The 144,179-nt window shown below is 33.8% G+C and overlaps 4 protein-coding genes across 4 annotated transcripts; all 4 read left to right on the forward strand.

Annotated features, from left to right (window-relative positions):
- The first annotated feature begins 31,562 nt into the window (after window positions 1–31,562).
- LOC127723320 (uncharacterized) lies at window positions 31,563–70,554 on the forward strand. Its single transcript, XM_052229885.1, has 5 exons — window positions 31,563–31,657; window positions 51,124–51,398; window positions 60,340–60,569; window positions 61,969–62,326; window positions 68,676–70,554. The coding sequence occupies exons 2-5, from the start codon at window positions 51,185–51,187 to the stop codon at window positions 70,535–70,537; spliced, it is 2,664 nt and encodes an 887-aa protein (XP_052085845.1). The 5' UTR covers window positions 31,563–31,657; window positions 51,124–51,184; the 3' UTR covers window positions 70,538–70,554.
- On the forward strand, window positions 70,547–73,182 carry LOC127723888 (ankyrin repeat, PH and SEC7 domain containing protein secG-like; the record flags this gene model as incomplete). Its single annotated transcript, XM_052230604.1, has 1 exon — window positions 70,547–73,182. A coding segment is annotated over one exon (936 nt), but the record flags the coding sequence as incomplete, so codon positions are not given.
- A 5,552-nt stretch (window positions 73,183–78,734) lies between these two features.
- LOC127723324 (uncharacterized) lies at window positions 78,735–86,255 on the forward strand. Its single transcript, XM_052229889.1, has 9 exons — window positions 78,735–79,365; window positions 80,486–80,605; window positions 81,423–81,530; window positions 81,925–82,032; window positions 82,471–82,599; window positions 83,185–83,279; window positions 84,053–84,182; window positions 84,701–84,861; window positions 85,847–86,255. Exons 1-9 carry the CDS (start codon window positions 78,867–78,869, stop codon window positions 85,931–85,933), a joined length of 1,437 nt encoding a protein of 478 aa, XP_052085849.1. The 5' UTR covers window positions 78,735–78,866; the 3' UTR covers window positions 85,934–86,255.
- A 709-nt stretch (window positions 86,256–86,964) lies between these two features.
- LOC127723325 (alpha-2 adrenergic receptor-like) lies at window positions 86,965–92,130 on the forward strand. Its single transcript, XM_052229890.1, has 2 exons — window positions 86,965–88,767; window positions 89,970–92,130. Exon 2 carries the CDS (start codon window positions 89,982–89,984, stop codon window positions 91,194–91,196), a length of 1,215 nt encoding a protein of 404 aa, XP_052085850.1. The 5' UTR covers window positions 86,965–88,767; window positions 89,970–89,981; the 3' UTR covers window positions 91,197–92,130.
- The last annotated feature ends 52,049 nt before the right edge of the window (window positions 92,131–144,179 follow it).

Consider the following 144,179-nt stretch of genomic DNA (forward strand, 5'->3'; position numbering starts at 1 on the left):
AACTGGAACTGCTTTGAATGCAGGAAGAAGAACAAGCTTGTATAAAAATAAGTGTTTATTGTTTGCTGGTCACCAATGAAAAAGATATGATAAGACCTTGAAGGATGCAGATGTGTTTTCCTGAGCTCCTACTGATAATCATGGATTATACGAAACAAGTTAAATACCAATCAATACATTAATTTTGGTACTTTTATCATTCGAAAACAATAATGAAAAATGTCGTCAACAAGTGTAAATTCAGAATGTAATAGTACGTTGGATCCTGTTCTTTTTCGGACTCTGAACTTTCAGTGAATGAATCGTGCAATGGAAATCAACAGAAATGCCGAAAAAATAAGAAAAATACTTCCAAACGAGGAAGTAAGCACGGACTTTCAATTCGACCGTTTTGACGACGAGGGGAATGCAGTACGTGTACCCTGTGATATCAAATTTGGAACAACTTTAAGCAGAAAACATTTATGGATCGAGGTGTAAAGAAGTGATGTTAGGAAAATTTACAGTGACAGAAAACGTGACTAGAAATGGACTTCAACTTCAATGTTCAACGAAATCAGAAGGACAATTTGTCAGTATTACATTTTATACAAATGGAACTATATTAGTGCAAGGGAAACACACCTGTATTACTTGGAGAGACAAATATTTTATTAAAATTACGGACTTAGTCAACATCAAAGAACGTGAGGTAAGCGAAGCTTCTTTTAATTATGACTTTGATAATCTGGCCCACCCAGAGGTTTCATTTGAAAACAGCCAAACAACAGCTAAAGCTGACTTTAGAAATGACAGTCCTACAATACCTAACGAGCTTCCAACAAACTGTGAAAATGACAATAATATGAATCTTGAAGAAATATCATTATCATCCACAGTTATTAAGCAAAACACAAGCGCTATACCACCTGCTTCGATTGTCATGCCAAAGCAAATGTCATCCTGTTTCTCTGACAAAATTGTAAACTTGCTGGAAAACCTCAATTCAAACATCTCTACATTGACAGCACAAAATGCAGAACTCATAAAGATTATTCATAACAAAGAAATTGAAAATACAAAACTCCGAAATGAACGTGAGGAATGCGGAGGGAGTGAGCAAACACTCCAAGCACAAGTGTCAAGAATTTCTAGTGACTTAAAACTGGCAAACCAAACAATTACGGGTCTAGAAGATTATATAAGTATGTTAAGTAAGCAAATAGCCGGTAAAAATGAAAACAAAAATGTTGTGTCACATACTCCAAAGCCAAAACGTAAATTAAGCCAAGTTCATGCTTGTTTCAACAGTGGAATTCTACTATCTTCAACTCCAGCCAGTAGTGCTGTAACTACATCAGTTCAAGGTCAAAAAGATGAAATAAAACAATCTACCACTAGGCAAAAACTTAAACTGAAAATCCGGAACAACCGAATCGATAGAATTTCCGACAATATCTTAGTTTTGGGAAGTTCAATCACTAAAGGAATCAAAACCACTGATCTAAATGATATTGTATACGTTAACACCAATCGTGGTGCTTTAGTTTCGGATCTTGAAAGAAAGATTGAAGAAATCGATTTATCACCGTTTTCAACAATAGTTCTACAGTTTGGGAGGAAATGATGCGAAATTATCTGTACAAACTTTCAAACGGAAATACAAAAATGTTATCCAAAGTGCAAAAACCAATGGAATTAAAACTGTCATTATCGGGGGATGTTTCCCAAGATCAAACACAAACCTTGACCACATCCATAATGCCCTCTATGAAATTAGTATAGAGGAAAATGTCACATTTATCAACCATTTGGATAACTTTGTTTTGCGTAATGGGGAAATAGTGCCAGGCTTGATACACACAGATGGTGTTCATCTAACAAATTCGGGAACCACGAAACTAATTGATAACATTAACAAAGTAATACTATTAGAAATGTCAATCCGTCAGTGCAGCCGTATCAAATGTATGACAGAAATACATGGACTCCTACTGTTACAACTGTGGATCAAATTATCACACTCTGTCAAACTGCAAACATGATCAAAGGATCAAATGTAACTTTTGTTTTCGTCTTAGACATAAAGAGATTAACTGCTGGTACAAACACTCAGCATGAAAAATTGGCAAAGAATGTCAATCAGATCAATCAGATAACATATGTATAAAAAATACTTTTGAAGTACTTAATACAATTGTGTGTGATGTATGTCAAAATGATTGTTTTGATTGTTGTTGTAAACATGTGTCTTCTATAAACATGATTAATGAAAGTAACCTCACTAAGATCCACCAGCTAAATATAAATAATATTAATAATTCTTGTAAAAATAAGAGGATTAATCACAACCCTGAATCTTTAATGAACACAACAATTAGGCAAACTAAAACTATTCAAGATTATACCAACATTTATGGCCACTCCAAAAAAGGATTAAAATTAACATGCCATAATATACAACATATTTTACCTAAAATTGATGAAATAAGGGCTTACTTTAAAAATCTTCATAAATCACAGAGACCAGATATCATCGGTATGTGCGAAACATTTTCAAATGAAAAAAAAAGGCAAGCAGGATTCAAATGGGATCAATATTCCTGGCTACAGCTCTACTAATGCAAGAAAAGATAGAGACAACAGGTAAGGTGGAGGCTGGATAGTTTACTTTGATAACAATATTAAATATGAAAGACTAACTTCATTAGAAAGTGAAAACATCGAAACTATGTGGTTTAAAATTTTCCCAAAACATAATGAGTCTTTTTATTATGCTTTGTATACAGACCACCAAACAGTCAAACTTCCTGGTACGATAATTTCGAAAAAGAATTCATAAATGCCCTCTCTATAAACGATAATATTTTATTGATGGGTGATTTTAATATCGATTATATGAAGACCCTTCCTATTAGATGGGCAAATTTTATTTCAACATATGGTCTTCATCAAATGGTTATTGACCCTACTCGAGTTACTTCAACTAGTGTCACATTAATTGACCATATTTACAGCACTAATCCAACAAATATTATCGATGTCACAGTGCCATCGTATGCCCCAAGTGATCACTATCCCATTAGCTGCACTGTAAACAGATTTACTAAGCTTATCAAGGATCAATCTGGTTCACATTTAGAGATCCAATACAGAAACAAAAATTTAATGAAGAATTGTTCTTAAATGATTTGTCTAAACAACCATTTAATGTTATACATGAAATAAGTGACCCAAATGAAGCAATTGATATGTGGTATTATCTTATTGTAAATGTTTTAGATAAACATGCTCCTGTTGTAACCAAACGGATAAAAAATAAATATCAACCAGAGTGGTATACAGATGAAATATGCAAATCAGCTTACCAGAGAGATTATTATCATAAAAAGAAAGATACGGATAATTATAAGAAATATCGGAACCTAACAAATAAACTGATTCGTTCTTCAAAATCTAAGTATTTTATGGATACCATCAATAATGATAAAAAATGTAAAACTCTATGGAGACATTTAAAAGATCTTAACTCTTCAACGAATCATGATATTGATAAGATAACATACGAAGATAAGAATCTTACGGATAAAATTGACATTGTAAACTGCTTAAATGATCACTTTAGTTCAGTGGGAGAAAAACTTATTCCACATCCCCATTCTAACTTTGAATCAGAGAAAATAAACAATTATGTGAAATCCAAAATTAATGATAACACGTTGTTTTCACTGTATACTGTCACAAATGGTGATGTCTTTAAATATCTCACAAATCTAGATATTAATGAATCAACCGGGACCGATGGAGTTGGCCCAAGAATATTAAAAGTATCAAAATCAATAATTGTAGATTCTCTTACTCATATTATAAACCTTAGTTTATGTACATGTATATTTACTGATATTCTAAAGTATGCAAAAGTAACTCCAATTTTCAAAGCCGGTAATAAGGATGATCCTAACACTTATCGTCCTATCTCAATTTTACCAACAGTGTCCAAGATTTTTGAGAGGACTGTGTTTAAACAATTATATTCATTTTTAACTAAATACAAACTACTAGTACAATAACAATCTGGATTTAGAGAAAAACACTCATGCCACACAGCACTTATCAAAATAATTGACAAATGGTTAGAAGAATATGACAAAGGCAATTTCACTGCTGTTTTATTTCTAGATTTTAAAAAAGCATTTGATACTGTTAACCATAACATCTTATTATCGAAACTTAATTTATATAAATGTGATGATCACTCTGTTAAGTGGTTTTCGTCCTACCTTTCAAATTGATCCCAAAAGGTTAAAATTAGAACAACTGAATCAGGATACAATAATGTAACATTCGGGGTCCCACAAGGTTCCATATTAGGACCTTTATTATTCTTAATCTATATAAATAATCTCCCATTTACATCAAAACACACAGAGTCTGAATTATATGCTGATGACACAACTTTGCATATATCGTCCAAATCTATTTCAAACTTAAACTCTTGTTTAAATAAAGACTTTGAAAACGTAATTGAATGGTGTGCTGAAAACAATATGATAATAAATAACAAGAAGTCCAAATGTATGCTTATGGGATCTGAGAGAAAACTTGAGAATAGTAATGATGTGTTGTGCGTATTATCGCAAAATCAGACTTCATTTGACAATGTGGAAGCAGAAAAACTTCTTGGTATCCATATTCAATTTGATAAAAATCTATCATGGTCAATTCCGATAGATAAAGTATGTGAGATTTTTTCAAGCAGATTATACCTGCTAAATAGATAAAAACGATACTTGCCTCGCAAAGGTCTTATCCTTTTTTTACAATAGTTATATGTTACCAATAATTGATTATTGTTGCACCATATGGGGTTTTACCGCAAACTACAAAATTGAGCGGATTCATAAGCTGCAAAAGCGCACAGCAAGATTAATTTTGAATAAACCTTTTGATTTTCCATCAATATCAATGTTTAGAACTTAATTGGATGACCATTTTTTCACTGATAAGATATTTTCAAGCCATTTTAATGTTTAGATGTATGAATGGAATAGCGCCAGATTATCTTACTAGTAAATTTACTGCGTGCAGTGATCTATATAGTTCTTCTCTTAGGTCAACAACATCTGGACATCTTCATTTACCAAGGCCAAAGTCTGAATATTTCAAAAAGACTTTTCAATATTCTGGTCTAATTATTTGGAATAGTTTGCCAAATGATATAAAGGATTCAAGTCATATAGAAAGCTTTAAGGTGAAATGTGCTAATCTTTTTTTCACAAAACAAAATGAGTAGACAAACTTTTCTCAGGACATTCTTGCCATGCTAGTTCTACAGTCTGTTTTCATGCTTGTGTATATAGATTTGTAATTGTGTACATCTCTATTCATGGATTGTTATATGTATTAATTGTTCATTTTAATGTGTGAAGACCTCGTGTGAGATTAACAATTGCATGTTAAATGAGTTACCTTCGTTAAATAAAGAATATATTATTATTATTAATGCAAGTGACCAGAAACGCTTGTCCAGGTTTCAAGCTTGGTTTCCAGGTGAGGTTAATTTGGGGAATTTCTTGATGATTAACAAAGGGAAAACTTCAAATAATCCTATGCGGTACCTAGGCGTCACTTAAGGTAACGCTGTGAATCATGCGACTCACTTAGATACGGATTAACTAAATTATTTAGAATATAGCAAAGTACTCTCGACCAATGAAATTGTAGAATTGGATGCTTCTTAATTCAATTCTTTATTAACCAAATGTTTTACAACATATAGGTACATGTATAATCAATATATACTAAATATAGATTACAAAAATATACGATTATGACAAAACAGACAGAAGTATTAAATACACAAAAAATAAATACTTATAAATATAATTCCAAAAAGCAAATATATGTAACAAATGAATTACAAATCAACTTACTGAAAACAGTCATTTCTGAGCTTCGGTGCTCTAAATATATATTTTCCTAAGTTGCACAAGTCTTTTACATAATTGTGAAGAATGAATGTAAATCATGTTCTTAGTAAGGGATTATCCTATTATATGGGTCTATTTACAGTTCAAAACAAAGAGTTTCTATAAATGAGTTACAACTGCCCCGAAGCACATTTATCAGATTGAAAGGATTTTTCACACAGTGATTGAAACTGACTAAAAGTTGAATTGTGAAACAAACAAAAATCTCAAAATAAATTGAAGTTTACTGGTGCAGTAAAATTGGTTCCATGAATTTTATTATCAAAGTATTAATAACTTCAAATTACTATAAAATTAAACAATACCAAGGCAATGCAAAAAAAAAAAAGAAAAAAAAATCTTTCAGATAAAAAATAATCTAAATCTTAAGCTTTCCAAAACTTTGATTACTTGATCAGCGGTTGGGGAGAATAGTTATTTCCAATACATGTATTCCGATAAAAAAACAGGAATTTAATTTTGAACATATTAAAAACTTTTAAGGGCATTATTTTTTAACATTTCCCTGACATAATGAAACAGTATTAAAAACTTTTAAGGGCATTATTTTTGAACATTTCCCTGACATAATGAAACAGTATTTGATGTACAAAGCCGGACTAAATTATTGACTGTGAAATAAAATTTAGTTGTAACTCAAATGTATTAATTGATTTAAACTGTAAATAAAAAAGGATAATTCCTCACTTAAATATTACATGATTTACATTCATACTCACAATCAGGAAACATACAATTCCTACCTTTTCTTTCTACTGTTGTGTCACCTAATATTTATAACGCATTTTTTTAAAAATATTTCCCAAATGATAAGAAAATCCTCACACCACTAAAACTTATCCATAAATGACATGCCGAAAAAGGAAGTCATGCATCAATTATAAACATTGCACTGACAATGAAACTAATTCTTGAATAGATCATTTGAGCCTTGAGCACTTTACAATATTCTAAGTTTGTAAGAGAATGATAATCCCTTACTTCATGATAAGTACTCGCTAACGCTCGTACTTATTCATGAAGAAAGGGATTATCATTCTCTTACATATACTGAGAAGGAAATTGTACAAAATTATATAATCCTTTATTTGAACTCTTTATGAAAAAGTAGTTGTTAATTGACTTTGTAAATTCTTTATATAATGTAATTTTACCAAACAATGCTTTGAAGATTAAAGTTACCAAACTCTATTTTTCCATGTTAAATCAGATATCTGTAAAGTTATAAACTTTGAAATTGACTTTTACTATAAAAATCAAGAAAATAAGAATCTATATTAAAACATATAAATATATACAATAAAACATGAAAAACTGAAACAAGAAGTGAAACGTGAATTTCCGCTGTCACATATTTCCTATTGCTAACAGTATCTGATAAACAACCGTAATCACGTAACTTTAACCTTGATCACTGATCCATGAAATGAGGTTGAGATAAAGAGAACCATGCCTGAAGAACATGTAAACTTGCAAGGGACACATATACCTAATGCAAGTATCCTATTTTAGCAGTCACTGAACCATGAAATGAGACCAAGGGCAGCAGACATACATGTGTCATGGGACGGTTTGATGTTTTGTTTATGAATACTCCATATTTCTCATGCAATCTTTAATGGATGTTTTGGGTACCAAGGTTCTCCGGTAGAGTCCCTATTTGATGACACTGATACGTCCCAGACTTTCACACTCTCCTTACACGAAGCGTCCAAGTGATGAGACTGATATATCCCATACCTTCAAACTGTTACTACATGCACGAAGCACCAAATGATGAGACTGATATGTCCCAGAACTTCAAACTGTCACTACACGAAGCTCCAAAATGATGATACTGATATATCTCAGATCTACGCGACTAATATGTCCCAGATGTTAATACTCTCACTCCACTAAGCGCCCTTGTAATGAGACTGTTATGTTCCACACCTTCACACTCTCAATATAAGAAGCGTCCAAGTAATAAGACTGCTATGGCCTAGATCTGCACACTATCCATACACGAAGCGCCCAAATGATGAGATTGACATGTGCCACACCTTCACAATCTCACTTTACAAAGCGCTCAAATGATGAGACTGATATGTCCCAGACCTGCACACTCTCACTACACGAAGCGCTCACATGATGTGACTGATATCTCCTAGACCTGCACACTCTCACTACACGAAGCGCCTAAGTAATGAGACTGATATGTCACAGATCATCAAATCTCACTACACGAAGAGCCCAAGTGAAAGAGACAGATATGTCTCAGACCTTCACACTCTCACTACACGAAGAGCCCAAAATAATGAGACTGATATGTCCCAAATCTTCACACTCTCACTACACGAAGAGCCCAAATGATGATACTGATATGTCACAGATCATCACACGCTCTCTTAACGGAGCGCCCAAGTGATGAGACTTATTTGTCACAGATCATCAATCTCTCACTATAAAAAGCGCAAAAATGATGAGACTTATATGTCCAAGACCTTCACGAAGCGCCTAAGTGATGAGACTGATATGTCACAGATCATCAAATCTCACTACACGAAGAGCCCAAGTGAAAGAGACTAATATGTCCCAGACCTTCACACTCTCACTACAGAAAGAACCCAAACAATGAGACTGATATGTCACAGATCATCACATTCTCTCTTAACGAAGCGCCCAAGTGATGAGACTTATATGTCACAGATCATCAATCTCTCACTATAAAAAGCGCAAAAATGATGAGACCTATATGTCCAAGACCTTCACGAAGCGCCTAAGTGATGAGACTTATATGTCCCAGACCTTCACACTCTCACTACAGAAAGAACCCAAATAATGAGACTGATATGTCCCAGACCTTCACACTCTCAATACATGAAGCGCTCAAATAATGAGACTGGTATGTCCCAGACCTTCACACTCTCACTACACGAAGAGCCTAAGTAAAAGAGACTGATATGTCCCAGACCTTCACACCCTCACTACACGAAGAGCCCAATGATGAGACTGATATGTCCCAAAACGTCACACTCTCACTATAAAAAGCGCAAAAGTGGTGAGACTAAAATGTCCAAGACCTTCACACTCTCACTGCACCAATGTATACTTACTATACGCTCATAAATTGTGCACGTTCGATATGGTTATTTTGAAGTTGTACTTAGTACTAATAAGGATATAATGGGTTATAAAACTAGAAGTCTGTGTTGGCATCCAAAGGTGGTGTTTAATAATCTAAACAAAAGATATTATTCAATCATACAAATTGTAATGCAAATACGCATATATATAGTTATAGTACATTAGAATATAGCAAAGTACTCTCGACCAATGAAATTGTAGAATTGGATGCCTCTTAATTGTGAAGAATGAATGTAAATCATGTTCTTAGTAAGGGATTATCCTTTTATATGGGTCTATTTACAGTTCAAAACAAAGAGTTTCTATAAATGAGTTACAACTGCCCCGAAGCACATTTATCAGATTGAAAGGATTTTTCACACAGTGATTGAAACTGACTAAAAGTTGAATTGTGAAACAAACAAAAATCTCAAAATAAATTGAAGTTTACTGGTGCAGTAAAATTGGTTCCATGAATTTTATTATCAAAGTATTAATAACTTCAAATTACTATAAAATTAAACAATACCAAGGCAATGCAAAAAAAAAAAAGAAAAACAAAATCTTTCAGATAAAAAATAATCTAAATCTTAAGCTTTCCAAAACTTTGATTACTTGATCAGCGGTTGGGGAGAATAGTTATTTCCAATACATGTATTCCGATAAAAAAACAGGAATTTAATTTTGAACATATTAAAAACTTTTAAGGGCATTATTTTTTAACATTTCCCTGACATAATGAAACAGTATTAAAAACTTTTAAGGGCATTATTTTTGAACATTTCCCTGACATAATGAAACAGTATTTGATGTAAAAAGCCGGACTAAATTATTGACTGTGAAATAAAATTTAGTTGTAACTCAAATGTATTAATTGATTTAAACTGTAAATAAAAAAGGATAATTCCTCACTTAAATATTACATGCTTTACATTCATACTCACAATCAGGAAACATACAATTCCTACCTTTTCTTTCTACTGTTGTGTCACCTAATATTTATAACGCATTTTTTAAAAAATATTTCCCAAATGATAAGAAAATCCTCACACCACTAAAACTTATCCATAAATGACATGCCGAAAAAGGAAGTCATGCATCAATTATAAACATTGCACTGACAATGAAACTAATTCTTGAATAGATCATTTGAGTCTTGAGCACTTTACAATATTCTAAGTTTGTAAGAGAATGATAATCCCTTACTTCATGATAAGTACTCGCTAACGCTCGTACTTATTCATGAAGAAAGGGATTATCATTCTCTTACATATACGTAACATTATATTAAACAATAAATGATGATAAATTCAAACACCACATCAACAAGGCAAAGCAATGCCAAGCACAGAAATCCAATATATTAAAGGGAAGTGGGCGTGGAAGGGAACTTGTGAGCTGGGTTGTTTACAGTATTGGCCAACTTTATCGGAAATGTAATAGAATTTGTCGGAAGTGTCACCGGGGAAACTGTGTGACTTGTAGGGTGTGTAACAAGAGCCTGACTGAATGGCCTCTTGTTACTGAAACTGTGTGATGCACCTGATCATAAAACGAAAGACTGCTCTGAATAGCAATGACACTTCTGAGACTGAAACTCTGGTGAAAACCAACTCTTGAGACTCTGGAACTAGCGATGAATAAATCAATAATTCAGCATGGATACTTTTATTGCAGATGGACTGTGTTCAGTGTCCTGAGTCCAAATCTTGCTTATCAAAATTATAAACAAGTATGTATACACAATTGAAATGACAAGAATAAACATAACAAAATAACAATTGATTTGAGTAATATTGTTCACTGTCAAGGATTAAACTATTTTTAGAACTTGAAGAATAAAGTTAATTTACTAATCTGATTACGACAATTTAGAATATAGCAAAGTACTCTCGACCAATGAAATTGTAGAATTGGATGCCTCTTAATTGTGAAGAATGAATGTAAATCATGTTCTTAGTAAGGGATTATCCTATTATATGGGTCTATTTACAGTTCAAAACAAAGAGTTTCTATAAATGAGTTACAACTGCCCCGAAGCACATTTATCAGATTGAAAGGATTTTTCACACAGTGATTGAAACTGACTAAAAGTTGAATTGTGAAACAAACAAAAATCTCAAAATAAATTGAAGTTTACTGGTGCAGTAAAATTGGTTCCATGAATTTTATTATCAAAGTATTAATAACTTCAAATTACTATAAAATTAAACAATACCAAGGCAATGCAAAAAAAAAAAGAAAAATAAATCTTTCAGATAAAAAATGATCTAAATCTTAAGCTTTCCAAAACTTTGATTACTTGATCAGCGGTTGGGGAGAATAGTTATTTCCAATACATGTATTCCGATAAAAAAACAGGAATTTAATTTTGAACATATTAAAAACTTTTAAGGGCATTATTTTTTAACATTTCCCTGACATAATGAAACAGTATTAAAAACTTTTAAGGGCATTATTTTTGAACATTTCCCTGACATAATGAAACAGTATTTGATGTAAAAAGCCGGACTAAATTATTGACTGTGAAATAAAATTTAGTTGTAACTCAAATGTATTAATTGATTTAAACTGTAAATAAAAAAGGATAATTCCTCACTTAAATATTACATGCTTTACATTCATACTCACAATCAGGAAACATACAATTCCTACCTTTTCTTTCTACTGTTGTGTCACCTATTATTTATAACGCATTTTTTTAAAAATATTTCCCAAATGATAAGAAAATCCTCACACCACTAAAACTTATCCATAAATGACATGCCGAAAAAGGAAGTCATGCATCAATTATAAACATTGCACTGACAATGAAACTAATTCTTGAATAGATCATTTGAGCCTTGAGCACTTTACAATATTCTAAGTTTGTAAGAGAATGATAATCCCTTACTTCATGATAAGTACTCGCTAACGCTCGTACTTATTCATGAAGAAAGGGATTATCATTCTCTTACATATACTAAGAACATACATTATGAATAAGGTAAATGGTCACTAATTAGGTAACGGATTAAAACAAGTCACTCAATGTCCAAACTGAGAATTTCTAATTAACACAACAAAACATGTCAATTAAAAGATATGGATAAGAAATGTAAATAGAAACCAAAATATAAAATGAATAATTAAACACAATGAATTTAAGTCCAAAAATGTCAGAATTGTAAATTTTTAGTATAAGTCCAAAATAATATGAGAAGCGACTTTTAGCTTGGTCACAGTAGTATGTTTGATGTAATCTCTGTAGCAAAAAGATACCCAATTGCCTATTGTACATACAAGGAGCACCTCCTTTTCGTAGACTATGCAAAGAGTATTGATTTGAATCCATATTACAACGGAGTCAAATATCATAAAGCATTTTGTCATTATCTGCTTTAGAAAAGGCATAAATTTTGCCATTAACATTAGGTAAACCAAATGCTGGTTCATGCGGTAGGGCTGGCAACATTTTCACCATAATATAATACGCTAACACCGGACATAATACACAATCATCAATCCTTTTCAAAGGAATCTGATGAATTTTACTATGTTTCTGGTTAGTATTTGACCTAGAATGTTTACCAAATTGATACTAAAAAAATTAAAACCAAGCGTCAGAGTTACTGTAAAACTACCCAGTAATCTAGGCGGTGGTGTGAAGAAATGTGGATACTAAAATAATTAAAACCCGGTATCAGAGTTAATGTGAAACTACCTAGTACTCTAGCGGCGGTGTGAATCAGATGTGGGTACTAAAATAATCAAAACCAGGCTTAAGAATAACTGTGAAAAAACCTAGTATTCTAGCGGCGGTGTGAATCACATATGGATACTTAAATACTCAAAACCAGTCTTCAGAGTTCCTGTGAAACCACCTAATGCTCTAGTGGCGGTGTGAAACACATATGAATACTAAAATAATCAAAACCGTGCAGTCACCCGAGTTATTGTAAAACCACCTAGTACTCTAACGGTAGTGTGAATCACATATGGATACTAACATATTCAAATTCAGGCATCAGAGTTACTTTGAAACCACCTACTATACTATAGCGGCGGTGTGAATTAAATGTGGATATTAAAATAACTAAAACCAGGCATCAGAGTTACTGTGAAACTACCTAGTACTCTAGCGGCGGTATGAATCATGTGGATACTAAAATAATAAAAACATCTTCCAGATTACATACAATCTAAGTCTCTCTTTACGTGCAATAGTGGCTATTCTTCGATCCAACCGGAAAAAATAGTAAACAATACCAAGTTTTCCCGGAACAACTAGAAATTGACTCTTCTTTCTATTGTGGCGAATACAATAACAGAAGCACCTGAGTATATTTCACTGAGGCTTATTGATACAAGTAATAGCTTTTCTAAAAAGCTTGCCGTATTTTAGCTGCTTATACGTATTGAGATCGGTGGTTTGTGGGTATAGGGGTTTTTATTGGAATCTTGCACTCCAAGCATTAGAATATATAGTGTCTTTTTTCTCCTGGTTTTTGATTTTAGTTGTAGTATTGGTGAATCAGGGTTATCATTGAAGGAGGCTTGATAGTCACATATGATAATATATATATATATGGTTTGTAATAGCTAAAGTAACGATACAAACACTTTTTTGTTTGTTTTGTGAAATATGATTGTTCACTCTTTATGACAATGCAAGTAGTTTTAACATGCATACTGTGTCTTGACAGTTATGTAATAGTTAGCAAGGTTATAATCAAGTTGATAAGAAACGTATTATTTACTTTTGAGGATTACTGCTAGACAAAATGGACTACCCCAGTGGCAGATCTAGAAATTTTCATAAGAGGGGGCCAGCTCCAGTCATGCTTCAGTGATTCACTACATGTATATGATCAACCAAAGTTTTCCCACGAAAGGGGGGGGGGGGGGGGGGGGGGGTCCCCTGAAAAACTCTCTAAATCCGCCTCTGACTACTATAGTTGCCGTTCGAATATGAGAATATTACATCTTAGAAGTATAGAAGACAGGGGGGAGAATAGTAAGTTTATTTCGCTTCTTTTGGTTGATAGTGATCTGATGTATGAATGTGTATTGCCATGTTTTATGAACATGTAGTATGAATGACTTTTCTAATGCAAATTTTATGGAGTAAATAATCAAAACAACAACTTATGCATCTTTATTAACAACATATACAGTAAAAAAAAAAGTGAACTCGTGATACACACAGAAACGTAGACAAAAGAAATGAGAAGTGCCTTTTCGTATCATAAAAAAGTGCCCCGCCCTTCACTGGCACCCTGCCCCTTTCTATTTCTAGCTGGAGCACTTCAAGTGATGAATATCTCATCTGGCTTTATCTTAGAAGAAGCAATTAGTTTTGAAGGTACAGATTAAGTGTTGTTATTACTAATTTCCAGATGTAGTATAACTGGAAGAAGATGTTTTGTGGTAATGGATTTGGAAAGAAATATTAATTGCAAATAATTTTCTAGAACATGTTGTCAGCTGGCTTCTTATATTTTTTATTATTTTGTTGCGGTTTGTAATCTTGACATTTTTTTTGTAAGTTCTATAGATGAGAGCTTCATGTTGGTATTATCATTTAGTGCTTTATATTTGGTTGCATGTGTAAGCATATGCATTTGTTAGTGGGAATATTTATATTTTCATTTCTGATGGCAACAAGTTCATGTAATACATATAGTCAGGATTATTAGTAAGTGATAGTTGTTTTGTTTGTTTATGTTTATTGTCATGATTGATATGGACTATATAACTTGCTGTTTGGTGTGAACCAAGGCTTCATGTTGTAGACCGTACTTCAACCTATAATGGTTTACTTTTACAAATTGTGACTTGGATGGAGAGTTGTCTTTGGTACTGATATGACATTCTGTTATATCTATCGACAAGATTGAGAACACACATTTTTTTGTAATAAAACATATTTAACTCTATGATATCATATTTAACAATTTATCGGTAATTTGTGCATTTTTCCTTTGATGTGTACTCTCTAATAATGTCAGTATCAGTTGACTGGTCGTGATATAAAAATTATTGGGTCAGTTCGCAATTGACATGCTCAGGTGCGCTGTGTCAGGATCTTCTTTCTCCTTTCATTCACAAAATCATGCATGATTTTTTTTTTTGCAGAATCGCAAGAGTGATTTGGTGAATGAAACACTTCTCATATTGTTTGAAAGTTTCAGTAAAGTTAGTTTTGCCTTTTTGACAGATTGTGTGAAAATTTCGAACAGAATATGAATAAAAAACCCAATAAACTTCAAAAAAATGCACCATTATTCATAGCTTTCCTTGCTTATTCACAATGATGTACAAAATGTATAAATATATCATCCATGCTATCCCGATCTAAGTTTTTATTCATACATAGTCTGGTGCTGTTCCAAGTAGTCTTCTTTTTCTGTTTCTTGAGAAGTATTTGTTTTACCTGTTCAGTCACTTTAAAGTGATACAATTAATAGTAAGATGCAACACAGAATAGTGACCAAAAAGGTACTGCTATCATATGAGAGGAGCTAGAAAAAAAATGAAATGTACACATTATCAACATTTTTGTGGGACCATCAAGATGTGGTTTCATTGACTTTTTTGTCAATATATAGACAGATATTCATAGACCAAATAACAAATAAGCAACAAATTCAAAAGTAGATGAAGGATGAATTATAGAAAGAAGGGGTACCCGGGGGCCCGAAACTTGACAAGGTTTGGTTTGGAACAAGTAATATGTCTGCATTAACATTAAATGTAGGTTTTAAAAGGGGGACCCAGATCGCCTTTCCCTAAATCCTTTTCTGAAATTAAAGGTTACCGCATATTTCTGGGCGCAGTTGAAAAATAAATGAACATGACTTTGAAAAGGCAAGAAAATTAAGCTAAAAGAAATAGACCAAATTTGGATGACATCTATTAAAATGTTTGAAATAATTATGAAGTTGACAAGAAATGAACTTGTTCAGATAATATACAGTCAGCCTACAGACTTGTTGCTTCCTGAAATGTCTGCTTACACAGTGCTTTCCTAAAATGATTTGTAATGTGATCGTTTTCATGATGAATGATGAGCAAACATAGATTATGCCGTTGGTTTTCTCGTTTGAATTGGTTTACATTGTTATTTCGGGGCCTTTTATAGCTGACTATGCAGTATGGACTTTGCTCATTGTTGAAGGCCATAAGGTGACCTATAGTTGTTTATTTCTGTGTCATTTTGGTCTTTTTTGGAGAGTTGTCTCATTGGCAATCATACCACATCTTCTTTTTTTATATTATAATGACAACATAAATGTTATGTTACCCACCCAACTAAGTAAAATATATAACTTCTCGTTGAACTTCTAAAACAACGATAAATCTGCTGATTCATATCGTATCATTCAATGCTGTCAGATGCTATGTGAAAAATAAAGAAATTTACCTTAATGTATGCTTCCATTATATTCGGCATTGTTATTCAGTTATGTCCAAAGCAGAACTTATGAAAGGCATGCAATAATTTATTTTCAATAGATGCATTTGAAAAAAAAATTTTCGGCACTAGTAAAGCGACCTCTATGTTCATGATGTCATGTGATCATCTATATATATTCTATATATAAGAATATTTCATTAGAGTTGATTTATTAAAGATTGCTTTGAATCCTACTTATTGCTATTTGTCTGCAATTACTGGCCATCACAATTGCAAAGGTTCACGTAAAATTTTGACGTCATAATACAAAAAATCTGACGCCACAATTGAAAAGTGATTGTAGCATGATGTCAATGGTTGAAGCGGGACAGAATTCCATAAAGTGATTAGGTGTATGCGGTTATTATATATGGGTACTATGTTCAGCAGGATGAATTCTAATATATATACGTAAAATACCTGTTCGGTTTTGGATTAACATCCTGGATCTGGATTTCCTTATCAACCACCATCATTGTTAACGCATCCAAGTCATAACCTAGAGCCTTTACATAGTCAGTTCGCTCTGCCAATATCACATATTACAAATACTTATACAAATACAGCCGATAGATTAAACTCAGCACCATTGTATATTGATGATTATACATATAGTATCAGCTCATTCAGATTTGAAAAGTTAGCAAAATAGCAGCACCATCTGAAAATGGGAAACCTTGATTATCTCGAGCATGTGAATCAAAGCAAATAGTAATTATCATCACGACAAAATATACTTATTGTAAGACCTGATACATTGTACATTGTAATGTGAACAAATTAGAATTGGATTTATCTATATCAAACATTTGTCAAATGCAGTTCTCAGTGCTGTTGATATATCAATTAACAATGACTGCTGAGCGCCACTGTCTACAGTGGCAGATCCAGAACTTTTCATAAAGGGGGGCCTATATAATCAACCAAGAGGAGGGGCGGCCCGAGCCCCCCCCCCCCCCCCCCCCCTTTTGGATCCGCCTGGGGTGTACAACGTCAACGACTCCAAAGAATAAATCATCATGTACGAGTACATTAAAATGTCTACCCCACATGCGAACATTATTTGGGACCTCGCTGTTTTGCAAGTATTTTAGTTTTCAGGCAAATTGCTCATTGCTGCCTTTTTTAATTTCATCTATCGTCGTAGACGTCCAGCTAGAGGGGTCATTAAACAAACTATAGTGCACTAAAACCCTTGCCCATAACTAAACCGTGATTCTTGGTGTTTGCTTCCTTGCACACACGTAACCATATTACTCACCTTGTTTGTTTTCTATTCTTCTAATCAGCTGTTTATCGGCAGTTGTCTGTATTGTTTACATCAGAAATCAATGAAGCGGTGAATGCGCGGGGAAACGAAAGGACATCTTCGTATCAATACGGTAAATTCCGAATATTTTCCAATCAATATGTTCAAGCAATGAAAATATATGGATAACATTTTTAATCATAGAGCACACGTTTTGTGTATTTAATATTTAAAATTATAGTTTATGAAGAAATATAACAAAATATGTTTCAATACGCACCATAAAGTGAAGATTATATGTATTATTGTTTTGTTTTTGAAAGAACATTAATAATCCATAAATACACACCTTTGTACCAAAATTGCAACAAAATTTCAAGATAACATAAATTTCATCATCACAGAATGATATTATTTGCTCAAATTGACAGGGCTTCGTGAACTAAATTTGGCTTAAATTATGATAGCAATTGAACACTTCATTATAGTTTCTACCGATGACCCACTATCATGATTTTTATCCGACCCCACTTACGGACGCGTTGACATATAATGCATACAACTCAATAATAGCCAATCAGACGTTAAGATATCCTTCACTTCCCCCAGAAGCAGCCCGGAAGCAGCTGAGATGCAGCCATTTAATGTTATTTATAACCAATGAGATACCGTTAACAGATTAACCACATTCCAGACGTCCAGCCTCTGACTAATCAGACCGTATCACCATGGTGATACGGTAATGATGTCCAGGGCCTACGTTTCCTATATCATGATTGCTTTTATTATTGCTGCTTACAAGTAAGCTAATTCAACCAGTAATTATTAGTTGTGGAGTCTTTACTATAAAAATAATTAAGTTGAAGTCATCTTTTCGTAAGTTTAATGGACGCCATCCTTATTTGGTTGACTGTTATATGAATATCTGTCATACAGATGACTGCGAATATGTTCCATTTGTCTTACCCACAATCCTCTTTTCTCGGTTATGACACCAAAGAATGCGACCTATCACTGGAAATTTACGACATATACCACTGTTTACCGTTATCTAGTTCACCTGACTTCACCCTCCCTTTCCCTGTTGATAAATCGTTAGTTTATGTGTAGAGTTTTGATGACTGTACCACTGTTTACCTTTCTCTAGAGCACCTGACTTCACCCTCCCTTTCCCTGTTGATAAATCGTTAGTTTATGTGCAGAGTTTTGGTGACTATACCACTGTTTACCTTTCTCTAGAGCACATGACTTCACCCTCCCTTTCCCTGTTGATAAATCGTTAGTTTATGTGTAGAGTTTTGGTGACTATACCACTGTTTACCTTTCTCTAGAGCACATGACTTCACCCTCCCTTTCCCTGTTGATAAATCGTTAGTTTATGTGTAGAGTTTTGGTGACTTTACCACTGATTACCTTTCTCTAGAGCACCTGAATTCACCCTCCCTTTCCCTGTTGATAAATCGTTAGTTTATGTGTAGAGTTTTGGTGACTATACCACTGTTTACCTTTCTGTAGAGCACCTGACTTCACCCTCCCTTTCCCTGTTGATAAATCGTTTGTTTATGTGTAGTTTTTTGGTGACTATACCACTGTTTACCTTTCTGTAGAGCACCTGACTTCACCCTCCCTTTCTCTGTTGATAAATCGTTAGTTTATGTGTAGAGTTTTGGTGACTTTACCACTGATTACCTTTCTCTAGAGCACCTGACTTCACCCTCCCTTTCCCTGTTGATAAATCGTTAGTTTATGTGTAGAGTTTTGGTGACTATACCACTGTTTACCTTTCTCTAGAGCACCTGACTTCACCCTCCCTTTTCCTGTTGATAAATCGTTAGTTTATGTGTAGAGTTTTGGTGACTATAACACTGTTTACCTTTCTCTAGAGCACCTGACTTCACCCTCCCTTTCCCTGTTGATAAATCGTTAGTTTATGTGTAGAGTTTTGGTGATTATACCACTGTTTACCTTTCTGTAGAGCACCTGACTTCACCCTCCCTTTCCCTGTTGATAAATCGTTAGTTTATGTGTAGAGTTTTGGTGACTATACCACTGTTTACCTTTCTCTAGAGCACCTGACTTCACCCTCCCTTTCTCTGTTGATAAATCGTTAGTTTATGTGTAGAGTTTTGGTGACTATACCACTGTTTACCTTTCTCCAGAGCACCTGACTTCACCCTCCCTTTCCCTGTTGATAAACCGTTAGTTTATGTGTAGAGTTTTGGTGACTATACCACTGTTTACCTTTCTGTAGAGCACCTGACTTCACCCTCCCTTTCCCTGTTGATAAATCGTTAGTTTATGTGTAGAGTTTTGGTGAATATTTGTTTTAACGACGTTTTTTTCTTTTTTTTTTGTCATAAAGAATTCGGTTTCCCTATCACTTGTTTTTTATTGTTTTTAAGAAGATGTTGTTGAGAGACAGCTCTCCACCAGAGACCAAATAGCGTTTCAAGTTAGCAACTATAGGTCCCTATACGGCCTTCAACTGTTTGAACCAAATCCCTACCGTTCAAAATAATTTCATAAAAATCATTGTTAAGTTAAATAGTTAAGACCGGTAACTCCTATAAGGAGTCGGTTGATTGTTCTAGTCATAAACTTGCAGTGTGCATGGTTAGGTGAGAGTTTATTTGCTCCGTGTTGAAGGCCTCACTGTGACTTTGAGATGAAGAACAGCAACAAAAGCGCTGTTCCTTTGCTCTGTATGTACCTTTGTTGTGCATGTACTGATTTTGTGTCATAGATGCATACCCCATATCCGTTGTTTTTCTGTTATAAAAGCAATTTTCTAGAACTTAAACTACTGATCATTGTCGCTGTTTATACAATTTCAACCTATCTATTATCATTTTAATAGATTGTAGGCAAAAATTAATTCTAAAACTGGTAATAAATCGTCTTAGTTTCTATATTAGAAATAATTTGATCATATTTGTAGATAATCTGATTAAAATTCAGACCTGTATTAACTCGCGTGCTCGTACATATAAGTACTACGAAACCAGAGAACTATATTTTAATAAGATGGAATAGCCATTCCTATCTTTTTATTTCACTAATATATTTATGATAAGGATCACATCTTGTATATAAACCTTTTAAATTTATTGATGGTGGCAAAACAAGCTTTTATAATTCTATCTTGATTTTTATATACATTGATATATGATCATGAAGTGCATAAAACATTCCACTGAGAAAATCTGCCTTTTTAGATTTTATAAAAGTTTTACATCTTAATTTATTATTTTAATATATAGATCTTATTAAATAAAACCTCTTTTTAACGTATTTTATGCATAAAAGCAAAATCAAATGAAACATACTTTAATTATAAATAAAACTGAGGTACTTATATCAGTGAATACATGGTCTATTAATTTGTATTAAAAAGGTCCCTGTAAATATGCCATATATGACACTTTTATTGTTTATTTATATGTGCTGTATATATGTTTGAAAACACGTTTTCATTTTTTAAAAATGTTTTTTTAAGTTAAGGTAAAACTCCATATGGAGGTGCTCCTAATTAAAGGAGGCTTATACTAAGAAGAAGAAGATTGATTGGTAGAAAGTAGGAAGATCTGGCATTCTAGGTATATTTTTTCCTGTGCCATATTTTCTTTATCTTTTTATCGGACTCGATCGGACTTCTTTTTAACTGAGTTTTACTGTACGTATTGTTGTGTGTTTGTTTATTCTACATTGGCAAGAGGTATAGAGGGAGGGTTGAGATCCCTTACAGAACTGAAATGTTTGCAGCAGATCTGCTACAAACTTGCTGCAGGTCTGCTGCAAACAAAAAGCTTGCAGGAACCCTTTGAGTAATGTTTGCAGATGTTTGCAGCTAACTGCAAACCTCCTGCAAACATTGCAGCGTTTTGCTGCAAGCTTGCGGCAAGTTTGCAGAAACAAATATGTTTGCAGTAAGATTGCAGGAAACACGAATATAAGGGATGTTCGCAGCTAGATTGCAGGAAACACGAATATAAGGGATGTTCGCAGCTAGATTGCAGAAATATTTAACAATTTTAAATGTTTGCAAGAGCATTGCAAGAACTAAATAAAATGACTGAGCATGCCTATTGGTAACTTCCTGAAAGATAAAGATTTGAAATTTGAAAATGTTGATGGTGTTTGAGTCATGTTATATATTAGTGTTCAGGGAGGCACTTTTGTTTGGAAATTAAAAGTTAAGTTTTCAAAGACATTATTTGTAAGTACAAATTATTCATAGAAGTGTAAACTTATGAAATTCGTCCCTTTCACAAATATATGCATGAAGGTTTGAAAAACATTTTCAAATATGTAACCATGCAATATACAGTACTCTCTAATTTATTTGGAGATTGTAAGTTATTAAATATTTTCATGTAATAAGTCAAGTTGAATTTTGTGACTATTTTAAATTAAAAAGCTGTATACATGCACAAACTAAATTACAAATAAACCCTTTTTTTGAATTTTAGATATTCATGCATGCAATTCATTTGAGCGGGAGCGTATCTATAATCCGATACCCCGAAATTCCGACAGTCCAGTAGTCCGACAGTCCGATAGTCCGACAGTCGGTTGGTCCGATAATCCGACAGTCTGTTAATCCGACAGTCCGATGGTCCAACACGAAGCCGTGCTGCTGCAAAGGATATGGATCTCGTCTTCATATAAGCTTATTGGTATACTACATCGAAACGCGAGCAGTAGAAAAGTGGAATGCGTTGTAATGGGATCCACTTAAATCCTACACTGTTTGAACAATTAATCTAAGATTCCATTCCAGTTCATCATGTCGAAGTTGATAACGAAAATGTCTGTTTACATACATGCGCATGCTCGTGCATGTGACGTATTATGTGTTTGAATGTGAAAGAGATATGAGACGACTGGGCAATGACGTGATGACAGTACTTATTCACACACAACAGACAAAGCAGATAGTAGTTATTAAGACCGATGGCTGCAGTGCTAAAGGTCCTGGGTTCGATTCTAACTATGGGCCCGAGACATTTCATTTCTAACTTTATGAAATTCGGGGATGCGCTCCCGATCACCACCGCCTCTTTTCATATCTCTAAGCTACTCTATCATAAACTCTTTTAATAGGCACAGTTTGGGTCCTCCATTACGCATCTCTTATTGTATTTAAAGTTTCGCTCTTTGAAATACTTGCATCGTCTGATTCATGGGTGTGCTCGTTGTTTTCGAGAATGCGAATAATCGCATGAGGGTCGTTGACATGATATAAATAAATTTTTATATTAGCCCTACACCCAATGCGCCAGCAGCGCCAATAAATTGATTTGGTTTTATGTATGTTTTTCTTTTATATTAGTGTCCATTATAGATTAGTACCTTCCCTCCCCGTAATAACCTTTGCAGCCATCACTAAAGTGTGTATGGTTTCGAAGTAGAAGCACACAACGTGCTTCCAAATAAAATTGACACTTGAGTTAACATAAGGGATTAACCATTCGATTTTTGTGGGGGCTTGAAATAATAAGGCAGGACCCAAAATGTTGCCAAAAAATCTAAGGTGATCTAAATTCACCTCCATGACTATTGATAATATGAAGAATATTGTGTTTATAAAAATGTGATGTGAACAAATGTAAGTGAAAATAGTTTCTTTCTTTGCCTTCCCCATAAAATTTAAATGGTTGCCCCCAGTATGACACCCGTCAATCAGGGCTCTACATTGCAACTTTATTAAACGTTTTCACGTCAACGACGTCGCGTGTAAAATCGTACGTTTATGAACATCGAAAATTCCTCTGTCATTTGATATTTCAAGTTTGCTTGAACGGATTTTCGTAAATATTGATGTAAAAAAAATGCCGTCATATTAATCATTTAACTGGCCTTTTACTGTTTTAGCCCCATTCGTCAAAACTCGGTCGATTCCGTTCCACCGTCTAAGGGTATTAGCGGATTCATCCGAGGATTGCCGATTGAATTATGCCCGCTGCGTTCATTTCCGGTTCGTATGGGATTAGTGCGGCCCTGTACAAGACGTCATACTGACTGAATTGATAATGTGAAATAAATGGGGAATGTGTCCATAGGACACGGATGATGCCCCGCTTGCATATAATGTTATAAAGGGACAGAACTCAAGAACTGTAAAAGTGAAGCTTCCCAAATTTTTATCTGAGGTTTGTGGTAATAAGCATTGTGTATACGTTTCATAACATTTAGTTGAGGCAAAGTTAAGTTAAAGAACGGAAACGAAAAATTCAGAAATATTTCCATTTGTAAAGGAGCATAACTCTAGAACGGTAAAAGTGACGCCACCAAAATTCAAACTTGATCTGTGTGTTGTGGTAATAATCATTGTGTATAAGTGTCACAACATTTGGTTGAGGCAAACTAAAGTTAGAGAACGGAAACCAATTTTGGGACGTACGGACGTACGGACGGACGTACAGACGGACAAGGGTAAAACTTAATGCCCCCTCCGACACGGCGGGGGCATAAAAATATATACCAATTTACAAAAGTTACATGTCTATATAGGCATATTTTTCAGAGACAAAGTGACCGCGCGTCGGACTATCGAGCTGTCGGATTATAAGACTGTCGGACTACAGGACTGTCGGATTATTGGACTGTCGGATTATGGGACTGTCGGATTATAGGTCTGACCCCCATTTGAGCACGTACTTGAACGACAAAAAAACACTTTAAATTAATTTCTAAAAGGTATTAACTTATGCTATGGTAATTTTTCAAATGATAAAGTATTTGAATTATTGTATATATGTATGTATGTAACATACCTTTTTCAGAATTGCTGTGTAATATAGATAATGTAATGTGTACACAACATGACATTGGTTGATTGTATAACATATGTAGTTCCTGCAAGTTTGCAGCAAACACGCAGGAGAAAGATTAATTTGAATATAAATGTTTGCCGCAGGTCTGCAGCAAACACGCAGCAGGTCTGCAGCAAACACGCAGGAGAAAGATTAATTTGCATAAAAATGTTTGCAGCAGGTCTGCAGCAAACACTCATTTACATGGTAAATTGTTTGCGGCAGACCTGCAGCGTATTTGCAGCAAACATGCCGCAAATACAGACTCTGTTTTCGCTGCAAGTCTGCAGCAAGTTCGCTGCAGACTTGCAGCAAATGTTTGCAGGAGGCTGATTTTTTCAGTAAGGGATATCACAAAACATGTTTAACCCGCCACATGTTTGCACTTGTCCCAAGTCAGGAACCTCTTGGTCTTTATTAATCTTGTATGTTTTTTAAAATTTTGGTTCATTTATATGTTTAAGAGGTTAGTGTGACGTCCATTTTCGCTGAACTAGTATACATTTTTGTCAAGGGGCCAGCTGAAGCCCGCCTCCGGGTGCGAGATTTTCTCGCTGTGCAAGACCTATTGGTGGCCTTGGGCTGTTTTCTGCTCTTTAGTCGGGTTGTTGTCTCTTTGAAACATTACCCGTTTCCATTCTCAATTTGTGTCCTCAAGGTATAAGAAAACCAAGTGAATTTTACCATAATGCTCTGTTGTTAGCAATGGAGGCCATGTTGGTTGGTCCACAATGAAAATGAGAAACTTGGTCAAGTCGAAAATATTGTCAGGAAATTGTGTTTTTGTTGTTATTTTTATACATACCGGTATGATATAAGCAAGTGTTTTTTTTTCTTCTGAATTTATCATTATTGTGCTTTCTTCTAGTATGTACCTCTGGTTATATATATATGCTCCTGCATGGTCGACATTAAAACAAGTTGCTGTCTTTAAAATAAGAAAAGAACCCGAACCTTTGACTGGTCACCAAAAATTTGTTGATGAATCTTTTTTTTTTGCTTTTGATTTGAAATAAATAATTGTGAATAGAATTAGGTATTGATGTTAAATCACCTTTAATGAACATATGTAATTATGTGTAGATTATTGCACAAGTCACTTAAAAGTACTGTTGGATTTTAGTTGTAAATAGAAAAAAATAGAAAAAAAATGGGAGTTTGTGTTTGATATATAAAGTCAGTGGTTGTCTTATGTGCTATTATAATGCGTTTGTTATTTGGTGTAGTAAGTATTGACGTTTGTTATTTAATGTAATAGGTGTTGACGTTTGTTATTTGGTGTAATAGGTGTTGGCGTTTGTTATTTGGTGTAATTGGTATTGACGGTTGTTATTTGGTGTAGTAGGTTTTGACGTTTGTTTTTTGGTATAGTAGGTATTGACGTTTGTTATTTGGTGTAGTAGGTGTTGATGTTTGTTATTTGGTGTAGTAGGTTTTGACGTTTGTTATTTGGTGTAGTAGGTATTGATGGTTGTCATTTGGTGAAGTAGGTATTGACGATTATTATTTGGTATAGTGATATTGACGTTTGCTATTTGGTGTAATAGGTATTGACGTTTGTGATTTTGTGTCGTAGGTGTTGACGTTTGTTATTTTTGTAGTAGGTGTTGACGTTTGTTATTTGGTGTAGTAGGTGTTGACGTTTGTTATTTTTGTAGTAGGTGTTGACGTTTGTTATTTGGTGTAATAGGTGTAAAGATGTAAAGCAAATATTTTTTGTATCATGAAATTTTGTCCATCTCTATGAAAAATTGTCCAGAGAAAATCGATAAAATTCCATATGCAATTTTGTCCATATACAGACAAGATTTCATAAATGAATAGTATGAAATTTTATCTTGTTTATAAAGAAGGATAAATATTGTGTTTATTAAGACAAAATTTCAGCATAGATGGATTGTCATTAAATTTTGTCTCATGAAAGGGAGGTTATAAACATTTTTAGAATATTTTTGGATAATAATATCATTACAGTGTTTTTATGCAGCAATTCAGTATACTTTTCATGAAAAAATTCCAGAAACGCTCACAATTTCTTAACAGAGTATTCCTCAGTGAGGACATAATTAGATTAAAAAACATTTTCATGGACCGCTTTTCACAGTCGAATATTGTCATGGACAGAATTTCACAGTGTCATGGACAGCATACTAGCGAAATATTGTCCAGATGGAAATCCCTACATTTCATGGACAAGAACACTATTTCATAATTAAATATTGTCTTAGACATTATTTCAACAGAGGCGTAGCGTTAAAATTTATATTGGTACGGCAGGAAATCTAATGGATTGCAGAGCGATCCATCCCGCGTCGCAGAGGCGGTTATTCGGCAGGGGTTCTGGGCCGCTGTAGGCCCCGAGAAATTTTGGGATAAATGGTGCCAAATCCTGCATTCTGACACTTAAATTTCACTCCTGAAAACCCCATTTTTATGAGCAACGATTTGACATATGACACTTTTTTAAAGTCAACTTCAGTGTAGAAAAAAGAATTTGAAACATGAAATGTGTCAAAAAAGACAATCATCCAACAAGATGGAAAAAGTGAAATATCATCGCCTTAACTTAAATCTTTCAATTTGTGTCGGACACCTTGCTAGGGGTCTTGGCATGCTCCTGCTTGGAAATTATTATAAAGAAAAATTGTAAATGCGTGCAATTCTGTATAGCGGTTGCGTGAAATTAAGAACTAATTTTAGACTATCAAATCTTCGCTTATTGATACAAGCATGACGAAAAAAACTGTTGAAAACTGATTATTTAAGTGAATTTTCTATGTCCAAAGACCATAACTCTGCACAAAATTATCAGGCCGGAACAAAATTCCAACTTGATCTGTAACTTGTCATAATAAAACTACACACTAATTATCAAATTAATACCTTCAAGAAAGACAAACAAACCTACCACTAAATTCCTCAATCAAATTTCCCAAAGAAAAGGAAAACAAGAGTGCACACGCTGAAATGTCTCGCCTTCTTTACTAATCATTGATATTATGTTGATAGTCCTAAATATAAAGCTTTATTACAACTGTCACATAAACTTAACATTAACCAAGTAAACTAAACATTGACCAATGAACCATGAAAATGAGGTCAAGGTCAGATGAACCATGCTAGGCAGGCATGTACAGCTAACAATTCTTCCATACTACAAATTTAACTGACCTATTGCTTATAGTTTAAGAAAAACAGACCAAAACACAAAAACTTAACACTAAGCAATGAACCTTGAAAATGAGGTCAAGGTCACATAAAACCTGCGTGACTGACATTTAGATCATAAAATATTTTCATACACCAAATATAGCTGAACTATTGCATATAGTATTAGAAAAACAGACCAAAACACAAAAACTTAACTTTGACCACTGAACCATGAAAATGAGGTCAAGGTCAGATGACACCTGCCAGCTAGACATGTACACCTTACAATCATTCCATACACCAAATATAGTAGACCTATTGCATACAATACAGGAAAAACAGACCAAAACACAAAAACTTAACTATAACCACTGAACCATGAAAATGAGGTCAAGGTCAGATGACACCTGCCAGCTAGACATGTACACCTTACAATCATTCCATACACCAAATATAGTAGACCTATTGCATACAGTACAAGAAAAACAGACCAAAACACAAAAACTTAACTATAACCACTGAACCATGAAAATGAGGTCAAGGTCAGATGACACCTGCCAGTTGGACATGTACACCTTACAGTCCTTCCATACACCGAATATACGAGACCTATTGCTTATAGTATATGAGATATGGACTTTACCACGAAAACTTAACCTTGTTCACTGATCCATGAAATGAGGTTGAGGTCAAATGAAAACTGTATGACGGTCATCAGGACCTTGTTAGGTACGCACATACCAAATATAGTTATCCTATTACTTATAATAAGGGAGAATTTAACATTACAAAAAATCTTAACTTTTTTTTCAATTAGTCACTGAACCATAAAAAAGAGGTCAAGGACATTGGACATGTGACTGACTGAAACTTCGTAACATGAGGCATCCATATACAAAGTATGAAGCATCCAGCTCTTCCACCTTCTAAAATATAAAGCTTTAAAGAAGTTAGCTAACGCCGCCGCCGCCGCCGCCGCCGCCGCCGCCGCCGGATCACTATCCCTATGTCGAGCTTTCTGCGACAAAAGTCGCAGGCTCGACAAAAATCCAAAATGTCATTTTGTCTTTTAAAAATCTTTTAAATAAAAATGAGTTATTTCCCTTTGAACAGAAATCTACTAATTAGTAAGTATTTCATCAAAAATTCTAGGGAAAGGGCTTTAACTGAACAAAGAGAAAAGCTAAAATCGTGAAAATTGAACTTGACTTGTAACTTGTCATGATAAATCAATAAACCAAATATCAAATCAATATCTTCAAGCACGAAGAAAAAAAGTCTGGAAAACTGATTTGCCGGACTGACAGATGGACAGACAGACAGACAGACAGACAGACAGACAGACAGACAGACAGACAGACAGACAGACGGACGGACAGACAGACAGACAGACAGACAGACAGACAGACAGACATACAGACGGACGGAGTGCAACTTTGTCGGTAGGGGACTAATTAGGGGGTAAAAGGAACTATGATCAGAACGATGAACAGATTATCAAGATTCCTTGTACAAACACCGAAAAATAAATGACCTGCGGAATTTCTCAAATATTGTCAAGTCTGCATGGGTAAGACAAATGAGGAAAACTATGACACAGCTAACAAATCTATTTTCATTGTGAATATGGTCACACTGCCATAACGATCAATAATTCTTATATGATTTGCATATTAGAGAATACGTTGATATGATTGGTTGAGAGGACTGCCGGTAGTTGTTCTTGACGTTGTTTATTTTTCGATAGATGACTTTGACCGAACTTCTTTTCGTAACCAATGTAAACAAGATGGCGGCGATAATGACACAATCCGGATCGACGGTAACAAAATTTATTTTCAATTCGCGTTAATAGGTCTTAATAGTTAAATTAAATTAAAAACACAAAACATTCGTTTGAATGATAATAAGAGTTTTTGTAGTTTATTTTTTATCAGATTGCAAATTTCATCGAGCACATATTTTTGCGTTAACCAACAAATATATTCATGCGCCAGGCCTATTCAATGACACAAATATACAATTTACGTGTGATAGAGGTTAGGAGTGTGGAAAAATAAATTCCTTATCTCCAATTTTAAAGAATTATAAGGATTAAACGCCTGTTTAACGGAATTTATTGGTGTATAAACTGTACCAAGTCACTCACAAACATATCATAAAAGTCCTTCGGACTTTTATTTGTTTCTGAGTGAATTGGTCGAGTTTATACACCAATAAATTCCTTTAAAAAGGCGTTTGATCCTATAATGAATTCATGACAACGCTAGAACTTTTGAAGCGATGACTTGAAATATATAGTAGAAACATAACAATGTTCAAACAACTTAGAACAAACGAAGTTCGAACATTTTCAGCTGATCCAGAGAGGGACATCCCAAATTCACCATCATTTCTAAAGGCATTGTGATTAGTGTATAAAAATGCATTCACATAAATTTCAGCTGCACAAAAATATCGTAAGTAAAACGCAGGCTAATATTTCATTATCTACATAAAAAATAATAACATAAAAATAAAAAAATAATGTAGAAAAAAGTAATTTTTTATCAAATAAAAAAACCGATTTCAGGAAAAAAAGTTGGTTTTTGGAAAGAAATGCAAAGAGTTGGGTTCGTTTAGAGAATATAATGAAATAATATTTTCCTATAGTGTTAAACGTGTGTGTACTGTAACTCGTATTAGTATACCTTACATATATATTTCAAACAATCCTATTGGGTAAATAAAGGGTTATCACGTGACATGGAATAATTCAGTTAATCTTCATTCAATTGCAAGGAAGAACGAATAACCCTAAAAATTTACACCAGCGTTAAATAACCCTATCATTCACCGGTGAATAACCTTTTTAGTTTGTTGATTTGTACCCATGAAAATGACGTCACAGACGCAAATAAACAAAATGGCAATGTTCAAGTTACAGGAAGCCCATTGATCGAGAGAAGAGGAAATAAGGCTTTTGACGTGCATCTTGTGTCGATGATATCTCTAATAACTGTCCTTTTCAGGGCCATCAATATTTTACAAAAAGAATCTACCTTTGTTGTACATACGAGAATTCTAAGACACAAATTACATGTATTTTTGAACGTCAACTTGTGTTTGTTACTGACTCAAGTAAGGGTAAGTGCTATTACAATTATTCAAAATGCCCTTCCACTGTTAGTTCGGTATAATAAAACAATTGTGGCCCCTTAGAAGCGATGAATATCCAAAATTGTCAACCCTTAAAAGGTTTGGATATTCACCTTTTCAACGGGCCATTATAAGTTATATGGTTCGCTCCTGACCCCCTACAGATCCATAGAGGGTTAGTAAAATCCATAGGGGGGAGGCCGAAGGTCTGTAGGGGGTCAGTAGTGAACCGTTTAACGAATTTATCGCACGCGATACTTTTTCTGCAGCGTTTTGTAGAAAAATAAAACAATGAAATACAAAAACATCAATAGATGACGTCACCATTAACAGTAGCCGTGACGTCATGAACCCACTTTGAAATTTACTAACCCCCTACGGATCCATAGGGGGTCACCACGTGACGGCGTTAAACCAATCACAACGTAATAATTTACCCGCGGTGCGATAAACACTTCTGCAGCGCCCTCTTCAAATTGTCATCTTCCGACAAAAGACGACAAACACGGCACAGCATTAACACCTATATCTTGAGGTATTTATAATTAAAAAAATTATAAAAAATAACTGTGAAGAGTCCTTAATTCTTATAGAGACACACACACACACACACACCTCTAGGGGACAACGGTCTTACCACGAGACGAACATCACATTTATTATTTCCCCCTAGTTCCGCGAAAAGACACGTTATTTATTTCCTAGTAAACTCCACTTAACTTTAACTTCCTGATAAGTTTTTGGCTCATATGTTGAAGAAAACTTTTATTTTGTGAACTTTAAAAGAAACAAGGTAAGAAAGAGAATAGTTTTACAAATGTTTTAATCTATTTTTCACAAATTTCTCCATATCTTCATTTCTGTATTTTTTTAGTTCGTTTAAGTTCGTTTTTTCCCTCTACTCTATAACTTTCTAGTTTTTTTTCTTTCTATTCTTCATATGTTAATGCTCCCGCTGTACAATGCTGTAGAACACGGTGTTACCCTTGTCTGTTCGTCCGTCTGTCCGACCAAATTTTGTTTCTGCATTCTTGCTTAAGTTTGCCAATGCTAAGAACTGAAACTAGCAGACAGAGTTTGAATTTGGGTTGTTCATTTTCAGGGTTAGTACATGTACATGTTAGTATACAATATACAATACAAAGTATCCCAAATGGCAATCTAGCACATGTATAAGGGGGGACGGACAGCTATTGAGGGAGGTGGGAGGTGGGGCGCGGGAGGTGGAAGACAAAAAATAGGTGGGAGAGAAAAAAAGATTCTGAAAGTGGGAGGTGGGAGATAGGGGGGTTGGAGGTGGGAGAAGGGTACCCCCCTGTCCACCCCTCATGTATAAGATAGTAGTAACATTTATATATTGTATATTTTGAGACTTTTAGACACATGTCTATTGTTGAAGACTATATGTTTCCCTCTAGATGTCTTAACTATTTGTGTCATTGGGTTGCTGTCTCATTGACATATTGTATAGACACCTGTCTATTGTTGAAGACTACATGTTGCCCTCTAGATGTCTTAATTATTTGTGTTATTGGGTTGCTGTCTCACTGACATATTGTATAGACACCTGTCTATTGGTGAAGACTATATGTCAGCCTCTAGATATCTTAGTTATTTGTGTCATTGGGTTGCTGTCTCACTGACATATTGTATAGACACCTGTCTATTGTTGAAGACTATATGTTGCCCTCTAGATATCTGAATTATTTGTGTCACCGGGTTGCTGTCTCACTGAAACATTGTATAGACACCTGTCTATTGTTGAAGACTATATGTTGACCTCTAGATGTCTTAATTATTTTTGTTATTGGGTTACTGTCTCACTGACTCATTGTATAGAACATAGGGGTAAAATGCAGTTTTTGGCTTATATCTCAAACACTAAAGCATTAAGAGTAAATCTGATATGAAGTAAAATTGTTCCTTAGGTCAAGTTCTATCAGCCATGAATTTTTCAGACGAATCTAACAACCCATAGTTGGGTTGTTGCCACTAAATTGATAATTTTATGGAAATTTTGAAGTTTTTAGTTCTTATCTTGAATATAGTTATATTATATGATAAGATAAACTGTAAACAGCAAAAATGTTCAGCAAAGTAAGATCTACAAAAAAGTTTTATATGATTAAAATTGTCAATCGTCCCCTTAAGAAGTTATCGCTCTTTAAAGACATTTTTTTCTGAATTTGTTCATCTAGTTTGCTTGCTTTAAAACTGCTGAATCAATTTCAGCAAAACTTAGGCTGAAAGAGTTTCAGAATATCTAGTATACATTTTGTATTTTATTTCCTTGTACGTCAAGAAACATAGCCACTATGACTAAAATGTAACATAGGGGTAAAATGCATTTGTTTTCGCTTTTGAAGAAAATATAACAGATACAAAGAACATTTCAATGGAATTTTTAAGACACGTATTAATATATGTAGAAAAGTAATATTATCATTGTGGAAAGATTTTAAGCCAAAAATAACAGGTGAGCGATTCGGGCTCTTGAGAGCCTCTTGTTTTTTGTCAATGTTGCCTATTCTAAAAAAATATAATAGATAGAAAGAAACTTAAATAAGTAAAAATGATCAGCAAGACAAGATTTACAAATAAGTCTAACAACCAAAATTGTATTTCACTCCTTATTGGAGTTAATGCTCTTTACAGTCTTCATGATAAATTTTTTAATCCTCAGGCATTGACAGGACTGAACCTGAATTTTACGAAAATTTCAGTTAGATTCTATTGGCCTGTAGATATTTACAGAGCCTGGGATGGTGGGCTTGTGGTTCAGTGCAAGAATTATCTTTAATAGAGATTGTTAGAATTTTGTTGGTTTTTTTTGTTGCCTATTAAAGGCAACAGTAGTATACCGCTGTTCGAAAGTCATAAATCATTGGAAAAGAAAACAAATCCGGGTTACAAACTAAAACCAAGGGAAACACATCAACTATAAGAGGAAAACAACGAAACAACAGAAACACTAAAGTGCAACAAAAACCAAACGACAATGTAACACACACAAAAACGAACTATAAGATAACAACTGCCACTTTCCTGACTTGGTACAGGACATTTTATGAAATAATGGTGGGTTAAGGTATCACAATACAAAGATTTTTTTACTTCCAATCTCCAACATTTAAAATTCTTTTACTTTCTTAAATTAATAAAAAAGGTATATATAGATAGATAAAAGAATAATCTTTTAAATGAATGCACTATTTTTGTTATGCAATTAATGGCAAAATCTTGGTCAGTTCACTTGAATGAATTTAGCTCTATCATCTCTATAACTTATACAGGAAATTTTAACGAAATCTTAATCAACACAGCAGGAGCTACAAAAGTATGTCTCAAATTATCTCTATCGTATTCCATTCTCTCATAAATCTGTAATTAGTGTAAACATCCTTATCACATAAAAGTAGATAATGTTTGATTAGGTGTAAAATTTGATCTATACATTCTACCGAAATCTGAGACTCCCTTTTGTAGATAATGTCTCTAGGAACAACATGTAATAAAATCAACCCTCTCGGGGGTATCAATGAAGAAGCTAATTTCAATAGAAAGTGGAAATTTCTTGTGAAATTTTGTAGACACAGTTAACATTAAAATTGATTACATAATTGTTGTATAATACTAACCTTGCATTAATTTGAACGAGTAATCTGTTAGCTATCCATAAATACCACTTTTATAAATTTTCAAGCATTATTAAGAAGTTACAGCATTTTAAAACTGGGGAATTGGAAGTATAAAATCTTTGTATTGTGCTACCTTAAACGAAAATCTATAATAAGCATTATAAGTAGATAGAAACCTAAATAAGTACAAATGATCAGCAGGACACGATCTACAAATAAGTTTACGCTCGAAATTGTCAGTTCACTCCTTAATCATGTTTTTCTTTAATGACGAATTTTACCCATTTTTAGTGTTTAGATTTTTAAATAGATAATTACTTTAAAAAGCAAAAATGCTCAACAAGACATGATCTACAAATGATTCAAATTTTACTGAAATTGTTAATTGACTCGATAAATGCTATATTTAGATGTTAGCTGTTATTGGCTTTGGTAAAAGTTTGAGTTATTACATTATACTAAATACTCGACCTTTATGTATCATTATTGAATTCTATTTTTGTCATTCATTTAACATTTCCGTCTGAACATACTATCTTGTAAGTTCGATTGTTTTTATGTCATGTGGTTTTCTTTGTTTGAATCAAACAAATTTATGTCAAATGTTAAGTGTTTCCTGTAATTGTTGTGAAATTGTGAACATATATTATATGAAATAAAATATAAACAACTATTTCTGCACTAGTTAAAATTTCCTGTTTTCAGTTTCACGTTGTAAGATTGGTACATGTGTCTATTTGTTGTTTTGCTTTATTATAGTCCGATGAGTCAAGCCATTCCAAACTTTTCTACGGTTTGTTCTTTTGGTGTGCTGTAATAACAGTGTCATAGGTTAGGGGAGGTTTGAGCTATCATAAACACATTTAACCCTGCCACATTCTATATGTGCTTGTTCTAAGTCAGGAGCTAAATGTTAAGTTACTGTCTGTTATATTTGTGTTTTCTTTATTGTGTGACGGGATTGCTTCCCTTAGAACAGGTGGTAGATACTTAGTCAGCCGTAAGCGGTTGAGCTAAGAATGTACTTCTTTAGCTCAGTCGGTTAAAGCGCTGCCTTGTAACACAGAGGTCCCGGGTTCGAGTCCTGGTGGAGACATGCGATTTTGCAAGTAGAATCATGCTCTCCGGTTACAATTGTTTTGTCATAAACAAGGCTGTTGGTTTTTGATGTTTGAATTCACATTCTCACATAAACGGGTCTAATTTATAGCTGACTATAGGATTTAGGAGATTACTGTATTGTATTTTAAGCCTGGTCTTCGTAAAACGTAGATTTACGCGTCGCTAGGTAAACTCAATTTGCGACAATAAAAACAAGTTATATCTATTCTAATGCAGCATATTAAAATAAATACCATTTAATAAATATGTTGGCGTAAAATGACATAAATGAAAAAGTCCGCGAAACTGTTGCATTGTCTTTAGCAACTAAACAATGTGACGTCATGTATACTCACGATGTCAAACATAAAACTCTTATAGACGTATTTTTACCTTTCGTACGCTTCAGAAGGGTTTCAACGTTGACAAAAAGAACATTCTGAGGCTCAAAATATGACTTTCATGTTTATTTTGTGAGAATTAAAAAATGGAATTCAAAATGGTGGCTTTCCTAGTAACGGACTGGTAGAACGTGGAATTTACCCCTTCAAAATATTTGTCAACGTCCAATGAAAATTATTGTTTCAAACGAATGGCATTAGAATGACGTCTTTCTCATTGTTGAAGGTTTTACAGTGGTCTTCAATTGTTCAAATCCGAGTCATTTTGACTCTGCTGAACTGTTGTCTCATTTTCAATTACACCAAATCTCCCTATTTTATGTTGGGCTGGATAGGTAGCGAGTATGAAATGGTTTTTGTTACTCCAGTAAAAATAAATATGGAAGCACAAAAAATGCAAGTTATTGTTGACGATTTTGAAAATAACGGCGGCATTAACCTAAGCTTCATATTTGTGAAGATGGAAGACCTATATGCTTTATTCTTTGTTTTTAGATACTTATGTTACGCAATTTCCGTCTGTCACTTGTCCACTGTACTTGACCATTTTCATGGTTAAGTGACAACTTGAAAAAAAATTTTGTTGTAATGTTAATTTCTCTCTTAGTATGAGAAATAAGATATATATTTAGTATGTGCGTACCTTGTAAGGTCCTCATTCCCGTCAGACAGTTTTAACTTGACCTTGATCTCATTTCATGGATCAGTGAACGAGGTTAAGTTTTGGTGGTCAAGTCCATATCTTCGATACTATACAATTATATCCTTTTGTATGAGGTCGATATATTCTGTATTGACCTCATTAAAAGGCTATAATTGTTATATTATTAATTTCCGACCATATTTGTATCAAAATAGTCAATTGATTTTTTTGGAATTTTAAAGATATCATATTGTCTCCTAGACAAAAGCAACATATTAGTTGTTATTTCATTTACCTTTTTTTTATTTTACATCTTATGTGTATAAAGATTTTTTCTTCAAATAATCGATCATAGATATTTTTTTTATAAAACTTTTAATAAAATTCATTACATGACGTCACAAAGCATATTGGTTTTTAGAGATTCTAAAAATAACCGTGCAATATGCTTTTTGCTATCCGCCGTTTTCTATTTACCTTCGAAAATATAGTTTAACATGTGACTATCCCTCAACGAATCAAATTAGTTAATATATACGAGTTAATAATATTATAAGCAATGGGTCTAGTATATTATTTTTAGTTATGTCCCTTAATAACGTTATATGATAAGACAAGACGGAGCATCATCTGTGTCCAATAGACACATTCCCCATCCATTATTTCTATGTTTAGAATCTTAATTAATGCTATTTTTCTTTAATAGATATCCCTAGAGGACGCGTTGTGTCAGTGTAAGATCCGTAATTTGGCCGGAGGCCGGAGATGATCTTACACTGACACACCAAGTCCGAGTGGGATAACTATTTTTCATCCCAGCTCTACTAAAAGATTCAAAAAAATATTTACGGCGCTTCATAATATCTTGTGCAGAATGCCATACAATTATTATGATATACCTTATGTAGTAGCACTTTCAAGAGCTAATAAAACACAATACTTTCTTCTGAGGTGGATTCGTTTTATTTCTTGACAAAATCAGGATAATAACAATAACTAAATAAATACCCTACAAAATAAATACAATAGTAAGATTCTGACCGTTTATATAATAAATAATCTGGTAGATAGGTTTCTATCCATGTAATGTGATAAACAAATGTTTTACTAATAGAAATAGAAATAAATCTGTTCTGCATGTATTTACAACAATATGCTTATATTGTTGAGCGTATCTGACAAAGTTTAGTCCATATGCAATTAACGACTCATATTATATAAACAAGTCTAATATACGAAAAATGACAAAAGCGGTTAATGCAAACTTTAACATAAGCAAATTAACAAAACTAAAAGCAAAAGCTGCATGCTGTATAAATGCCGTAAGCATAAAGTAGCAACAAACAAAAATACGAACATTACAAAAATAACACTTAGCTTACCTCGCATGAGGTGCAAAGGCCTCCTGAATTATCTAATTGGAATTTGATCACATCTTCCCAGGATTACTTAAAATATACCTGTATAACAAATAAACAAATTGTAATCCATGTTTTACTGTAATAATCCACCTGTTTACGATATGTACTCTTAGTTAAAATAATCAATCAATACCACATAACTTTTATTACGTTTATATCTTTACCCTTAAAAGTATTTAAAGCATTCGTACTGGAACACTCGAATTCTCATACAATGTGTATTAAAATAATTCTTTTACCAAATTAGTTAAAAGTACTTTATTTATGAAAATATGAAAATAACGTCTCTTAAACCATTTAATCAAATATAATACTTTACTGTACTTTATCTATTTTATATAATTTTAAAGCATTCATCTCGCATTCAACATTTACGCATCGGCCTTTCATTCTAAACATTCATTCTAGGTAAAATAATAAATATCTGGAATACTAACATATAATTAGTAATAGAGAAAGATAACTGACCTGTATATAGAATATAGAACACTAAGAAAGAATATTACTCAAACTTAGAAAAATATCAAACACATATGTCTATGTCCACCATTATATCAAAAGTGATAACCAGTATAAAGAACAAAAGAAATATAGCGCCAAAACATAATAACCAATAGAAATAAAGAAAGTGTGCGGTCCAATGAACCATGAAAAGAAAGCCTTTGAAGTAAAATACAGTGAAACCAAAGTTACCCAAACCAGTAGAAAACTCGTCTGTCAATAAGTCCAAATGTCAAATAAGCAAATAAAATGAACAATGTAAAAATAAATATACTAATCAATTATATTTACAATCTGTAATTAATATACTCATACCTTTTAATTAATCAATATAAGTCAGATAATAAACAAAAAATAATATCATAAACTTAATATAAAAATATAAACAATTACTGTAAAACCTATATAATAGTCTACCACATACTCCCCCCAGCTGTTAATTTGTCTCGTCATTTGTTGACTGATGGTGACTTCACAATGTCGAGTATGGTCTTCGCTGCTTCTGACTGTAAATCCCGGAATAGATGTGTTTCAGCTAACGATGTAATGAACTGGACCTTCTTGTACCACTCACTGTCGCTAACTGGTGTACAAACTGACTTGGATAAGTCGAATGTTCCAGATATCATCCAGGCTGGTTGTTGTCTATCTCTAGTAGACCGCCTAACTGGTGCAGGTGAAGATGCTGTAGAAGCTTCATCAGGACTATGCTCCTGCTGACTATCTTCACTACTGACTGTCAAAGCACTTCTAATAACCGACTCCGATTCTGTCCCTTCTGCTTCGCTGTCTGTCGCTTCATGGGAATAGGCGTCCCCTACAGAATCAGAATCCTCAGGTGTATTGATCACAGTAGAGTCATCGTGCTGTTCTTCAGTGATGGTAGTGTCACTGCTAGCATCAGGCGTCACTATCACAAGCTCAAATGGTTCCTCATCAGACGATTCATCTGAAATTTCCACTTGGCTCTCCGGTCTAATAGGTGTGACAGGTATGGGTTGCTTCTTCCTCAATCTTGGTTTTGGTACGGGTCGTTCTTTCTGTACTGGTGGCTCAGTGTCTGTCAGATATCCGATGGGTAGTAAGAGATTCCTATGTAGGTTTCTTTTCCTCCCCTCGCCATTTTCCTTCTGTACAGTAAACACGGGTATAACCGCATTAGGCTGAGCAAGTACGGTGTAAGGGTCATGCTAGCTTGTGTTTTCCTTCTCCAAATGCCACTATCTTGACCAGAACACGGTCGCCTTTCTGTATTGTAGCTCCACGGACTCTGGTGTCATAACCTTCTTTCTGTCTAAGTTGAGACTTCTTGGAGGCTTCTGAAGCAACTATGTAGGCGTGGTCTAGTCTCTGTTTCAGGTCTTTGATGTAGTTGGATCCTGTGGCATCTTTCCTCAAGCCAAATGCAATGTCCACTGGTAGTCTTGGGTTGCGGCCGAACATCAAATAGAATGGTGAGTAGCCGGTGGAATCATGTCTGATGCAGTTGTATGCATGAACGAGTGGTCCAACGTAGGCTTTCCAGTTCCTCTTTTGCTGTGGCTCTAGTGTTCCTAGCATTTCAAGTAGTGTGCGGTTAAACCTCTCGCACATACCATTACCCTGCGGATGGTAGCTAGTAGTGCGAGTCTTCTTCATTCCTGTCAGGTTACAGAGTTCCTTGATGACTTTGGACTCGAAATTCGCTCCCTGGTCTGAGTGTATCCTCCTAGGTATCCCATAATGAACAATGTAGTGGTTCAGGAATGCCTCGGCTGTTGTTCTTGTCGTCTGGTTTCTGGTAGGAATAGCTTGAGCGAATCTGGTGAAGTGGTCAGTGATCACAAGGATGTGTTGCAGTCCTCCTTTAGATGATTCCAGTGTTAGGTAATCCATACATACCAGTTGCAGAGGTGAAGTAGTCTCGATACTAACTAGTGGTGCTCTATGGTTGGGTAATACCTTCCTTCTGGTGCATCGTCCACAGAGGGCAATGTACTTTTCCACATCCTTGGCCATACCAGGCCATGAAAAACCGGTCTCTCAGTAGTGACAAAGTCCTGTCCTTTCCTGGGTGACCCTGTAAAGCCTGTAGTACGGTGCTGACATGTGGTGCAGGCAAAACCAGTTGTTGTTTCATACCATCATCAGTCTTCACTTGCCGATACAGCATTCCCTCGATGATCATGAGGTACTGTCGTTTCAGTATGCTATCTCCTTTAGTTGGTTTTTTTCTCTTTCTTCACCATATCTATCCAGTTTTTCACCATTACATCTTGATTCTGTACTTGTTTCCAATAAATGATATCCGATGTTGATGTTCCAGTTGATATATTCTCTCCTGCAATAACATCGAATGTCATTGGTAGACATTCAGCATACGGTGATGAGCTTACGGACTGGCATATTGTGTTCACAGACTCCATGGTGATGGGTAGTCTACTTAACGCGTAAGCGTCCCCGTTGTTTTTCCCTGGCCGGTACTTGACGGTAAGGACGAAAAATCTGGTTCCATACAAGTAGTCCCTGAACTTGTCCACTACGGCCCACTTCAAGGCAAGAAACGCTAGCTTGTGTGGCGGGTAGCTCTTCTCTGACTTGGTGAGTCCCCTGCTGGCATAGCTGATAACTCCTTTCTGTCCATGTTGTTCCTGGTAAAGGACTGCTCCTAAACCGGTTCCGGAAGCATCAGTATGTAGCTCATACGGAAGGGTGCTATCTGCATATCCAAGAATAGGAGCTGTAGTAAGGTGTTGTTTCAAGATGGTAAATGCTTTATCTTGATCATCTCGCCAATGCCAATCTTTCTGAGGTTTCGGTTTTCCTTTGTCTTTCTTCTTCCCAGTTGGTGCTAACTGCAGATGTACTTGTCGTATCCGATCTAATACTAGTTCCAGGTTGTGTAGATGTTCCTCATATGTCTTGCCAAATACAATGATGTCATCTATGAATGGTAAATGCTCTATCTTGATCATCTCCCCAATGCCAATCTTTCTGTGGTTTTGGTTTTCCTTTGTCTTTCTTCCTCCCAGTTGGTGCTAACTGCAGATGTACTTGTCGTATCCGATCTAATACTAGTTCCAGGTTGTGTAGATGTTCCTCATATGTCTTGCCAAATACAATGATGTCATCTATGAATACGCAGCAGATCCCAAGGTGATACTCTGCTAAGCAGATCTCCATCAATCGTTGATAGGTGGCTGGACTGTTGGTAAGTCCGAAAGGCATCCTATTATACTCGTAGAAACCTAATGGCCCAACGGTGAATGCTGTGCGTTCTTTGTGTTCATATATACCTACCTGATAATAACCAGACTTCATGTCCATGGTACTAAAGAACGTACTGCCTCCAAGACAATCTAGGAGCTCCTCGATTCTCGGCAAGCTGTAACTATCCTTTTTGCTGATGTTATTAAGCTGACGGTAATCAAAACATAGTCTCAGGCTGTTGTCTTTCTTCCTCACCAAGACCACATTGGATGCAAATGGACTGTGTGATGGCCTGATTATCCCAGCATCAAGTAACTGTCGAAGGTGAGCTCTAACTTCGTCGTAGGCTGAAGGTGGTATACTCCTATGTCTCTGTTTAAAGGGTTTGTCATCTATCAGATCTATGCGGTGCTGCACAATATCTGTATAGCCAACATCATCGTCTTTCTTCGAAAATAGGTCCAAATATGAAGTAACAAGTTGAAATCCTTGGTCGTACTGATCATCTGTTAAGTTGCTCTTGGTAAACTCTATCTGATCCATGATATTAACTATCTCTTTCTCTGATGGCTCATCATGTTGGTATTCAAGTGATACGGGTTAAAGTTCACAGATGATTGCTTTTGGTGGAATGTTGATGGTTCTTGTGGTTACATTGGATATCTTGATGGTTATTGGTCCGTTCTGTTTATGTTGGTAGTTGACAAGTCCTGGCTCAATATCAAAATCCTTAAAGTCCTTTGCCAATACAGAGGAATGTGTCATAGCTGTTGTACGATAGTATGGTATCTCCTTATCCAAATATCCAGTCAATGAGATGTACGAGTTAGGTGGTACAGTGATACTCTCGACTTCTGCGCTCTTGATGATTCCTAATCTATTGTTGTTCTTCAGTAGTTCTCGTTCACGTAGTAAAATACAGCGGAATGTAAGGTACCATGGTGTAGTAAGGCAACTGTTCTGCAAAAATATTTGCCCAAGTTCTTGTTCAAACGTGTTCATGATTGCTGCAAGTGTATTGGTTCCAAATAAGAGTGGTACTCCCTGGTTGTATCTGCTGTCTAGTACTACCAATAGTATGCAAGAGTGTTTTTGCTTGTGTCCAGGTATTTCCAATTCAACCTCTGTATATCCAAGATATGGTAACTGCTGACCATCAGCGCATTCAATGTCCAGTAATGTATCCAAGTTCGTCAAAGGTGTTGCTATATGTTCCCGAAAGAAGCTGTCGCTTATGGTGGAAACGGTTGAGCCAGTGTCTAGAAGTGTTGATGTTTCCTTTCCGTTAATAAAAATCTGTGTTTCAGATGGTGTTCCAAAAATCCTGCTGGCGTCTTATCTATGTTGCTTCTGGGAACTTGTTGTCTTGCAGTACCTATGGATGTTCCCCCTTCATAGGTTGCTGCCAGTTTAAATTCTTCCCACTGTGGTCTAACCTCACATTGCAGTCTGCCTTCCTGTGTCCAAACTGTCCACATCTCCAACACGCAAACTGATCTCTGTTGTTTCTTTGTTGTTGTTGTCTTGTGTTGTTGTACTGATTTCTGTTTTGTCCTTGTCCATAGTTCTTTCCTCTACCTCTCTGTTGTTGTGGTTGACCATTCCATGGTTGTTGTTGTTGCCAAGGTGGTATCTGGTGTTGCCATTGCTGTTGCTGATGTTCTTGTTGGTGTTGCCATGGAGGTGTCTGTTGTTTTTTTGCCTCATAAGTGTCCATCCTGTTAACCAGTTGATGTATCATTCCTTTGAGTTCCTCAAATTCTGATGGTGATTCCTTAACTTCAGTTGCTGCCTTGCTGGTGTGTGGCTTAGATGAAGTTGATGACTCTCTCAGTAAATGATCACCCTCTTTCTGGCGTATGGCTACTCTAAGTGCATCAAAGGTCTTGATGGTATCATACTTGTGGCCGGATATGTCTTTTAAAGATGTCCTAAGTCCAGTCCAAAGCATAGATCTTAGCATCTCATCAATGTCCTTGGGTTGTACTAATCCTCTTCCTTTGGCTTTCCCAAGTATGCTCTCTAGTCTACAACTCCAGGTAGTAACGCTCTCATCTGTTCCTTGACGTTCGCTGTAAAATTCTGCCAATAATTCCTCTTTCTTTTCCACACTGCCATAAACACTGTCTAGCTTCTGTAGTATCTCTTGAACTGAAGCATTTAAATCCAAGCTCATGGCAACCATTCCAGCTTCTCCACGTAAAGATCTTCTTACGGTGTTGAGTATGGCATCTTTTTAATAGTTCTGCTCCATAAGGACTCTCACCTCATGCCTCCATACCTCAAATGTAACATCTCCAGCTTTGATTTCAGTTCCTGAAAACCATGCTATCTTCGGTGGATTGTTAATAACTGTCTTGGTAACTTTTTCTTCTGATTTTGATGGTATAGGTGGTGGTGGTAAATCAATTTTGGCCTCTGGTTCCTCCTTTATCTTTCCTTTCATCTTCAAAAATCCTATCATCCAATCAGTAAGTTCCTCTGGTGTATCTGCCTTGGGTTTGACTCCCATCTTTGCAAATGCATCCATCATCTTCTTAATGTCAGGATCTATCTCCAATGATGGACTCTTCGGTTGATGAGTGATGACCTCATCTCCTCCTGAAGCCATGTTGTAAGTATGTGTGTATATGACTTACCTGATTACAGTAATAAGTGTTAGTACTAATGAATGTAAATTCAAAATATGCAGTACAAAAAAAAATAAACAAAGTACAAAATTAAATGCAAAGTATGCAATACACTGTATACTCACCAAATTATAATGTAAATACTCAGCAATGTATACTTCCTGTAAAAGGGTTGGCCAGAAATGTGAAACTTGTATACTCACACCCCTAAATCAAGGACACAATAATATTTCAACTCAGTGTCAAAGCTAGATAATCTGTAGAGTAACTAAGTCAATGTCTACTAGTGTCAACTCAAGTACCGAACTACCAAACTATCAAAGAACTAACTCAAAGTACAGCTACACTGAAACTCTGAAAGATCAAAGTAAGTATATCACAGGTAGGTTTACATGCAATAAGGAAAGGATGTAATGTGTGTATTAGCAGGTAATTGTTAGATACAGGAGTTCATGCACATGCACCGTACATACGGTAAAACACTACTACTATTCTGTAAATGTTTACGTAAATTTTATGTTCCTAGTTAAATGAGTTCAAATTTTTTAGAGTACAAATCACATATAACACCATAAACACAATATGCTGTACACAAAAATCAAAACACAATGACACTACATTTACATAAACATAAAGTAATACAAGTCACATAACATTTCACACATGCATGCAATAACTCATAAAGTAAACATATGTACCGTATCATCCGAATGTGAATATGAGAAAAAAAAAATTTAATTTGAAGAAAAAAAAATTCACAAAGTCCTTTGTGTATGTACCTAAGATAGAAAAAAAATAGGATCAATTATTCAAAATCAAAGTGTATGTGTGTATATGTCAATTAACAAAGTCCAGTTTCAAGTGACAATGTTTCACAAAACACAATAAATGTGTCAAAATATTTTCAATCAATGTTAAACAATCAATATCAAATGTCACTGTGTGTTACTAAGATTTGTTTACAAGTGTTGTGTATGTATAATCTATTTCAATACATGTACTTCCGGTTGACCTTGACCTTGTTTACTTTTTTTTAGGGGGGGGGGGGGGGGTGTAGGTAGGTCAATTATCAAAAGTCTATGAAAAAAAAATTACCTATTTTAGTTATCTTTGTTGTGTCATCTGTACTATTATTTGTCTGTTTGTCTTTTTATTTTTGGCCATGACGTTGTCAGTTTGTTTTCGATCTATGAGTTTGACTGTCCCTCTGGTATTTTTCGTCCCTCTTTTTCAATCAACCTAAGTTCACAAAGTATGTCTCACTGTTAGCAACAACCACTATACATCCAATGCATAAGTTTTCAGCCTATGTACTATACAACTTTCAATGTATAAATATGTACCCCAATAATAATTTTTTTTTTTAACAACACAAATCTGCTCTCAAATTCTACTTTCAGTATAAAATTATCGCAAATTACTCTTGTGGTTATATAATGTAATGTAATATACACAAATTCAATTCATATAAACATATTAATTCAACTTACAATATCAGTATAAATCAAGAAAAGTTGTTCCAATCACATGTCGATTTCTGTTTACCTTTTCTTCGTTCATATGAACCGGACGTTGGCCAATAACTAGGTCGGGTGCGTTCGAACAACTTTCACCGTACGGTTTCTTCAATCCAAAAATTCCAATCGTAGATATATCAACGTTGTCACAGAAATAACTTCGTGGGCGCCAAATTATGTAGTAGCACTTTCTGGAGCTAATAAAACACAATACTTTCTTCTGAGGTGGATTCGTTTTATTTCTTGACAAAATCAGGATAATAACAATAACTAAATAAATACCCTACAAAATAAATACAATAGTAAGATTCTGACCGTTTATCTAATAAATAATCTGGTACATAGGTTTCTATCCATGTAATGTGATAAACAAATGTTTTACTAATAGAAAAAGAAATAAATCTGTTCTGCATGTATTTACAACAATATGCTTATAATGTTGAGCGTATCTGACAAAGTTCAGTCCATATGCAATTCACGACTCATATTATATCAACAAGTCTAATATACGAAAAATGACAAAAGCGGTTAATGCAAACTTTAACATAAGCAAATTAACAAAACTAAAAGCAAAAGCTGCGTGCTGTACAAATGCCGTAAGCATAAAGAAGAAACAAACAAAAATACGAACATTACAAAAATAACACTTAGCTTACCTCGCATGACGTGCAAAGGCCTCTTGAATTATCTAATTGGAATTTAATCACATCTTCCCAGGATTACTTAAAATATACCTGTATAACAAATAAACAAATTGTAATCCATGTTTTACTGTAATAATCCACCTGTTTACGATATGTACTCTTAGTTAAAATAATTAATCAATACCACATAACTTTTATTACGTTTATATCTTCACCTTTAAAAGTATTTAAAGCATTCGTACCGGAACACTCGAATTCTCATACAATGTGTATTTAATTAATTCTTTACCAAATTAGTTAAAAGTACTTTATTTATGAAAATATGAAAATAACGTCTCTTAAACCATCTAATCAAATATAATACTTTACTGTACTTTATCTATTTTATATCATTTTAAAGCATTCATCTCGCATTCAACATTTACGCATCGGCCTTTCATTCTAAACAGTCATTCTAGGTAAAATAATAAATATCTAGACTATTAACATATAATTAGTAATAGAGAAAAATAACTGACCTGTATATAGAATATAGAACACTAAGAAAGAATTTTACTCAAACTTAGAAAAATATCAAACACATATGTCTACCATTATATCAAAAGTGATAACCAGTATAAAGAACAAAAGAAATATAGCGTCAAAACATAATAACCAATAGAAATAAAGAAAGTGTGCGGTCCAATGAACCATGAAAAGAAAGCCTTTGAAGTAAAATACAGTGAAACCAAAGTTACCCAAACCAGTAGAAAACTCGTCTGTCAATAAGTCCAAATGTCAAATAAGCAAATAAAATGAACTATGAAAATAAATATACTAATCAATTAATTACAATCTGTAATTAATATACTCATACCTTTTAATTAATCAATATAAGTCAGATAATAAACAAAATATTATACCATAAACTTAATATAAAAATATACACAATTACTGTAAAACCTATAAAATAGTCTACCACATTTATATATTACTATATAGCATGCATAGTATATACCAATTTATGAGCCACGAACTCAATGTGTAAACAAAATCTGTTAAATTAACAATGAGTTTGTATCCAGTTGTTCTGGTTTAGGGGTATGCATAATGGCTTCATATGCTTAAGGTGTTGAGTTCGATTCTTATCATAGACACTGGAAATTTAGTTGATTTTCTATACATAGATTTTGAAAGTTAGTCTATATTTCTGATAGAAATCGACATTATGCAAATTAATATCAATACTTATATATCTGTAAACCATTTTTCGGATTAAACGCTTTTCAAAGATGTTACTGTTTGAAAATAGATTTCAGAACCCAACAAAACAGATCAGAATTCATCTTTTATTTCGTATTTGAATGTTTGAAAATCAGTCAAAGTCTTACACATGTACATGTATATGTCCACTTGCATAAGGTCGATTTCTATTCGACGCAGCTCAAGTGATGTGTATTCGACAATCCCGCGAAAAAGTATCAGAACATAAGAATGCATGGAGAAACAAGTAACTCCAGGTAGGCGAATCTGGTAGGGTGATCCGTTCTATATTACCCCTGTTAGAACAATAAAGTTGGGATGTAATTATGGATAGTGATTTTGGTCACATGCTCTTTTTGGAGGGAATTTTTATTATTTAGGCACTCATTTCAAATAAATCACTGAGCAGACTTATTTCTAAATTCTGAAGAGATTGTTAAATTGCTTGATATTGAATACTGCTGTAGTTACTGCTGAACATTGGGGATCTTTATTATTACTTTACAGGTTAACATATGGTGTACATATAAGCATATAGTCGTGTGACCTTCAAATTAACACTTGAGGTAAACAAACAGTTATATTATGTAGTTTTGTCATTTAGTTAATAATTTGCTTAGTTTGCTTACTATACTTACTCTACTTTGCTTTAGTTGCTGCAGGCAGATATTTTAATGCTTTACCGATGTTTACTGTTTTGTTTCACTTACTAATATTGATGAATTTATGTAGATTTAAAAAAAGAAGATGTTGTGTGATTGCCAAGAGATAACTCTCACAAGAGACTTAATGGCATAGAAGTTACCAACTACAAGAATAGGTCACCGTACGGCCTTTAACAATGATAAAAACCCATGCCGCATATATAAGTCCCCGAAATGACAAATGTAAAACAATTCAAATAATTCAGAGTATATTTTTTTACATATTTCTCGCAATGTAAGCTGTGGTCACACCTTACCGGATAGCACGAACGGACGCCTAACGGATGAAAATAAAAGTTGTCCGTTGACAAAATTGTTATCCGTTGGGAGTCCGTTGATGTACTGGCCAAATAAAACGGACGCGTAACGAATGCATAACGGACACACACCGGATATACAACGTACGAGAAACGGAAACGTACCGGTACAAGTCCGTTGGTGAATATGTCTACCTGATCTCCAACGGATATATAACGGACAAGTAACGGATACAAAACGGAAACGAAACGGACGAGTACCGTACAAAACGGACGCCTACCGGACGTTCATCGGACAATTCATCCGTTGGACGTCCGTTCAAAGTTTTGAACATGCTCAAAATTTTCCACCGGACAGAACGGACGTCGACGGAAAAAAACGTACGCTAATCGGACATGAAACGAATACGGACGGACGCCTGTAAATCAGTGGTCGTCGTTTGTTTATGTGTTACATATTTGTTTTTCGTTCATTTTTTGTACATAAATAAGGTCGTTAATTTTCTTGTTTGAATTGTTTTACATTGTCATTTCGGGGCCTTTTATAGCTGACTATGCGGTATGGGCTTTGCTCATTGTTGAAGGCCGTACGGTGACCTATAGTTGTTAATTTATGTGTCATTTGGGTCTCTAGTGGAGAGTTGTCTCATTTGCAATCATACCACATCTTCTTTTTTTATATGAACGGATTGAAAAAAAGTTATCCGTTCGGCATCCGTTCGAGCTATCCGTTAAGGTGTGACCGAGGCTTTAAGCTTATTAGATATACAAACTCATACACGCAAGACACAAGTTAAAGTTGAGTCTTTGAGACAGAAAATATAGATGTAAACGAAAATACTTCAAATGTTATATTGTGCAAATTTTCTTGTTCATAGGCAAGTCAGAGTTATCTTTCTTTTCTAGTATTAATAGTTTTTTATGACTATGTGTTGTAGGGTCTGTATACTTAAACCATTGTGGTGACGTCAGCCTATTCATTTACCGTGGATTCTTTTTCTAGAATCAACGCTTCTTAAATCTGCCGCTGAAATTGACTCACCAAATTATATTCAATTGTTTCCTTTGTGTGCCTAATTTCATTAAGTTTGAATTGGCTAATTTACTGATTTCTGTTCACTAATGGAATTAATTTAAAAACTTACCTTTAATTTTTGTAATTTGTATATGCCTTCACTGGGAATCGAACCCTTCCTTGAAATCTGTTATGTGTGACTCACATCAATACATCGACGAAACCTCTCGGCTACCAATGAGTTACACTATAGATGTCTATTTTATATATTTAAATAAACATCTGATATACATCGGTTCATCGGACACACAGGGCTTGTACCTTTATATAGACACAATAGGCAGTCGTATAGTATGAGTTGGTAGCCGCGAGGTTAGCATGGTTAAAATCAATGAGTTAAAGATAGGGATTTATCGGTTCAGGTTCGAATCCCTGTATTCTCTCTGTTGTTCCAATTCTTAAGTTATCCTGGTTTTATTCTAATTTTGCATGATATAGTGGATATATTTGTAATAATAGCGAGTTTTACCGTTTGTTTTTTTTTTTAATTATTATTGGCTATTTCACATGTTTGAAACAAAAATGATTACATTCTATTTGTCAATTTTTGTTTTATAAATATAGTATGATTTCATCTGTTTTACTACATAATTCTACAAAGGTATGTTCGCAAATTCCTAGAAAATCGTGATGTGCCTAGAGTGCTAGAAAAATTTCGATAACATACTTATTATATATACTTTATATATGCTTTTTGGTCGGGATGTTGTCTTTTTGACACGTTCCCCATTTCCATTTTCAATTTTATAAGAAATAATTTTGAATATGTCTTATTTTGTATAAACAGATAATATTCATATGCCTGGTAATATAAAGATCTTTAAAGGTAGAAGTGTTATATTGGTATTTTGTTAACCAATTAATTGTGATCTGAGATTTATGAATGCATCGTTGGACACGATAACATGGTTATTTAAACTCACTTACAATACCTTCTAATTAAGAAAAGGCTTTAATTTTGAAAAGAAATTAACACAATAGTTTAAGTTATAGATACAATGGATAAGCGTAGATTCATGAAAAACAAACCATTCGCCCTCCGGGCTCATGGTTTCTTTTTCAAGAATCCACGCTTATCCATTGTATCTATATAACATACATATATGTATATATGAGTCACAGTTATTTTGGTGATGTCACCTTAAACCTTTAATAAAGAAACTATATATCTTTACAACTGAGTACTTGTTATTCTCATGCCTATTTCCGCCCGGTTTCATATCAACATCATTAGAGCCTCTAGTTACTATCACCATACTTTTTTCATGGTTAGTGAAATCTTTTTTTATTTTGCAGGAGTACATGAACCATAAAGTTACAATGCTATAGGTTTCTGTTGTAAAACGTATCAGAAATCATGGCATCTCTTTCTGAAGAAGAGGAGAATTATGTCCGATTAGCATTGCTATTGAAAGGAGTGACACCTAGAGTAGTCCGTACTTTTTTTGACAGAGAATTTCCACCTGCGTCTCTACCCTCAACATTAAGTACAGGCCACAATACTCTTTTGGACTTAAAAGTAAAGAGAATCATAAATCAGGCTCAGTGGAATATTTTGATTCCAAGAAATGGTAGGTCTTAATGTGACTGCAGAAATTTTGTGGATTAAAATTTCATTAAAGAAGACATTATGGTTTAATAAACTGAATGTGACTTTTTTCCTTTGTAATACTTGTTATTTTAAGCATTCCTGTCAAGTTTTGTCATAATCAGTTCAATAGTTTTAGAAAAATCTAGAACAATGAAAGACGACATCTACAGCGATTCGAGCAAAATTTCTTCGACAAATCCAAACCAAGCCGCATCATGATAACATATAGTGTGGACCAATAAATGATCAAATATTTATCTCATCTGCCTACAAACAGTTGAATATAATACAAAAGATGATTTTAGGATGATAAATACCACTAATGGACCTATTTGTCTTCTTTATAAGGTCTCTTTTGGTTCATTTATACCTCTCATTTCCTCAAAATTTCAACTTTTCAGGCCAATAAACAAAAATAATGGGGTAACTTTCACTCATTTATGATATAATTGTTATGAGAAATGAGTAATTGAACTATTCAAGCAGAATGAACAATCCATATAAAAGTTTACTGTCTCCAAGGAGGTTTCATTAAGTCCTTACGTAAAAATTTTATTTACGCCGCGTTCTAGAGAGGGACATAAAAGGCTTTTCTTTTAGTGAATAATTTGTTGTTACAGCATTAAAGAAAATTCATTTACTTATAACTATATATTTATTAAAGTATTTCTTAGGAAAATGTTCTATCATAGCAGAATATAAGAAATAAGGAGAAAAAGCTCCCCAAAACACGAAGTATGGCATATTCTGTCAACTGAATATTCATGGTAGAGTCCTATTTTAAGGACATTTTCTAATAAAATGTGTTTTGGAGACTCAATTCACTCAGAATATTTCATTTTTGTAATATTTCATTTAAATAGCTAGAAATTTTAACACATGCGAGTACTCACAAGGTCAAAGGTACATTTACAGCTTCCCGTATGATGTGTAATAACACCAATGATTTTCCCCTATTAGTCTTTGTTAAATTTGCACTTTTCAAAAAATTCAAAAAATTGTGCAGAATTTATCTTTCTTTCAAATGAAGAAATACTTGGCATGAGTAAAGTTTTATCCTTTCCAGTACTATAGAAAAAATTTCACATAGCATTTCATTGCATATGAGAAAATTACCATCACTGGAAGTTAACCAATCAAATGCCCCCCTTATTTAACCTGTGTACAAGCTTTAGTAACCATGTAAGCTCAAGTTTCCAAAAATATTAATATACACCACATATAAAAATAATGGTGCTCTGAAATACCCAAGACATATGTTTAGGACACAGAAAATGTTTTACTGCAATAAAATGAAGGATTAATTACCTACAGCTGTCAAATTCATGGGAATATTTTTTTCGACCTATTTTCCTATACAACCGGATGTGACGTACCATGATTTGGTGGTATTACACCTAAACATGAGATTCACAAAATTGAAAAAAAAAAAGAATTTTTGGTGATGGCAAAAAAAAGTCTTATTTATGAATGAGTATCTTCAATATTTTGTCATTACTTATTTCTTTTTACATACTTGTTGCTAAATTTAGTTCATTTCTGAATCGATGGCCTAGATGTTTAAAGGAATAACACTTGAGTGAGTGTGTTCTTTGTTGAAACCCTAAAAACGGTTACAGTCAGGAGCATTACTTATAGAAGTAACTTTTCAAATGTACCGTTACACATATTCATTATTCCTGAAATATAAATAGCAATATCAAGGTAGTAGCATTTACCTCAAATTATTGATTTTAAACATATTTTATTCATTAAGATATGAAAGGGATTGAGCAACAGGCAAAGCCTATAAAAGCTCTCTCCATATTACATTTACAAGGTATAATTCAATTATAACAACTGTTTTTAAAATAATGTAATATAGTGGAACATGCGTGCTACTTATGAGCACACATCATCAAATATATGTTTACAGTGTTACTTACTAAATCTAAAGTATATTTAAGTATATAGGCAATTACTCATCATTTATTCAAGTACCTTGCAACATGCAAATATCCTTTATAAGTCATTAGAAATATATAAATATGGCTTGAAAAAGATACTAAGCTTGCTTAGTGGAATAAATGAATTAATGTTGAAGTGGAGGAAAAAATAAAATAAAAATAAAACTAAATAAAACAAAAAATGAGGTAAATTTCAAACAAAACGTTGAGTGTCATAGATTTAAAAATAGCAATATTTATATCATATGAAAATAATCTATTGACAAAAAGTAATAATTCAATATTTATGTCAACATTATCAGCAATGGAGTATATGGAATCAAGTAGGATCTGTCTTACATCATTGTACTTAGGGCAAATAAAAACAATGTTGGTTATCCTAAACAGGGTGATTACAGTTTGCACAAAAAGTGTTCTCGGATAAGAACTGATTAAACAAATGAAATTTTAGGTTGTTAGCATTATTTCTGAGTTGACAATGACTTATATTATGTTTCCTTATCCCATAGTTGAAAAGTTTAAATATATCATCAGTCCTATAAAACTTGTCCAGTCCACTTCTAAATATACCCAAACTTGGGGATTTTTGTAAACTCAAAGGAAGACTATTTCAAAGTATTATAGTGGAAGGAATGAAACTATAAACATAAGAGAACTAGCAAGAGGCGGGCGAAAAGTGTTATTGTCATTCCTCAAAGTATAAGGGGTTTGTCTTGGAAGATATGGCTGAACTAACTCATATAAGTATGCAGGTGTCATCCCATTTAATATTTTATAGAATTATATAAGCTTATGTTTATTACGTCTATTCTCCAGAGTTTCTAAACCTAATTCAATATAAAGTTTTTGTCTTGAGGAATAACGTCGTAATCCTGTAATAATTCTAGCAGCTTCTATTTGAATATTTTCTAGAAGCTAAGACTCGTGCTGGGAGCAATTGCCCAAAACAACATCAACATACTCTAATGTAGGTCTAATAAAAGCATAATAAATACGTATAAGTGAATTCCTATCTAATAAATGTTTGACTTGACGAAGCACAGATAGACGAGAGCATGCTTTTTTTTTTATAAATAACTAGAACTCAACCGCGAAATCGCGGGCATTTAGAGCTTGGCTGAAAGTATGCTAACTGTTGTAGGGAGAATTTTTGTAAAAGATTTTATGTCTGGAGAATTTCAGAAAAAGTATCAAAATTCATAGGTGCTTGGAGACAGGACAATTCTTTTAAGCCCTCTCCCTTTTTTCCAAAGTCCGTTATTTTTTTGTTTTTTGTTAAATTCCATTATTTTCGCGTTTCTGTATACTATGAACATACGTATGTTATAAATACAGTGTATTTGCGTTTAACTTTTAATTTCAAGTTTCTTTTCCACGGCGCTCACTTCTATATTATATAGAGAGTCTCTATCAACGCGAAAATTATTGTCCTGTCCCCGAGTACTCCTATAAAAAATAAGGGGAAAGTTTAAAACCGGAAGCCTTGTATGACTTAAAAGTTTGTCTGATGACGGAAACAATATCCGGACGCCTTTATTTTCGTTTTTCTCCCAAAATAACCCAAACTGAATAATCATAAGAACAGATGACAAATGCGACTATGCATGGTACCTATAGAACACAAAGGCATGATAATTAATTTATTTTGGAAGGAAGAGATGCGACACACAAAATGAGGTCTTCTCGTTTAATAGTATAGATATCAATATGTGTGTTCCATGAACTAATGACTGAAATGTTGTCCCAAGATGACAGTGAATATTTATTTGCTCAACCTCTTCGCCATTTATTCCTAAATATACAGGTGGATGCTCCCTTTCCCTTCTAGTAAATACAATATTTTTAGTTTTCTTAGAGTTAAATTCAACAGCTCATGATTTTGCCCAATTTGAGATAACATCCAAGCCATCAGTCAAATTAAAGAAGCAGCTGCTACAACATAATCATCATCTACTATAACAAATAAAGAGGTGTCATCTGCAAAAAGTCTAATATCATTAGCAATGTCATTTACTATATCATTTATATAGATAAGAAATAGAAAGGGTCCCAAAATTGATCCATGAGAGACACCTGCATGTATACTTCTTAGAGTTGACGAAAATCCTTCTGAAACTACCTTTTGTTGACGATCGGAAAGATAACTTTCTATCCAAGATAAGAGCTGATTATTTAAGCCAGATTGTTTAAGTTTAAATACAAGTCCTTTATGCCAAACTTTATCAAAAGCTCTAGATACATCACAAAAAACAAACCTTACCCCCCCCCCCCCCCTCCCCACTATCCATATTACTCATAATTTTATGATATATTTCGATCAAATGATTAACAGTAGAGTCACCTGGCTGGAATCAAGATTGAAACTTTGACAAGAGGTTATTACTCCACATATAGTTATACAAATGTTTAAATAGAACTTTTTCCATAATCTTACATACAATACTAGTAACAGATATTTGACGATAGTTTAGAGCTGAATGTGGACTACCTTTCCCTTTAAAAATAGGATTAACATTTGCAATTTTCCATAACAGTGGAACCTGTTTAACTAATAGAGACATGTTGAATAACTTAGTTAATGGTTTAGAATTAAAGCTAGCAACCTCTTTTAAAATTCTAAGACTGATACCGTCAGGTCCAGTTGGTTTGTTAACATTCAAGATTTTTAACTGGTCTAAAACTTCTTTCTCAGTGATGACAAATTTGTTTAAATGACATGAAGGAGGCTCATTATTATCCGGAATTTCTGGTTCCGTATCAATATTAGCGATATCAGCAAAATGATTGTTCAGTAACTCTGATTTGTCCAATGGATGAATAAAAATTTGGCCATCATGTTCCAAAAAAGGGGGGAATCTCTGTTTTTAGTAAAATTTGATACAGACTTGGCAATGCGCCACCATTTACTTAGAGGAATATGTTTGTCAATAAGTTATGATGTCAGTTTGCACTAATATTCATCTTTTGCCTTTCTAACTAAACTGATAAGATAATTTCATTACGAATTTCTCTATTTTTTTTCCAGTGATCTGGATTATTTGAAATTTTCGCTTTGTGGTGAATTCTATCACGATGTCTATCTTGTTTCTTATCAAGTTGTTAATAAATAATTTTACTGTAATAGTTTTAGTAGGTATATATCTATTGACAGTACTTTCAAATGTTTTGACAAAGTTCATATAAACATCATTTATATTATTTGAATTAAAAACAACATCATCACAGTCAGTATCATTCAACTGGTTTTTAAGAACTTCATAATCTGCTCGCTTAAAATCACGAATTTGTCTTTTAAACGAGTGTTGTCTAAAAGTTTTAAATGAAATTTCGACTGAAACAGGAGGATAAGAACTGCAGATCGGTGTAAGTACAGTTACTGATTTAATTAGTTTTTTGCAATTAGTCACACATAAATCAATACAAGTTCCAGTTTTGGTTGTAAAGTTGGTAGACTCCCAAACAACATTTTCTAAGTTTAAACGGTTAAGTAACTTTTGAAAAGAGTTACTTGTGTTTGACATCATATCGCAATTAAAATCACCACAAAGGAAAATTGGCAAATTACAATCATGCGCTTTATCTAATGACTCACTAAATAAGTCCATTATCGTTATATATATAATTATAGTGCTGGTTTTTTTTAATATATAAATTCCAATCAATTAGTAGTAACATCGATGTAACAGAAAAGACGTAAAGAATATCTCTTAATGCATAAAAACACAAAATTCTCTGCAACAAATTCGCATCAAACCTTCATGGGCGCCATCTTTTTTTGTCTTACCTCTTATGTTCATTATTGTATCATTTTTGTCTAGCCTGCAACGGGAGTCGCAATATGTGAGACAAAGGTATTACAATACAGCGATGTTGTAATATATTTGTTTATATTTCAGAAGGTGGAAGACCTGGATGATTCATACCTTGTGTGCAGATACCTTACAATTATGTTACGAAGTTTCGGTCTGTAAGACATCCATTGTCTTTCACTTCATTTCCAAGGTTCAGGAAGTGATTCCTTAAAAATAAAATTGCAGTTTTTTGTTTAAAAGTGAAATACTCGCTTATTATAAAAGAGGGACGAAAGATACCAGAGGAACAGTCAAACTCATAAATCGAAAATAAACTGACAACGCCATGGCTAAAAATGAAAAACACAAACAGACAAACAATAGTACACATGACACAACACAGAAAACTAAAGAATAAGCAACACGGACCCCACCAAAAAATAGGGGTGATCTTAGGTGCTCCGGAAGGTTAAGCAGATCCTGCTCCACATGTGGCGTCGTGTTGCTCATGTTATAACAAATCCGGTAAATAGTCTAATTCGGTAGGTCACATTCATGAAAGGGATAAGTCATAGTACAACTATATTCCTTGCAACGTCTACATGGCCATCAGACAGTTTTTTCTTGACCTTGACCTTATTCCATGGATCAGTGATTAAGGTTAAAGTTATGAGGTCGTGTCGGTATCTCCGATACTATAAACAATAGGTCAACTATACTTGGTGTATGGAATGATTGTAAGGTGTACATTTCTGACTGACAGGATTCATCTGATCTTAACCTCAATTTCATGGTTCATTGGGCAGTGTCAAGTTTTTGTGATTTGGTCTATTTCTCAGATACTGTGAGTAAAAGGGCCACTATACTATGTGTATGGATTGGTTGTCTGGTGTACATGTCCGTCTGACAGGTTTCATATGACTTCAACCTCATTTTCATGGTTCATAGGACATTTTTTTTGGTTTTTGAGGTTTCAAATTGATCTATTTATCAGAAATTCAATGAATAGAACAATTGAGAGGTGTAAATGTATGTTTGGCAGGTATCATATTTGCGTTCGTATATATATTGCTAGTGTAAAGCAAAATTCTAACTGGATGAAATATCATCCGGCGGAAAAAAAATGTTACAGATGAAATTGTAAGATTTTTTCCACAGGAAAATATTTCATTCTGAGATCTATTCCATTGCCATGAACTTTTATCCTGAAAGTTAAAATATTAAATTGTTATAAAAAAATATCTTTGCAAATACTATATGGACTAATGATAGGGTAATTGAATATAAGCTAAATAAATGAATTAAAAACCACAAAAATGTATTACAATGGGAAATAATTCCACAGATTTTAATTAAAAAATTATATCCTGAATTTATTATCAAGTAAATATAATTCTTTTAAAAGACAATTAGGATACATATGAAACAAAACCAGAAGTAATTTCACAGATCTTACTTGTGAAAAGATATCATGATCAATAAGAAAATGAGGTAAGTGAAATACAGGTAAAAGTGAGTTGTTTTCAGATCGTAGTACAAATAAATTTTGAATTTAATTAATGTGTACATTTATCAAAAGTGCAGTTTAATTTGTAATATAGTTGCTGATAATGTGACAAAAGCAGATGAATCATAATACAATATAAAGGAACAAAAACAAATTCAACAGCTGGATAGTTTTTATCTGTGAAATATTATTTTAATCAAAGTCATCCTTTTATATTTATTAAAATAAAAAATAATAATAGAGGAAAAATTTATTAAAGCAATATCTATAAAATAAAAACTTTTCATGATTACCTCCGTTTGAATGATAAACTACATGTATGCAAATATGTTCTACCTTGGTGACACATTTATCATAACAAGTCAACTTTTTATGAACCTTGTTTTAAAGCTAGCTAAACCTCTCACTTATATAAGTGTTGTTTTTTACTTCTTCAAGTAAATTAAGATATCTTGTACAAGTTGTACCCCTACTGTATGTTGCTTTATATTTAAGACCATCAACATAAAATAAATGATCAGTAATTAAGCAGGCAAGACATTTCAGCAGGTGCACTCTTGTGATACCTAAAGCGGGGTTGAAGACCCACGGCTGTTTTCTGTCCTTTGGTCAGATTGTTGTCTCATGGACACATTCCCCATTTCCATTCTCAATTGTATTAATTGGCAAAAAAGACAAAACCAATATCCTGTCTTTCACATTGGACGAGTCTATCTCCTAAGTTGTAGACTGTATGTTTGTGTAATATTTTTTCGCTCATCCTCGAAATGACCATTTATGCCCTGATTGTAAATGAACATACCCCCTCCTCTTTTATGAACATATATGAAGATGTCATGCATTGTATGTTCAAAACATCTGAGAAAAAAAACCCTTTGTCCCATAACTTTAAGAAGATGACAAAAAGGAACAAATATATGTCTTTTTGACTCGAATCTTTCTCATACAAATTCTGTAAACTGGCTACAATTAAAAACCCTGTCCTCGTATAATGGAATTAGAATTATTAATTATTTCAAAGATAGAAGAGTATGCAATATCTTATATCAGTAATATTTTTGTAAGTATTTTTAAAGTGACGTTTTATTGTCCCTACGAGTAATGCGTTGCGGAGAAAATGGAATTACTGGGCTTATACTATAGGTTAATAACAGCAGTATCTCTGACAAGTTCTATAATGGTGGAATGTCGACTTTTTAAGCCCCCGCCGTAGCAAGGGGCGTTAAGTTTTACCCTTGTCCATCCTTCCTTACGTCAGTCCGTACGTCCCAAAGTTAGTTTCCGTTCTCTAATTTTAGTTTGCCACATCTAAATGTTATGAAACTTATACACAATGCTTATAACCACAACATACAGATCAAGTTTGAATGTTGGTGGTGTCACTTTAACTGTTCTAGAGTTATGCCAATTTAGAAACGGGATAATTGATGAATTTTTCGTTTCCGTTTTCTAACATAATTTAGCCTCAACTAATTTGCTAACTACCACAAAGTACGATCAAGTTTGAATTTAGGTGGTTACACTTTTGCTGTTCTAGAGCTATGCCCTTTTACAAAAGGAAAACATTGCTGAATTTTTGTTTCTGTTCTTTAACTTAAGTTTACATCTACCAATTGTTATGAACCTTATACACAATACTTATTACTATAAAACTCAGATCAATAACAAATGTTACAGGAGTTCCGGATTCCAAAACATTTGATGTAACGTTGATGATCTGTTTGATCAGAAACTTATCATCTATGAATCCTCCAGTCAAGGGATTTGACAGCCTACCACTGCCATGGGAGATAACTCCAGGTGCTGATCTAGCCAGGATAAAATGTTACAGGAATAAACTAGCTCATCATGATAGTAATACAATAGACACTGCTTATTTTAATACAGCATGGAAAGATATATCAGATGTAAGTGTGACACTACAATATTCATACTTTCATTTATATTTAACATGTTGGACAATGATGACAATTTTGATGATGATGGAAGTATTTAACGACCTTGACTTGCTATACAGCCCTTGCACGGACGGGATGTCAATTTATACAACATTTCAGTGCTTTTATACGACTGCAAACATTATTTGTTATCATATTCTCTTGACCATACTATAATGTTTGTCAGTCCATCCATACACAATACACAGAGACCGTTTGACAGATAACTTGTGTGTCTGTCCGTCCATCCATACACAATACACAGAGACCGCTTGACAGATTACTTGCATACTTGGTAGGATTATTTGGTATCATATTTCCTAGACCATACTATAATGTCTGTCGGTCCATTCATACACAATACACAGAGAATGTTACGACAGATAACTTGCATACTTGCTATAATTATTCGCTTGACAGATTACTTGCATACTTGGTAGGATTAATTGTTATCATATTCCTTTGACCATACTGTACTGTCTGTCTGTTTGATTTGATTTTTTAATGTGAGTTTTAGGTACTGGATTTTGACCTTTTTGGACAACTGTAACACTGTGAACAGAACTTATCTGCGACTATTCAACAGAAAGCTTTCATACTTGATATGATTGTTCGCCGTTATGTGTAGTTGGCCATATTATACCGACATGTTGATTGGATGATTTTTATAGGAGTTATGGAACTTTGACCAATTTTATACTATTGTTTTACACTGATACTTTGTGTAGCCTATTGATGATGACTCTAATTAACGCTACTCCTGTTATACAGTTTTACATACAGCTCTTAAACTTGGTAGGATTGTTGGCCTTTGTGTGTAGTTGGCCATATTATATCGACATGTTGATTATAAACAATTTTATAGGAGTTATAAATGGGACTTTGATCCTTTTTTTAACTATTGTTATACACTGACTGAATGACACCTTATTGATATTGATATTGACTCTACTAAATGCTACTTTTCTCTGATATCGTTTGACAGCAAGCTCCGACAGTAAGCTCTCAAACTTGATGGGATTGTGTTTGCCATCATGGGTAGATGAACATATTATACCGTCATGTTTGTGCAACTATCTTTTATTGAGAGATTTTGACTTTTTTTTTCATGTATGTATACCACAATGAAACAATGTTTGGCCTATTGAATCACAGCTCAAAATATTTTTTATAATGTAATCTTTGATTCGTTGTACAACTTTATACCTACACACAATTTCATCCTCATGTAAACAGCAATACATATTAATATTGATTTACAAGCAAGGCCCAATTAAATGAATAAAAAATGATTATTGTACATAGACATGATATAGAATAATGTTTTCAAGCATACAAAATCATCAGATATCGAACTATTAATTTTTAGGCTGTTAGTCGACTGGGAGGTAAAACAATGTATCAAGAGTGTCAAGAATTAAAGAGAAAAATCTTAGACCAGTCTAATCAGGAAATTATATTGGAAATCAAACAATCACTGGAAGAGATGAAACAACTGAAACTAACAATGGACAATTTGGCAATGGAACACTCTAGAAGGACAGAAAATCTTAGAGAGTTACAATCTTCCCACAGTACTTTACAGACATCCCACAGAACTTTACAGACTTCACACAATACTTTACAGACATCCCACAGTATTTTACAGACTTCCAACAGTACTTTACAAACAGAATATTCAAACGTTATGGAAATTTTAAAAGATCCAATACCATGGAACATCAAAGGTACATTATATTTATTGAAACAGATAAAAGTAGAATATCAATAGACCACGTCGACTTTGTCCTTCACCGGAAAAAGACGGACGAAAGATACCAAATTGACAGTCAAACTCATAAATCGAAAATAAACTGACAACGCCATGGCTAAAAATGAAAAAGACAAACATACAAATAATAGTACACAACACACAACATAGAAAACAAAACACTAAGCAACACGAACCCCACCAAAAACTGGGGGTGATCTCAGATGCTCCGGAAGGGTAAGCAGATCCTGCTCCACATGTGGCACCCGTCGTGTTGCTCATGTTATTACAAACCCGGTAAATAGTCTAATTCGGTAGGTCACATTCATGAAAGGGAAGGGGATTGTAGTTACGACGCAAGGAACATATCCGATTTCATCTGTGAAACGGTTATTCCATAACGGTCAACCAACTCGTGATGGCGTCTGTAAAATTTACGAAGGGATGATTTCAACTTCATCATTTGGAACTCTTGGTTTAATAGCTTCCTAGTGAGCAGCAAACCTCTATCAAGAAAATCATGATAGGAAATACAAGCATGGAAATATCGTATCAATTGGGAGATATATACCCCGTATGCAGGTGCTGCTGGAATGTTGCTACTAAAAATGAAAAGCTTACAATTGGAAAGCTGAAATCATCTCTTTTGTCGTAAAGTTTTGTTTTCAGCCGACCTTTATTGTCAATTTCTAGGTGTAAGTCAAGGTATGAGGCCGACTTAACTGTATCGGTTGTATCCTTTATCTCTAGTTCGATGGGATAGATTCGTTCAACAGTCACCAAATTTTGAATTATTTAGTGAGAGAACATCATCTGTATAGCGGAAAGTAAAGTTAAAGGATATTGCGAACTTCTTATATTTTTTCCTAAGAAGTTCCTGTATGAAGCCAGCCTCATAATAATAAAGAAACTTGTATATGGCTTCCTTGTAACGTCTAGATGTAGGTTGGACAGGGTTCAACTGCCCTCGACCTCATTTCATGGATCAGTGATCAAGGTTACAGTTACATGATTAGGTCTGTTTCTCAGATACTATAAGCAGTAGGTCAACTAAAGGTGTATGGAATGCCTCTAATGGGTATATGTCTGTCTGGCAGGTTTCATCTGACCTTGACCTATTTCTAATGGTTCATTGATCAATGTTAAATTTTTGTGTTTGATCTGTTGTTCAATTACTATATTCAAAAGATCAAATATATTTGGTGTATGAAATGACTGTAATGAGTACATGTCAGTTTGGTAGGTTTCATCTGACCGTGACCTCATTTTCATGGTTCATTGGTTAATGTTAAGTTTTTGTGTTTTAGTCTGTTTTTCAAGTACTATTATCAACTGGCCAACTATATTTTGTGTATGGAATGACTAATGGGTACATGTCTGTCTGGCAGGTAGCATCTGACCGTGACCTCATTTTCACGGTTCATTGGTCAATGTTAAATTTTTATTTTGGTCTGTTTTTATACGACCGCAAACACATTATTTCGTTGTATAATGCTATGATGTCGTCGGCAGCTGCGGTGTCTGCGTCAGCGTCGTCCGAAGACACATTTGGTTTCCTGACAATAACTTCAGTTAAAGTGAATGGATCTCTATTAAATTTTCACAGAAGGTTCGATACCACAATGTTGCATAATTTGTTTTCCTTAAAATGTTTCATTTTTACATTATTTATTATTTCTGATTTATATATAAAAGCAAAAAATACTAATATGGCTGGAAATACACACCGAACTGGATGTGTAAATTATTATACCCGTGCTTTAAAAACTCTTGTATCAGTTAACACCTGATAGCGAAGTTGAACATTTTCGTCACATTTTTTTAGGAACTACAATACAAAGATTTCTGAAATTCGGTTTCAGAGTTTATATAAGTCAGCTTTACCGTTTGATGCGTTTTCAGATTCATCACTTACCAACTTCCTGTTTACCAAACACTTGTATCATTTTACACATGATACTAGTAGCCAAATTGAACTTTTTCGTTACATTTTCCTCAGGAACTACAACACAAAGATTTCTGAAGTTCGGTTTCAGGGTTTATATAAGTCAGCTTTACCGTTTGATGCGTTTTTCAGATTCATCACTCAACAACTTCCTGTTTACCTTATACTTTTAGCGGGGCGGGGTATCATTTGTGAGCTTGAGCTCACAGATTCAATGGTTTCATTAAGTATTGTGCAATAGCACAGTATTACACAATAACAAGAAATCTTCAATTGCATAGTATTGCACAATAGCAAAAAATCTTCAATTGCACAATATAGCGCAATGTTAAGAAATCTTCAATTGCACATAATTGCGCAATAGCAAGAAATCTTCAATTGCACAGTAATGTGCAATGGCAAAACATATCAAATTGCACAGTATTGCACAATAGTAAGAAATCTTCAAGTGTACAGTATTGCGCAATAGCAAAAAATCTTCAATTGCACAGTATTTGCTTATTATGCAAAAACACAGTATTGCGCAGCTGCACAATATTGCAAAATATCACAGTACAGCGCAATAGCACTGTATTGCGCAATAGCAAGATATCTTTAATTGAAAATTAATACAAATATTTTAACCCATTTCATTTTTTGTTAGATCTTTCACCCCATTTTTTGTGTCATAAACCTATATTATGTCAAAAATTTGATTACAATTTAAATTCAGACAGTATTAAGTTTGATGTATATAAAATTGTAATGTATCTATGACTGTCTGACTAGATTATCTGACCTGTGGTGCCTTAGTAAATCATTCATCTTTTAGATAATCAACATAAAATCAATTGTTAGTAAAGCAGGCGAGACATTTCAGCGTGTGCACTCTTGTTTTGTTAAATGAAATACTCACTTATTGTGAGTAATAGGATAACTATATTTGGTATATGGGTTCCTTACAACGTCTACATGTCCGTCAGGTAGGGATTGTCTGACCGCAACCTTATTCCATGGATCAGTGATCAAGGTTAAAGTTACATGGTAAAGTCCTATCTCAGATAATATAGGCAATACGTAACTATATTTGGTGTATAGAATGATTGTACATATTAAAAAAGAAGATGTCTGACTGACAGGTTTCATCTGACCTTGATATCAATTTCATTGTTCATTGGGCAATGTGTTTAGTTTTACTGGTTTGATCTGTTACTCAGGTATTATATATATCAATAAGGCCACTATATTTGATGTATGAAATGATTGTCAGTCGTAGTACATGTCCATCTGACAGTTTTCATCTGACCTTTACCTCATTTTTATGGTTCATTGGACAATTTTAATTTTTTTTTGTTTTATCTTTGTCTCAGATATTATAAGCAATAGGTCAATTATATTTAGTGTATGGAACAATCTTGAGGTTTACATATCTATCTGGCAGTGTTCATATGACCTTGTCCTTATTTTCATGGTTCATTGGTCAATGAAAAGTTTTCTTAAGTTTGTCAATTTATTAGGTAAGATAAGCAGTATACCAACTTTATGTGGTGTATGGAATCATTTTAAGGTGTACATGTCTATCTGTCAGTGTTCATATGACCTTGACCTCATTTTCATGGTTCATGGTTCGTGGTTCATTCGTCAATGTTAAGATTTTGTGGTTTGATCTGTTTCTCTGGTACTATTAGCAATAGGACCACTTTATTTGGTGTAAAGAATGATTGTAAGGTGTACACTTCAGTCTGACATGGTTCCTATGACCGTGCCCTCATTTTCAAAGTACATTGTAAATGATAAGATGATGAGATATTACAGACTTTAAATATGAATTCATTGATAGGAAGAACAGTCGAGACATTTCAGGTGGTGCACTCTTTTTTCAATTATTTAGAGTAATATGATCTTTCTATTTGGTATACACGATCTTTTTTATGTCTTCATGTCAAAGAAACAAGATTTATCTGACCTTGATCTCATTTTCAAGTATCATTATGTCACTTAAGTTTTCAGTTTTGTGTGTCAGTTGCTATAAGCAATAGTTCAACTATATGCATATTGAATCATGGTAAAGTGTATATGTCTGTCTGGCAGGGTTCATCTGAACTTGACCTCATTTACATAAATACATTTATGTTTATGTGATACTTGTACAGTTAGTGATGTAACTCTAGTGTTTGTATGTTATTTTTAATAATAATAATCATATAGATGTATACCCTTGACTGTTGTAGTAAAATCATTATTTTAAAGACTTTCATCACAATTTCAATTATGATCAGTTAAGCAGGCAAGACATTTCAGCGTTTTAACTCTTGTTATCTTACTTAGGCCAGATATTTTTTTCTTTATTGTTTTCTATACAGAATTTAAGGTAATCTATAAGGGAAATGTAAGCTTGGCATACACATGCAAATGTGTTTGCATAGTCAGATTTCAGTATGGTCAATATCCACTATTTGTCTCAAATTGAGGTACTCAAATATAATATGTAAATAAAAAATATCTCTGTAGTGATATTGAACATGTTTTAATTTTTAACAAGTCACTGAGCTAAAGGATGTTCGCTACTTTGTTTCAAAATAACAAGCTTTTTAAAAGACTGTAATACATTGATAGTATATTCATAAAGGAACTTAAAAAGCAGAAACAAATTAATGGTCAATGTGCTTGTTTTCTATAAGCGATTGAAAATTTGGCGGGAAATGATTCTCTCTAGGTTTTGCATACATTCAACATTGGCACCCTTTTTCCTATAAAAAATATGAAAAAATAACAAGGATTTTATAAGATTTAGAAATATAGCTTTTTAAACTATATGTAATAATATTATGAAAGGAAAAGTAGGGGTAAGTGGGCAAATTTTTTTAATAGCACTACATGGATAAAACCAGAGGATTCCGAATATCTGGCAAAAATTCCAAAACAAGAGAAGCGAACATCATTAAGTACTAAATTATTAACAGAATTAACAGAACTAATTGTTTGAAAAATAAAAGATTACTAACCTCGAAAAGCTGCATCACAAGGGGCTTTTCAGGGTATGCTCAATTGCAGGAAAATTAATATCACTTTAATTTAACCACACATGTTAAAATGTCTCAGCTTCTAAACTTGCCATTATACATATGCAAGTTATGAATACTGTGCAATATTGTGCATATTGAGGAAAAATCTACCGCAACCTGAAACATGTTAAATGAATTTTTCATATTGACCAAATCGGCTAATAATACAACCTTGTCCTGGCCACAACTTTTTTTTACACTTGGTATGAAGGTGTATACCTATATCATTAGATGACGGTGTTGTGTTATGACCATGATGTGACCTTGACATTTAACCTAATGGTCAAATTAGTTGATTTTTATGGACATTTTTGCTTTTCATATTTAGTACAAGGATTCTGTGCTTTGTCTATATGCCTTTTTGTGCTTCTTTGTGACATATTTGTTTTGTTTATATAGTGAATAAGATTATAACACAATGTTGACTGTTGTACCCCTATTTTTGACATTTTTATCTATTATATATAAAAAAGATGTTGTATGATTGTCAATGAGACAACTCCTCTCCACAAGAGACCAAATGACACAGACATTAACAACTATAGGTCGCCGTACGGCCTTCAATCATGAGGGGATCACATACCGCATAGTCAGCTATGAAATATATATATTATGCCTGTTTGTTTTGTTCACCCATCGTTGTCAATATAAAGGAATTTGATGCATCTGTAATACAAGTGAGAGATTTAGCTGGCTAAAAATCAGGTTTTATCCACCATTTTCTACATACGAGAATGCCTTTACCAAGTCATGAATACGACAGTTGTTATCCATTCGTTTATTGTGTTTGAGCGTTTGATTTTGCTATTTGATTAGGGACTTTTCGTTTTGAATTTTCCTTGAAGTTCAGTAATTTTGTGATCTAACTTTTCACTACCTAAAGACAATCAGTCCAATACCATGATGAATGACAATCAAACTCAAGATCAAATGCTTAAGAGGGACCCAAAATCATGTATTTTAATGTTCATTTAAATGATTTCACAATAACTTATATTTTTATATTTTATATTGCTATTAGGTATATATTTTGACGAGGTATTTTCAATTTAGATTGTATCAAAACAAGCAATTGTGATGTGATGGCCAATGAGACAAATATCAAACAATCAGGTATACAACCACTGGTCAGCATCCAGCCTTCAACAATGAGTACAACAGATATTGTATAGCAAATTGTATAGTAAGGTATGAAAGGTTTTGAGATAGGAAAATGTGAAACATCTTACGCCACAGAGGTATTCCAACCTTTATGGCTGTTTTAAATGATTATGCATAATTCATATACATAGTAGATTTCTTTATTTTTAATTAGCTACACTTAATATATTTTTCAGAGCTAATAGAAAAACAAATAGAAGACTGGGAAGAGAAGGATAAAATGTTCGTGTCTACACGAGCCAGTGATTACGTCCTGGAACGTTTACATGACAACAGTTGCTTGACTCTAACCGCCCCATCAGGAGTTGGAAAATCATTTATTGCAAGACATGCAGCACTTCTTTTAAAGAAAGAAGGATACAATATAATACCCTTGTACTCACCCACAGACATTAGAACTTATTATCAGCCTGGTAAATATACAGTCTTCATTGTAGATGATATTTGTGGAAATTTCACGGCAAATCAACAACAGATTGAAAACTGGCAACAACTGTTACCTGTGATTAACACAATTATTGCAGACAAATGTTGTAAGATTATTGTATCTTGTAGATTACAAGTATATAAAGATGATAAGTTTAATATATTGTTACCTTTTAAATTCTGTGAATGTAACTTAATATCAGATAAGTTACGTCTAACGTATGTTGAGAAAACAAACATAGCAAAAACCTATATTGGTACAAGCATGACAAATATGGATGATTTATCTTCTAAATGTTATTTTTTCCCACTCTTATGTTCTTTATATCACGAAAAAGAAGGTGTAGATGTCAAAGAATATTTCAAAAATCCTTTTGATATCTATAAAAGTGAGCTAGACAGGTTAAGTGAGCATGGTGATGAAGGAAACTACAAAATATGTAGTCTTGCTTTATGTGTTCTCCTAAATAATCACCTTGAAGAAAAATGGTTCTTAGGTAAAGTAACAAAGAGGCAAAAACAGATCATAAAAGACACATATAATGCTTGTGGATTGGACAGAAGAATATCCAAGATAAAACTGCAACATGCCCTTGACACCCTAGATGGTACATTTATATGTAAACAGAATGGTATTTATAGAACTGTACATGATAAACTATTTGACTTCCTTGCTCATTACTTCGGTCAGAAAATGATTGAATGTTTAATAGATCATGGTGATAGTGGTTTAGTACATGAACGTTTTATTTGTCAGAAATCACCAGATGAACAGAAAGTTTACATAGAATTCATTATAGAAATCCCGGATGATTATTTAGAATTATATATAGGAAGGCTTATAAAAGACTGGTCTTCAGGAAATGTGACAGTTGTGTTTAAAAACAATAATATTAAGGTTTCATCATTTGAAAGACAGTTATTACAGTACTTACTACGACTGGACAAATCAGAACAAGTAACTTTAGCCAACACCAAGGATACAGTGATACCAAAGGCGGAGTATGGATCAGGTAATACTCCACTTATAAGGGCTTGTTATGGTGGTTATACTGATATGGTACAGTGGTTGTTACATAATGATGTGGATGTTGATCAGTGTACAGATAATGGGGTTACTGGACTTCACATGGCAAGTCAGGGAGGATATACTGATATAGTAAAGCTACTGTTAGAAAAGGATCCTAATATTGATCTATGTAACCAGGATGGCATGAGTGCTCTCTACCAGGCAAGTCGGAGAGGACATACTGATATAGTCAAGTTACTGTTAGAGAAAGATCCTAATGTTGATCTGTGTAACAATGATGGTTGTAGTCCTCTGAATGCAGCAAGTCACCATGGACATACTGATACTGTAAAGTTACTGTTAGAGAAGGATCCCAATGTTGATCTATGTAAAAATGATTGCTGTAGTCCATTGTACATGGCAAGTTATGAAGGACATACTGATATAGTAAAGTTACTGTTAGTTAAGGATCCTAATGTAGATCTATGTAAGAAGGATGGAGTAAGTCCTCTGTTGATGGCAAGCCACCAAAGACATACTGATATAGTAAAGTTACTGTTAGAGATGGATCCTAATGTTGATCTATGTAACAAGGATGGATGAAGTCCTCTGTATATAGCAAGTCAGAATGGTTATACTGATATAGTAAAGTTATTGTTAGAGAAGGATCCTAATGTTAATCTCTGTTACAAGAATGGCTGTAGTCCTCTGCACTTGGCAAGTTATAAAGGACATACTGATATAGGAAAGTTACTGGTAGAGAAGGATCCTAATGTTAATCTATGTAACAATAATGGTTGTAGTCCTCTGTTCTTTGCAAGTCAGGAAGGACATACTGATATGGTAGAGTTACTGTTAGAGAAAGATCTTAATGTTGATCTATGTAACGATAGCGGTTTTACACCACTGATCAATGCTTGTATCCGTAATTACACCAGTATAGTACAGCTGCTAATTAAACATAAACCAAACATTAATGCCCAGACCTATGATGGATGTAATGCCTTAGTTTTCAGTGCACTGAATGGACACCTAGAGATAACACGGTTACTGTTGGAGAACAATGCTGACTGTAATATCTGTTGCTGTAGTAAACAGTCTTATATAGATACAATTAAAGGCCATCCATCAAAAACATTAGAAGAAGAAAAACAGGGTTGTTTTGATTATCTCATAAAGAATGCATCATCTCATGTGGCAGATTATGTCAAGAAGAAGTCAGTAGATTATGTCTTTGATATAGAGGCTGGTTGTTCTCCATTGCACTACGCATGTTTTATGGGTTGGATAGATGTAGTCAACTGTCTTCTGGACCACAATGCTAACATTAATATAACAAAAGAAGATGGAACGACACCATTATTTTTTGCATGTGAAGTAGGACATGAGGATATTGTACGTTTATTGTTAGATAAAGGAGCAGATACACAGATATGTAGACTTGATGGGGAATCCCCTTTAAACATTGCAACAGATAATGGACATACATCTATAGTAATCAGAATGATTGTAACAGAACACATGAAGAAGGAGGCAAAACAGACTTGATGGGGAATCCCCGTTAACCATAGCAACAGATAACGGACATACATGTATAGTAATGATGTTAACAAATCACACAAAGAAGGAGGACAAACTTTCTTCTTAACTCTTGTTCTTTAGTCAGTGGTTTTTCATGACATGTAAAATAATATGCAAGGGATGTTGAAATGTTTTCTTTTAAACTCTTGTTCTTTTGTCAGTGGTTCTCTATGACATTTGAAAAACAACCATGCAAGGGGAGTTGAAATGTCTTCTTTAAACTTTTGTTCTTAGTCAGTGGTTTAATGACATGTAAAAATCATACAGCTGATATCTTTTTTTATTTTCTTGTTGATTGGTGTTTGTTTATTATGTTTTATATATACTTCTATTCTTTCCATTAAATTTTCTCTAACTTTACCAAAAACATGCAGCTTTGCTTCCCATCACACGGAATATTTTTTGATTTTATCACCTGGAACAGAAGAACCTATTTGATTTAGATGTACTAAAAGTATTCTGGTCATGTCAATTAGCACACCCGCTACACTTGGTTAACATTGTATTTCTACCATTACTTAGTAGTTTTTTTTCTAAAGACATATTTCTTTCTACTTGATGAGTCCTGTCAGTTTTTGTCTTATTTGATGCTGATATTCAAAGTTTCTTATTTTTACTGATTGTATGACATTTCTATACTGTTGACTACCATTAATGTTTATTGCTATATTGGTTTATGTTTTCTTTGTTGTATATATTTCATTATACAAATATATATATTTCATTATATATATTTGTGTCCCTTGTAAGTGACATATACATTGTACTTGTTTCGTCAATTTTTAAAGATGGCAGTGTTTACCATTTTGGAGTTATGTTGCTGTAGATAAATAAATTTGACAATCTATCAATTGATAAATTACAACACAAGAATGACAAGATGTTGAAATCTATCCTTGGGGTCAAAAGACAGTCATCAAATATGGCTAGTAGACTTAAATGTAACAGGAGTCCAATAATGATTTTATCATTATGTTTAATGTATAATTATTATATGAGACTACTTAAAATACATAGAGATATAATATTATATAGTGTGTTTACTGCAGATCAAGAATTATCTCAAGAATGCAAAATGCTGGTTTTCTACCCTAAATAAAATATTTAAAGTACTTAAATTTGAAAGTTAGTAGTGTTTTTAAGAACAGTCTAATACGATATTATAATCAGTAATCTGACTCACACCTACAAAAAATCAAATCTAGAGATGTGGACAATAAACTGATGCTTTTCAGTAATATTTTTGTTCTAAATTGTGTTACCTTCTATCTTGAAACTACCAAAACTATAAAAAGTAAAATTACACAACTACGTATCAGTGCTCATTGTTTAAATATAGAGCGGGATAGATATAATAAACCCAAAATTCCACGAGAAGAACGTTTTTGCAAACTCTGCACTGAAGTAGAGACAGAAGAACATTAATATATAGATATAAAGATAAGGCAAACTTTTTTCCAATCTTATGGTATGAAAGATTCGCATAATAATTATTGTTTAGTTTGTAAACTTTTAAATCCACAAAATATTATATTAAGATACAACTCTTAAAATTATGTGTTCAATTGTATTATTATATACTATATGTAAAACTTTGAAATGTTGTTTTGTATATTATCATATGATTTGTAATTGAAAACACTAATTAATAAAGAACCTGAATCTGAGATAGTAAATTATTTTTTAAATGTTAATTTTCAACATCACAGCTTTTACTGTTTTAAGGTTCGTGTAAGCAACGCAGGTTGAGGTTTGTAGTTAAATTCCTTGTAAAGTTATAACAAAACCAATCTAAAAATATAAATTTGGAGATGCAGTATGACAAAATTTGTTATTAACATGATGGAGAAGTGTATGCAACTTATAACTGAGTTGCCAAAAAGTCAACTCGGCTTAATTATATTTATATCATGAAAGATATCTGGCAGTCGGCTTTCCGGTTTCCTAGAAAGAAAAAAAAATTCGAACCATAATGCACATTTCACCTTGGATTGATAATGCCCCATTGGAAAACTACTACTGATTTTAGGATTATTAGGTCAATGTTACAGTCCCTATGAATATACTGAAAGTTTGGGAAAGTTTTGTTCCAAATGTTATCTTCTTGAGTCATAAGTAGTATTTTACCAACTTTTGGTGGATAAATTGCCTTTGAGTGAAAAAGGCCCCATTAATTTTTAGGTAAATGATATAAAAATAAGCAGATGTGCTATGATTGTTGATGAGACAACTTTCCCCGAGAGACAAAAAGGGAATGTAAGCAGATATAGGTCACCATAATGCCTTCAACAATGAGCAAAACCCATTGCTATAGTAAGCTGTAAAAGGCATCGACATTACATAATGTGAAACATATCAAACAAGAAAACCAACGACCTGATTTATGGACAAGTCCAACGTCATGAGTCACAGCAGAAATTAATAGACTAAATTGTGGCAATGAATTTTGTTTCCAGATACTATCTGTTAAATCAAATGTCCTATCGTCACGAAAAACAGCTGAAAATGCCCCCTATAAGCACGAAGAAGATCACTTTTGGTTTTTGGGTGAGTAGGTAAAGGTTAAGGTTCAGTATAAAATAAATAGACTGAAAATTTGGGAAAGGTTTAGTTTCAAGATGATATCTTCTGAGTCATTATTAATTATGGTAGAAAATGTTACTTAGAGTGATCAATATCCCTAGTAAGTTAGGGGTCAAAGGTTAAATTTACAGTGGTAATCTTGCAATAGACTAAAATTATTGGTGCCTCTGTATTAATTTCCTGAATGAAATTGGTCTTAGATTAAGATGAGTATTTCCAGCTAGTACTAAAATCACTTATCAATGGCAATGTCTTCACAAGGCATACTTTTTTGAGAACACCAATTGTTTTAAAAATAAGGTCTCAGTGTAACTTTCAGATGAAGAACAGCAAAAATCCAAATTTGATTGATTGTGTTTGTATCGAGTGGACATAATGATTATGTGTCATTAGAACCTCCTTTTGGTAGTCCCGTGATAATGTGCTTGCCTTCGAGTGTGGGAGGACGTGAGGTCGAGCCAAAGCAGGTTCAAAGACTTAAAAATTGGTATTTGTTGTTCTCGGCTATGCATACAGCATTTAGAAGTAAAATCTCTTCTTGAGAATAATGTGTTCATGTAAGATGATATGTTTCTGTGGACTATAACCTTGTGACCTAGCACTGATTCCTAACTTGATTAGGCTCTACTTCTTCTGGGTCCTTTTTGTCGGACCTGTTGTCACGGAAGCGAAAAAGCGATCCTACTTTCTGTCGTCAGCGTCGTCAGTCTGTTGTTAAATATGAAAAAAAGAAGATGTATGATTTTAATGAGACACCTATCCACCAGAGAACAAATGACGTCGATGTAAGCAACAATAGGTCACCGTACAGCTTCAACAATGAGTAAAACCCATACTGTATAGTAAGTTTTAAAAGGCATCAATATGACATATTGTAACAATTCCAACGAGAAAACTAGAAAACTGATGCCATGATTTATTTACAAAACAATGAACGAAAAACAAACATGATAGACAGCAACCAACGACCACTGAATTGCAAGCTCCAGATTCTGGACATGCACATACAGGATGTGGTGGGTTTATACGGAAGCAAGTTAACTCGTACCATTGTAAACTCGTACCACGTAAACTCGTACCAAAAAAGTTAACTCGTACCAACGTAAACTCGTACCACTGGGAAGTCGTACCAATCAGAACTCGTACCACTGCAAACTCGTTCCATTAAAAATATATTCAAAAATACGAATGTTTTAAGTTTATAAAAAAAAGTTGAATTACTTGAATTTTATACTAGATTTTAATGAAAACTTAGACAAAAATACGAATGTTTTATGATTATTTTTTTAAGCTTTATACAAAAAATTAAAATATCTTTGAATTTTATACCAGATTTTAATGAAAACTTAGACAAAAATACGAATGTAATTTCTTAATTACCATGCTAATTAATATATTAAATTCCTTTCATTGTGTGATTATTGGTTGATTATTAACTGATCAACTTGTTTAATCATATTATTAAATTTTGATTGTTGTTATATAATTTAACATTTATTCTACTTAAATCAGAGCTAGGGTGAGAGTATTTTTGATACGTGCAGAAAGCCTCACTGTTACTTGGAGCAATAAGATCGCTAATCCTGTGCATTTTGTGTTTTTGCTGTGCATGTACTCGTTTTGTGTCATGATGGATACCTCGTATCCTTTCTTTCTACTATCATTATGTGATATCCTTTATTTCAAGTTTAGGTTGATGGACGCGTTGAAAGGTTATGTATGTTATATCAGTCCACGGATCGAAAATAAAAAAACGAGGATTGAGATTTCAAAAAAACTAACCCACTACATAGCGGTTAACCGCTCGTCGTAATTGACCATATATAATCCTTAATAAGAATGGAATGGGGGTAACCCGGATAACAATTAACAATATTTGCTTAGGTTATTTTTAACGATAAACATTTTACTCTATTTAATGCTTACAGTAACTGAATTATGCGAGTTGTTGAATTACATTAGACATTTTAGGTCACTTGATGCTAACATTTTAAAAAGAGAGCGTTTGAAAGCTGACGGTAAAGACCATTCCCTCCCTCCTGACTATTAAAAATTCCCAAACCTCGTTTAGTTATAGTTTGAATATCGAATATTTATGTGCTTAAGCTTTCGGGCGATGCATATACAGTTTGTTGTGATAGCACTGCATATTCCTATGTAATAAGACATAGAAGAGGGACGAAAGATACCAGAGGGACAGTCAAACTCATAGATCGAAAACAAACTGACAACGCCATGGCCAAAAATAAAAAGACAAACAGACAAAAAATAGTACAGGTGACACAACATAGGAATCTGATTACAGTAGTTGTCGTCTGTTTATGTAGTTCATACGTGTTTCTCGTTTCTCGTTTTTATATAGATTATACCGTTGGTTTTTCCGTTTGAATGGTTTTACACTAGTAATTTTTTGGGGCCCTTTATAGCTTGCTGTTCGGTGTGAGCCAATGCTCCGTGTTGAAGGCCGTACCTTGACCTATAATGGTTTACTTTTATAAATTGTAACTTGGATGGAGAGTTGTCTCATTGGCACTCATACCACATCTTCCTATATCTATAGAAAACTAAAGACTAAGCAACACGAACCCCACCAAAAACTGGGGGTGATCTCAGGTGCTCCGGAAGGGTAAGCATATCCTGCTCCACATGTGGCACCCGTCGTGTTGCTTATGTTATTACAAATCCGGTAAAAAGTCTAATTCGGTATGTCACATTCGTGAAAAGGGAAGAGTATTGTAGTTACGACATAAGGAACATATCCGATATCATCTGTGAAACGGTTATTCCATAACGGTCAACCAACTCGTGATGGCGTCCGTAAAATTTACGAAGGGATGATTTCAACTTCAGAATGCCTATCGTATAGACATTTACTTATTATCCCCTTTACGTGTGATATGTAACACATATAAAATCATAAAGGATTTCTCATATCTTAGTTATTCACTCCGTGTGTGTTAAATCAAATAAAAACGAATATTTCTTTAACAAGAAATCATATGCTCACATTTGTCATCAGAAAAACTTACGGTAACGTATATAGAGATGTTTTAGATTTTGAATCATTACTATCCAAAATTATTAGTGTTTAAACAAGAATCCCATCCAAAGATTTGAACAAAAAATATTTAAATTTCAAAATCTTTAAATGAGTACCATACTCTTTTATTATTAGAAAGCACAGGCGCTTGGGTATATGATACATACTTTTTTAAAAAAAAATTTTTTTGTTGGTTAAAATATTCAATTTTCTATATTTATACTACATATCTATCACTACTGCGCATGTCTCACATAGTTTCGAGTGGTTTTACCAACTTTGAGACAAACCCCCATTTTCTTAGTGTGGATAGTAAAATGGGGGTTTGTCTCAAAGTTGGTAAGATCACTCGAAACTAGGTGAGACATGCGCAGTAGTGATAGATATGGAGTATAAATATAGAAAATTAAATATTTAAACCAACAAAAAAAAAATAAAAAAAAAAATTTATGTATCATATACCCAAGCGCCTGTGTTAGAAAGTAGATTTATCTTTCGTGCAACCTCAATGATATAATCATTAGACACACGTATCACCTAAACTTCTAAGCCAAGTAACGCCCGTGACAAAAAAAAAAGAAAAAAAAAGAGGGGGGCCTCGGTGGCCGAGAGGTCTAAGTAGTTACTACTGTAATCACTAGCCAGTCAACACTGAGGTTGTGAGTTCGAACCCCGCTTGTGCGGGTGCACTCGACTCCAATCTTAATTGACTAGGATTGTCAGTTTCCTATCGAAGGTCGTTGGTTTTCTCCGGGCACTCCGGCTTCCTCCACCAATAAAAACTGGCCGCCACGAAATAGCCCAAAAAGCGGTGTTTAAAAGTGGCGTTAAAACACAAAAAGTCAAATCAAATCAAAAGAGAGGGGCGTCATCGGTTGGGTTATTGAAATACACAGACATGTCCGGTATATAGAAATAGTTACACTAAATCCGACGTCTCGTGCAAGTGATTGCAACTCTCTAAACATTAAAGAATGAATTAAGGAACCTTAAGGTCTCCCTTTGTAATGAAGCATGTTTGATTTTTTTAATCATTTTTCTTGTGTTGAATTTGCATGAATTATTTGCAACTGGACGTTAAGGAAACACAAATTAATAAATCAATCTTTAAAAGTATGGCCCTCGCCAGCATGTATCACCCTTAGTATAATCATGAAATGATTCATTCATTTCGCAAGGAAACAGTTGCTGACATATTAAGATATATTTTTCAGCAGACAATGAACGCATACTAAATCTAAATACGATCTGTCATAAATATAAAGAATAGCTATGTGTTTACCCATTGACGAATACTCATATTTAATATTTGAATTAAAGGCCTTTGTATAGTCGACTTTATCTGATGCCAGTGTGCATTAAAGATATGGGCGATTGATGACAATCCACGACAGTAGTTCCAGCCATTGTTCATCTCAATCATTTAATCATGCATTGTCTATGTAGATGATTTAATTTAAATCATTTATGTGAGGCACACATTGGGTCTTCTTGGCACATACATGAAATATTATTATGAAGGATTTTACCTGTTGAAATGAAAAAAAAATATATATTCAAATATTTTTCTTTATTAAACTTTTTTTCAGAACATGTCCTATTGAATCATTAATGAAGCCTGTTGGCTAAAAAATTATATTGAACATCTGTTTAAAGATAAAAATATAAATAAACCCTATGTTTCACCCTTTGAAGTTTTTGTTTTATTTTTTTTAAGTAACAGGAATTATGAGTGCTAAACCAAATAATGTTAATTTAAGTGATATTAATGTTGGATTTAGTTCTGTTAACAGAGAAACGGATGATCATGTTAACAATCAACCAAGAAATGAAAGAATCGAGTTGAACAGCAAGGCAAATAAGTGTGAAAAGAAAGATCAACACTTATATACTGACTTGACTGTCGGCAGTTATGCTAACACGAGTTACTTAGCTAATGAAGACTGTGCAAATGGTAACGAAACCGAGCAGCAGAGGTCTCATAACGGAAGTTCCCAAAACGGAATGCATGTAGGCGAAATTATCTTCAAAGATGAAAACTATTCCACGGAATCAAACTCAAAACTTGACTGTCTCAAAAAATCAACATGTTACAGACATTTGCTTAGAATAGTTAAGGACCGTTGGAAATTGTGTATTGCTGTACTGGCATTAATATCTATTATTTTATTTATCATTATAATTATTTTGATCTCTGTTCTTCAGTCGTCAACACATAAAGATGGAGGTAAGAAATCTCTTATAATTGTCCCATATCACAATTAAATTGGATATTATCAATCTTTATGTTTCATTTCTTATCCCTTAAGGTGGTACCTAACACTACAGGGAGATAACTCTGTAAAAATCGGCTAAACGTTTTAATTACGTTGTATTGTTAAGGAAATATTAAGCTTCTCAATGATCAAAATTGGTGTTTGTCAAACTGCTATATAACCAATGAAATTTTTCTGATAAAGTGGTTGGTTCAAATTTTTTTTTGAAATTTTTATATTTTTGTCAAAGGGTCAAAGTAAACATTTGGTCAAAATTTTATGAAAATTAAACGAGCCAAATTTATATTAGTCAAGGTGTTGGGTACCACCTTAAATAAGGTTTCTTATACTTGGAAATATTTGATATATATTGAATAGACGCTAAATGATTTTAACGGGTCTCACACGAGAAACAGGACGATATTCTGCCATCGCTTTGTGAGCATTTGAGTTCAAACTCAGTTTTGATTTTGGGATCGCGTTGCTGAGTCTATAGTTTTTGTATGCAATGTTTTGTAGACCGTTGTATGTCTTTTCGTCGTTTGTCGTGTTTTGTCATACTTTTGTAGGTCTCTCTTCGACTTATTAATTTTGATTTCCCCTTTGGTTCGTCCGTCTCTTTATAAAGAATCACGAAATATGCTTGAATAAATGAAAGAGATGCCTCTAATATAAATATTGACTTATGTAGAAATAAGAAGATGTGGTATGAGTACCAATGAGACAACTCCCCATCCAAATCACAATGTATAAAAAGTAAACTATTATAGGTCAAAGTACGGCCTTCAACACAGAGCCTTGGTTCACACCAAACAGCAAGCTATAAAGGGCCCAAAAATGACAAGTGTAAAACAATTCAAACAGGAAAACCAATGCACATTTTAAAATACAGCACTCGATCGTGTGTGTGAATGTGATTTTACAAAACTAAAATTAAAGAACGAGACGATTTCATTTTTGCACTTCGCTTTCATTTATAATTATTCATTTTTCATACTGTAGACTACATGTAGTGTATAATCTTATTTATAATGATTATTTGTGTGACACACAAATCACATGTTTCATGTTATGCTAAACTATTTCAAATAGGACTTGAATTTAAAATCATTTGTGAATATGATGTATGCGCCAACAATGGAACCTGTTCTGAAACCCAGACCGACTTTAAATGTAAATGCTTGGAAGGTTATTATGGAAACTTATGCGAACGTAAGTAACCTTTAATTTTGCCCACATTACGAAGTGTTTTTTATATATCAATAAGGCGTTTTTGTGGATTCATTAAATTCGTATCATTATGTATTTTCTTTTTTATAACAATGAAAACACAACTATTATGTATCTCTCAAATTAAAGATTAAGTGTGATGTATCTAAAGTATTTTGTATATTTGTAATATCAAAATGTATAAATTTGTGTTATGCTAAAAATTAACCATACAGAAAAACAAAAGACCCATTTTGATATTGCTTTTAACTATTATACATTAGTGAATACATTATATACATTGTACATTGTCGGAAAATATAAAATTGACTTGTACGAGCTTTAGAAACAGGACAAAAAGCGAGGCTTGCAGAGCTTTTCTCCTGTTTTGTAGCGAGTTGTCTCTGATTTTTCAAAGAAATCAATCGACATAGTTTGAGCGCGGACCTCGAAGAGGACCCAAAAATGAACAGTCACTCAAAAAGAAATATTCACATTACCGTTTGCTCAATATGAAAGCGGAGTAACATGGGACTTTTTTGTACAAGTACAAAGAAAGCAAAAGTTTATTTGCATACCTGTTATTTGTACAATAGAAGGCTAATCACAAGCTAAAAAACAAAAGCCAGTGAACAGCAATATTATAATCAGTACCTTTATCAATAGTCTAGACAAGTAGAGCGAATTGCAGGACAATTTCTTAATGTGTAAGCTGTGTTAACAATATAACCGGCAAAAAGCTGAATGTGAAATACATAATTGATTTACTTTGTTTTTCAACACGCTGTAGAACATTTCGTTAATCATTGTTGTTTTATAGATTCGCTATGCAGTAATGTTATTTGCTATAATAGAGGTTTCTGTACAGTTAATGGTTCTGTTGGAGAATGTAGGTGTCCTCCTGGGTTTTATGGACCATCCTGTGAAGGTATTAATTTAGTCAAAAGCATACTGCCATGATATTATATAATTTTAGTGCGCATGGCGTGTGCTTCTGGAATATCTATTCTGCTCAAACGTACGCGTTATGGAAACAAACACATTGACAAATTCCCCATTTCCATTCTCAATTTTATTTACAATACATTTAGGAGTAATTACGTCTAAAATAGCCTATACTGAACAGATTGAATCGGCTATGTACTTCGACCTGTATTTGTTTACATCCCTGTTCTTTGGTCTTTTGGTGGGTTGTTGACTCCTTAGAAATCATACTATATCTCATAGATTTCACATATGAATAATTAATTATTTCCAGTAAATAAAGTATATTTTATAAACACCAAATGCCCTTTTACAGACGTGTTTATTTTTAATTTTAGGAACACCTTGTACGAACATCAAGTGTGAAAATAGAGGAGTTTGTCATGCAGTCAACGGGAAATTTAACTGCTCCTGTCCTGGTGGTACCAGAGGAAAATATTGCGAATGTAAATACCTACTTTTGTGCGTTCTTTTTGTGTTATTACGTATGTAGTCATAGTTTACAGTACTTTTTAATTCACAATCCTTTGGGAGGAAACCAGTATCTCATTGTGAACTTTTGTCTTTCATTTTCTAAAAACATGGGTCAACATTTTAATTTTTTTTATATAAAATAAAATTTGAATACGACATCAACATAATGAATGTATTTACTTATCTTCGACAACTCTAAACGTACTGGATGAGCATACAAGACTTTGATTCTAGATAGTTCAAAGTGACGTTAAATGTATACATCATCTTTCAAAATGTAATTTTGTCTTTTCCGATTGATGTATTCATAAGTTAATGTATGCCTATACAAATTCAATTAGCAGACAAACACGTGTCTTATTTAAGCTATAAATGATAACAATGACCTTTTGTTCAAATTTCGATTATAGATACACCTTGCAATAGACCCGAGGTCCGCTGTCTAAATGGAGGTTCATGCGTATTCTCATCAAACATTTCTACATGTGCGTGTAGCGATCAGTTCTTCGGTGAAGCTTGTGAGAAATATTGTCAATACGGTAAGATTGTCCAGAAAACGGACAGAAAACAATTATATCGGATACTGTTGATTGCGCAACGGCCAGACTTGCTGGTTTGTTCAGTGATATATATATAGTATTTGTAGTGATTTGCAGCAAACAATCGCTAATAATTATGAAATGTCAAAGAGTTTTTCTAACATAACAAATATTTGTCGGATTACATTGCACGTAGCGAAACAGATTAGAGTTATTCGCCCAAATCGCCACTTATCATTTAAAAAAAAATCTACCCAAAAGTCATGAAATAGAATTAAAAAAAAAACAGATGATATTATATCCATGCACTTTCTTTTTAATTTCAAATTAAGATTTCTTTTAGTTTCGGAGTTTTTAATGTCAGTATTTTGTTTTTATCAAACGTAAAAGGTTACAAACTATCTAAGTTGACGAACCTTTTTTAAATTTGAAAAAAACCAAAAGAACACTCTTCCGGAGTATATTGTCAATCGTACAGAAGTATTAAGGCCTGTTTTTAAAATTTGTTTATTATAAAAAAATATTTTGTTTTCGTATTGATTTTGACATGATGATAAGTTGGTATCATTATCTTTAAATTTAAAGGAGCACAGTACTACAGTTGCACATTCGAAGAAAATGACGACGGTTGCTTTCTACAAGATGCTTTATCAGATAATTTCAACTGGACCAGAAATACGGTATAGTAAAATGTGTACCAATATATAAATTCTTCATATTGGGCAGGTTGTTATACCTTGCTTATATATTTTAATTCGAGCAACACTAATGAGTCTTATTCGAACAAAACAAAAATTATTTACCATGTATTTTTTATGACCTTTTTTTTTTTATTTAACATCTCCACAACTTTTACTGTTACTATTATTTTTTCCCACGATTAACATCGATGATATAACATCCTTCTCTCCTAAGTTCATTCTTCCTATATAACATCTTTCAATTCCTCTTGATCTCTGAACCATTAGATCAATATCAAAAGTACTTGTATGAGGTTGGTGGGAAAAAATTGTAAACAAGGATATTTAAAAATAACCGATAAGATAAGATCTTTGACAAAAAAATTAAATATTTTATAAATAACGATTGACGTCTATTTAAAGATAAAGTTGTGATACATATAGTACACAATACGCTTCCACAGTACAATTTAGTAGTAAAATATATCAACCTTATGAAATATTGCAGTGGCTAATCCCTAAAACAATAAACAGAAGTCCAGGGTAAAAAATTCTAATTATTGATAACAGTAGGGTTATAAAATGAAAGAGTAACCCAATTCGAAAATACAACATACATGATACATGTATCAAATTGTTTGACGTAGCAGAAAATCAAATAAAAACCAAAACACTAATTTGCCCATACATCTGTGAACAATCATGGCATTTTTTGAAAAGTCAGCCATTAAACAGTTAATTCAAGTGTTTAAAAGTACATTTTTTTACAACAGGATTTAACGCCAAGTAAATATACAGGTCCATCAGCTGCCTATGAAGGGACGTATTATCTTTACATAGAAGCATCTCCTCCGGTGCAGGAACATCACGTTGCCAGGTTAATATCGAGACAATCTTTTTCAAGTAAGTTCAAAATACTGTAAACTTTAAAAAAATATATGATCTTAGTTATGTGTTTTCTTCAAAAAAGCTCTTAAAAGGCAGTGAAAATAATTTGTTATATCGCGGATTTTTTTTAGATGTTCATATGCTTGTCCCCGTGCTCTAATTGCATGCAAAATTTCAAGAAAGTTTGTGAGATCACACAGTTACGTAACTGTAACCTTAAAAGTAAAATAAAAAAAAATCCGAACTCCAAGGAAAATTCAAAATGGAAAGTCCTTTATCAAATGGCATAATCAAAAGCTCAGACATTTCAAAAGAATGGAAAACAACTGTCATATTCCTGACTTGGTATAGGCATTTCTACTTAAATAGAAAACGGTGGATTACATCTAGTTTTATAGCTAGCTAAACCCCTCACTTGTATGACAATCGGACATGAAGGAGATAAATCTGAAAAGTCAGATCTTTGTCATCTCAAAAATCAGTTCTATGTTTATGAATACCAGAATTAATGTGAATATATTTATTTATTTTAGCATGCTTACGATGTCTAAAGTTTAGCTACCATATGTATGGTACAGCAGTAGGATCTCTTAATATTTACCATGGAGATCAGAAGTTGTGGACACAATCTGGTAGTCACGGAGATATGTGGAATACATTATCACTTGAAGTAGATGGCGCAATTGACAAACGTGTGAGTGTCCAATTTTGTGATGGAAAATCAGTTTAAACAGTGTTGAAATAAATTTTGAAATCAACTTTTTCTATAATCCGGAGGAAATCTTTTTCGGTCCCTTTTGGTCAAATAGCTCTTAACTTTTTAGGTATTAATACATTCCTGGTTTTAAAATGATTAGGTGTGAGCGTTCCTGGTAAAAAAGTATCAACAAAAATACCGAACTCCGTGGTAAATCAAAAAGGAGGAAGTCCATAAAACATGACAAAACCAAACGCTCGACAATTTCAACTAACGGAACGAGTGGAAAACAACTGTCATATTCCTGACTTGGGTAAAGTAAACCAAGAAAAGCTCTTTGGACGCACGAATTATATAACGTGTTATTTCACTTTATATTAAGCTTTGTATCATCTGGGTGTTTGCTTATCTGAATCTACGGACAGGTCTGTTTCATTACGCTGTATTTAGTTGTAGTGTTAGGTGTTCCCAGTCCAAATACGTTTTACTTATTTTGACGCAGTTTGGTTTGCATTTTGATAAAACGCCAACGTGTGCGTAAGACTGTTTGCTTAAGACAACAATTGGATAGGATTAATAATTTAAACGAAGTTTCGTAAAAGCGAAAATGCGATTATTGAGAATATTGACAATAATATGAGGTATGTAGCAGAATGTGCTAACCCTTCCAGGGCGCATGCATTTGCACCCGGTCTTTGGTAGGGGTTTGAGTTGCTCAATCTTTAGTTTTCTATGTAGTGTTTTGTGGACCTGTTCGTATTTTTGTCAGTTTTTCCTCGACTTGTGAGTTTTAAATGTCCCTTCGTATCTTTTGTAAGTAATGCAATTCGTGTATTTGCTTTAGTAGATTATCACGAATAAAATTAGAATGCGATATTTTGTGGTGTCCGTATTTTACAGAACAAAAATAAATATTTGTTTTTAAACCAAAATAAATGTTTTATCAAATTATTTTTTAATACAAGTTCTGATTTTCTTACAGATCATATTTGAAGCAGTTCGTGGAAGCGGTGTAACAGGCGATATAGCTATAGATGATATACACTTTAGTCCAGGAGGTTGCAAATAAACTCTCATGCTAATTCAAATACCTGTTATTTCCTGTTCAGTTGTTTATTGAAATCAACACACTTTATTATAATAAGATTGAATATAGCTTCATCGGGCAACGAATTACATAATTTGTACAGATGCCTCCATAATCGATTATTGTTAACTCCTTTATTAAGAATTGATAATTTGGTTGAATGACAAAGTCAAAGAAGAAAGAGCTTATCTTCGTCATTTGGTCTATGGTGGATAGTTGTCTTATTGGCAATATAATCAAGTTTTTTTTTCAGTCTACACAATTCTATACAAAACAAATTAAAGAAGGTATACACACAATTTAACTATTTGTTCTCTTCCTGGATATGCATGGAAAAATTACCATTGGACGTAAAACAGGGACCAATCAATCAATCAATCAATCAATCAATCAATCAATCAATATATTTGTTCTAATTTTTTTACTGATGGCTTTGGCTGTTTCATAAGGTCTTTTTCATTCGTGTTAAGCTTTCTTTCCCTGGTCTACCCATAAGGCCATTAATATACGTAGATACCTTGTTGTTTGAGATGCAAACATGCTTACAAGAGACATTCATACATTTTGAAAATCTGTCTGATGCTAGACATCCATGGTAAATGTATCATTCTCTCACTAGACATCCATGGTAAATGTATCATACTCTCACCTAGACATCCATGGTAAATGTATCATACTCTCACTAGACATCCATGGTAAATGTATCATACTCTCACTAGACATCCATGGTAAATGTATCATTCTCTCACTAGACATCCATAGTAAATGTATCATACTCTCACTAGACATCCATGGTAAATGTATCATACTCTCACTAGACATTCATGGTAAATGTATCATACTCTCACTAGACATCCATGGTAAATGTATCATTCTCTCACTAGACATCCATGGTAAATGTATCATTCTCTCACTAGACATCCATGGTAAATGTATCATACTCTCACTAGACATCCATGGTAAATGTATCATACTCTCACTAGACATCGATGGTAAATGTATCATTTTCTCACTAGACATCCATGGTAAATGTATCATACTCTCACTAGACATCCATGGTAAATGTATCATTCTCTCACTAGACATCCATAGTAGATGTATCATATTCACACTAGACATCCATGGTAAATATATCATTCTCTCACTAGACATCCATGGTAAATGTATCATACTCTCACTAGACAGCCATCGTAAATTTATCATGCTCTCACTACACATCCATGGTAAATGTATGATACTCTCACTAGACATCCATGGTAAATGTATCATACTTTCACTACACATCCATGGTAAATGTATCATACTCTCATTACATCGATGGTAAATGTATCAAACTCGCACTACACATCCATGGTAAATGTATCATTCTCTCACTAGACATCCATGGTAAATGTATCATACTCTCACACACTATATATTTAGAGATACAAAACCTGTTTCGGATATTCTTTTGATAACTTTAAGCTTGTCGTAATGTTCTATGGTATTGTTTATTTGTGTGTTTCTCTGTCCTGTATGTTCTTCCATTTAATTGTATTATAGTCCTGTCATGTAATGTTGTCATGTTAGTGTTATATTTAACATTGCCATTAAAGCGTGAGGTTTGGCTTGCCACAAAACCAGGTTCAACCCACCATTTTTTCTTAAAATGTCCTGTACAAAGTCAGGAAAATGGTTATTGTTATCTTTAGTTCGTTTCTGTGTGTGTTGCATTTTAGTGTTTCTGTTGTGTCTTTATTCTCCTCGTATATTTGATGTGTTTCCCTCAGTTTTAGTTTGTAACCCGGATTTGTTTTTTCTCAATCAATTTATGAATTTCGAACAGTGGTATACTACTGTTGCCTTTATATATATCAGACATAGTGTATGACTTTTGAGCCTGTCCAAAGTCCAGGGACTGCAATTAGTTGGTTGTAGTTTGTTTCTGTAAATCATATCGGTATTTCGTTTATGTTTTGAACATAAGTAAGGCCGTCAGTTTCTCGTTTTAATTGATTAAAATTTGGCATGGTGGAGCCTTTTATAGCTTGATATGCAGTATTAGTTTTTCACATTGTCGAAGGTCGTACGGTGGCCTTTATTTGCTAACTTTTATGACGACGGATATGTTCCAATTGTCGTAACCCGATCCCCTCCTCTTTTCCCCGAATGTGACCTAACCGAATTAAACCTACCAACGGATTTGCACTTACATGAGCACGACGACGGGTATCACATATGGAGCAGGATCTGCTTACCCTTACAGAGCACTTGAGATCACCCCGGCTTTGGTGGGGTTCGATTTGCTCAATCTTTAGTTTCCTTTGTTATGTTTATGTACTTTTGTTGGTTTTTTAGTCGTTTTTTCGTTTTTGCCATGGCATTGTTAGTTTGTTTTCAACTTATGAGTTTGAATATACCATTGGTATCTTTCGCCTCTCTTTTACGTCATTTTGTCTCTGGTTGAAAGTTTTCTAATTTTCAATCATACTACATCTTTTTATTTTTCAATCGATGTTATTAATTCTTATATACAAAAAGGTGTACAAATGGCAGAAAAATGTATGAAGACGCTGCCATTCATTTTTGTGTGTTTGTTTTCTATTAATTAAAATCTGTGATTTTGCAGTGAATTCTATGTAAATTACTAAAGGGATTATATGTAAATCAAGAAATAGTATAATAATAATAGATGAAAACAATACCGGGAAGTAAAGGATAGAAAACGGAAGTATAACAAGCGAACTGAATGAGAATGAAAAAAAAAAACGGAATGCTAAGGTCAGAAGACTATTAAACTGTTCCATGAGCCTGAGAAGTAAACGACTGACAAGGAGGTAGGTACATTCATTTGTAAATATTTTTATTCACTACCAAAGATAAAACGCAAAAAAAAATGAAGAACATGATTAGACATCCCACTGCTTTGTAATAATTTTGTTGTTGTAATTCAAAATAACGATATTGCTGTAAATGACTTCTTTTCCATGATAAAATGTCCATGCCTTTGCTTTTGAGATATAAATATGTAAAACATATTGAGTTTTGTTACGTTCGAATTATAGGGGGAAAGTAAAATTGAGAATGTAAATGGGGAATGTGTCAAAGAGACAACAACCCGACCAAAGAGAAGAAAACAGCCCAAGGCCACCAGTGGGTCTTCAGCACATCGAGAAAATCCCGCACCCGGAGGCAGGCTTCAGCTGGCCCTAAACAAAAGTACTAGTTCAGTGAAAATGGACGTCACACTAAACTCCGAAACATATAAATGAGCTAAAACTAAAAAAAAAACAATACAAAACTAACAAAGGCCAGAGACTCCTGACTTGTGACATGCGTTAAACTGCTGCGGGGTGAAACATGTTTTGTGAGATCTCAACCTTCCCCCTATACCTCTAGCCAATGTAGAATAATCAAACACACAGCAATACACACAGTAAAACTCAGTTTAAAAGAAGTCCGAGTCCGATGTCAGAATAGGTAACAGAAGAAACTAAGCAAAATGACAATGATACATAAATTAACAAAGGAATACGAATGTTTAAACTATACGAAAAAAAATATATATCAATATATAGAGCTTTGACATATTTTGTCTGAAGTTAAGGTATTTTATGAATGAGAGTCTGGATGGTGTGTCCTTCTATTCTTTGGACCTTTTTTTCTGTATTTTCGCCTTTATTATTTATTCTTTATATTTCAGCACCCAATTATTCTCTATTCTTTTAAAACTTTTTTGGCCTATTTTTTTATATTTTTATATTGCTTCCCCTTTATTCTGCTTTTTTTGCCCATTATTCTCTATTCTGTAACCCCAATCCAGACTGTCATGTATGTTTGTAGTTCTAAGAAAAAATATAGATCGATCAATGTTGTCTGGAATGAATAAGTCATATGATTAGAATGAACCAGCAATATTAACAAAATTAATGTGAATTAGTTAGTACCTATTTACACTTAATAAAGTAATTGCGATAAAAGTTTCCTTAAAGTAAATTTTTCAAACATATATATGTAATCTATAAATTTGTATCTGTAGATTCCAAGAAAGATGTTTATTTCAAACGAAAGCCTCAGCAACATATATCTGGAAGAACTGAACAATGCTAAGGTTAAGTCAATGATACCAAATACTGTACTTCTATTTGCGTTCCTACTCCCTAGTCTAGTCGGTAATGGTTTGGTTTTGTTCGTTTATAAATTTAAACTTAAATCAAAAACGGATGACAGATATTTCATTCCATGTTTATCTTTGGTTGATATGATCGCTTGTAGTATTGGAGCAACGTATGCGATTTCTTTGAACTTTAATCCCTTTAATTTTCGAAATGACTTAATATGTAAATTGATCTGGACTTTACACCAATCAATTTCCTTAAGCTCGGCTCTGTTGCTATTAGCAATTGCTGTGCAACGATATATCAAGGTCAGTAGACTAATGAACTCATCAATGAGTGTTCGAAGTAAACGATTGACAATGACAGCAATCATAATTGGATCCATTGTTATATCAGTACCCTGTTTGGTTTTGTACGGCGAAGATGAGATCCAATTGAAAACCGAAAACAGAACAATTACGGGGTATAATTGCGGAGCTGTGCCAAATGTTAATAGAGATTTTCTATTTGGTTATTCAGTTACATTGTTATTAATTTGTTTGTCTGGGATTTGTGCAATGATCACATTATATTGCTTGATACTGCGTACCATATACAAACAAGAATCTTTCAGGAAGAGAAATACCTGTCGACCAAATAAACATTCTTTAAACGTCAGTGCACAACACAGTTCAGGAAATACAATTCAAACAGATATATCCAATTCAACAAAAGCTGATGTTTCTGTCGACAAAACTGATTCCAACAGCACAAAGATGACTTCAACGACGAAAATCAACCAACAAGAGGACACTAATGGAGGATCGGATACTGAGGGGCAAATATCTACTGTCCCGTCTGCCATCGAAACAAGACGGGAATCAAAATATGTTAGAATTGTCTCCCTTATTATGCACAAACATCGATTTTCTTTAATGTTTTTACTTATAACAATAATATTTTGTATTTCTTATCTTCCTAGAATTGCACTGATGATTATAGAATCTACTATTGCTAATTTCTGGGATAATTTAACGGATACGGAATACGTCATAGCTATAAGCTTTTACAGAGGACATCTTCTTAATACTGTTGTTAATCCATTTATATATTTGGTTTTCGATACGGATTTTAGGTCATCATGCCAACAACTATGTTCTGAAAATTAATGAAATCATATAAATAAACTCACCTAAGTTACCAGAATTAAAATTGTGTACGCCAGACGAGCTTTTCGTCTACATAAGACTCATCAGTGACGCTCGAACCAGAAAGTAAAAAAATCTCCCATTGACTTCAACGTGTTCAATGTTAACCTGTTTCTTGAATTAATTGTTTACCTTTAGAAATCAGAACCTGCTATATGTCATTCATTAAAATACAAATGTAGCCATATTTTTAGAATCAATCAAAACATATGGTCATGCGGAATGTTTTGGTCATTCACATGGTTTTTTTTTAAATCACTGTAGGTACGCACTAAATTCCTACACTGACCCCATTACTTTTCATTTCTATAGTAAAAAAATAGCCATAGTTTTCGTCCATCTTATAAAAAGATATCCAATACAAACATTATCTAGCAATCAGTGAAGCACCGGTCATTAGTGTTATCCAGAAAGCTGTCCAACAAATGGGCGGTCCTAGATGACATATATTTATTTTCACTTTTCCTTGTTTGAAGTATGTTAAAAGATGGAAAGTGTGAATGCGGGACTTAAAAAAGTAGACAAACTCATAGACGTGAATATAGTGGAGTGACGTTAAATTTAAAAATTAAATTTACATAAAACCGACTGACATATGGCTAAATAGTATATCAGTCAAACACATCTGCCGACATTTTGCCCGGTCGAAAAAACATCGTCTTGTGCAATTATGTCAAATTGAGAGGAAACGTGATGCGGAAATCCAGGACAATAACAAGTTTGTTTCATGGTTATTTTAAATTTCAACTAAAGAGGAGGAGAAAATACCAAGGGAGCAATTACATACATTAAATAGAAGAAAAAGGCAGCACAATGCAAAAAAAACAACAAAAAAACACGAAAAGACAAACAGCCAAACAGCCAAAATAGCCAAAATCACAGCCAATCATAACAACCCATACATGCAGTTGCCTAAAATACTTCCATTTGCAAAACAGCTTTTGTTTTATGTTTTATGTTAAAAAAAATGTATGTAGTTAATAAAGGATTGAAGAAACACAATACAATATGTGAAAGGTGTAAAGAAACTATTCACGGGTGATTAATGCTTTTGTTCGAATTTAAGGGCTAAACTTGAAATAGACTGCGTCAATATGGCTGTATGAACAGAAATAAATTATACCACATATACCGTTATGTTTGCCTCGTATCTCAAGGAACATCTAGATATTGTACTCGTGGCTCGGTTGAGAAACAAACTTTAGACAAAAGAGGTAATTTTAACTTCCAAAAGTGAACTTTCCATTTCCGTGTAGCAACATTCAAGCAGCATGGAATACCTGGTATCATATATCTCCAAGTTGATACGGTATTCAAGTGCTTGCGTGTCATATCATGATTTCTTTGAAAGATGGTTGTTGCTTACAAGGCTTTACAAAAGCAATTGCATTATGGGTCACAAGTGGTAAAGATGAAGTCCTCCAGTCGTAAATTTCGTGATTTGGTTAACCGATATTAAACTGCATTCTCCCTTGTCTTTGGCGGGGTTCGTGTTGCTCGATAATTTCTATGTAGTGTTAGTTATTACTATTTGTCCTTTTGTCGTTTTTTTTTCAGTTTGTTTTGGCCATGGTGTTGTCTGTTTTTAATGGATTTCTGATTTTTGATTGCTCCTAGGAGGTGTATTCTCTATTTTGTTTACAAATACAAATATTGTAACTGCCAGTCTGAAACAACTCAGCAGGACACACGTAACCTTCCGGAGCACCTGAGATCACCCCAGGTTTTTGGTGGGGTTCGTATTGCTCAATCTTTGTTTGTTTATGTTTTGCAGACTGTTGTTTGTCTATTGGTCGTGTTAAGTTTTCTGCTATGACGTTGTAAAGTTTGTCTCCGTCTTATGGGTTTGAATATCCCTTTTGTATCTTCTGTTCCGCTTTTGTTCGATGTTCAATTACAAATAGACACAACTGGAACACATTAAATGACATTTATAACAAATTTGGAAGTAATTTTATTCATGAAATTGATAATTTAAAATTGTGAGAAAAAAACAACCACATTGTATGTATACTTTATAATCAGGATATTAATTTCCATAACTAAGTGTACATTTCCCGTATGTTAAGATCATGATAACCAAGAAGTATAGTCTTCCTTGTTTCATTTCTTTCGTACAATTTGTTTTGTTTTAAAAGGAATACAATATCTCCTGTTCTGATATAACTTTTCTTTCAAACAATTAACATTACAAATGTATCTAAAGCGTTAGGTCTTTGGACATTAAAAAGTAAGATAACAAAAATACCGAACTCCAAGGGAAATTTAAGACGGGAAGTCCTTTATCAAAAGGCAAAATCAAAAGCTCAAACACATTAAACGAATGGAAAACATCTGTCATATTCCTGACTTGGTACAGGCATTTCTTTATGTAGAAAATGGTGTATTAAGCCTGGTTTTATAGCTGGATAAACCTCTCACTTGTGGTTATTTATGGTTATTTTAATAATTGAGAAATTATAACGAAACTAAGGTTCAGACTCTCTCATAAAAAAATGACCTGAGATGAATTTTACTATTCTTTTAGGTCCATTTTGGTCTTTAGACCTTAACGTGTCTACAAGTTTTATACCCCTGTTTGGGTTTGAGAGTTCCTGATGAAAGGTAAATCCATAAAACGCTTCAGAGGCACGAAATGTAAGAATCGTTATTTTGTTTTACTGTATTACACTCAATTTTGTTCTCTCTCGGCTTTGGCAATATCTTATTCATGTACAAAGATTTTGAACTAAGAATGATTTAAATATATAGATAAGTGTGCGTAGTTGTAAACTGTTATTTTTATGTTGTTGTTTTTTTATTTGGGTTTGGTGTTCTTGTCTTTTTTTGACCTTTTTGTAATCCCCTAAAATATATGTTTTGTCTCTGTTAAAAAATAGTAAATACGCAAAAGGAGTGAGTGCACATGTAGTAAAATCCATGACTAGCAATCAATTATAAAAACATTGCATTAAGAATGAACTGATTTTGTATATCACATTAAAATCAGTCACAGGATGACTAAAAAGTATGATTTAATCGTGTTGATTACCGTGTCACATGAGACACGGTCTAAATAGTCATAAGTTTCACGTCACAATGGGGTAAATCTGTTTAAGGATTCTCATTGGTAAATACTAGCTTATTTCGTATTAAATAAAGGCTTTCTTAAAGTCTGATTGGGTAGTATTTGGGTGCATCTATTATATGTGAGCGTATCCGTTAGTGAGGCCGGAAAAAAGCATGATTGTAGGTCATGAAAATGACAGTGAAGTGTTCAATCAAGTTGATAATGAAGTGTTGAATCGATTTTTTATTAACGCAAGGTCAAACGCAAAAGTGATTCAAATTAATTGATTTTTGTTCTATCTTTTTTATTCAATTGTGTTTTCATCAGTTATAAATATTACTTTAACTTTCGTATTCATAATTAACTCGTTAGTGTTGTTTAGATCAGTTTCTGAGTAACAAAGCATTAATTAATTTACAGTTATCACTCATGCGTATCAATATACATGAAAATAGTATATCACACTTATCTATAAATATCAGTAATTTTGTTTTAAGGTGTATAAAATGCACACATAGTGATTTAAGTAAGTAACGTTATATCAAGAAACACATTGCCGTGATTGTGCAGAGCCATTTACAAATGTAACGTTCATAAAAACATATATATGCAGTCAGCAGTCAAATGCGTTTTGTTTAAATATACTTTTTCACTTTTTTGGTCTTTTGGAAAATGTTGTTTGTGCTGTATTTAGACCCCTCTACCAAGAAATTTGTTTTACATGCATACGTATAAAAATTGCGGTTTAATCCAACGCAATCATAGGTTTGAACGTTGTTTTCAATTTAGACTTGTTTATATTTTTCGTTTGGGCTTGTATTATATTTTCCTTCGGGTTTATATGATCCGTTCATCCTATTTCGACTCTTTAAAATTCAAGAGTCTATCCTAAATTGAGGTAAATTATATGGCCTTCCAAATACCGTTTCGATCCCTAACATCACTGAAGAGACATTAATTGTCGAAATCCGGATATGGTGTACAAATTTTTGCACCTCATGTGTGTGGTATATCATCTTTTCCGCAAGTTTATTGTTTTCTGTTTGGTGTTAGATTAATATTAAGAACCATTTTGTTACATCTGGTGGTCAATTTATTTGGCAATCGCCAATGGCAGTCAGCAGGGTTTAAGAACATCCGTTGTTCGACCTGTTAGTCAAATGTGTTTTGTTAAAATATACTTTTTCACTATTTTGGTCTTTTGGAAAATGTTGTTTGTGCTGTATTTAGACCCCTCTACCAAGAAATTTGTTTTACATGTACACGTATAAAAATTGCAGTTTTTATCCAACGCAATCATAGGTTTGAACGTTGTTTTCAATTTAGACTTGTATACATATATACATATATATATAATTCGTCTAAATAACAGCCCAACATTGTTAGATCTGTAAATTTGCGGAAGCAAATTTTTGTTCTTCCCTGACCGGGATTCGAACTCATACTACTGAGATATCGTGGCACCAAATCGCCTTGAACTATGCCCGTTGCGCTAGACCACTCGACCACCTCGGCTTGATAAAAATCAAGCTTTCGGTGGCCGGGTGTTACCATTCCTTGTCAGTTTTTATCTAGCGTCGTAACACAGTACATGATATATATATATTCCTCTTTAAACAGTGATTTCTCCAAAAATATATGTCCTAATTTTTACAAGAAACTGCAAACATTTAAAAAAAAAAAAATCATGTAATTTAGACAACAAATATCTTCAGTAGAGTTTTTTTTTATGAAAACTTATTTTAAAAGAAATAATAGGGGAATTTTCGAAAGGTGAAACCATTTTGACCTAATACTATCATTCCGGCACATTATCAGTGATTTTTTACTAAATTTTTACCCTGCTGTTTCCGCCCGCACAACCGATTTTATATGAAAACGGTCAACAGTTTGCAGGGACAATTATTATAGCTACAGCTTAGTCAAAATAAAAATGACATCTTCAAAGGCTATTTTATGTGTTTGCTTTGACGCCTTTACTGTCGAAGGAAGGCGTCACAGTAAAAAATTAAAATAGCCTTTCGAGACGTCATAATTATTTGGACTAGCATGCAGCTTGTATAACAGTTGTTTATAGTTCCGTTATATTAAAAAAATGGATAAGCAAGCTGCAACATAAGGGCTTGTTTCGTGACAGACACGACTTAAAAAATTACAGGCGCTGATTTCTATCCTATTGCCTGGGAGGTCGACCTAGTCCCTATATACAAATTGACTCAGATACATGGGCCAATCACTTTCGTAATCTTCACTCTGCAATTGACAATACATTCTATTTCAGTCTTAAACAATTGGAAATTGGAAATCATCCTGAGTGACAATGACAAGTTTTCAATCTTTAATGATTTAGATAACCAAATTAGTAATAAAGAAATCTCTGATGCTACTGCAAGCTTAAAATTAGGCAAGGCTTGTAGACTTGATTAGATATCAAATGAAATTTTAAAACATAGTTAGTCATATTTGATAAATTGCTTATATAAATTGTTTTATTTATGCCTCAAGAACAGTGTGTACCTAACGATATGGGCTGATGGTTATATTTCGCCAATTTTCAAATCTGATGATCCTTGTGATCCATCTAACTATAGAGGTATAACAATTACTATGGCCATTGGTAAACTTTTTAACAATACTTTAAATACAAGACTTGACAAATTTTTGTACCAAAATAATTGAATTCATAATTCTCAGATTGGCTTTACAAAAAAATGCTAGAACTGACAGATCATATATTTGTACTGAAAACACTGATAGACAAATACTGTCACAGTAAAGACTTAACTAAAGAGGGTAGATTATGTACTTGTTTTGTAGACTTTCATAAAGCATTCGACAGTGTAACTCATATGGGTCTAAAACTGAAGCTTATCAGTATGAAAGTTGGTACTTTGTTTTATAATATTATATCAGATATATATATAAAAAAAATAAAACATGTGTAAGAGTTGGAGCTTCTCTCACTAACCCATTTAGCATTAAATTAGACGTAAGGCAAGGGGATAACCTGAGTCCTTCTTTATTCAAAACTTTTATAAATGACTTTCCATCTTATCTTGACTCCTATCTGGATGCAGAATCCCTTCATGCACTCAGAGAAATTGAACTGTTTGATGTATGCAGATGATATTGTAATTATGTCAACATCAGCCACAGGTCTCCAAAGTAGACTAAATCAGCTAGAAAAGTATTGTGGTGACTGGTGCTTTAATTATTATTTTAATAAGGCCAGAAGAAAAATTCAGGCTGATTTCCTGCTTCAGAATAACTTGATTGATTGTGTTATATAATAAGGCTCTTAAGGCCTATTATAAACTAAGAAAGGACTTTATAAATTTGTCTCCAGGAATAAAAGAACTCCGGGAACTTTTGTGATGTCCAGTAATGGCGGACAAATACACCTTATCGCTATTTGTCCGCCATTACTGGACATCACAAAAGTTCCCGTAAAATTTTGACGCATAGCCAGAAATTAGTAGTACGTTTGCTAATTAATATTCATAATATGTAAATTAGAATTGTACCACGTGATAATAGTTTGAACTGGACTGGCTTGATATCATTAAAATCTTTAAAACACGGATATTATTATTGCCCGTCACAGAGTCCTTGTTTATAATCACTCTGATATTTCCGTAAAGTTGTCAGCGGTCAAAATCAAAACAATGAACGCGAATTTAGTGAATTTTTCGTGTTTTCGTGAGTTTATTCTTCTTGAAATAGGGGCATTTTAACTTTACGTGGGAACCTAGAGTTCAACGACTACACATACAAGGTTTGGACTTGCTTATTCTTTGGACATTCAAGTTTCAAGTTTCATCCCCGAAACCTGTTTTTGTAATGACCTTGTTAGACAATTTTTAACACGAAGTTTGCAAATTTGACGTTTCAGCCATTTTAGCCTGTATTTTATACTGCAATGTTAAAAGCCTCTCGCTTCGATTTTTAAAATAGCTCAGGAACCTTGATTTTTGTAACGACAGTCATTATGTTTCGTTTAAATGGTGTATATTGTTGTGTATATTTATTTTCTGTCCCCGCAACCTGTCTATCACTTAAATTAAATTTAAAACAGACATTCTTTTTTCAAAATTCCCTATCATTTCAATATAATTTCCGTGACCCGTATCCGATTTCTTTAGTATAATATTCAAATAAGCAAAGTGGCTTTGATTTCTGGATATGGTCATGATAGAAAATATCTGACGCCACAATGGAAAAGTGATTGTTGTATGACGTCAACAGTTCAAGCGGGACAGATTCTCGGGTCAAGCGGGACAGATTTCCATATAGCGGTAAGGTATTAAAGTTCCCATAAAATGTTGACGTCATAATAGAAAATAACTGACGCCACAATGAAAAAGTGATTGTTGTATGACGTCAAAAGTTCAAGCGGGACAGATTTCCAAATAGCGATAAGGTGTATAGCGATAAGGTGTATAGCGATAAGGTATTCTCTTTATACCCCTTGTAGGCCCTTAACTATCTATCTATAATATCCATATAATTTTATATGGATAATCGACCACCAAATGGTAATGGATAAACACAAGTACCTGTGTCATGGTGTAAAAATCCTAAAAACATCACAAAATTAATACACGCCATTTGTTTAAACCTCTTGCTGTCGCTTATTTCTTAGGGAGCAACCATTTAACTTCAAAAGGGGAAGGGGGGGGGGGGGGGGGGGGGGGGGGGGTTGGGGGGGGCTAGTTATCCGAGTATGGATTTTTGGCTGAGTCAGAAATTTTTTCGACGCTTACAATCAATTTGTTTTCTCTCCAAAATTTAACACTGACATCTGCTTGACCACAATATTTTTTTTCGTCAAATTGAGGAACAGAATATTTCTTCGGAAAAAACATACCCCCCCCCCCTTCTAAAGTAGACAATACGTCGGCTTGACGTTTGTGACGTCATATACCCAATCATTCTTCACGCCCTAATTACGTTAAGGATGTTAGCTCCTCTTGTTTTTGAATGATTGCCAGATATTCGATATCCTCTGGTTTTATCCATATAGTGCCATTAAAAAATTTTCCCCACTAACCTCTATTTTTCTTTTCATAATTTTATTACATACAGTTTAAATAGTTATATTTGAAAATGCTATAAAATCCTTGTTATTTTTTCATAATTTTATAAAGGAAAAGGGTGCCATTGTTAAGGTGGCTCGGCCCTTTAAAGTGCACATATTTTAACGCATGTTTCTAACGACGAGCGCCTTGGAAACGGTCGCTTTGAGGGGTTTTCTCAAAAATAGTTTTGACGACATTGGAACGCGGGCGTGTATGAGAGCACCCTTTCCCGATGTCAACAAACCATGCAAAACGTTCTACAAAACAGGAAATACGTACGGTCAGAAATACGGAGTGGTTTGTTCATTTTTCACATAAAAGGGACAGAATTATAGATGATATATCAAAGCATAACATTAAAAAAAAAGAAAATATAAATATTGACATGTACGACGGTATCTGGTGCGTTCGCTCCAAAAACACATTCTCACCATACACGTTCGCCCCTTGGATCCGTTCGCACCCTATTTTCATTTAAATACTGGTTGAAAATATCAAAAGATGTCAATTAGATGTATTAGTATATATATATATGAAAATATTTTGCCAATGACGCAATGTTAAACCGTAAACAAAGGATAGCGATGTAAACAACTGCATGTCACCTTATGGCTTTCAAAAACAAGTAAAACCCATATAGCATGCTATAATAGTATAAAGGCATCGGGGTTCATCTGCACGCTATAAATAATAAATAAATAAATAATAATAAATAAGCTTTATTTAGAGTCGGCAAAGTATACAAACAGAGTCAACATAAGCTCTAATGAGCTTTTAACCGTTTTATCCATTTGGCGTATTATAACATTTTGTTACTGTCATAAATCTCTTTTTTACTTTAAATATCTTCATTTCCAAGTATTGGTAGGATCTTATTCCGGAGTATGTGAAAAATTTTCCCACTGCAAAATTTTGATAATAGTTACGTATTTTTTATTTGCAAAAATCTTTTGAAAATAACAATTCCGGAGTATGTGAAATATTTTAACACTGCAAAATTTTGATTATAGTTAAGTATTTTTTATTTTCCAAAAAAACTTTTGGACATTACAGTTTTCAAACAAAGACTAAATACTTGACAGTCACAGATAACACTTTTATTCAAAGGTTTATATACTTTATCAAATAATGGGCACGAAAATATCTAACAAATTTTCTCGTATCATGATTCTGTGATTTTTGGAACTCTAGTCCTATAACATGAGACCTCGGGGCCAATGTTTTCTATTTATGATATTATCCTTTTACTTATTTTGCTATTTGTTAATTTTCTATTTTCTTTTGTATCTATCCATATGCCAACAGAGTTACCAGTAAAAAAAGAGGAAATATCAGCGTAATAACTAAAATAATTGAATAAGAATGATTTATTATAATAGACTAACGGAACGTGAGCAACACATTTCACTATAAAATTGATTATTTGTTTTACGCAGAAAAAAAAACCGACACTTCAATAGCAGTTTTCCACCTTTGATCATGTAGATGAAAATTGGTCAATAGTAACCGGGACCTTACTAGTATTCCGACCTTATATATCGGTCTATCCTATTATCCCTCAATACCACATGCTTTGCGGAGAAGCGCAAAATATTTGGTTTGACCAAGTCGGGATTTTGCCTAGGACACACACCCGCAGTCTACCGGGCAGTTCCAAACACTACCACTTAAATACATTATATATAAACAAAATCTATACTACCATGACTACTAACTAGGTTCAGGAAAAGTTGGGATTGTAATTTTAAAACTCCGCCCAGTACACAAGGACGCTATATTAGTCGGTGATATTGGCAAACTTTAACTTCTGTCTTACTTTTTGACATGCGTTTTTTCAAAAGGGAAGCTAATAAGGAAAGTTCTTGATTTAAAAAAATTAATGTGGAGTGTGTCATTGCGGCAAAAAATAGGTATGACAACTTTTTTAATGATGTGTGAACACTGGTTTGACCCACCTGCTAGCTGCAAAGAAACGTAATTATCGGCCTATGATGATAATATGGAGATAACATTTTTAGGGAATTAATCTGCCTTATGCGAGCACCCTAGATTTGTGTTCTACCCAAAAAATTCTGAAATGCTGCCATTGTTATTATCTAGCTGGCTATTATGTTATTTATCTAATTGGACATTTTTTTAATACCTTTATTTCTGGAATACAAAAAAATATGACCAGAAAAACCTTAAATGATCGTCGAACTACCCAAAACTTTTGAAGTTGCACATAGGAAGTAGTGCTCAATAGAAATCCGTACGTAGTTTATTATCCCCTGTGCTTTTGGCTACGATGTCAAAGAACAATTGTATGACATATTTCATCGCCGAAAATCTGTAATTACAAGTCGTTTATATTTCGCAAATGGCAAAATGCGCAGGAATATTGTTCATGTACAACAAATCTCTATGATAGAGAAAATAAAGATATATAAGTGGGCGATAATTTTTAACTTATCTTGCCAAATAAGGTTGTTGTAATTTTATGAATGAAACGAGGTCATGAAACAGATGCGGAAATCGACGTTGATGGGATGTTTTAAGTAATGTGGACAACTCGTCCCCGAGACAAGTCGGACCGAATCCACTCAAACCGTCTAAGAAGACAACTTTGACCGTTTGTCAGATTTACTTAGGGTTTCATAAAATATTAGACTAACATGTCTAGCGGAGCCGTTAATCTTTTGTTTGTGCATTGGGGTCTATTTAGGGGTATTTGGAGGGGCCTGAAGAAGGGAGGGGTTTACTATAGAACCCTATGGGATTTAATTTTTTTTTAATTTTCAAATGACTATTTCTCGAAAACAGTAAGTGATAGACACATGCAGTCTTCAGTTATGAGAACAGGACAATAAAAAAAAATCAACCAAAATATAGGATGAGTCCCTGGGGGTCATCCCAACCCTCTTTAATTTGAAAATGTACTTTTATCTTGTAAACTGTCGCGATCCCCAACCCTTAATATTATATATACTTGTATGGGACAATAAAAGAAAATCAAATGAAAATAATTTGGGGGAGTTCCCGGTGTTCTCCCATCCCCCTCCTGTTTGAGAACTGGTCGAGATCCCCACCCCTAAACCATATATATTCATGTATTGGACAATAAAACAAATCAAATGAAATATATGGGGAGTCCCTGGGGTCACCCCACCCCTCCTGTTTGAGAACTTGTAAACGGTCGAGATCCCCACCCCTAAACCATATATATTCATTAAGGGGACAATATAACAAATCAAATGAAATATATGGGGAGTCCCTGGGGTCACCCCAACCTCTCCTGTTTGAGAACTTGGAAATGGTTGAGATCCCCACCCCTAAACCATATACATTCAATTATGGGACAATAAAACAAATCAAATGAAATATAGGGGGAGTCCATGGGGACACCCCACCCCCTCCTGTTTGAGAACTTGTAAACAGTCAAGATCCCCACCCCTAAACCATATATATTCATGTATGGGACAATATAACAAATCAAATGAAATATATGGGGAGTTCCTCGGGTCATCCCACCCCCTCCTGTTTGAGAACTTGGAAATGGTCGAGATCCCCACCCCTTAACCATATATATTCATGTATGGGACAATAAAACAAATCAAATGAAATATAGGGGGAGTCCATGGGGACACCCCACCCCCTCTTGTTTGAGAACTTGTAAACAGTCAAGATCCCCACCCCTAAACCATATATATTCATGTATGGGACAATATAACAAATCAAATGAAATATTTGGGGAGTCCCTGGGGTCACCCCACCCCCTCCAGTTTGAGAACTTGGAAATGGTCGAGATCCCCACCCCTAAACCATATGTATTCATGTATGGGACAATATAACAAATCAAATGAAATATAGGGGGAGTCCCTGGGGTCACCCCACCCCCTCCTGTTTGAGAACTTGTAAACGGTCGAGAAGCCCACACCTAAACCATATTTATTCCTGTTCATCATTTCAAAAAGATTTGAATGACATACAGGGTCAATCTCCTAGGTGTCACATATGCATATCACTTTCTTAGACCAAACCAATATGAACTAGACTTTGCCCAGTGTCAGGAGACCATGGGAATGACGAATTATGGGGGCTTTGTTTGGGAGACTTCGTAACGGCATCCTGTTACAATTATTTCTTGTTTATTATAAAATTTTATTGATGCAAAAAATGAGTCTAGGTTAATTGAATTTACTTTAATTATTTATTAAATTATTTCTGGGCCTATAATAATTTTCATTTATGGCTCATTTTAAAGAAAACATATAAATCTTTCAAGCAGTGTAAAGCCCGAGAATGTTTGACCAACTGTTTTATAATCACCTGTCAATTTATTCCAAACTTGGTATGGAGTAACATCATGCACTTGGGGGTGAAGATGGGGGTCATTTACATTGATATATGAGTTGCTTTTGAAAACCTTGATGAAATATTAATTAATTTGCCTAAATAATCAATTCTTTTAATGAACTTATTATTATTAAATGTACAATATACGAATGTTTAATGTTTGTTCTTTCAAATCTTAAAAAAAAATTGAAGCAACACTGCCACAGTTTTATAATTACGTTTGCCTTGGTTTTTGGTTAACTGCCTACAGCGCTTACAGTGCTTTGATTTTTTTTATTGAATATCTATACTATTAAACGAGAAGACCTCATTTTGTGTGTCGATTCTCTTCCTTCCACAATAAATAAATCATCATGCCTCTGTGTCCTATAGGTATACCTTGCATAGTCGCATTTGTCATCTATTCTAAATTAATGATTATTCAGTTTGGGTTATTTTGGGAGAAAAACGTAAATGTTTCCGTCATCAGACCGACTTTTAAGTCATAGACAAGACTTCCGGTTTTAAACTTACAAATAATTTTCATAAGTCCTCTGGGACAGGACAATCATCAATCGCGTTTATCTGCATGTATACTATGATTATACTACTATAATATATAGAGACTCTCTATATATTATAGCAGTGATCGCCGTGGAGAAGAAACTTTGAATTGATAGTTAATAGCACATTCACTTTATTTATAATATACGGATGTTCATAGGACTTCATAGTATACACTGACTGCCTAAGAGGGGTCCCGCTCCAGTCATGCATCATTGGTTCCCTATAGACAGGTTTTTCCGATTATCTGCCTTAGTTTGTGACGCGACTCCTAGGCGTCGTCGTAGTACGATCGCTATTACAACCGTGAAAAAATATAAGATATAGATCTATATGCCCTGACCGCATATAATTAAATGTAAACACAAAAATGTGAAGTCGTACTTGACCTCGGCAAAATTATATGTGCTATAAATAATAAAGTAATTAGATAAGGATTCTTAGTGTATTGCAGGCCAGGTGTCGTGTCCTTTAAATATAACTGTATTTGATATGTTACACGCGGGACATAATAAATTTTATACGAATACTAATCCCAGGTTACATGTCGATTACAATCATTTGGTAATCATAATATTAATAATTATAACGCATACATAAATAAAAAATAAATAGTCTTGACCGGTCGCATATGTGATATATCAGAAAAACCAGGGTGCAATTTTATCAAATCATAGAAATTTCTGTGGTCAGACCTATAATGAGACAGTCCTAAAATTTAACAATCCACTAATCAGACGGTCCTACAGAGACGAGAGTTTTGTGCTTTTTGCTTGACTCACGTATAATGCTCAAAACTGAGCACGGTGACATTTTCGTATTACTTTGGTGTCCGCATGAATTCCGCTATATGCTATCGATGCGTCGGGCCATATGTAGATATAACTTTGCGATTAGAATATGGGCTTTAGAAGTTTTGAACTTTCACGGCCCATGTATTCCTATAGTTAAAATGTGTTCGATTCCAATTTCTTTTGCAGAAAATTACTCGACATACAACTACTATAGTATGTATAGTATATAACATCATGATCCATGCTAATTTTTTGGGGCCCTTTATAGCTTACTGTTCGGTGTGAGCCAAGGCTCCGTGTTGAAGACCGTACTGTGACCTATAATGGTTTACTTTTATAAATTTTGACTTGGATGGAGAGTTGTCTCATTGGCACTCATACCACATCTTCTTATATCTAATTAATATAAATGAATGCCATTAAACCACCAAAGACTCAAACATGTAAATTCAAAGCGATGATTAGTTATGTTTTAGAAGCGTCATTTAGTGTTTTGCCAACTCCCCTCCCAACCACTCCAAAACAGAGGTCTCGTAGATTTTCATCCCTAATCCGTATTAAACTCTTATATAAGTCCCCGATGTATATAATACAGTGAAATACAGTATTACAATATAACAATAGGGGTGTATATCGGACCGTCGGACTACTAGCTGAAGTGTCGGAATTTAAGGTTGTCGGATTACCGGTATAGCTACGCTTTCGTAGGTTCTAGTAAACTATTTGATTACCAAGAGTTAGACCTTTGAAAAATCCTTTCTAATGTTTAAAATTTTAGAATTCATGCACAGAATAATCTACTGAGGAAAGTTCAAATCAACAGAAGTAACTGTATACGTCTTATAAAGAAAATAAAGTGAAAATATACCATAAGCACACAGACCTACATATATATATATAAAACCTTTAAGTTTTTCAGCAAGAACTGCACCCAGGAATAAAATATTTTACAAGCCTTACTTTTCGAAATATTAAAGCGCCGTCCAAAATAACCAAACATCAAAATAAGTATTAACCTCATCAGTACGATCGAGCAATAGCTGATCTGTAATATCGTAGTTTTAAAAATTAAATTGAAAATTAAATTGTGTAGTAATTCCACTAAAGTAAAGAAAACTTAGTTACATAAATATACAATAAGGCGTCACTGTCATTCATAATATTTCTTAAACGTCTGACGAGGTTCCCCCTCCCCTTTTATTTAATTTTGAACTCCTTACTCCTCTGTTAACAATATTTTTGTCTGAGTTAATATTGTCGGAATGTCTGTCTATTTTGCAGCAAAGAGATACTATAGAAGTCATGAATGAAAAAAGTTCGTCTCTTCACACTGGATTGATTTGCTTGCAATTATAACTACATGTAGCCTCGGGGTAGGTTTCATTGTTATTAGCTTCATTTATGGTTAATCCAGACATTTTACCGCTTCCACTACAAAAGTTTGGGGGCACGCGCCCTACCCCCTTTTTTTAAAATCCTGGATCCGCATCTGATGTCGCGGTGGATTTTCTATACAAAAAGAGGCAGATGCACTGTAGTCATCGGATTAAATTTTATAGATTAATTTAAGTTTTTAACAGTCGTTTTACAACGTGTAAACATTCGTCGGTCAGAGTTATTTTACTTTCATAACAAGTTTTATTTCAAAAAAAAAACGGATTGTCGTGCAGTGGCGCATCATCCAAAAAAAAAAAATGTCCGGATCATACAAAAACCTGTTTATGCAGAGTTTTTTTTTATGTTTATACGGCTTTGATCTACTCAGGTTTGTTGGCTCGTCTGAAGGCATCACATAAGACGTATATGGAATCAAACGAGGGCAGTCATTGTGCGGCAACTCGTTGTGTAATTCGCATATTGATTTTTTCCACACCTGAAATTTTTTACGATTATTTGTACAGCTATTAACTGCACAAGAAATGCTTCCATGTTTTTTATAATTTTCGGCAGCATCCATAGTAAAATAAATCAGAAAATGAAAGAAATACAAATGTAAACAGAAAATCGATAATGTTTTGATCAATACACGTGCTTTATTTTTCACGGTTGTAATGGCGGATTGGTCACGTGAGATGTTAATAGATTCGCCTACAAAAATTCATCCTACAACAGTTTACATACTTTCAACCAAGCTCTAAATGCCCGCGATTTCGCGGGTGTGTTCTAGCTGACTTTTAAATTTGAACTTTGGTGGATAGTTGTCTCATTGGCAATCATACCACATCTCCTTATTTTCATTTCATAGGGTTAACATGGGTATAGAAATATGACTTCCCTAATCCGACAGATAATCCCTTGCTATGACAGGTGTTCATACAGCTGGATGTATAAATACCTCGGGGGGAAAGGGGGGGGGGGGACTTCAATACTTAATTGATAGGGGTGCCGCTGGGGTTCTGTTACCCTACCTTTTTCATATATTGCGTAGGTAACAATGTTACCTTTTCCCATATTGTTTGGGTTTCATGTGGTGTGTAATATACGAATGGAATACCACAGTGTCAAAAGATAAAAATTGGTTGATAAAAACACAACCGAGAACACCAAGAAAGATGACAGTGAAGAAGTTATGGGAACTTTATTGACCTTATCTTATATTTCTGATATTTTTTCCGACCCATACACATATATTTAAAGGGAAATCACACTATTTATACTACTAATAATAATTCATTGAAATTTTGCATGTAGACAGATCATACTTATTAAGATATTTGAGGCGGAAAAAAAATTGGGGTCACCGATGTTGTTTTCGAGATATGACGTCATAAAAACTCAAAGAATCGCGTTATAACGAAATATAGAAATAGCGCTCTAAATTGCTAAAAAAGACAAACTTATTGAAAAACGATGTTTAACTGGAATAACAAAAACAGTCAAATGTAACTTGTACCTTATGAACATTTATTTGTCTCGGTTTCCTTATTTTTGAAGGCCTTTGAACATTTCCCGCCATTTTTAATTGCTATTTATAATAGATTTTTTTAAAAATAAAAACAAATCTACTAATGTTTTTCCATTCAAACTTCTGCATAAGTTGCAGCTTCAGGGAAGATTTTAAAAGCATAAATAAAAAAGGGGGATCACCGATGTTTTAAATCCGCTAAAACGGAAATAATCTTATTATTAAATTTTGGCGGGAACTATAACCTTTTCTGTTAACGTTATAGAACGACGTTGCTGGCATAACAGCATTTCTTCCAACGCTTTGGTTGAATTAAACCTTTTCACTACAAAATATAATATCATTTTGAACATTTTTTAAAATATTTTTATTATTCATTGTTATTTTTATCAATCTATCGAATCGTTAAACATAGATACAATAACAGTTTATTATAAAGTAATTGTCAAAGTTGAAGTCATCTCATTTTTTTAATTGCATTTGTTGTATGTGGAAAACTAATGTTTGCCTCATGCCGTATCATAGAAATAATTTTCGGCTTCCAGATAAAGAATCTTCTACCTCGGAAGACTGAGGGTATCCGGGCTGAAAAGTAACACGTTCATTTTAGACTGCAGGCAGAATAATTTCGTTACAATAATTTCACTAGCTTGTCCATTCGCACCGGGAAGATAAAACCTGAAATGCCGTGTTAAAAATGCCACAAACTCAGCACGTTAATAGAAACCTATTGTCGGTAGGAATTTAAAATTGGTTAACATTTCCGTAATTACACAACGCTTCATAATTTATTCGAACTGTGGAAACCAAATTTTTTTCTGAGTTCTATCATCCCGCACCCATTTTTCAAACATCGTTTCATGTTCATTGTACATAATATGTTCAATGTTCAACGCCTGTGTATTAAAACCTTATGGATTACGCATATTTTATTACCGTTCGATTAATCGCTCAACTTTGGTATGTTATGAGAAATACAATGCATCCGATAATTTAGAGTTAATTGACAATAAAATACACATCGCCATATTGATATCAGAAACATATAATGTTCCCAGTTGATATGTAATAAAAAAATCTTTTAATTTGTAATAAACAGATCTAGTTATTTTTCTTGTTCTGCTACATCTATCCGTTTTTCTGTGGACATGTTGATATATTTTATCTAACTCTAGTTTTTTGTCGAGCCTTCGACTTTAGTCGAAAAAGCGAGACATAGCGATCCTACATTTCGTCGTCGGCGTCAGCGTCGTCATCGGCGGTGGCGTCTACAAATATTCACTCTGTGGTTAAAGTATTTGAAGTTTTAATAACTTTCTTAAACTATCCTGGATTTCTACCAAACTTGGACAGAAGCTTGTCTATGATCATAAGATAGTATCCAAAAGTAAATTTTGTAAAAATAAAATTGCTGTTTTTCCATATTTGACTTATAAATGGACTTAGTTTTTCTGCCAGGAAACAATACATTTACTCTGTGGTTAGAGTTTTTAAATTTTTAATAACTTTCTTAAACTATCCTGGATTTGTACCAAACTTGGTCAGAAGCTTGTTTATGATCATAAGATAGTTTCCAGAAGTAAATTTTGTAAAAAAAAATCTATTTTTTCCGTATTTTACTTATAAATTTACTTAGTTTTTCTGCCAGGAAACAATACATTCACTCTGTGGTTAACGTTTTTAAGATTTTAATAACTTTCTTAAACTATCCTGGATATGTACCAAACTTGGACAGAAGCTTGTATCTCGAAGGACATTTTGTCAAAATTTTGTACCTGTTTATCCGTATTTTACTTTTAAATGGACTTAGTTTTTCTTCCAATTAACATTTAATACATACAGTATGCAGTTATAGTTTTTAAAACATTTATTAGATCCATAACCTATCCTAGATTTATACCAAACTTGGACAGAAGCATCTTACAATCAAAAGATAGTATCGAGAGGAATATTTTTATTGATTTTTTCCTCATTTTTGTTGAGCCTGCGATTAACAGCAAAAGTAGGCGAGACACTGGGTTCCGTGGAACCCTTACGATTGTTTTTATCAGATTACAAATGAGAGTGTGGATAACCTTTGAGGTAGAATAAGAGTTCGAGTCCCAGCTAAATTTTGAGTTAAAGTTCCAGTTTTATTTTTAGTTCGAATGTTAATTCGAGTAAGAGTTCTAGTTAAAACTTGAGTTCCACTTAGAAACTTACGAGTTATACTGTAAGATAGAAAAAATTCTGGTAAGAGTTAAAATTTTGAGATCCGATGAAATTAAAAGAAAGATTGCAGTTTCTTTTTTCTGTTGGTGCACCTCTCTTTCTTGAATTGTATATTCATTTATCACATTTATGTTTCAGTATGGTATAGCCTATATACTTTTTTGCCCAAACTGATTAATGATAGGTAATTTGAAAATAACTGATTGATTGTGTGTGCCACTTTCAGCACTCTGCTATATCATGTTGGCCATTTTTTTTAAAGAACCAAGGTATTAAGAGTAAATCAGCCACCTTTGTATTCAACAAATGGTTGTCCTTTACAGTCATGATCGGAATCTGACAATCTCCCTATATCACAACTTGTTGACATGCAAGTGATCACATTGAGTGATCTGAACACGAACCTACATCTGAACTATTAGTTTTTGTTTTGTTTTTGTTTTTGTTTTTCGTTTTTTTCTTGATTTTTGCAAAACTTTCAGTGGCAAATATTACATGAATATCAGCACAATTTTTTTTTCTATAGGAGATGAATACTCTTTCACAAGACGGACCTTAATGTGATGGTTACAGTTTAGCACTCTGAAAGACATGTTACTCTACAAAAATACATGTGTGTGTGTTAAATATTTCTCTTGTTGGAGACTTGTAAAGCCAAATGTACAGTGTGGATTTTTTGTTGTTGTTGTAGGCAATACGGTCATCAATAGTACAAAAATAACTAGGCATAGTGTTTGTTATTCCCAGATTGCTCTGACGTCTAGCGGCCTTATTTTTTTAACTTGCTGGTCGTACAGTTCGCTATAATTGACAGTTTGAAGAAATACTACAAAATATGATTTTTTTTTGTGCCCAAATTATGTAAACCTGTACAAAGCATTAAAGAAGATTGAGTATAATCTACTATATAATACGGTGCTAAATTTTCTTTGATTTCGATAGCCAGCAACCGATGTAAAATTTTATATGCTTCTTTTACAGTGATGTTTAACTGGCGTCATTCTTAAATAACGTTTGATATTTCAACAAATATGATTACTAGATACGAATCACTCGTGTTCATGTGTTTGTGCCCCCATACCCCCCTCCCCCCCCCCCCCCCCCCCCCCCCCCAAAAAAAAAGAAAGAGAGTGAGAAAGGCGTTTGACACTAAAGGAACATAGAAACTCATTGTTCTTATTTACATCCCTCTATTGGACAGACAACTACAAATTCCGGAAGCTGTACGCTTACATGCTGTTACTCTTGGTATATTGTTATTTTTTTTCCAGTATATTCCCACATACCGCATCGCGACGATACGTTGCCAACAGTTGGGTTACACTAATGACAGTACAATTGCCCGCATTGACCGGATGAGATATAAATAGTCAGGGGGGCTCGGTGGCCGAGTGGTCTAAGTAGTTACTACTGTAATCACTAGCCAGTCAACACTGAGGTTGTGAGTTCGAACCCCGCTCGTGCATGTGCACTCGACTCCAATCTTAATTGACTAGGATTGTCAGTTTTCCTATCGAAGGTCGGTGGTTTTCTCCGGGCACTCCGTCTTCCTCCACCAATAAAAACTGGTCGCCACGAAATAGCCTAAAAGCGGTGCTTAAAAGTGGCGTTAAAACACCAAAAATCAAATATAAATAGTCAGAAATGTTTTGTTATTTGATAGATTTTTTTAATATTTGAAGACCTTGGAAATATTCGACTATATTTTATGAAAATCTAACAAAAAAAGTTGACCGGACGGATTTCACACTCACTGATGTACGCTTTACATATATTGAACTGATCGACAAAAAGTGTTACTAGTAATATCTCTTTTGTTTTACAATATTTTTTCATACAACTAAGAAATCTGCGAGATTAATAGTTATCTTATATGAAAATTTAAACTTTATAGTAAAACAAAATGTTTTTCTAAAAAAAAAAGTTGACCAGACGGATTTCACATTCGCCGATTAATATGCTTTGATTATTCTGAAATGATCGACAAAAAGTGTCATAAATATCTCTTTTGTTTTTAAATATTTTTTTCTTCGTGAAACAAAGAAATCTGCGAGATCAATAAATATGTTAATATATGAAAATATAAACTTTACAGTAAATAAAAAAAGTTTTTCTACAAAAAAAAGTTGAGCTGACGGATTTCGCTACAAATAATAAAGACCAGATCAACAAAAAATGTTGATAGTTCTCATATCTAACAATATTTTTTGGTGAAATTAATAAACCTTTAAGAAAAATAATTTTATAAATGGTATTGTATGTAAATACTAACTCAATAATAATAATGATAATAATCATCATCATATCTTTATTTAAAGAGAGTAACTCATTTGAAACAAACCCAATCGTAAGGTAATTCATATCAAGACCACTTTCGGCTATTTTTTTTTGCCATACATTTTGTCCGTTTCGAGTAGCATTTTCATTTTTTGCACGTCATTTGCATAAATCTCTTGCTTTAGTGAACGTCCCTTTGAGCGGGCCGCCATTTTAGAAATTAGCAACCTTCGCGACGGACTCGAAAAGGCGACGTCATAATACGGTCACGACACTATAGCGGCGCCGAGAGCGATGCGTATAAACAATAGTGTGATTTTCCTTTAAGCCTGAAAAGGTGACCTATTCCAGCGGCACGTCCTATTACCTTGTATATAGGACTCGGGGGGGGGGGGCTACTTAAATACTGAATTGATAGAAGGTGCCGCTGGGGTTCTGTTACCCCACCCTTTTCATATATTGCGTAGGTAAAAATGTAACCTTTTCCCCATAATGCTTGGGTTTCATGTAGTGTAATGTAAGACTAGAATACCAAAGTGTCAAAAGAGAAAAATTGGTTGATAAAATCACACCCGGGAACACCAAGAAAGATGACAGAAGTTATGGAAATTTATTGACCTTATCATATATTTCTGATAGTTTTCCCGACCTATTCAAATATTTTCAAGCTTGAAAAGGTGACCTAATTCCAACGGCACGTCTTATCACCTTGAATATAGGAAGTGCCCCCCCCCCCCACCCTCCCCCCTTCCCCCCAGATAAAATGATACGCAGCCTCGTAGGGTAAAAAGGAGGAATTTCGTCCATACCAAGCATACATTGTCCATTCATTTTCTAGTGGCAGTCCATATATTTTTTGTTTTAACAAGAGTGCACAAGCTGAAATGTCTCACCTGCTTTACTAATCACCATTCATGATTGGTTTTATGTTGATATTCCAAAAGATAAAGTTTAACTACAAGTATCAGAAAATATTAATATTATTAACGATCATGAAAATGAGGCCAAGGTCAGATAAACCAATACAAGCCAGCCTTACACAGTGGCGGAACCACAATTTTTCATAAAAGCGGGGGGGGGGGGGGGGGGGCTGACTGCCTATTAAGAGAGGCCTGCTCCAGTCATGCTTCAGTGATTCCCCATATAATCAACCAATGGGCCCTCACCCTAAATCCGCCTCTGTTACAATCATCCCATCAACCAAATATTTTGAAACATATATAGTATGCCAGTAACAGACAAAACCATGAAAATGAGGTTAAGTTCATATAAACCCTGCAAGACAGGCATATTTGTTTTTCATTTATTATTTTGTACATAAATCATGCCGTTAGTTTTCTCATTTGAATTGTTTTAAATTGTACATTTGTCATTTGGAGGCCTTTTATATCCCACTATGCAGTATAGGTTTTACTCGTTGTCGAAGGTCGTATGGTGACCTATAGTTGTTTATTTCTGTGCTATTTGGTTTCTTTGGAGTGTCTCATTTACAATTATATCACATCTTTTTACTTAATATTTCAATATATACATTTAATAATCATACCATACACCTAATATAATGACCTATTGATTACACAATGTGGCATGTTAATCGAGGACTTACCATTGACCAATGAACCATGCAAATGTGGTCAATGACAACTGCCAGACAGACATGTACTCCTTACATTTGTGAATCATTGCATACATATATTTTATCTACTACATGTGCTTTTAGTATTAGAAAAAAACAGACAAAAACATAAAAACATGACAATGACAAATGACCTATTGCTAACAGTATCTGGTAAACAACCCTGATCAGGTAACTTTAACCTTGATCACATGCACTGATCCATGAAATGAGGTTGAGATCTTTGTTGCAATCAGTATCAATTTGAGTGCATATTTAATTTTACAAAACAATATTAATCTGGATCATTGTGATACTGTAAATTTAGAAATGATTGTGAGGTTTTTATTAATGCAAATAATGTGACAGGGTGAATACCGCAATAATAAGAACTTGCATTCTGATAACTGAATTATAGATCTTTATGCAGATTTTTTTGTAATTGAAGTAATTAAACTCGTAATTTAGTCCATTCGTGAAAAATCGCAATAATAAATGCACACAATAATTTCTGAATTTAAAGTAGGTTAAAATGTTGTCAGTTAATCAGACACAAATTTTCCCAGACAATATATAATTCTTTTGGTTGTTTTGTTTGGTTTCTGTCTCATTGAACAAAACTGTATTTTATTTCTCCTTTATCCAGAAAATATAACTTTTGAAATAGAAACTGAATAGCATATGGATGGAAAACAAATGCCAAATGATGTAAAATAAACCAAGTGGCCATTTAGGTCAGGGGTTGGTGAGGTAAAAAATGTGACAAAGGCATGTGCATTTACCACAACTGCCACTTGGTATTATGAATTCCAAAATTTACAAATCTCATAGCTACCTTCTGTATTAAAGACAACTGCATATAATGCAGTTTGCATATCATGAATCGTGTTTGCAGCAAAATTCACTACAGACAGCAAAAAAAAAAATTAATTCAGCTCTATTAAAATTCATTTTTTGAAACATTTTTGATTTTTATTCCTAAAATGTCTATGAGATCAAATTTATAAAACATTTATTAGTATTGTTAATTTCAATATACTAGTAATTGTTGACATCATGTACATGTACAATCATTAGCTGATCAGCATTAAAGCATATAGCTCCAAATTATAGTTGATCTTGGCTTCTTAAGTGGATTCTGACAACACATTGCATATAGACACCAAGTGTAGATGATCTTGGGTTCTCTCATATGGATTCTGACAGTACTTTGATTATACATGTAGTTCCAAGTATTGTTGATCTTGGCTTCTAATGTTGTTTTTAAGTATCAGCACTTTACATATAGTTCCCAATTGCAAGACAAGATGATACTGGCTTCTCGTGTAAATTCTGTCAGTTCTTTGCCAATAGTTTCCAAGTAAAGTTGAACATTCCAGGAATTTTCACAACAAATCACTCCTTCCTCTTACATGTACTTGAAGCCTGAAATTAAATGTCAGTAATTCTGTCAGAAAATCAAACATGATTGACATTTAAAAGCATAATGTAGTTCATATTTTAAATAAATGGGGAATGTGTCCATGGGACACAGATGATGCCCCCGCTTGCATATAAAGTTATAAAGGAACATAACTAAAGAACCTGATACTTGATTGTTTATACCAAAGAGAGAAGGGAGTTTAATGGTAAACAAATTGTGATCAAGACGAATCCATCAATAAAATGTATTGCCTCGTACTGTAGGGTTATAATTTACAAACTAGGCCATTTATATTCTCAAGAAAACAAACAAAACAATTGAACCCCTTGAGGGGTTGGACAGGGGTAAGGGAACATGAGAATGAGGGGTCAGAAAGCGGGAAAAGGGGGGTACCATGTGCAGGTCCGTTAGTTAGCCTGGTCTGAAGTGAAAATAAAAGTAACTAGTTTGGTAGAAGTAAATCTTATGAAGATTATAAATAGAAAAGACCCTTTGATCTCGTGTGAGTCACTTTATTTTTAAACAATAACAATAAACTTAATATATCTTTATTTTATCATGTTATAGAACTATACTAACAAAAGCCTGATTTAGAATTAAAGGAAGGGTAAAAACAGACTGAGGGTGCGAAGGTGTGGGTGCGAATGTAAAAGGGATGAACGTGAATTGGAGCGAACATGATTTTGGGTGAAAGGACAAGAATTTCGAAAAGAAGGGGATGAATAATCTGGGAAATATATTTTGCCATTTTTTTTGTCTGGGAGCAAGGGGGATGGAAGTAGAAGTAAGGGGAGAAAATTTTAGAGTAAAAGGGAAGGGAAATGGGAGTTGGGGATAGGGAGTGGGAATCATGGACCCCTGTCCGGGGGAAGTTTAATATGGGGTACCCCACATTAGTAGTCATTAGACGTTAACGATAAATATTTTACTCCATTTGACCCTAATGTGGCTACGAAATTAGATTTTACGAATGACGATATAAAATCAAGACTCATTTGACGCTAACGGTAGCGCATAAAGGACATTGTCATTGTTGATGCTGAAAATGACGGACAACCATTACAACAATCATGATTTTTAAACAATCAACAATAACACCAAATTAGGCTGTGTATAAATACCAATTAGCAGTAATCATACATAATTAACATTTAATAATTAATCATCAAATCAATTTAAAACAATATTTCATTTAAAAATTCCCTAATTTTAATTATGAAAATAAAAATATTCTGATATAAACATCTACAAAACATCTAAAAATTTATCAGGTTTTTGAATAATGAAAAAAAGGGTGCAAACGTGTAAGGTGCGAACGGACCTAGGAGGCGAACGTGTGGGGTGCGAACGTGTAGGGTGCGAACGTGTATTGGGCGCGAACGGACCCGATACCTGATTTTCTACAGTAGCGATTATTTTGAGATAACCCCCCACTTTGTATTTTACGTGATACTGATAAAATTTGGCTGTCTAATATATTAAAATCTATGTTTTCTTATGTAATTACTCTACCTTCATCGTTGTCTATTCGCCAATATGTCTGTTATTCATGTACATGGTCGTATTTATCAGTGCAGTATGCTGCTCAACAGTGGCGACCCTGAAATTTCTGTTGTCCGAGTATGGCGCCAAATTAGAGGTAAGCAACTCGCGCCAGACAAAATTACCGTATTTCACCAAAATAATAAAAATTTCGCTTTTTATAAAAAACAGTAAAACGTTAATCACATTTATATTCAGCTATCGTCCATTGCTTTAATTACAAACATTATTTTATTAAAGACATCAATAAAAAATTCACAAGAAAGTAATAAATGGACCCTTATAGAACTGAAATGTTTGCCGCAAATTTGCAGCAGACTTGCTGCAAGTTTGTGGCACACAAAAAGTTTGCAGGAACACAGAAAATAGTGTTTGTAGATGTTTGCCGCTAGCTGCAAACTTCCCGCAAACATTGCAGCTTTTTGCTGCAAGCTTGCGGCAAGTTTGCAGAAACATCAATGTTTGCAGTAAGATTGCAAGAAAGTTAAGATAATAAAGAATGTTTGCCGCAAGATTGCAGAAAACTTTGACCATTCTATATGTTTGCTGCGAAATTGCAGAAAACTTTGACCATTCTATATGTTTGCCAGAACATTGCAAGAATTACACAATATTGACTGGGCATGCCTAGTTGACACTTCCTGAAAAGCTAACAATTTGAAATTGTGGGCTAGGTCATGTTGTGTTTGATAAATGTTACATATAAGAGATCAAAAAGGCATTTTGATTCAATAATATAGGATATTCAATATGTAGTTTTGTAAGTACAAATTATTCATAGAACTGTTTTAATAAAATAATTAATGTCACCATCATAATAACTATGTGTTTGAAATACTCTAGCTATTACAGTTTGAATTTTGTAACTGATTGAATGTATACTGTTTAATAAAGTAAAGTTCAATTCTGTAATGGAATTATTACCTTAAAAAGCTTTATGCTCAATACACATTAGAGATTTATCCTTTTTTATTTCTTAATACCGGTATATGATGTCATTTAAGAATGACCCCCGCTCCCTTTTTCAAAAATGAAATGCATGTATGTATTTCCTTTAATCTCATAAGTGTGCAAGTATTCTTTCAATGACAGTGTTTGTATACAGGCAGGAAGTTCTTTTTTTAAATTTTGATGTGTAATTTGAAAGAGATAAATTGAATGTGTCTACACACATGACATTGGTATATGTCTAGTTCCTACAAGTTTACCGCAAGTTTGAAGAAAACAATTGCCGCAAGTTTGCAGCAAACAGTTGCGGCAAGTTTGCGGCAAATCTAATTTGAATAATAATGTTTGCAGCAAGCTTGCCGCAACCTTCATTTGCATGGTAAAATGGTTGCGGCAATGTTTGCTGCAAACTTGCGGCAAATGTTTGCCACAAGGCTTATTTTTCGGTAAGGGGAGTGCATTGAAATCAGACCTCATGGGGTAGAGGGGTTAAACAAAAGCTCGTAACTTTTTTAAAAGCCTGGTGACCCCCATTTTATTTTACCTTAAAATTTTTACGAAAAATCGATTTAATGAATATTTTTAGCCTTAAAATGAAATTAGAAAATGCAAAATTTAGACATAAATCTGAAAATAAAAAGGATTTTTAAGTCTAAAACAACCAAGGGGAACGTTTATATTTCAAATTTAATTGTTTTTTTTTTCACATAATAATCATACTGACATGGTTCTAAAAGTCTTTGAATTTGATGTAGTCGTTATTGTTGAAATGGTGGAAAAGTTTGGAAATAGGGTCAAAATCGCACATTTCGCTTCCATTTGAGGGGAAAACGAGCCTGGTGACCCCCTTTTTTCTTTGCATTTTTGGATTCAGCATAAAAAAATCTACAAAAATGTGAAAATAAAAAAATTCTACCGGGGGTCCTTATTGGGGTGAGCCACCTTAAGGGATCTGAAAAGCTTCGTCTATGTATTTCCGCCCATGATTGACACTGAACTTGTTCTCTTGAATGTGATTTTCATATTTTCACTATTAATGTATGGTTAAAACTTAAAGCCTTTAGTAATTTGATCTGAAATTTGTGATATCTGCAGTGGGAAGTGGTTAGATTTATAAGCTGCATGTCCTGATTTTTCGTAAAAAACTCGTTTTCTTATGCTAAATTTTGAAGTTCCATTGTGTTTGGCTGATTGAGTGATAAAGTATGGTATCTATGTCACTAGATGTATAATGGCAGGGAGAATAATAACACATGTAATTTAAAAAAAAAGGGTCGAGTTTATATCATACTAGAAATCTACTTTATTTCTGATTATATAGTCGATACAATCTCTATAGATAAGTACGGAAGCGTATTAGCGCCACACAACTTTTTTTTTTTAATATTTCTTCCTATGTTTGCGTTATAACGCAAACATTTTCGAAATAACGCAAACCTTTGCGTTATAACGCAAACCTTTGCGTTATAACGCAAACCTTTGCGATATAACGCAAACCTTTGCGAAATAACGCAAACCTTTGCGTTATAACGCAAACCTTTGCGATATAACGCAAACATTTGCGAAATAACGCAAACCTTTGCGTTATAACGCAAACCTTCGCGATATAACGCAAACCTTTGCGATATAACCCAAACCTTTGCGAAATAACGCAAACCTTTGCGTTATAACGCAAACCTTCGCGATATAACGCAAACCTTTGCGTTAAAACGCAAACATTGCGAAATAACGCAAACATTGCGAAATAACGCAAACCTTTTGCGTTATAACGCAAACCTTTTGCGTTATAACGCAAACCTTTGCGAAATAACGCAAACATTGCGAAATAACGCAAACATTGCGAAATAACGCAAACCTTTTGCGTTATAACGCAAACCTTTGCGAAATAACGCAAACCTTTGCGTTATAACGCAAATGTTTGCGTTATAACGCAAACATTTTCGAAATAACGCAAACCTTTGCGAAATAACGCAAACCTTTGCGTTATTACGCAAACCTTTGCGTTAAAATACGGAAGCGTATATGTGCCGTGTCTTTGTGAGTTATTTTCTCCGTTTCACGAGTTAAATATAACGAGTTGCTGACTTACTTCTCAACAACCCGACTTATAAAATCGCACGTTAGTGTCTTAAAACGCAGTATTACAAGTTATATATTACACGTTACGAGTTTGTTTTTTTAACTTCGTGCGATATCAAACTCGTGTTACTCATTTCGATCGCGTTATGCGAGTTTTTCTTTGCCAGTTTGTGTGTTTTTATAACCCGATTACGAGTTGTAGAACTCGAGTTTGTTTAGCCAAAAACACTAACACAAGTTCCGTAACTCGCCTCAATGCAATGTTTGGCGCCTTTTACATTACCAAACTGGAGAAGCAATGGCGGAGGTGCGTATAAAATATTTCTGTAGAAAATTTAAAGCATAACAAATGTCTGATGTGGGGTTGGGAGAGTGGAACCTCTTTTTAGCTCACCTTTCCTAAAAGGAAATGTGAGCTTTTCCCATCACTTGGCGTCCGTCGTTGTCGTCGTCGTCTGTCGTCTGGCGTCTGGCGTCGTCGTTAACAATTTTTCAAACATCTTCTCCTCTGAAACTACTGAATGGATTTGGATGAAACTTAGCATGATTGTTCCTGAGGTTATCCTGCACAAAGTTTATGCTTCGATTTTTGATCCGTCAAAAACATGGCCGCCGTTACTTAAAATAGAACATAGGGGGTGAAACAACAGTTTTTTGCAAATATCTCAAAATTATTAGGTTAAGATAAATTCTGGCAATTTCAAAGTGTTAAGCATGATGAGAGCTACCTTTGTGCAGATTTTCGTGAAAATCTGTCGACTGATGTTTGAGTTATTGTCTTTTTTGACATTTTTCGCTATTTTTGATGTTATTATAGGTCTAAAAATCTTCTTCTCTGAAACGACCATTCAAAATCAAATGAAACTAAGTAAGATTGTACCTTAGGGTATCCTACAAAAAGTTTATGCTTGGATTTTTGATTGGTCGAAAAAAATGTCCGCCATTACAAAAATAGAACATAGGGGTCAAAATTCTGTTTTTGCTATTTTTTCCTGAATTATAGAAGAAAAAGAAATGAAAAGAAGGTAAACATGGTATCCTGAGTTGAATGTTGATGATGAAAATTTGTTTTGGGCAGCCTGCCATTTTCCCGCCATTTTTACACTTGCTCGGATTTCAATGATATTTGGTTTATATAGTAAACATGCACGGTGAAACATGGTATCCTGAGTTGAATGGTGATGATGAAAATTTGTTCTGCCATGGGTGGCCATTTTTTAAATGACTGCCATTTTCGGGCCAATTTGTCCATTACATGGTATCATTTATAGTTGAATGGTGATGATGAGAATGTTGTATAACCATGATTAAACTTCATTATATGTTTTTTAACTCAATTTACAACAAACATTAATATATAAATTTAGTTTATAGGGCATTGTTTACCAGGTGAGCGATTCAGGCTCTTGAGAGCCTCTTGTTTACAGTCCCTTTGGCGGGTAATCCAAGACGCGTCACTGAGTTTAGCACTAGCACTTAGCATTTACATGAAATGCAAAGGCTTTAAGATTAACTTTTTTACCAGCCAATGAAACAAAATTATGCATGGAAAAAGGTAAATGCAGATCAAATGTTATTTTTTAGGCACTGGCTACGTTATGTCGTAAAAAAACAATGGGGGTCATTTTTTTTTTGGGGGGGGGGGGGGTAATTTTTTTTAACATAGTGCCGGAAAAATAGCCACGGACTTAATTATAGGCACTGGATCCCCTTACGTGAAATCGCATCGTTTTCCGGTATGAGGACATATTTTGCGGATATCTAAACTACGTAAGATTAGCCTGGAGACTACTATTACGTGAACAATATTGTTTTGCTATATAAAGAAAATTCGATTTTATTTTTATTATGACATTTTTTTAGGAATAGATTAAAATATTCTACTACAACCACTGTAATAGATTACTTGCAAAATAAATTAATAAAACTCTCACTAATCTGAGTTATGATTCACTTGCCACTGGCCTTAGTCCGAAAGTTGTAGATTGATTAGAGTTCACTAAGAATATTTGAACTTGACCATTCATTATTATTTCATTGGAGATAAAAGGCGATCCTTGTCTGCTTCAAGTTGGTATTAAATCATTGCATATAATTTTGAACCATTCAGTCTTATAAATACCAATAGAAAGCATGAAATCAATAAAAGAAATGGCAATTAGCATGGTTTTGGACGAAAATGTGAACATTATACGTATAAAAAAATTCTGGCATGACGGTTGCAAAAAAAAATAATTTCAGTGCTCTGTTTGCAAACAAGATTTGCATGCATTTGACAGCATGGCCTGTGATGTATGCCTAGAATGGTTCCATTTGAAATGCGTCGGAATGCGAATTCCACCCCCAAAAGCCTATCAGACCTGTAGACAGCTAGTGTTATGCCAATTAGTGACATATCTACACATTTTATTTTATTAAAATACATGTAATTATTTGTACTGTTTTTATAATTACATAACAATAATTTAAAATCTCATTTCCTATTTCATACAGCAAAAAACTATTTTTTCACGTAATACAATGTAGTAGTCTCCAGGCTAATCTTACGTAGTTTAAATAGCCGCAAAACATGTCCCCATGCTGGAAAACGATGCGGCTCTTATTCTCATTCTAAAGTACGGTTTAACAAGTTTAGCATTCTTGCTCCCCTTACGTTATTTCACGTAAGGGGAGTCAGTGCTTTAATTATATCCTTCTTAAAAAACTTCGGCGGGAGGTCTTCAGGTGAAACATACTAATTAAGCGCCTGCTCCATATTATATTTGTAAAGTTACTGGTCAAGATATAAAAAGTTCTTTATAATTGGATGCAAAAAGAAAAAAAAAACTTTAAAATGGCGACCGGTACCGATATACTGTAATTAGACCGACCTATGCTGGATAGTAGACCCCGAGGTGTTACGATAAGATTTCCCGCCTAATTCTGGAGACATGGCAGTAAGTAAAAAATTAAGTCTAATCTATGAACTCCCCTGTATAACCCCTTCTTGCTATTTTTTTAAGTGAAATAATATCAAAACAGAAAAAAAAATACTTGAAAAAGTTTTGTGGACATTTATTGTTTACATAAAGTCCTAAACAACTTATACTTCCCAAAAAAACGCGAGCTTGGTCAGATAAGTCGAGCGCACCCTAGAAAGTGTACTTGAATAAGTCGATATTTGTTTTTCATTTGTCTTTTGTGTCGATTAAAGTGGGCCCTATTTTCAACCTAAGTAAACTTCGGCCCTAAACACGGACATGGGGCGACCCTTGTAAACAAAAGAAAATGTTTTCAAAGATTGTGATTCTGGTGATTATATAAATAAAGAAAACATATGAATATTTTATAGTTTTCAGTACTAAAAAAGTAATCTTGCAGCTTTTGGTTAATTTTCCAGGTGCAGAAATTGTAAAATTTTATTTTTGCCCTGGGATTCTACAACGTTCATATTTTTTTTATTTTAAAGTTAGTTTTAAAATGGGCTTAAACTTTTAAGTAGGTCACACCGTTTTTTATCTTCTTTAATGCTGGCAAAAAAAAATATTTCCCAAAAAGTCATTGAAAAAAAATACTTCTCAGACACTCATTTTATATAAGAACCCTGTGCATTTCATCAAGATTGTTTGTAATAAATACAACCAAGAACCCCAAGAAAGTCATGTGGCCTGAAAATCAGATGTTGGAGAAGCAGAATTACCAAAAGTATTTCATGTAACCCTTCCGGATTGTTTGTAAACAAAAATACAAGTAAAGCAATTTATGGCCTTAAAAAAACATGGCCGAAACAGCTACATTTAAATAAAATTTATAATTATGACATTGAAAGCAACTTTAAACATTTCTAAATCAGATTAGCATGCAGTGTTGTTTTTGTTCTAACTATAGAAACTTAAATACACATCATTATATACAGGTGTGCAATCCAAATGAATGAAATAAAATTTGGTCGAAAATAGGGCACGGTCGAAAACAGGTCCTCTGACGATATATATATATTATAAACAATTAAGAGGCTCTCAAGAGCCTGAATTGCTCACCTGGTAAACAATGCCCTATAAACTAAATTAATATATTAAGGTTCATCTTTACACTTTGTCAAAAATTGCTGTGTTTACATCATAAAATTACCTCTGAATACAGAGAAAACTGTACAATCTAAAAAGTTTTAAAGCCTGGCAGCACCTAGATTTATATATCTTGCATTCATTTTGTGATTTAGAATGTTTAAAACTTTTATGAATTTTGCTGAACATATTCCTTCCTTGCCACACAAGATATGATATGATATTTCTAATTTTTATGCCAAATTAGAGTTTTGACCCCAATTTCATGGTCCACTGAACATAGAAAATTACAGGTTAAAGTTTTTGGTCAGAAAATAGGTTAAAGTTTCTGGTCAAGGTAGTTTTTGAAGTCCAATCAACTTGAAACTAATAGTACACATGTTCCCTATGATATGATCTTTCTAATTTTAATGCCAAATGAGAGTTTTGACCCCATTTTCACAGTCCACTGATCATAGAAAATTATAGTGTGAGTGGGGCATTCAGGGTTCTCACTAGGAAATTTTTATGGTGAGTCCTGGGACTGACATCACTTTTGAAAATGGTGAGTCCCAGCTGATTCTGGTGAGTCCATGTAGTATGCAATTCATCATCTATAATCATGAGGCTGAGACGGTTTATTCACCGAATTGCGTTGATAAAAATTGAATTGTTTTTATAAAACATTTGTGTACAATGAACACATTTTTATACGACCGTCTAAGACGGGACGTATTATGGTATACGGTTGTCCGTCCGTCATCCACACTTCGGACAATAACTCAAAAACGCTTTCACCAATTTCCATGAAACTTAAGTGAATTATTTATATATATTGACGTAAGCTCCCTTTTGTTTTTTTTTAATTTCAGATTTGACGTTTTGTAAAATAATTTGTTTATTCATAAAAAAGGGGGAATTTTCAACAATTCGGACAATAACTCAAAAAGGCTTTCACCAATGTCCATGAAACTTATGTGAATTGTTTATGTCTATCAATGTAAGCTCCCTTTCGTTTTTTTTAATTTCATATTATGCTTTTGGGATTTATGGGACTTTATTAAAAAAAAAGGTGGGATTTTTAAGTTTTCGGACTATAGCTCAAATTCCTTTTAACCTTTCCTCACGTAACAATAATACAACATTAGGATTGATAGGAGGAAGCTCCCTTTCAAATTAGAAAAAAATGGCAATGTTGTTTCAGAGTAATTATATAGGACTTTAACCATTTGAATTATGGCAATTTTTCACATTTTGCACATTAATTTTACTCTAGTATTCCTAAATTGATTTCCTTGAAACTTCAAATTATTGTTGGGATTTATATTATGAAGCTCCCTATTGATTTTTGATTATTTATTTGTTAACTTGTTCTGGAGTTACAGGACTTTAACTATTTGAATTTAAGAAAATTATTCATGCCTTCTTTTCCAATTTCTATATGCCCAATACGGGAGTATCATGCGCTCTAAGGGCAGCTGTTTATTGTTTTTTGTAATTTAATATCTCCTCATACAGTTTTCAATTCAGATTCTAATTCAAACATCACTAAAACAACCCGGCTGTTTGAGGCTTTGACCCATTTTTATGACATTAAAATGCATTGTAACAAATTATTTCACATTTTATTTTTTTTGAAAATATAAAAAAAATTCCTTTATTTTATGATTTACAAGAAGGAAACATATAACTTTCTTCCCCTTTTGCAATATATAAATTAATTCAATGCTCACAAGCCATTTTATGCTATTTTAATACCCCACCTACAATAGTAAAAGGAGCATGGACATTCGTTTATTTGTCCGTCTGTCTGTCCTGTGTCCGGTTAAAGTCAAAGTCAAAAGTAGTTTTTGATGAAGTTGCACATTGTTTCTCATGATATGATCTTTCTAATGTAGAGTTTTTATCCCAATTTCATGGTTCATTGAACATAGAAAATGATAGTATGAGTGGTGCATCAGTGTAGTATGGACACATTCTTGTTTATTTTCAGTCTCCAGATCGGGAGACAATTTCATATATGTGCTACTTCCTGTTCAAATGAATATCTCCTGTTCGGGAGATTGTCTCAAGTTTGGGAGATTGACTCAAGTTTGGGCGATTATGGCTCCTGATTGGGGAATATTACTTAGCTGACCTCACCGATCCACCAACAGAAATCTTGGGTCAGGTGTGGGGAAACAAACGATTCTTTTAAATGCAGCCCTAAGATTTTAATGAAATTATATGCTGATTGTTTCAAAGTTTTGGTTATTATCTTTCATACTATTATGGTTAAATTCAACCCTTAAGGGGTTACTGCTTTTAAAAGACCCTTTTCTCAGTTTTTAACACTTTAAACATCATAAATTATATAATCATTATTATCAATGAGATATCTGCGCAAAATTACAGGTGAGCCATTTCTCCTAAGGACTTTTCCAGGGTTATTGTATGGGGGAAAGGAAGGCACTCTATTAAAATTTGGTAGGTGGTGGTTCTTGTAGAAAGATTGCCTGAACAATTAAAAGAAATATCCAATAAAAATATATGTATGGTGGGTCAAATAAAAGTGCCTTCTGACCACCCCATATATTAATTTCTGGAATAGCCCTTGTTCTTAATAATCATCTTTATCATGATTTAATTATCTATTGTAGAGTAAACAGTCATTACCTGTAAAGGTTTTCGATAATAACAGAATAATAAGAAAAGGAATTGTGGCATATTCGTTTCCTGATTTAATAAATAAATGTAAGTATGATTATCAGACATTAGAAATCATATATAATATATATATATACCTTGTCATAGTACTGTGTCTCACTTACTTGTGGAACCTAAATCTTGGAAAACATGGTCAAAGTAAATTGATGTTTCAAAGCAATGTTTTACCAGTTTAATATTACATGATTTACATCCAATGATTTGGAATCTCTAATGAATCACACTCCAGAGTTTTCACCAAATTTAAAATAAATAAATACATTTATCATATACTTATAGAAAATAACGGTATAATTTTACCCCTTGATAACACTGTTTGCATAGATATTTATCAATATAATCTTAAGAATTGTCTTTGCCGTGTGATATGACTTTTGTTATCAACTGCTTCTGGTTTATATCAACTGTTTCCGGTTTATACCACACGCTAAATCCATTTTTTCCATTTTTGTTTTTTAACAAAAAAGAACATTTTCAATTTTTTTCTCTTGATTTTTTCAAATATTCTTTTTTCTTCAAAATTTGATTTTCTTTCAAAATTTTGTTCAAAAGTCTCTTGGTGGCTTTTGCAGTTAAATTACATATCCAATGAATTGCACATATAAACAAAATGCTCAGCGGGGCGCAGAATGATACGACCGCAGATGTCGAACCATGAACAGTTGGGACAAGTATGGACACTCAATTCAAGCTTGATACAGCTCTGAATTTTAATTTTGATTAAATATTTGACACAGCATAGGTTTCTGACACAGGAAAAAGGTGGTGTAAGACCAGAAAAATTTGAAATTGGACTTTTATAAAATAAGGAGATGAAGTATAATTGCCAATGAGACAACTATCCAACAAGGTTCAAATAAAGTTGATGTAAGCAATGAAAGGTAACCGTAAGACCTTCAACAACGAGAAAAACATCATACCGTATAGTAGGCTACGAAAGGCCCTAACATGAAAAATATGAAACAATTCGGTTGAGAAAACTAACGGCCTAATTTTTAACAAAGCAATTAACGAAAAACAAATATGACAGACAAGAATCAACGACAACCACTGTACTACAGGCTCCTGACTTGAGACAGGCACGTTAAGAATGTGGTCCAATATCCCAAATCTAAATACATTTGTATAAGGTTAGATTCAGTACCAAGAATTTAATCTTCTAGTAGTTATCAATGGACAATAACAGCTAAGTTTGTCAAGGGGTTAGCTTCATACAAAAAATTATATACATGTATATATATATATATATACATAGCATTCTGAAAATTAATTTATATAAAATAAAAACAAACCTACCACCAAGTTCTTAAAAATATTTACAAAAGAAATGAAAAAAAAAAAACAATTCACAAATATCATTCATCATTAATACAATATCTTTAAAAAAAATCCATAAAACTTACCTTTAATTAAAAAGATCTATTATTGAATAGAAAATTTCAAACTATATTTATACATAATTTCTTCTATAAAATTAAAATACAATGCGGTATTTATTTTTAACTGTGAATCAACTTATACTTTCTATTAATTGTGCAATACAACTCTGAATTTTGATTGTGATTAAATAGTTAATTTGACATATAGTGCAGTGCAAGTGCATGGTGGACACTCTTCTGTAACAATCCGTTTTTCTAATAGATTGGATTTGTGTAGGCATTCGTATTTTCCCGCGTTTGTTGCAAAACGTTCTTGAGATATTCTTCCGCATGCGTTAACACACATTTTCGGTATTCTTGATTTGTTATTGAGATATATATTTCTCACGACAAAACATTTTCATATCATTTATCTATGTTCTTAAAATTATTTTCATGAATATTTATTGATGAAATTAATATATAACAAGCGATAAGGAGTGTTATTTTGTACTCGATGATATCCGCGTAATTATACGAAATACGTTCGGTTATCAGTCAAAAAACGCAAGTCACGTGGGTAGAAATGTATGTGGTAACATAACACCGGAATGCCCTCACGATATCCGCTGTAAAAAATGAAATTGGATAGTTATCCAATATTCAACAAACAAATACATGCGTAGATTAAGCAATTAAAAGACCCCTTAAATTAAATTTTTGTTAGAATCAAACTAAAATTGATTATGAACGCTTTGGACCTTAATGTAGACCAATTTGAAAACCGGGCCAAAAATCAAAAATCTAAATACACGGTTAGATTCACCAAAGCAAAGAACCCTACTAATCTATTTTATTTGTTAAAATCAAGCAAAGTTTAATTTTGGACCCTTTGGACCTTTATGTGGACCAAATTGAAAACGGACCCCAAAATAAGAATCTATGAATACACGGTGAGATTCTGCATATAAAAAACCCCAAGAATTCAAGACTTTGAATGAAATCCCATTGAAATTGGTCAAGAAATGAAAAACGTATGAAAAGTATAAGAAAAGTATTGTTTTTAAGTCCTTTTTCCTAAAACGATTCATTTTAGACTTATACTTAAGTTATTGTCCGGAAACGAGAAAATCCTAGTTTTTTTTTAACCGATTTTTTGGTCCTTAATTCTTTAATGTTTTGGACCATAACCCCCAAAATCAGTCACAACATTCCTTATGAAGTATGGAACCTTGTGGTACAAATTCGTTGAGATCCATACACTTATAATTAAGTTATTGTCCTTAAACAAGAAAAATGCTTGTTTTTGGTCCTTAATTCCTATAAAGTTAGGACAATAACCCTCAAATCCATTCCAACCTTCCTTATGTGGTATGAAACTTTGTGGTACAGTTTCATAAAGATCCATACACTTACATGTATACTCAAGTTATTGTTTGGAAACAAAATGTCTTCGGACGACGACGACAAACGTCATACCATTATACGACCGCAAAATCACTCTTTTATGCAAGGTATCCCGAGATGGTAATGATGAATGGCTTTTTAATGTCCAGTGGCAAATTAAATGCATATTCAGGACGAGAACATGTGATTTTAATATGAATTATTAACCCTGCTTTGGATTAGACCAACAGGCTGAGCCGAACGTGCTAGTTCGTGATGTTATATTTCGCAGGAAGACATGTTATCCTACGCGGATTCAATATTTTGACTCCGAGCCGACCAGTCTCTGCTTTTAATTATTATTGCCGCGTGGTTGTAGAGAAGCAGCAAAAGCAATTTAAAAATCTTTGGTTTGACCAGACCGAAGTTCCCATAACCTCCGCAATTATATGCACGTCTTCACATTACAGGTTGCAACACTATGCAGTGTCATTCGATTCCAAAAAAAAAACGTTTAGAAAACTCTGTCAATGTGCTTTCCCATAGGGTTTTATGCAGAACAATTATCAGAAATCTATGGTGATTTGCAAAATAATTGTCAAAATCAAACTCTAACTGAACAAAGTGACTGTATCCAAGTTGTAGTTATTGCATGAATACTGTCTTAATTTTAATATTTGTTTTATTTTTTATCTTCTTAATTTCTCGATCATTTATACCGAAGTAACTATTTACCAATGTTCTACGTGGTTTCATGCGAAAGACACCTCTGTTCTTATGAAGTGATTTTTACACCACCCAGGTATGAATTGGGGAGTATCACTCGAATATATTGGCCTGTTTGAAGTCAGGAGCCTTAAATCTGTTGTTGTGGTCGGTAGCTGTATGCCATATATATATGTTTTTTTTTTCAATTATTGTTAATCATAAAGGGGTCACCATTAATAAAACTATATTATTTTGCACGGGGGAGTAGTGGTGGATAGACAGATTTTGAAAATGAAAAGTCTAACCTGATGTAAATAAAAAAATAAGGCACAGGAAAATGAAAAAAGAGTGACGCTACAGTACCAACAGTTGAAATGTACTGTTGTTTTCACCCGCCTAACCCTCTTGATAAAGATAAAACCAGAAAAGTGCTTTGGACGCAATGAATTAATAACATTTTCCCATTTTGTCACCAGGAGCAAAAGAAGTTTAGTAACTATATGCTGGCGAGTTATTGAAGCTCACGTATTAATTGATAGTCATAAAAATAAAGAGAAAACGTATGATTACGAATAACAATCTACTGGAGACAGAAAACGTTGGTATAGGCAACTAGTATAATGGTCTGGATTGGGGTCCTTCATTTCTGTATTCTTTATTGTTTTAGGCCATTTTTCTCTAATCATTATACTTTTTGCCAGTTATTCTCTATTCTTTATATTCTAACACCGCATTATTCTCTTTTCTTTATTTTTTGGTCCATTTTCTCTATTTATTTTTTGCCCATTACTCCCTTATCCGTAACCTCTAGTATAGGTCACCATATAGCCTTCACAAAGGGGTAAAAGTCATTACGAATAGGCCCCGAATGGCAAAATGATTGAATGCTAATCCCATTTTGAATTGTAAACTTTCGGAAATTTGTGTTTTTCAATCAAACGATGTTCATAAAAAAAAACCAGATTATCGTCGTGAATGTTCGTGTAAAAAGTACTAATACTGACAGATGGATCTAGGTCATCAATTCTAATCATCTTAGATTACTAACCTTTCAAAACTGAAAAGTAAAGATCATGCATCCTTATTGTTCAGATTGATAAAATCTTTTCCATTCGTCGACATTATCTCCGATTTAAATACTATTGATCTGATAACCGCTGTGCAGGGCTAGTTTTCTTGTCAGATAAGTATTACCTCCCTTGTTAATGTGATGTTGTAATCAATCGTTTTATTTTTACCATCTTTATATAATATTTCATTGTATTATTTAAATTTGTAATTCATTTAATATTTAAATATAGTAATTTTGCATTTTATTATAGATAAAAACAAGACAATTTGAAAGTCTTTGATTCATTAATAGCCTTAGTTGAAATCATAGGTCAGTAGGTCTATTCTGTCTACATTAAGTAGAAATTACACCGGGGTACCGATGGGCACGAGGATAAAAGCTTATGTGAACGGTTACTGCCAGTCACCACTTATAGTGGTGCATATACCTACGCGTATTATCATATACAATATTATAGGTGCCTGCAGGTCACACAGTCTGACCAAAAAATATCTGTACCATAGGTGCCTGCAGATCACATCACTTAAGATCTGTTACAAAGCCTATCATTTGAATTTGCAGGTCACACTGCCAATAATCTGTAACATAGCCTATAATATGTGCTTGCAGGTCAAATCTCCATAGATCTGCACCAAATGCTATTAAAGGTGCCTGCAGGTCATACGTTCATTTATATATCTGTATGGTAGGTGCCTGCAGGGCACATCACTATAGATTTGCCCCATACATATAAAAGGAAGATGTGGTATGATTGCCAACGAGACAACTCTCCACAATAGACCCAATGACACAGAAATTAACAACTATGGGTCCCCTTTCGGTGTTTAACAATGAGCAAAGCCCATACCACATAGTCAGCTATTTTAACGGCCTAATTTAAGTACAAAATAATAAACGAAAAACAAATATGTAACACAGCAACAAATGACAACCACTGAATTACCGGTTCCTGACTTGGGACAGGCACATACAGAATGTGGCGGGGTTAAACTAGTTTGAAAGCGCCAACCCTCCCCTAACCTGGGACCGTGGTGTAACAGTAGAACATAAGAACAAAATATAAAAATTAAAATGTCAATTGTTCTTGAACAATTGAGAGGTCTTTCCTTTTCGTAATGTAAAATACATGTTCCAATAGGGGAAGAATGCATTGAAAAGCTCTTAAACACACATAAAGCCGTTAAAATATGACAAAAAACAACAAAGTGGCTATTTGGGACATGACCTTGACTTTTGACCTTGTGACCTTTGTGAAGGTCATTGGTCCACAATGTCATTGTAAAAGACCCCATGGGTCTAGGACCTTTGGTTCAAGAGTTAAAGCTAATTTTGTCTTTTCAGAAACAGTTAACGGGGGTTATGCCCCTTAAGGATAGGTCGAATCTCTTGGTCCAAATATAATAAAGTTGCGCCTAAGTCACCTAAACATTTTTCACTACTTACTATTTTTGTAAGTATAATCGTTTTTGAGATATCGAATATAAAGTTGTAAGGTCAAAGGTCAAGGTCAACATTAAAAAGCTTGAAAACACACTAAAAATCCTTTATACAAGGTTAAAAACACTTATTCGCTATCTGGGACATGACCTTGAACTTTGACCTTGTGACCTTTGTCAAGGTCATTGGTCCCAAATGTCATTGTTGAAGACCCCATGGGTCTAGGACCTTTGGTTTAACAGTAAAAGCTGATTTTGTCTTTTCTGAAACATAAACTAGGGGTTATGCCCCTTATAGAAAGGTCAAATCTTTTCGGTCAAAATGTAACGAAGTTGCGACTTAATGACCCACACATTTCCCACTTTTCAAAACTTCTGTAAGTATAATGGTTTCTGAGATTATCCCATAACAAGGTGTTAGGTCAAAGGTCAAGGTCATCATACAAATTTGACCTTGAGATATTTACCATAGTCTATCATGGGTCTATCATATGTACTTGTAGGTCATTCACTATAGATCTGCACCATAGTCTATCATAGAAGCCTACAGGTCACAACGCTATATTTCTTTACTTAAGCCTTTCATAGGAGCCTGCAGGTCACACTGCTATTTATTTGTACCACAGCCTATCGAAGGTGCCTGTAGGTCACACAGCTTTATTTATGTACCAAATCCTATCATACACTACACGAAAAGGCAGATTTACAACAATTTGGCCAATCGTGTAAATGCTTGACAAATGTAACTACTTTTCTGCCAGATATATTTGCGGACCTACTAATGTATATGTAAATGTATTATTCCTTTGGCATTTGGTGCCTGTACCATAGTCTATAGGTGCCTACAGGTCTTGTAACTTTTTATCTGAGTCATAGCCTATCATAGGTGCCTGCAGGTCACACTGATATTTATCTGTTTTATAGTCTATCTTAGGTGCCTGCAGTTCACCCTACCATAGATCTGTACCATAGTCAATCATGGGTGCCTACAGGTCGCATCACCATAGATCTGTACAATAGCCTATCATAGGTGCTTGTAGGTCACTTCACTATAGATCTGCACCATAGCCTATCATAGGTGCCTACAGGTCACATTGCCACATGTCTGTATCTAAGCCTTTCATAGGAGCCTGCAGGTCATACTGCTATTTATTTATACCACAGCCTATCATAGGTGCCCGTAGGTCACACAGCTTATTTTTATTTACAATATTCCATCATAGGTGACTGCAGGTTTATCATAAGTGCCTCTAGGTCACACAGCTTTTTGTATGTCCATATCAAATCATAGGTGCCTGAAGGTCACACCGCTTTTTTATGTACCGTATCCTATCATAGTGCCTGCAGGTTTATTATAGGTGCCTGTAGGTCACACCACTTTTTTATGTTCCATATCCTATCATAGGAACCTGCAGGTCACAACAAAATGTATCTGTACCATCATTGCCTTCAGGTCACACTTTTGTTTATATGTAACGTTAGCCTATTGTGACTACCTGCAGGTCACACTGATATGTATCTGTACCATAGCCCATTGTATGTGCCTGCAGGTCACGTCACCATAGATCTGACCAGAGGTGCATGCAGGTCTTATCCTCATCGATATTTTCCAGAGCCCGTCATAGGAGCCTGCAGGTCACACAGCTATGTATATAAACTCATCATAAATACCAGGATTGAAATTTTGCATTTTGCGCCAGACGCGCGTTTCGTCTACAAAAGACTTATCAATGACGTTCGGATCAAAAAAGTTAAAAAGGCCAAATAAAGTAAGAAGTTGAAGAGCGTTGAGGACCAAAAATACCTAAAGGTTTAGCCAAATACAGCTAAGGTAATCTATTCCTGAGGTAGACAAGCCTTAGTCAGGGGTTCAAATTAACATTTTGTACTGGAAGGTCCAGGACCTTTGACACTCCAAACTGAAAGGTCCACAACCTAAATCCCAGGTCCTACTTTCATATGAAATATTTCATAATTCAATAAGAAACAAAATTAATGTGCTTTTGGAGTAAGGTTAGATTGTTTTATCATATTTGAACTTCATGTGATGTTTCATTTCTCATATAATGGGTTATTCAGCGAATAAACAGTTTACAACCTTCAATATTGAAATACTGCTTACACATCAACACCATTTTTGCATTGGATTTCAAGAATAAATTCATAGTCACTGAAGGGTTTCCCATTTTTGCAATACTGTATGCAGTGTTGAAAAGAACCTTATATCTATTTAACTGATCAGGCTTACATTGCTGCTTGAGAATACTCAATAAAAGATTTTTAAAAAATGAAAAAAAACGTTGCTTTCACGTAACATTTTGTGGTTGAATTTCTCTAAAAATCGCAAGATTTGGACTAAGATCGGGGATAAATTATCTACGGAAGCCGAAGGGTGTACATGGTACTGAAGGGTGTTAAAATATCCATATCTACGGATATGAACGTAGATAACTTATAATAGCCACGGTTCGATCGATTTTCCAGTGGGACTTAAATGTCCGTTCCCGTTTTTCACGATCGCTTTTTTGGTCTTTAGTGAGATCTTCATTTGATTTCTTTTAAAGACGTTGATCATGAAGACACAGGCACTTGTTTCTATCCAAGGGAAGGTTGAATATCCTTCTATATTTATGGATAGTCGACCTTCCCATGGATAGAAACAAGTGCCTGTGGTTAAAGACCATCCATGATCTTCAGGCTTTCTCTTGGAAGACGTGACACCAAAGTGAAACGGACTCATTTTGTTCGAAAATGTCTAAATGATTAAATGATTTGTCACGTGACTTCTTGCAACTATTTATAACCTTGTGTTTCCAAGAAATACAAGGTTAAAAATAACTTTTATCACTCGTCGGCAAGGTCAGGGATGAAACATTTTTTTTTTCCTCAATTTCAATATTAATATGGCTTAAAATGACGATACAGATGGTTAAAAAGGTCAGCAAAGATTATTTTATTTCCTTTAAAATCGAAGGTCCGTCGGGCGTAGCTAGTAACCAAAACGAAAGTCCTATTGCAACAGTGAAAGGTCACGGACCTCGGACCACCAATGATTTAAACCCCTGCTTAGTATTTCAAAACTGTAAAGTTTTGTAAACAGTTAATTTATAATCAATGATCATTCATGTCAACACAAAAGTGCTGACTACCGGGCTAGTGATAACCTCGGGGAATAAAAACCACCAGCAGTGGCATCGACCCAGTGGTTATAAATAAACCCATCTATGTAACATAGCCTATCATATGTGCCTGAAGGTCACACTGATATTCATCTTTTTTTGGCGGATTATAACAGCCTGCAGATACAATCACCATATAGATCTGTATCATAGGTGCATCAAGGTTGAATCCTATAATACTGTATGGATAAATAGCATGGTGACTTACATGCACCTATGATAGGAAAAAGAAACATAGTGACCTACAGACACCTATAATATGATAGGGAAAATAACATGGTGACCTACAGGCACCTAAAAAGGATATGTTAAATAACAGGGTGACTTGCAAGCCCCTATAATATGATATGGATAAATACAATGGTGAACTACAGGCACATATGATAGGATATGTAAAATAGAAGGGTGACCTACAGGCACCTATTATAGGATATGTACAGGCACCTCAGATAACTATGGTACAGATCAATAGCAGGGTGACCTACAGGCAACTCCGATAATTATGGTACAGATCAATAGCAGCGTGACCTACAAGCACCTCGGATAATTCTGGTACAGATCAATAGCATGGTGACCTACAGGCACTTGAGATAATTATGGCACAGATCAAAAACAGGATGACCTATAGGCACCTGAGATAATTATGGTACAGGTCAACAACAGGGTGAACTACAGTCACCTCAGATAACTATGGTACAGATCAATAGCAGGGTGACCTACAGGCAACTCAGATAATTATGGTACAGATCAATAGCAAAGTGACCTACATGCAACTCAGATAATTATGGTACAGGTCAACAACAGGGTGAAATACAGGCAACTCAGATAACTATGGTACAGATCAATAACAGGGTGACCTAAATGCACCTCAGAGAATTATGGTACAGGACGATAACCAGTAAACTGTCATTTGACGAGAAGAAAGACATCTGCATTTTAGTGCGTTTTATGCAACGAATAAAGTAATTTAAGTATTTAGTGTCAACTGCATTATGCCTGGGCTGATGTTACAAAATTTAACATGTTCCACATTTATGAAGATGCAGGTACTGTGATGCTGTTATCTGGTTGCTTCATCAATGTGCCTGGAAGTAACACTGGTGGTACATGTTAACCCGACATTATTATCAGTATAAAGCACAGAATAGAAAAGGTGTTTGGATCGGGCTATACAAGAGCCTTGATATAACGTAATTGTACACATGCAAATGTATATCAAAACATATAGATGTAAAATTACAGAAAATTAGATTGGCAGAAAACCAAAATCTAGTTATAATTGTTAGTTGAAAAAAATAAAAGATCTGACACCCCACCGTACTAGTCATGCCCCGACTATTTCGATCAAAACCTTGGTGGACCTCATAAGACACCCATTAGTAATTAAATATTCAACAAATTAGTTTATGACTTTAATGTACGTGTCGCTTAGACCCCTGTCATGTACCAAACAATAAAATAGCAGAAATACAGAACCCCGAGAAAAATTCTAAACGGAAGGCCCTCATGAAATGGCAAAATCAAAAGCTCAAACACATCAAACGAACGAATAACAACTATCATATTCCTCACTCAATACAGGCATTTCTTATGTAGAAAACCTTGGATTACACCTGGTTCTATTGCTAGCGAAACCTCTCACTTGTATGACAGTCGCATACAATTCCTTTATAAATTGACAACGATGTGTGAACAAAACAAACATACATAATAGGTAAAAGTGTGTTATAATCTTAATTACTATAAAAATAAACAAATATGTCAACTAGGAAAAACAAAGAAAAACACAAAGGCATGTTGACAAAGCACATTAACAAAAACGATAGACAAGAATACACAAATTTACCATAGCACAATAACACATTGACGGGATGTATAAACCGAGTCACGTCAAATGGATATTACCAAAAATTGACTAAATGTGAAAGTACTAATTTACAAAGACAAATACAAGAATACTATAACACGTTATTATTGATAAGATGATAAACAACGTCAGTGCCTAGAATCTTCATAAACATCGTATTATTTGTGAAGTTGATACTATTCATATATGTTTATCAACAAGGTCTTGGTATCTTCCGATGAACTTTTTTTTTAAAAAAAGGACGAGATCTGTGTAATTTGCTCCAAGCGATGTTTTCAAAATTGAAACGAAAGAAATTTCTTGGCATGACTAATTATCTACCTGAAAGAATATTAATGCCAATGGATTCCACACGTCAACACATACAAGTCCTCCTTTTAAATGAAACTACTGCAGGTTATAAAAAGATCTTCTATGTGGAATAAAACGGTAAGAAATAATATTTAATTAAATTTAAAAGTCCTTTATTCTTTAACACAACATCACTCTTTGACATAGTGAATTACCACAAAAATGGAAAAAAACACTGCAACACTCAAGGAAGGAAATGGAACAAATACTCCACTAACACAACATTTGAACTAAGACGAAGTTCACCTGTTGATTCAGTTAACTTCCTAAATATGCCCCTGTAGATTTTTTCTGGATTCCAAATTCGGTTGCTTTTCAGTAAATTAATGCCTATTTACACGAAATAAATAAGTACACATTTGATTTTGTTGATTCTTTAAACGTCCAAGGGCTGGTTTTCGATTCATCTAAAGGCAAATTTTATTACCATCTCATGACTATCATATGATATGTCATAGAATGTAAATCATATCTGTCATAAGATAGTCATACCAGGATGCTCTAATGACAGTCAAAAGTGAAAATATGTAACTATGAAATAATAACTATTACCATTCTTATCTTATACGAATATTTCATATTTTTTCAGTATAATGAACACGATGAACATGAAATTATATATGAAGAGGGGGTTAAAATCTAAGTTGACAATTTGTTTAAATTTGGTTAGAATCTCGCGTTCATGTTTTATTATAATGAAGTGTTATATTATTAGGAATACTTTTAAGATTTGGTACATAGAGTACCCGCTTAAAGAAATGCGCGTGCAAATACGTTAATAAACTACTATATAAAGAAAGAAATATTATAAATATTTATTAAAATTAATCATTACAAAGAAAAGGATTCCAAATTGTACGTCGCAGGAGATTCGGATTTTAAATGACGAAGTGGAGAAGAAAAAATCTTTACTATTTAGCAGATTAAACGACAGAACAAACAGTGCCAAATAGAGAGTAAGAAAGGCTGCATGCAGAGACAGATTTGCCGGAGAGGGCAGGGCCTCGCTCACTATGGAGCTACATATATATATACATTATGTATAGACTTTAAGCATATACCACACCAAACGATGCCTAGTTTGGGCCCCCTTTTTGTTCGAAATCCTGGATCTGCATGTTGCAAGAGCAAATAAAAAAAATGTGTGATGTCGTAACATTTATGACAATCATAAGACCATCATAAGTCATGTCACGAGGTGTCTTAAGTGCATGATAAAAGTTATGAATATCATGACTTGAGACCCTTTCGAATACATATATTATTATGACATGTCCTTTAACCATCGTAAAACAAGTCTTATTCATAAGATACTTTCGAAAACAATGCTTCATGTTTTGCCTTTCAATTTCCTCCTTGTCCCTCATATAAATAATTGCAAATCCATGACACCCTACATGAACAAACCTACAACATTTTAAAAGTTGGTGCTATGTAAATGTGATCTGCAGTCACCTATCATTTTGCCTGCTTTTACTTTAAGTAGTATTATAAATATTTTCAATAAACAGTAATTTTCAAAGTAGTACAAAGGGATAATCAAAAGATAAAAACGGAATATCTTAAACCTAAAGTTAAAATTAAAAGACAAAAATGCATATTATAGAGACTGACAGACTTTATGATGTTAAGCACCAACTAAGTCACTTGGCATATAATAACATCGCCGATTTTAATCTCAATTTTTTGCCGGAATTAATATAACTTGTAAATCACAGGCTATTCTATTGATAATCTAGAAACCTTGCACTTCAATGCAATGAATTTATTGCAAATTACATTACCGCACATACATGCTCAATTATGTTTCCTTTTAGATATTTAGGTCTATCTTTTTGGTTGGGATTACATTAACTTGCGTATACACCGTATGCAACGGTTTTGACGCTGGGTAACTGGCAGTAACCCTTCACATAAGCTTTTATCCTCGTGCGTCCGCACTTCTATCGAGTATGGCATGCCAAATAAACATTTTAGATAATAATTACGGATGGCGAAGATATAAATTACTGATCAATAACTTAAATTGTAATTCAGACGACATAAGAAGACACTATGTGACAATTTTAATTAGTCAATCGTTTTAGTGTAACAAAGTTGCTTTTTTTCTTAGATCTACAAAAAAAAAAAAAAAAAAAAAAAACGCAAAAAAACGAACTGGATGTTTTTATATCAATATTAATGCAAGTAAATAATTGTAACCCGTTTTCAATATTAAAAATCTAAAACTTTTATTATTAATATAAATTTGATACAGAATTTAATACGATTAAACAATTATGCAAGTAGTCATAAACATTGCTCTGCCTAATGAGTTTAATAAACCATATTGCACAGGGAGAGAAGCTTTTAAATACTTTCTTTCATTAAAAATGAAATTACGACGTCGGCTGAGATGGCATGGTATATATTGTCCGTTACATTTATCAACAACACCTTGTACAAATATTCTTTTCGAAAATAAAAACAGTTAAATAGAACAAACAAAACTATCCGTCACAATGATACATGAGGATATTGATTAGGCGGGAAAAAGGGTGGTTGGGTGGGTTTTACATTTCTGCATTCTGTAATTCTTTCGGCCATTTTTCTCTATTCAGTAAGAAATATGCTTATTCTGTTAATTCTTGTGTTTAGACCGTGCATATGAAAATTTCCTGTTGCATCGTGATTTTGACATGATAAGATCTTTTTGTCTGTAATGACTCGTTTCATAGTTATTACAAAAAAATAGGTCATAATAACATGACAGAGTTTTTTTTTGCTTCAGAATGTTCTAGATAAATATACAAAAAGCAAAGTTTAGACAATGTACCCTCATAAGCCTGGAAGTGGCTAGTCACATATAGTTAACGGCGTTTTTCTCACAATGATGTTCTACCTCCATAAGCCTGGAAATATCGTGGCGGGTCACATATAATCAATCCTTCTGACTTCATAAATTTTGTTAGAGAGTCGGCTGAATAAAGACGTTATATGATGAAAATTAATTAATTTCCTTCCGTGAAAATGCATCGCATGTACAAAAGAAATGAATCGCCTCTACAGTGAAAATGAAAGTCTAGTATCATTTTTCGACAGTAAACATGAATCGCATAACGAAAACAGCATAGTGGAATTTAATTCAATATCAACAAGCTGAATAACAAAACCTGTTTTAAGTTATACAACATTAATAATTATGTTAAAAGGTACATTTTTCTGCAAATGAAACTAAACTGCTGCTTTTAAATCTCGTGCACGCTCTGTTCGTGAACTATTCTTAATATTTATCTATTTGTGTATCAATTTTACACCTGGATCGCTGTAGGCGCGATGAAAACCCGTCCGCATCTCATACCTATATCATGAATTTATAAAAACCGTCCACATTATATCTTATTTCTTATTCTATTCAAAAATCATGAATTTGTCGTCTGTTTATTTATCATTCTACATTAGAAATTCATAACGGATACAGTGAAAATGGTATTTCAGGATTCGCACATTATATACACTGGTTTTGTTTATTTTTATTGGACTTTCTTTTAATTCTTTTTCAACGACAACGCATGCATCTTCTTATTTCTTGTTTAAAAAAAAATCTTCTCTTGGTCATAAATCTGCATGAAATATTTGCCACTGTACGTTCAGAAAACAGCAGTCAATCAATCATATCTCCTCTAAAATTGCAGTACTACAATAACTTTAGACATTATCAAATAATTGTTAAAAAATTCGTTTAATTCTTTGATCAGATATAAACACGTCTCGTCACTCTCCTATTATTTAAAATTTCCGATACAAAGAACAAAAATATTAATATCAAAGGAAGTAACCCATCAAAGATACAAGGCTTGTGTTTCGTCTACAAATGAAAAACATACGAACACACCCACTCACCTGGTTCGCTCGTCCTCACAAATATAAATATTTAAAATATAAAAATAATTATGTACAAAATAAAGGATAAGGTCACCCCGGATGCCGCACAAATGCCAAGGCAACGAACGAGAAACCTGAAAGGACATACTTGGATTCCAAACCGATACCGCTAAATGCCCAGCTGTATTTCTGGTAGAGGAAAGCCGAAAATCCTACAATAAAGCATATCGGAAAGAAACTACCGATCCATCAGGGGAACAACAGATTAAACCCCCAGACATCAAATAGATTGGTCTGATAGTTTCCCACATGGAAACTACTAATGGATTTCATCTGACCACACGTATAGAACAAACCTGAAAATATCTGCATAAACTTTCCTCAACAAAAAAATATAATTCAAAACATAAAATATAAGATGTAAGGATAACAATATTTATCCATGAGACCAATTTGGCAAAATAATTTCAATGATGTTGAAGGATTCTCTCTGCAAACATTTTCACATCTGCTCTCATCGGCATGCTCGACTCGTCGATCTTTGAAAGAAGAGTGTGTCATATTCCGATGTAAATAAACTACGATTCACACCTCTTGTTTACAGCTAGAGTTCCGTTTTACGATACACATACAATGATACACAGTGCGTAACTTGCGATCAACTTAGTAGTCCTTTACGATGCCTTTGTGAAACACACGTAACGGGAACGTAGAACCACACGTGAACGGATCGTAAAATGATACAGTGATCGTAAGTTAAGAAGGCTTTGGTGAAACGGTGGCCTGGACTTTATGGCCTAGGACTGACACATTATGGACCCGGGTTTTAATTGTTTAATTTTTTAGTCAATCTTATTACTATTATCAAGATCTTCAGAAAGACAAAAAATCCACTTATTTTCAGATTTATTCAAGAAGAAATCAAAATAAAACAAAGCTACATAACATGAAAAACACTACTTAAGAAGAGTTTCAAAGAATAAACTTATTTTCAACATCTCAAGAAAACATAATATTTCCTGTGGGGCTTAATGTTACCACCCCTTCCTCTCCAAAACAAACACAACAACAACAAAAATACAAACAAAACAAAAACACATACAAAATCAAGGCATTTTATACACAAAGCAAACAATACCAAGCATACAGAAAAGATTGTGAAATACTCGTACTGCAATAGCTACTGTTACATGTGAATGTATGTGAATAGGCTTATAGAATGTGAAATACTCTTACTTCTATAGTTAAAGTTAAATGCATATATGTAACTGCACGTATGTGGGCTTATTTTGTCACAGACTACAAAAAAACAGGAACTTAAACGCAATATTTATGTTCTTGTTGTGCTCAGCAAAGCAAGTCCATATCTATTTTATAATGCTTATATATCGTTTATACATCTTGTTTATTTATTTTTTTTAACTATACAATTCGAGTTTTCAATTGATTGAATGATTGTTGACTTTTAATGCCACTTTCAGCACTCTTGGCTATATCCTGGCCGCCAGATTGTGTTGGTGGAGGAAGATGGATTGCCCGGAGAGAGCACATATTTTTTGCTAGAAAACTGACAATCTTTTTTCGAACTCAAGATTGAAGACGAACCCAGATGCTTCGTGCAAGGTTCGAACTCACAATCTCAGTCATACAGTATAGGAACTACTTACACCAGTTGGCTATCAAGGTCTTTAGATGTGTGAGAACTACTGAATCGATAGCACTGAAAATATGAAAAACAGACTGAAATTTTGACCAATTAAATATTTCAGGTCTTTTTTAGAAGAAAAAAATAATAACGGTATAATCTTAAATTCATTTAATTATCAGTATAATTACAATTAGGCTGAAGTTATATAAAATTTTGGAATGAAAATAATTAAATAATAGAAACATTATAAAAAAAATATACAATCGTTTATACTAATAATTTGTCATCACAAATTATAAAGAATAAAGATTTTTAGGTAAATTGACGTAATATAAAAAACAGTCTAATCTTATTACTAGACAACACCATTTGAAGAAATGAAGGCCTTACATATGTTAAATGTAGACCTAAGGAAAACATACACATTTACTTGTTGATTTGATACTACTTGTAATATAGTGAACATAAGGCAATAAATGCAAGTAATATGTAAAGTGAATCCAATAAGTTAATAAGCCAAAATTTGAACATGATGAAGTAATATA

Source organism: Mytilus californianus, unplaced genomic scaffold (genome assembly GCF_021869535.1).
Source record: "Mytilus californianus isolate M0D057914Y unplaced genomic scaffold, xbMytCali1.0.p SCAF_13, whole genome shotgun sequence".
NCBI lineage: Eukaryota > Metazoa > Mollusca > Bivalvia > Mytilida > Mytilidae > Mytilus > Mytilus californianus.

Bases quoted from the DNA above. Each gene is read 5' to 3' on its own strand.
- LOC127723320 (XM_052229885.1), top strand. From the start codon at position 51,185: ATGGCATCTCTTTCTGAAGAAGAGGAGAATTATGTCCGATTAGCATTG. The intron at 51,399-60,339 runs GTAGGTCTTAAT...CAAATGTTACAG, and splicing joins TATTTTGATTCCAAGAAATG to GAGTTCCGGATTCCAAAACA. The intron at 62,327-68,675 runs GTACATTATATT...TATATTTTTCAG, and splicing joins AATACCATGGAACATCAAAG to AGCTAATAGAAAAACAAATA.
- LOC127723324 (XM_052229889.1), top strand. From the start codon at position 78,867: ATGAGTGCTAAACCAAATAATGTTAATTTAAGTGATATTAATGTTGGA. The intron at 80,606-81,422 runs GTAAGTAACCTT...GTTGTTTTATAG, and splicing joins TTATGGAAACTTATGCGAAC to ATTCGCTATGCAGTAATGTT. The intron at 83,280-84,052 runs GTATAGTAAAAT...TTTTTACAACAG, and splicing joins TCAACTGGACCAGAAATACG to GATTTAACGCCAAGTAAATA.
- LOC127723325 (XM_052229890.1), top strand. From the start codon at position 89,982: ATGTTTATTTCAAACGAAAGCCTCAGCAACATATATCTGGAAGAACTG.